The sequence below is a fragment of the Cygnus atratus genome, chromosome 3 (assembly GCF_013377495.2).
Source record: "Cygnus atratus isolate AKBS03 ecotype Queensland, Australia chromosome 3, CAtr_DNAZoo_HiC_assembly, whole genome shotgun sequence".
Classification (NCBI taxonomy): domain Eukaryota; kingdom Metazoa; phylum Chordata; class Aves; order Anseriformes; family Anatidae; genus Cygnus; species Cygnus atratus.
In genome coordinates, this window is record NC_066364.1 from 88,242,559 (window position 1) to 88,356,528 (window position 113,970).

General features: G+C 61.7%; 7 protein-coding genes across 17 annotated transcripts; 4 read left to right on the forward strand and 3 right to left on the reverse strand.

Moving 5' to 3' along the window:
* The first annotated feature begins 1,465 nt into the window (after nt 1-1,465).
* On the forward strand, nt 1,466-18,380 carry LOC118252734 (uncharacterized). The gene is made up of 31 exons (XM_035556325.2): nt 1,466-1,993; nt 4,302-4,409; nt 5,710-5,844; nt 6,326-6,457; nt 6,545-6,736; nt 6,820-6,903; nt 7,099-7,217; nt 7,318-7,432; nt 7,677-7,763; nt 7,982-8,097; nt 8,408-8,561; nt 8,788-8,879; nt 8,957-9,047; nt 9,341-9,469; nt 9,611-9,867; nt 9,984-10,107; nt 10,265-10,450; nt 10,577-10,732; nt 11,088-11,308; nt 11,714-11,891; nt 12,061-12,207; nt 12,380-12,730; nt 13,378-14,913; nt 15,256-15,336; nt 15,643-15,729; nt 15,837-15,928; nt 16,017-16,102; nt 16,632-16,698; nt 16,892-17,052; nt 17,359-17,511; nt 17,925-18,380. Exons 1-31 carry the CDS (start codon nt 1,577-1,579, stop codon nt 18,158-18,160), a joined length of 6,090 nt encoding a protein of 2,029 aa, XP_035412218.1. The 5' UTR covers nt 1,466-1,576; the 3' UTR covers nt 18,161-18,380.
* A 522-nt stretch (nt 18,381-18,902) lies between these two features.
* SLC29A1 (solute carrier family 29 member 1 (Augustine blood group)) lies at nt 18,903-45,971 on the forward strand. Of its 9 annotated transcripts, none has more exons than XM_050709481.1 (14): nt 18,903-18,951; nt 23,342-23,451; nt 39,337-39,419; nt 40,036-40,117; nt 40,320-40,492; nt 40,676-40,815; nt 41,019-41,153; nt 41,335-41,432; nt 41,799-41,889; nt 42,002-42,093; nt 42,228-42,336; nt 42,468-42,553; nt 44,625-44,824; nt 45,081-45,971. In XM_050709481.1, exons 3-14 carry the CDS (start codon nt 39,391-39,393, stop codon nt 45,190-45,192), a joined length of 1,347 nt encoding a protein of 448 aa, XP_050565438.1. In that variant the 5' UTR covers nt 18,903-18,951; nt 23,342-23,451; nt 39,337-39,390; the 3' UTR covers nt 45,193-45,971. The 9 variants fall into 9 exon arrangements, with proteins under 9 accessions (XP_050565438.1, XP_035412235.1, XP_050565439.1 ...); XM_035556342.1 differs by lacking the exon at nt 18,903-18,951 and adding an exon at nt 19,311-19,863; XM_035556380.2 differs by lacking the exon at nt 18,903-18,951 and adding an exon at nt 19,395-19,863 and having other exon boundaries at nt 23,357-23,451.
* Nucleotides 45,972-47,215: 1,244 nt separating this feature from the next.
* On the forward strand, nt 47,216-53,237 carry HSP90AB1 (heat shock protein 90 alpha family class B member 1). Of its 3 annotated transcripts, none has more exons than XM_035556334.2 (12): nt 47,216-47,363; nt 47,817-47,957; nt 48,100-48,306; nt 48,588-48,747; nt 48,952-49,085; nt 49,533-49,841; nt 50,291-50,456; nt 50,641-50,831; nt 51,109-51,256; nt 51,444-51,712; nt 52,151-52,484; nt 52,653-53,237. In XM_035556334.2, exons 2-12 carry the CDS (start codon nt 47,817-47,819, stop codon nt 52,760-52,762), a joined length of 2,169 nt encoding a protein of 722 aa, XP_035412227.1. In that variant the 5' UTR covers nt 47,216-47,363; the 3' UTR covers nt 52,763-53,237. The 3 variants fall into 3 exon arrangements, 2 of the variants coding, with proteins under 2 accessions (XP_035412227.1, XP_035412226.1); XR_007707952.1 differs by lacking the exon at nt 52,653-53,237 and adding an exon at nt 51,832-51,943 and having other exon boundaries at nt 47,242-47,363; nt 52,151-52,300; XM_035556333.2 differs by lacking the exon at nt 47,216-47,363 and adding an exon at nt 47,651-47,680.
* A 99-nt stretch (nt 53,238-53,336) lies between these two features.
* On the reverse strand, nt 53,337-60,816 carry SLC35B2 (solute carrier family 35 member B2). The gene is made up of 4 exons (XM_035556418.2): nt 60,715-60,816; nt 58,496-58,689; nt 57,930-58,090; nt 53,337-56,692 (listed from the first exon to the last, which is right to left on the reverse strand). The coding sequence occupies exons 2-4, from the start codon at nt 58,650-58,652 to the stop codon at nt 55,754-55,756; spliced, it is 1,257 nt and encodes a 418-aa protein (XP_035412311.1). The 5' UTR covers nt 58,653-58,689; nt 60,715-60,816; the 3' UTR covers nt 53,337-55,753.
* A 1,220-nt stretch (nt 60,817-62,036) lies between these two features.
* NFKBIE (NFKB inhibitor epsilon) lies at nt 62,037-72,041 on the reverse strand. Its single transcript, XM_035558730.2, has 6 exons — nt 71,585-72,041; nt 63,755-63,857; nt 63,278-63,509; nt 63,083-63,171; nt 62,684-62,932; nt 62,037-62,561 (listed from the first exon to the last, which is right to left on the reverse strand). The coding sequence occupies exons 1-6, from the start codon at nt 71,932-71,934 to the stop codon at nt 62,496-62,498; spliced, it is 1,089 nt and encodes a 362-aa protein (XP_035414623.1). The 5' UTR covers nt 71,935-72,041; the 3' UTR covers nt 62,037-62,495.
* An 8,873-nt stretch (nt 72,042-80,914) lies between these two features.
* Nucleotides 80,915-89,570, forward strand: TMEM151B (transmembrane protein 151B). Its single transcript, XM_035562763.1, has 2 exons — nt 80,915-81,007; nt 88,134-89,570. Exons 1-2 carry the CDS (start codon nt 80,915-80,917, stop codon nt 89,568-89,570), a joined length of 1,530 nt encoding a protein of 509 aa, XP_035418656.1.
* Nucleotides 89,571-98,395: 8,825 nt separating this feature from the next.
* TCTE1 (t-complex-associated-testis-expressed 1) lies at nt 98,396-104,512 on the reverse strand. Its single transcript, XM_035559012.1, has 4 exons — nt 104,332-104,512; nt 102,304-102,872; nt 100,819-101,268; nt 98,396-98,896 (listed from the first exon to the last, which is right to left on the reverse strand). The coding sequence occupies exons 1-4, from the start codon at nt 104,510-104,512 to the stop codon at nt 98,720-98,722; spliced, it is 1,377 nt and encodes a 458-aa protein (XP_035414905.1). The 3' UTR covers nt 98,396-98,719.
* Between the last annotated feature and the right edge of the window lie 9,458 nt (nt 104,513-113,970).

Here is a 113,970-nt window from a genome sequence, read left to right on the forward strand (position 1 = left end):
GCTGGGAAAGGTCACCCTGCCTGCGCCGCCCTGATGGGGCTCTCTGGGCACAGGCTGGGACATGGGGACAGCGGTAGCGTTCAGGCCCTCGCGTCTCCCCCTTCTCCTAAATTCTGCTTGACCGGGAGCCAAGAGCAGGGGCTTGCAGGCTGGGCTTTTGAAGGGAACAACAAGAGGAGGAAATGAAGCCAGACAGCCAGCAGGAACAAAACAAGGGTTAGACACAGGCGGGAAGCGGAAGGGCACGGACCTGCGGCATGGACCTTCCTGCCTGCGCCCTCATCCCACCGAGCGTGCCTCCCCCAGCCCGCTGGCCTGTCCGGCACCACCAGCAAGCCTCTCTTCCCCGGGGAGCGCCCCGTGTGCCCCAAACACCCGTCTGCTTGGTGCTCGGTGCCTCGTGGCATCCCCTGCCCGGGCGCTCCCGTCCCTTGGGCAGCGGGGCGGCAGCTGGCGGAGGATGACAGAGGCGTATTTTGGGGCCGGCTGCCAGCTCGGGTGTGAAACAGGACCCTGCCCCACAGCCCACGTTGCTGCGGTGGGCAGATGTTGTCCCTCCCTCCCCGCCACTGCCACCCCGACAGATGGGGTCAGGGCAGTATCGCTTACAGGGAGGAGGGGGCATTTAAATGGGCGGCCGGCTGCGGGGTTTTTTTTGGGTGTTTTTTTTTTTTTTTTTTTTTTTTTTTTTTTATATACCGTTGTCATCCCCCGCAGCGAAGGCATCCCTGCCATTCGGGCTGGCGGCGGGTCCGCGTGGGGGTAGCTGAGCGGGACGGGCTCCTCTTGGAAAAGAGGCAGAGCGGGGGCACGAGGGCGGAAAGCTCGCCAGGACGGCGAAGAGCATCGGGGAGCCGAGGTGACCCCGCTCCGAGCTGCCCCGGAGCGCAGCATCTCCCCGGGGCGGCGGCTCCCGGTGCCGGTGCCGGTGCCGGTGCCGGTGCCGGTGCCGAGGGCTCCCCGTGCCGCAGCCGGGGGGCAGCATGCCCGCCCCACCGCTCGCCGCCCCGCTGCTGCGCGCCCTGCTCGGCCGCCTGCTGCTGCTGGCCCGCAAGCGCCTCCTGCCGCCTCTCCGCCGCCTGGGCCGCCGGCTGCGCTCCGGGGAGAGCCGCCAGGCCCTGCTCACCTGCCTGCTCTGCATCCTCAACCTGCACAAGAAGGTGGACGGCTGAGCCGGCCCGGCGGAGGGGGGCCGGGCGCGGCGCCGCCTCCCCGCCTCCCCTGCGCTGCCCGCCGCCGGAGGAGGGACGGGCACCGGCACCGGGGAGGGGAGGGGAGGGGAGGGGAAGGGAAGGGACGCGCCCCGGCGGGGGCGGAGGGGCCGGCGAAGCCTCCCGAGCCCCGGGCCATGGGAGCCGGGTCCCCGGAGCCCCCCCCGGCCGCCGCGGGGCCGCCCCGCTGAGCGCCCCCCCGGCGAGGGGCGGCCCCGGCACCGCCGCGCCCGCTCCGGGGCGGGCTCCGGCAGCGGGGGAGCGGCGGCGCCGCTTCGCCCCGAGCAGCCCGAGCCGGATCCCCGGGGTCCCCCCGGCTCCCCCGGGCCTCCTCCCCGTCCCGGAGCCCCGGCCGGAGCGGGAGGATGTCGGGCAGCACGGCGAGGAAGGTGCAGCCCTTCACCATCAGCACCAAGCTGTCCCTGCCCAAGTGCGCCGCCGATTTCGCAGCCGACGCCTGCCCCGGCATCGCCCTCGCCTCGGCGCTGGACAACCACCGGGGCCTCCGGAGAGACCTCAACCAGCGCATCTCCCTCTACCTGGCCCAGGCCAGGGGGGGTCCCGCCGGGCCCCCCGGCCAGCCCCGCCGCGGGGAGGAAGGCGGCGAGGAGGAGAGGCTGAGCCGGGGCTCCCTGGCGCGCTCCATCAAGAAGATCACGCTCTCCAACTGGCACGGGGAGGCCGGCTCCGGGGACGCAGGGGGGTCCGGGGACCCCGGCCGGGCTGGCGGGGAGAGGAACCACAACAACAACAACAGCAGGACGGGGAAGGCTCAGTTCAAGGTAAGCGCTCCCCTGGCACCCTGCTCCCCGTCCCGCTTCGGGGCCGGCTCCTGGTTCAGCTCCTGCGGCGGGAGGGCTGCGGGGTGCTCGAGGGCGAGCTGGGGATGGGCTAGCCCAGGGCGAACGTGGGATGGGAAAGCTCGACCCCACAGCCCGAGCCCGGGGGGGCTCAGCCCTTCGGATGCTTGCGGTTTGCGCGGTTGCGTGCGGGGAGCTGGGAACTCGCCCCCCGCTCTTTTACCAGGGGGGAAACCGAGGCTGGGAGAAGGGAAGTGACTCACGAAGGGCCGCGCAGTGAGGCAGAGCCAGGACAAGGCTCCTGCCCGCCCGGCCCCCGCCACGGCCGGGAGCAGGACCCGGGAGCCCTGGCAGCCTGCCCTCCGCGTTTCGGCACCGGCGGACGCCCCGAGAGACCCCCTGTGCGGCACGGATGGGGAGCGGGGCGGCTCGGAGACCTTGCCAGGATCTCCTTGTGCTTTAACCCCGACCCGCAGCAGCTGGTTTCGCAGCGGGGTAGCGCCGGGGAGAGCCGTGCAGCCGGCTGCCAAAACCCTCTTCTTCATTGCCAATAAAGGCCAGGCGCAGCCTCGCAGGAGCTGCCGGGCCCTTCAGCACGCAGGCAGCTCCTCATAGCATGAGCCTGCGCAGCCCGAGGGGCATCAGCATGAGGGCTCCCCTCATTCGTACAAGGCAGGGCCCTGCGCTCACCCTGGAGGTGCTGTTCGGGGCGCAGGACGGTGCCAGGATCGGCCCTCGCTGCCTGCACGGTGTGGGGGGGTGGAGCTGGGAGGGAGGCTGCAAGATGGAGCTCGGGGAGGCAGGGCGAGAGCCAGGGCACCCGGCAAGCGGCGTGCGGTGCGGGGTGGCAGCCGGAGGAGGGCAGGGAGAGCTGTCCCTCGGGAGGCTGGAGGGCAGGCACAGCAGCTTGCTGGGGCTCTCCCAAGCCTGCCCCGCGGCCCCCACCAGCCCAGCCCCGGCCTCGGCTCTGCTGCGACCTCCCAGCCCTGCGGGAGGCCGGGACCTCCGACGGGACGAGCACAATGCAGCTGCAGCCTGGAAGGGTTCTGGCACCGCTCCTTTTGCTCGCGTGAAGTCATTGGCACCTACCCTTCTAAGGGACCGCGGCGAGCGTGTGTGCCGTGTTAGTTTTGCTTTTAGCGAGGGGCAGAAACCTCCTCAGAGGAGGCAGCTGAGGCTGCTGCGCTCTTTCCACGTGTGGCTGTGAAGGCTGTGTTCCTGCCGGCGGCCGTGACCTCGTGGGCACCGAGGAAGAAGTTTTTCCTCCGATCCCTAGCCACCAGCCAAGAAGACGTGTGTGTGTGTGTGTTCGCGTGCAGATGCACGTGTGTGTGAGGCCAGGAGTGTGAGCCTTTGCACCTCTGCTTCACGTGGGAGGCACCGCTCCCTCTCGGCAGCCTTCAGCCTCCAGGGCAGCGAGAGGAAGGGTTTGTTCCGCCCGAGCGAGGACCCAGCTCCGGCCAGAGGGACCGGCCCCAGTGCGGGAAGGATGAAGTCATCCCTGTGCCGCCAGCCCTGTTTTCCTGCCGCCGGCAGGGCGCGGGACGGGGCCCTAAATAAAGCTCCCCCGTCACCTGCGGGCACGGCTCCCACTGCTGGGTGCGGGGGGCTCGCGGGCTGCAGCCAGCCTGGGACACCGCTGCCTACCAGAGGGGCTTCATGGGGTCCTGAATGGCATCTGATGGGCATAGAGGGTCAGAGGGACTGCCCTTGAGCACGGTCCAAGCGATCCCACGCGCTTCTTGCCCTGGGCTTGGGCCGCGTGGAGGCTAAGGTAATGCAGAGTTCATCCCGGGCCTCCTCGCCGTGCCTGGCCTGCCTTCCTCCTGCCCCTCCTGCTCACACCCCGGCCCCTCCATCCCGCGGGAGCCCTTCCCTGTGAGTCAGCCACCCTCTTAACTCTTGCCTCCCGGCCCGGCCGGCTTCAGGTGCCGGCAGCCCACGGGGCTCACATTTTCCTCTGCCCTGTAGCAGCGGAGGAGGCTGGGGACGCCAAGCCTGCCCACCGTGAGAGCGGGCTTGGACTGCCAGCAGCCGGTGGATGGTTTTTTTGCTGGTTTTGGAGTCGAATCAAGAGGAAAAAAGAGAAAAAAAAATGCATGTGTGGGGAAGCTAAAATGAAGACAGCACCAAGCAAAGCAGCTTCGGAAGCTCTTGCCTGCAAGCAGGGGCTGTGGCTGCTGCAGGGGGGTGTGCAGGAGCACTGCCAGGCTCTCTGCCGCTGGCACCCACCTCCTGCGGCCGCTCAGCTGCTGCCAGGCTGACGGGGCTGCGCCTTCCCCGCCTCTAGGTCTATCTCAGGAAGGATGTGGACGTGGAGGACGACAAGCAGGAGGCTGGGAGCCCCCAGGCCGGCGGTTTCTGCTCCCCGGTGGACAGAGGTTCCCCCTTCGAGGCGGTATGTCCCGGTGCACACTGCTGGGAAGGGGTGTCCAAGGGGTTGGGGATGAGCAAATGGGGCTGGGGGGTTGCTGCCGAGGAGCACAGAGCCCAGAGGTGCGTGCGGGCATCTGCCAAAAATGGGGTGCATCTATCGCCAGGGGGCACAGGGGCTGGGGTTTAGGGCTTGCAGGGGGCTGGGTTACGGGCTCTTCCAGCACTGGCTGTGTCAAGAGGCTGAGGATGACGGAGTCGCAGGAGGGCCTGAGAATCTGTGTTGCTATTTAAAAAAGCAGGAAAAAAAAAAAAAGGAGAAAAAAAAAAAAGATTTCTCTAGTTCTTGTGGTTAGGCAGAGAGGCTTTGAAAAGCGACTCCCATGTCATCAGCGGGGCAGCACATGCCAGAGTGGTTAGAGAGCCTGAAGCTCGCCCGAATCCTGCAGCTCTGCACCCAGGAGGTAACACCCTGGCATGCATGGGTGCGCCGAGCCCCCCGCAGGACTGCTGCCCCATGCCAGGAGCCTGCCCGGAGGGGACTGGGGGCTGGGCTGGGCTCGGGGCTCGGCCCAGGGGAGGTTTCTCCAGCAGGGCTGAGCTGGTGCCCGGGGGCTGCTCCTGCCTCGAGCTGGGGCACAACGAGCTCAGCTCCGGCTTGGGGTGGCCCCAGCTTTGAAAGCAGCCCTGCGGTGCCCGGATTTGGGGCCAGGGGGAAGCTCGGTCCCTGGGGGCAGCAGGGCCCCGTGCTGGGAATGAGCGCCTGGGAGAGGCCGCGCTCCCCCCGGGCTCCGTGCAGCTGGGCCCAGGGCTGCGCTTGGAGGGGGGCCAGCTCCTTGTGCTGGCTGACCTTCGCCGTTGCCCCCGGCGGAGCTGGAGCCCTGACAGAGCATTTCGTCAGCGCCACCCGCCCGCGAGGCCGAGCCCCGGGGGCGATGCTGCGCTTCTCCCCCCGCTGCCACCACTCGCTTGGGCTGGGGGTCTCCCTGGGTCGCTCTGCGCCCTTCTGTCCCCCACGGGGTGACCCTAGGGTGACACTGAGCGAACACCGTGGGCATGTACACTCCTTGAAACCCCCAGATGGCACAGGGACAAGCTGGGGGGCTGGGAGCGACCCGGGGCTGAGGGGCAGCCTGTCCAGCCCCCTGCAGGCTGCGCCTGGGGATGGGGTGAGAGTGCTCCAAATATGTCAGCAAAGCAACAGGATGAGGGACGGGGCAGGCTGACGTAGTTTAGTTGGGCTTCCAAAACTCGCTCTCCCCTGGGGACAGCAGGGAGGGCTCCCCAGGGTGACGCGCTGACCCCCCTGCCTCTGCCCCCCCCAGCTGGCACCCCACAAAGAGAGCCCCAGGAGCAAGGAGCCGGCGGCCCCGAGAAGCGTTGGGCGAAGTGTCGCGGGAGCACCCACCCTCCTCGACCCGAGCCCCCTGCTCGCACAGTTCAACCGGGAGATGCTGCAGGTGAGCCCGCCCGGGGGGCACAGGGGGAATAGGGCCGGGTCCGGCCGCCTTCCGCGCGGGCTGCGGGTGGGGTGCGCCGCGGGGAGGGCTGCGCGGCCGGCCTCGAGCGGAGCCATTGTTGCGGCGTGAGATCATCTTTGGCCGCCTCCGCCTGGCTGTCAGCCCCGGGGAGAGGGGGTCAGCCCGCACCGGGGCCCCGCTTCCTCCCCACGTGCACGCTCGCCTCCCGCCCCCTGTCCTCCTCCTCCTCCTCTTCCTCCTCCTCCTGCTTTCCCTTGCCCGCAGCGTGGGAACAGGGCGGCGGAGAGGGGCTGGGGCAGGGAGGAGAGAAGGGAGATGCTGCTCGCCTTCCCGTCACCGCCGGCTCCTTCACCAGCCCCATTGTGCCCAGGGGGGTTTGGGCAGCCCCCCAGCCTCTCAGTGCCATGTCCTGGGGGGTCTGGCGGAGGCGTCCGTCCACACGGCTCTTCCCACACCGCAGGCGGAGGGCTGGGTGCGAGGCAAGCTGCGGGACCTGAAGGACGGCTGCGACCTGCAGGGCTGGGAGCAGGTTGCCCAGACCCTGCAGAGGGAGATGAAGGACTTCGAGAACACCCTGATCAAGCTCAGCCAGGTGAGGCCAGGCTGCGGCACTCACCCCGTGGAGTCCCCCGGGCTCTTTGTGAGCCCCCTGTGACCGATGGGGTCCCTCGCCCCGCAGATGGGCGAGCAGCTGACGTGCAGGCCGAGCCCCGGCGCCGAGGCGGTGCGGAGGCAGCTGCAGGCCCTGCGGGAGCAGTGGCAGCTCCTGAAGCAGACGGCCGCCAGCCAGAGCCGGGCCCTGGGCGGGCTGCGCAGCCTGCAGGACTTCAGCAGGAAGGCGGAGCGGCTCGAGGCCTGGATCCGCCACAAGGTGCGGGCAGCGGGCGGCAGGCAGCGTGCCCCGGGGGCGGGCTGCCACATCCCCCGCCTGCTCACAGCCTCCCCCTGTCCCAGGAGGAGAAGCCCTGCCTGGCGGCCCTCCTGCAGGAAAGCCCGGACAAGATCCAGCTCACCCGCCGCATCCTCGACTTGAAGCAGGTGGGGGGGAGCTCGGCCTCCATCTCCTCCCTCTTACGGCTTGGGATGTGGCAGGCTGGCCCTTGCCCACCCAAGCTGCTCTCCGAAACCCAGCCAGTGCCCCCAAAGCTGGGGCACGGCTCAGGTGCGAGGTCTCGGAGAGCGTGGCCGGGGGGATGGACGGTGGGTGCTGATTTCTGCCTCTGCTCGGCTCAGGAGGAGCAGCACTTCCAGAGCCTGCACGAGGAGCTCAACAGCCTGGCTCAGAAGCTGGAGAAACAAGGCAAAAGCGAGAGCAGGAGCATCTCTGCCCGGCGCAAGCACCTCAACAAAATGTGAGCGGAGGCAGCAGGACGTTGAAGCAGGGGCCTGCAGCTGGCACGGGCAGCGCTGCGACACGAGCCGCCCTTCACCTCTGCAATTCCCTCTATGCAGGTGGCTGCGGCTGCAGGGCACCCTGAAGGAGCATCACGAGGCTCTGCAGCTGGCCCTGGAGGTCGCTGCCTTCCTCCAGCAAGCGGATGCCCTGCTGGGTGCCATCCACGCCAAGGTACCAGCCTTGCACAGCCCTGTGCAGAGCATAATTGTGGGGGCAGCACCCCGCTCTCGTCCCCTGCGTGGAGGCTGCTGCGGATGGAGCGTCCTCAGGGTGTGAGAGCTGGGGGGCAGAGCCCAGCACGGGGTGGGGAGACACAGAGCGGCAAATGTAGCTTGGCTGGAGGGACATGCACACGCCAGAGCTGAGGGCAGGGTCTTGTCCTCCTCCCCGCACTGACTGCGGCTTCTTCTTACAGTGGAGGAGCGTCTGCGGTGTGGGGAAGCAAGGGGAGGCCGAGGCAAGCCGGGATCGGGATGTCAGGGACATAGCCAGCCAGGTGATGGTAAGTGTGGGTGTTGGCCTCGTCCTCTGAGCCCTGGGAGCATCCTGGGGGACAGGGGGCTTGCGTGCCTCGTGGGGTCAGCGCTGGCAGCAGTGGGGCTTGGGGCTCGGTGTGCACCCCACATCCACGTGGGGCAGCTGGGGCTGAGTGTGGGGGCAAGCAGCCACCGTGTGCGGCTCGTCCCCTGCCGGCCGTGCCACCACTCCCCTGTCCTGCAGATGCTGGACGTGACCGTGTCGCAGCTCCTCAGCCTGCAGCCCAGCCTGGCAGCCCGAGTCACCCCCAAGCACCGAGACGTGAAGGAGAGCTGGGCCCAGCTCCAGCAGGCGCTGAGGTAGGGCAGCCCCCAGCCCTGCTCCCCTGAGGCCTGGAGCAGCCGGGGGTGGCTGCATCTGGCTGTGGAAAGATGGGCTTGGGTTTGCAGCTTAGCCCCGGGGTCTGGGCTCCTTGGTCAGGTTCATGGTGCAGTGACCTTAGAGGGTTCCCTCCTTCTTCCATGCCTTGATCTCCTCTGGAAAACAGGGGGTGATCTGGACCACAAAAAGTGAGCTTTAGGGGCTCTCTCCACTTAGGGGCTCTCTTTTCTCCATCCTCTGCCCTCCCCCCCCCCCCCGCACCTCCCTTCACTCCCTGCCCCTTTCCAGGACCGAGAAGGCTCCAGCACTGGCTCTGGGAAGTGGTTTCCCAGGGGGAGAAGCTGTGGCTGCAAGCACTGAGCCCCACAGAGATGGTAGCAGCCGGGAGCCGGTGGGGAAGGACGCAGGAGACAAGCAGAAGAGAGATCCCGGCAGCAGCATGGTGAGCACGGCAGCTCAGCCCTGCCTCCCCCCGGCCTCTCCAGGGCCTCCGTGGTAGGAAGCCGGCCGAGCTTGTGGGAATTTGGTCATTGGCCAAAGCCCAAGCCCAGCGCTCTGCCGTGGCTCAGATACAGCCAGCCGCAGCAACGAGCCCCGTGACCGGCCCACGGCAAAGCAAAGCACGTTTGGGGCCGGGCGGAGGAGACATGGGAGCCTTGGTGCTGCAGGTGCAGAAGGACGTGTCGAGGAGGACGGCGGAGCACGTGCGCGGCGAGGAGAGCAGCCCCGGCTCTCCGGCAGCGGGAGGAGACAGCAGGAGGTACGGGCTCGCAGAGGTGGCTCTCGGGAGTGGGACGGAGTGGGGGTCCCCGTTGCTGACTGTCCCCCTCTCCACAGGAGGAGGAGGGGTCCTGGAGAGGTGGAGGCTGAGCGGGGCACGCGGCCCCCGGAGGCCCAGGTGCAGGATGTCTGCCAGGTGGCAAGCACGGTAACGTCTCCCCGAGAGCCCAGGCGTGTCCCCCTGCCCCTTCGCTCCCAGACCATCCGTAGTGGGGTCCCCCTTTCCCACTCCCCATTAATTGTGGGTGCACATGATCCCGTGCTCCTCAGCAGGCTGCATCCCCGCTCAAGGAGAGCGTGGCTCATGGCAGCCACCCAGCTCCCACGGGGGATGCAGAGAGCTGGGAAGGGCAGGCTCCAGCATGGCTGTGCCCCTGGTGAGCCCCCTCCAGCGTGGGGACACGGGGCAGGACCCATCCTGAGCGCTGTCCCTGCCTCCAGGAGGGGCAGGAGGCGGCGGGCGCGGGGAGCCCCCAGGTGGAGGCCATGCTGCGGGAGCTGGGCGAGCTGTGGGAGGACCTGCAGAGGAAGCACCAGGAGAATGGCGCCGTGCTGCGGGAAATCGATAAGGTGAGTGACCGGCATCACCCGCACGTTGCTCCAGCAGTGCCGTGGCCACCCGATGTCTGGCTACCAGCCTGGCTCCTGCAACCCTGGGTGGCTGGAAGCCAGGGCGACGGGGCCGGTCCCACCTCCCCGCTGTCCCCGCAGGCACTGAGGCTGGTGGGGGAGCTGGACCGTGCCGAGCGGTGGCTGCAAGCCGTGGCCGGGTCGCTCTCGGAGCCAGCCGCCATGAGGAGCCCCGCGGAGCTGCGCAGGGACCTGGAGGGGACGGGCCAGCTGGAGAGGCAGCTCCTGCTGTGCGGCATCAAGCTCCAGGCGCTGCGGGAGGAGGCGGCGGGCGAGACGCCCGCAGAGCACGAGGGAGCGAGGAAGATGCAGAGGAAGGTGGAGATGGTGGAGGAGAAGTGAGTAGCAGGGGAGGCTGCCTCCTCTCCAGTCCCTGGGTACATAGGGAGGAGGATGTTCCACCCAAGGAGGTGCAGGGGGCCCTGGTATCCATGACGGACGCCTGTCCCCGTAGGTTGGCACACGTGCAGGCAGCCCTGCGGCGCCGAGCCGCCGACCTGCGCGACTCCCTGGTGCTGTCCGAGTTCCTGCAGAACCTGCAAGAGGAGGAGGCGCGGAGCCGGCAGGGATCCGGGGAGGTGAGCAGCGGGGATGGGAGCCCTTTGGGATTGCCCAGCAGCTGGGGCCGGCCCAAGGGTTGGTCTGAGGCTTGCACGGGGGCTGCCCCTCTCCATCCTGGATGCCTTGGGGGTTGCTCCACATCTCTCTCACGCCCACTGTCTCTGTTGGCTTCAGCCAGGGAGCGGGCATTGTGGCTCGCAGGGGGCTTTTCCCCTGCTCTCGGCCCAGGCTGAGGACAGCAAGGAGGTGAGCAGCCCCTTGGGAGAGCTGCAGGAGGCCGTGGAGATGCTGAACGACGCGGTGAAGGAGCGGGAGCGAGTCATGGAGGTGGCGGCGGAGACGGAGAGCCTGGAGCGCCTGGTAGGGAACGGGGACGCGGGGCTTCAGGGACACAACCCGGGTGGCCCACACACAGCTGCACGTGCCACTTGGCTGGGAGGGGTCCCACCGCGGGGCTCATCTCTGCCCTCCCTCCCTCCCGCCCAGGTGGCAGAGGTGTCCCCGCGCCTGGAGGCCCTTCGGTGCAGCGCCGAGGCCCTGGCTCGCGACACCGCCCAAGCGGAGAGCGGCTTCACCACGGTGAAGAGCGAGAAGGACCTCCCGGGGCTGCAGGGCTTGCAGAGCCGGCAGCAGGAGATGGAGGTGAGCCCCGGGGAGCCCCGCGGCCGGCCGGGCACGTGGCGGGGAGGTGTCCGGGCAGGATGGGGCCATCCCGGGGAGGCGCTGGCCCCCGGGGGCCCAGGTGTCGTAAGCCTTGGCGTGCTGCGGCGTCTGGGCTGGAATTTTCCAGCCCGGGCCAGGGAAGGGGAGAAGAGCTTGCGTCAGCTCCCGTGTGCCAACGCCCGGCTGCCAGCACCTCGCTCATCTTTCCGCCGGCGGGGTGGTGACTCAGGCGGGCAGAGCGGGCGGGCGGGGAAACCGCACGGAGAAAACTCTGCCTCGCCATGTCACCCTCAGCATCCTGAGCCTTTTTTTTTTTTTCCCCTCTGGTCTTCAGCGTGCGGTATCGGAGACCCTGCAGGGGCAGCTGGAGGAGCTGGAGCGGGCAGCTGCCCGCTTGCAAGAGCTCTGCCCTGCTCGCCTGTGCCCCGTCAGCCGGGAGGTGCAGGACGCGCTGCGGGCGTGGGCAGGGCTGCGGGAGCTGCTGCGGCAGACCCGTGCCCACGTGCAGCAGGCCGGCCGGCTGCGGCACTTCTTCAGGGATTACTTGGCCATGATGTAAGTGGTGATGAGCCGGCGGGGTTGTCTCTGCGGCGGGGGAGCTGCTGGGAGCGTGGCGTTCCCGGAGCTGGGGATGCTCGCACGTTATGTGGGCAGTGCTGGAGCCGGGAGCATCTGGAGCCCGAAATGAGGGGCTGTGCCCGGTCTGCATGCACACAGCAGCCTGCTCAAGCCAGCCCCTGAGGGCTGCAAGGCCTTGCTTGAAGCCACCCCATCACCAAGCCATCCCAAAGATGGTGACAGCACGGGGACGGATGTCGGGGGGGACCTCAGGCCCTGCACAGCCGTCAGGGCCAAAGGGCATCGTGGCATCCCCGAGGAGCCACATCCCGTGGGAGGTGAGGGCAGGTTGGGAGTGGCTTCCCTGGGTTGTCCCTGAGCCCGTCCTTCGTGTGCCCTCAGCTCCTGGACGGAAGACACGCGGGCTCAGATCTTCTCCGAAAGCCCGAGCAGCCACGGCTTCCTGGAGACTCAGTGTGAGGAGCTGGAAAAGAAGATAGAGGGCAAGCTGAAGGAGTTTGAGGAGCTGGCGGCGGCGGGGCAGCAGCTGGTGTCGGAGGAGCACTACCTGAGCGCCACGGTAAGCGGCGGAGAGCCAGGACGGGGGAGCCACCCTCGGCATTCCACGGGAATCCTGCAGGGACAGTCCCTGGAGGATAGAGCGGGCGGTGGGCACGGAGCCTGGTGAGTGGTACGGGGCCCTGGAGCCCGGGGTCCCGGCAGGCCACCCAGCATCTCCGTCCCTCCAGATCCAGGAGCGCCTGGAGGAGCTGCAGAGCATGCTGGGCTGGGTGCTGGTGCGCTGGCGAGCGCAGAGGCACCAGCGGGACGCCGGGAGCAAGCAGGAGGAGAGGAGGGACCCCGAGAGCCCCTTGAGAGCATCCCCTGCCGCCCAGGTGAGTACCCAGCTGCGCTGAGAGCGCTGATGGAGCAGGCGGCACACAAGTAGATGGGGGACGAGCCACGCCTGTGTGGTGACACCCCTGGGACACTCAGGCAGGACAAAAGGAGGATTGTCCTGACAAAGTGCCGCCCATCCTTCACCTTCCCTCCTGTCTCATTCCCCAGGAGCAGCGTGCCCCGTGTGCTCAGGAGAGCATCCTCAGCCCAGCGAGGTCCACTCCCTGCTCCCTCGCCGTGCCCGCACAAGGACCAGAGCCGCGGGTGCCGGCAGGAGCGGCGGTCTCCCCTCCAGCATCACCTCTCTCAGACACCCCGTCGGGAGGGGAGCGGGGCTGGGGGGACCCCAGCATCTCAGGAACCCCCGAACAGGCTCTGGCCTGGGATCCCTCTGAGACCTCCATGCTGCTGCTGCCGCCACGGGGCCCCGGCGGGCTGGGGGGCACGGTCAACCTGATCCTGAGCATCGGCAAGAAGGGCGAGAAGAAGAAGGTGCAGATAGAGGAGGCACCGCGGACGGTATGTGGGGCTGGGCGGGGGGCTTGTAGGGCTCCTGGGTGTCCTCCGTGGTGGCACCCAGCCGGGCTGTCCCCAGGCGAGCTGCCTGGCCTGCATAAGTCTCTGCGGGATGTTGAGCGACTCCCGAGGGCTAAGGACCAGCTTGTGCCACCCCTTTCCTGCACTTCCCTGGCTGCAGCTCCTCACCCCCGCGCATCCAACACCCCTCTCTGTCTCTCTCTCCCCCTGCTCAGCTCCCTGCTACTAAACCCTCAGGCTGTAAAAACTTTTGGAAGCGTTGCCAGGGGCTTGTAGGAAACACTTGGGGTAGTTTAAAGCGAAAGAGAAAGCCGCCTCGCCAGCCGGCGGAAGAGGTAACAGCCCGGGGAGGCCGCATGCGGGGCGGAGTGGCTGCATGGTGTGAACCCGCCTGCTCCGGACCCGCGCTGCCGCAGCCACGCGCCCTGCCCACGGCACGCAGGGCGAAGGGAGGGTTGAGGAGGGGGGGCAGCCCCAAGGGACAGGAGGTGCTCTTCCAGCTCCTCCAGGCAGGGCCGCTTTCGAGGGCTGGGGATGGCGTCCGTGGGGAAGAGCACAGCCCTCGGGGTGCTGGGCAAAGTGTTTTCAGGAGCCGGGGGTCACCGCTCTCCGCCCCTCCGTGCCCGCAGGTGCTGCTGGAGGAGAGCTACGGGGAAAAGGCCAGGAAAAGCGCCGGCACGCCGCAGCCAGCAAAGCGGGCGCCTGCCGCGTCCTGCCGCCCTCCGGCACCCAGCTCCGGCACGCCGGCAGCCTCCCACACCCTGCCCAAGGCCGGCGCCGGCTCCCTCTTCAACAGCCTGCAGAGGAGGGAGCGGGCGAGGGCCGAGCAGGCGCGGCTGCTGACCCTGCAGGGGATCATGGGCGCCAGCTCCCTGCAGCCCCTGCCCGAGGAGCGGCACGGCCCCAGCAACACGTGGCCTCTCAAGTGCGGCTGGAGGAAGGCGGCGGGGACCCCCGGCCCCCCGCTCGGGGAGCTGCTGCTCTACGTGAAGAACCCCCTGGTGCGGGACATCGACGCCGAGTGCGGGGCGGCCCCCCGGCACCCCAAACCTCGCCACGATCCCCCTGGAGCCACGCTTCGCCAGGGGCTGAAGGCCGCGTGCCCCCACCTTTCCCTGGGGTCCGTGCTCAGCCTGGAGCTGCCCAAGGATGTGGCGGTGCTGGGGCGCCTCCGAGATGCGGCACCGCCGGAGGAGGAGGAGGAGGAAGAGAGGAAGGGCAGGGGGGTGAGGTGGTGGGAGCCCCCCAGAGAGGCCGGGCAGCAGGAGGACACGGGCGGGCACAGTCCCCGGCAGCCCGGCAATGACCTGGGGGTGTCCCCCAAAGCCGAGCGAGGAACGTGGTTTGAAGAGGTGAGCTTCAACCCCAGCTACGGCCGGCACAAGGCACGGGGCCCGGAGGCTGCCCGCAGCACCGGGGAGGAGCGCAGGAGCCCGCGGCACCCCGCCAGCACCAGCCGACGCCTCCCGGACTCGAGGCCGGGCCGGCTGCCCCACATCAGCGTGCTGCACGAGCAGCTCGGCCGCGAGCAGGACGTGCTGGCCGCCCGCCTGGGCCAGGACAGCAGCCCCGGTGCCGCCTGCAGGGCCAGGCACCGCGAAGCTGCTCGGCTGGAGATGGGGACGTCCCCCTCCGGCACCCCGGTCAGGGCAGGAGCCGTCCCCGGTGTTGTCCGTGCTCAGCACCCACCCAGCGGCGCCCAGCCCGGGGGGTCCCCGGCTTCCCCCGCTGCTCCCACCCAGCTCTCCGTCTTCGAGTGGGCGCTGGGGTCCCCGCAGCCCCCCAGCCCGGCGCCGGGTGCCGGGGAGGTTTGCCACCCTGCCCACGGGCAGTTCGAGGAGGAGGAGGAGGAGCTGCAGGCCATCTGGGACGGGGCGGGCGAGCGGCGAGCGCCCAGCCACCCGCCGGGGAGCCCCCCCAGTTCCGACACCGCCGGGGGGCCCCTCATCCTCTCGGCGGCCAACAACGTGCTGGTGGCCAAGTTCACCCTCCCCACCGCCGCCCGGATCCTGCACAGCCCGGCGGGAGGGAAGGGGCACGGAGGCAGCCCCCACGGGCACGGGGCAGCCCCCTGCGTGGAGGAGACGGTGTCCGCGGCCCCCTCGGACAGCCCCGGTGTGTGGGATCGGCGGAGGCATCGGGAAGAGGAGAGAGAGGGCAGCCAGGTCAGTGCTACGGCTGGGGGCTCTCCCTCGGGGTTGGCAGGGTAGCGGGGTGCCCTAGATGATTTTGGGGACCCTGAGGGGTGAGGTGATGCTCACGTGCTCCAGCTGGGGATGTGGGGGAAGAGCGAGGGGCTGAATTCGGGAGTGCCAGCTGCACGGTGCTCCCCTACCAGTGCTCAGCCTTAGCAAGGCAGCACTTGACCCTAAAAAAAAAAAGGGCGCCCTGATGTAACTCAGCCCCAGTTGTCCCATTTGATGTTGCCCACTGGTGGGGGTCAGACAAAGCCCACATGCCATGGGGCTGCTCTGGGGCTCCCTCCCTCACCTGCTGTCTGCTTGCAGGCTCCTGCTGGTAAAACGGAGTTTCAGATGATGGAGGGGACGCTGGAAAGGAAGCACGTGCTGCAGACGGGAGGGAGGAAGGTACGGTCAGTCGCCTTCGGGACCGGGGTGCTGGGCCATGAGGCCATGGGGGCTGCTGGAGTGTGGGGCAGTGAGCAGACTCCTCCGTGCACCCCAGCCTCCTGGCAGCTGCGGGGCACGGGGCCTGCGGGAAGGACCCCGATGGTCCTAATAGTGGCACCCCATAGCATCTCACGGATGCTGGCCCCACCGTGTGCACAGAGCCCCCCCAGGGCTGCAAGTGGCGGGGGGCACTGCGCCTCATCCAAACCCCTTCACCCACCATCCCCTGTGTCACCACTGCTGTCCCCTGCTCGTGTCCCGCAGGCGAGCTGCCGCGCCTGGGGCCTCTTCCACGCCGTGCTGATGAGGCAGACGCTGTGCTTCTACCAGGACCGGAGGGACAGCCTCAAGGTACGGTGCCTTGAGGGGGGGCTGTGTATGGGGGGGGTCCCTGTGGCCGGCTGGGGAAGGGGGAGCTGCAAACCCTGCCGTGGTTTTTGCTCTTCCCTGTGCTGCAGAGCTCCGTGGTGGCCCTTCCCCTCAACCTCGCCGGGGCCGTCTGCACCCCGGACACCGAGTACACCAAAAAGACCAACTGCTTCAGGCTGCAGTGAGTACCCCCGGCCCGGCCCCCGGGAGATGAGGGTTCACCTACAAGCCACGCTTTTCTTGCTGCTGACCTCTTCTTCCCCTGGCAGGCTGCGGGATGGCTCCGAGTACCTCCTGCGGGCCCCATCGCAGCCCCTGATGAACGAATGGGTCTCCAAGCTGCAGCAAAACTCAGGTGAGCAGCCCCTGGAGTGGGCAGGGAGGAGCAGGCACCTCTGTGTTGCAGCCCCTTTGGAGGTGGGTGTGGGATGGATGAGCCGAAGCACGGCCTCGCCTCTGATTTATGCAGGCTCCTGACCTGCCTCGGGAGCTGTGTGCTTCTCTGCCAGCAGGATTTGGAGGCTTTGTTTTCACACCGCGCGCACAGTTAGAAATCAGGAATAACAGGGCTGACGTCAGCCGAGGCTCAGCAGCAAAAAAGCCAGCCTCGGGAAGATTACAAATGGGCTCTGGTCTTCCCGTGCCCTTCATCTTCCATTCCCGTGGGGCCTGGGAGCCCCTTCCAGGCGAGGAGATCTGCCAGACCAGCATCTCCCCACTGCCACCGCCATTCCCTGGGGGCTCGGGCTGTGCATCCCGGGCTGCTTTGCAGGAGCCAGCGCAGCCCCTGCAGCCGGTGGCCACGGGTGGTCACCCCGCGGGCTCTCTGGGGTGTCCCGTGTGCCCCCCCGTGCTGCAGCGTGCCTCTCTGCCCCTGTGCCCAGGTTTCCCCGAAGTGGATTACTTCCAGGCGGCCGCGCAGTGCGTCGAGGGTGCCAGCGCTGCCGGGGGGTGAGTAGCCAGGGGGGGCTACCCTCTCACCGCCTCGGGTGGCCCACAGCAGGCAGTGGGGTGCCATGAGGCACTTTCCCACTCGGGGGGGGGGGGTACCAGCCGCTTCTTCCACTTGTCCCTTGCGCTGAGGCTCTGCCCAAGCTCCGTCAGCCCGCAGCAAGCCGAGCTGTACCTCTCTGCTACCTTCCAGCTTCGGCAAGGCGCCCGGCCCCGGCAGCTCCCACCTGCAGGGTCACCATCAGGCCGTGACCGCCAAGAGCCAGGAGATCGTGGTGCTACCCCGCTCAAACGCCCGGCTGCAGCTGCCCCTGGACGCGCAGGATGGCCCCGCCGATGGCACGTCGGCAGCAGGTGACTTCCTCGCCTCCACGCCTCCAGGCCCCGGGGGGGTCTCCCCTACTTGCTGCCCAAATGCAGCCCCAGCGGGTGCTCTCGGGGTTGCTCTGCTCCTGCCCGAGCTCCGTGGCAGAGCGCGAGGCTGGGCTGTCTGGGAGGATGCAGGGCTGTCCTGGGGTGGCCTTGCCTTGTGTCATAGTGCCGTGCTGGCGTCTGCAGGACATCCTGACTTGGGGTCAAGGCAATCCACTGGTGGAGAGCGTATCCACCTGGGCATGTGTCCCTGTAACACCTCCTTGACCTGTCTCTGTTCTGTTTCAGAGGATGTCCGTGGGGCTGTCAGCCACACAGCCGGGCCCAGGGAGCAGCAGTGGTCACCCAGGACGTCCCCTGGGCTGTGGGACAACGGCTGCCCCGGTGACGACGACTGCGGGCTGGTGGCCAACAAGCGGCGGTCCTACTCCTTCACCTCAGGTACGGTGGGGTCGGGGCACACGCGTATGGGGCAGCCTTGTCCAGCAGCCCCATCAGGGCAGGAGGTGCTTCACCCAACGGTGTTTGTCCCGTTGGAGTGGTGGTGGCCATGGGATGGGTCACCCATCCCACCAGGAGGCATCTCCCCCGCCTTGTGCCATCTCCGAGCACCCTACGGGGTGGCTGTGCTCAGCCCCACAGCTACCAGTGTGAGGACGATGGCTTCTCTGGGCAAGCTCCTGGTTTTGCTGTCACAGCCAGGAGGTGGCACCAGCGCCCCTGTCCCCAGAGCCACCCGTGCGGTGCTGGTGTCCCCATCCCTGCACCCCGGTCTGCAGCACCCCATGCCCTGCTCGGGGAGGGCTCGAGGGGGGGGGTGGGGGCTGGCAGCCTCTCACTGCTCCCTCCCGCAGCCACCTACCAGAAGATCACCCCCGTGGCCGTGCCCCAGGAGCCGCTGGAGGCCGGGAGCAGCTACTCGGTCACGCTGTACATCGGGGACCAAGCGGCGGCCGTGCCCAGGGCGCGCTGCCACTCCTTCGTGGCGCGGCCGGGGAGCCCGCGGGACGCGCTGGGGGAGAAGCCCCCCGGCCCCCCCCGCCCCAAGAACAAGTCCGTCTTCAAGAAGTTCTTCGGCAAGAAGGAGTGAGCCCCGGCCGAGGGGGAGGAAAGCCCCCGCCTGCCCGTGTTCCTCCTCTCGGGTGCCGTCCTCGCACCGTCTCCGCTCCCAGCACCAGCTCACCGCTCGCCGCCTGCCCGGGGGGGCTGCACCGCACCCCCGCCTCCCCCTTCCCGCCCCCGGGCCTCCCCCCACACGCAGCACAGGCAGGGCCGGGGGTGTTTTTATTAAAAAACAGATAGACACGCGGGCTGGGAGCTTCTTCATCCAGCCCGCAGAGGGGCTCCGGAAGGTGGGTGGTGGTCGTGTCAGAGGAGGGGGCTCCCGTGGCCGGGCTCGGTGCTGCTCGAGGGGAAGCCTGAGCCACCCGGCATCTCCCGAGGAGCTTGGTCCTGTGGTTTTCCGTGTTGTCCCCGGCCCAGCTCGTCCCTCACGGCACCTGGACCCCGTTTCCCTCACTTGCTCAGCCTCGAGCCTTGTGCTCGGCGCAGGATGGCCGCAGGCAGGCGCGTGCTGCGTGCTATGGTGACGGTCAGGGAGCGTGGCCAGACCCCGGGGGCTTCCCTGTCCCAAAATTTTGCAATAGCTTCGCCAGGCCATGCTGGTTTCAGCCACTCTGGTTCCTGTCTGTGCCGGGAAGGGGAGGGAGCCCAAACCCCCATCCGGGTGTGCACCAGCCCTTGGGCAAAAAGGGCAGGTCTGTGAGGACGCTCCCGGCAGGCTCCAAGGCTCAGCCTCTCCTCCGCAGGCGCAGGATGGGGCTTAAAATAGCCGGGCTGGCCGCCGCCCAGATCCGCAGCGAGGGCTGCGAGCGCAGAAACGTGAGCAGCGGGCACGGGGCTGCTCCCACCCCCCTGCGTCCCACTGCAACCCCCAGCTGGGGACGGGGGCAGCGGTGTCACCCAGCGAGGGGCTTCGTGCTCCCGGAGGGGGGGAGTCGGGGGGATTTGGGGCAGCAGATTTCTCTTGGCTCGGTCTCTTGGCTCGGTCACCTGTTTTCCTCCAGCACCGCCGCTCGGCCCGTGCACGCTGCCTTAATGGGAAGAGAGGAGCGGGGCGGCTCGCTCGGGGCTGGGGGGGATGCCCTGGGACGGGGCCAGCCCTGGCCGTGCCGCGAGGAGGCACTTGCAGCCCCGGCCGTGCGCAGCAGCCGCTCGGTCAGGAGCCGCCAGCTCATTCCTGAGCTGCTGAGGGGCCCGGCGGAGGGGCAGCGGGGCTGGGGCTGCACGGAGGGCTCGTCCCCCCTCACTGCTTGGGGTGCGTGACACCCAGAGCCACCGACTTGCCCAAAGCGTCCCACGCTGGCCCAAGTCCGGCACGGCGGCGTGAGATGAGACGTGTAAAACGGAGAGGGGACGGGGGCACCTTGTGACCCCAGGCAGAGCCCACGGCACGCTCCCCGTGCAGCGGGGCGTCGCAGGAGGGCACCGTCCCCTGCACCCACGCTGCAGGAGGGCGCCTTCCCCTCACCCTCTCCCCTTCCTCGCCCTGGCGCCGGGCCCCGCTGACGAATCCCGCTGGCGGTCTCGATGGCAGGCGCCGCTTCCCCCCGCTAATCCCCGCGTGCACGCAGCCTCCACTTGCTGAGCCAGCGGGAGCCCTGCGGAGCCGCTCGCAGCCAGCGCCCGGCTGAGGAGCTCGTGGCACGGTGAGGGCGCCGCAGCCCCCGTCCTCCCTCCACCGGAGGATCCCCGGCGCCGGGCAAGGCGGCAGCGGGGAGCTGAGCCCTGGAGGTAACGGGCAGGGTGGCGAGAGGGAAAGGCGCTGGCTTGGGGGCTGGGGAGGGGACGTGGCTCTGAGAAGCCGCCACAAGGACCCACGTGCAAGGTCACCCCGCAGCCGGGGGCCTGTGCCGAGCTCTGTCACCCACCGCCCCGTCCCTCTGCCCCGGGGCTGAACGGGGATCTGGGGATCTGGTGACAAGGACGATCCGGCTCCCGGCCATGCTGCGGCTGGAAGGGAAAGGGCTGGGGGGAGCAGGGTCTGCAAGGCGATGCCTATAGGGCAGGGCCCCCCGCTTCACAAGGACTTTGTCCCCAGGAGGGCACGGGGCATCCCCGCGCGGGGGCCGAGGGCTGTCCTGCAGTCGGGTGTCCTTGGTGCAGCGGGCAGAGCGCTAGGACCTGGGGAGAGGCAGGCAGGCAGCGCTGGCAGCTCTCCCCCTGAGCAGTGCGGGATCCGGGCTTGTCAGCCGGCAGCACCACGGGCACGCAGCCTGCCAGCGGCCCTGCGGACACCGGGGGAAAAAAAAAAAAGAAGAAAGAAAAATCACAGCAACATGTAAGCGTGCGTGGCCGTGCCCCGGGCTGGCACCGTGTGCCACGGACAGCCGCCGCGGAGCTGCGGGGGCTGTAACTAGGGCACGGGGCTGAGCGGCGGTGCCGCGGGACACAGCAGGGCAGAGCTGGGGCCCGGGGACACCGGCAGCGGTGGCTTTGCTCCGTGCGCTGTCCCACAGCGGGGCAGGGGTTGGGGTGCCGTGGGGGTGGCAGGTGGTCCGGTGGGTTTTTTTGGCCCCAGTGTGCTCGCCCCCACGCTCCCGGCCATACTGGGGCGGTGCCTTGTGTTTCTGTAAGGTCCTTGGGGCGCCTGCAGCGCGGGGGACACCACCGGGGAGCCCTCGCTCTGTGCCCCTCCGTCGGGATTTCGTCCCCAGCGCTGCCCAAACCTCGCAAGCCCTTTGTCCCCGGAGCCAGGCTCTCTCCCGTGACCCTTCCAAGCTGCAGGCTGACCGCTGGGAGCCCGCCCTCGGCCCTCGCTCGGCTCCCTCCCCAGCTCCTTCCTCCCCAGGCGCCGTCCCCGTGCTGCCCTCGGCGTGATTCGGCGGGGACGCGGTGGCCCCGGCTGCCCCTCGGCTTGTTTGCAGGATCCTGACCCCGCGCGCGGGGCGCAGAGGCCGGGGCAGGGTCCGCAGCCTGGCCCTTGCCCCCCCGCTGCCTCTCGGCGTGGCGGCACCGTGCCGCTGTCCCGGCCACGACCCCACACGGGGGACGCGGGTCGGGGTGGGCAGCCCCGGCTTCGGCCCACCGAGCTGCTCCGGGGGGGCTCGTCGGCTTCTCGGGGAGCTCTGCCCGGTTTTTTGGGGGGGGCTCCCATCACCTCCATAACCACATCTGTAATGCACCCATCCCAGCTGAGAGTAGCACCCCAAAATCTTGAGGGGGGGCCCCAGCTTTGGGTTCTCGCCAAGCCCCCGAAAGGCTGCTCCAACCCCCCCCCCCCCCAAAAACACACAGCCCCCCCCCCCCAGCAGCCCCGAGGCGCCGGGGACGGGCGCGCCGCCGGCTGCGGCCAGCAGAGGGGAGCACCGCGCCGCGCTCCCCCTGCGATGAGTTTGTCGGTGCTCTGGCACGGCTCCGGGGCCCTTCCCGGCGCAGCGGGCTCGGCACCGCTCGCCCCAGCCCACCCGAAACCCGGGGAGAAGCAGGTGGCGCCCCTGAGGAAGCCCCCTCTCCACGTCCGCACCCCAAAGCCCGGTGGCACCCCCGAGGATTTCCTTTGCCCTGGTTTTTTTTTCGGTTTTTTTTTTTTGCACATCCCCTGCCCCCGGGCGTAGCCAGGCGGGCGGGTACTCACTTGGGGTGCACCCGATGTGGGGGGGGCTCAGGCTTTTTTCCTCCTCTCCTGGGCTGTCAGCGTGCTCAGCGGCCAGCCTCGGGTTCGGCCTGCCCTTCTGGTGATGTCTCATCATCGCGCCCCGTTGGTTGGCCGTGGGGCCACGTTGCGGCTCGGGAACGCAAGCAAACACGGCTGGCAGGGAGGGGAAATAATGAGCGGCTTGTGGTGCTGGGAGCCGTGCGAAAGGTCCCTCCTGGGTGCCTCCCCGGGAGATGTTTGGGAGCGTCCAGCCACAGCTCCGCTGCTGAATTGCCCGAAGGGGAAAGCATGACAGGACAGGCTCCGCTCTCCAAACAGGATCTAGCCAGCCGTGCCAGGCGTTTACACAGAGCCGAGTTCCTCCACGCCAGGCAGCGGCTGGCGGGCTGGGCGCGGATTTGGGCAGGCGCAGATTTGGGCAGGCACCGCCGTGAAAGCTCCTGGGGCTGCGTGCGGAGCCCTCTTCTGCCCGTGGCCGCGTGCCGCGGTCCCCGTGGTGCCATCCCCACGGTCCCCATGGTGGGCGGCAGCTTCTGGCCGTGCTGGCGCTCCCCAGGAGCCATGCAGGGCTCTGCCCGCTGCTGTCAGGACGCCTTGGGAAGGCTGATGGGGAGGTATGGCTTCGGGACGTCCCTCCTGTCGGGGCTTTGGGCAGGGAGGGGACGACACGGCAGCAGCCCTCCCTTCTCCCTGGCACGTTACCCCTTTCCCAGCTCCCCTGGCGCATTTTATGAGCGCGGCCGGGCGCCAGCTGGCTCCGTGGCGGGACGCTGGCGCTGCCGGCCGAGGGCCTGGATGCCCCCCGCACACCGCCTCAAAGAGCCGGGTGCCCTTGTGGATTTGTGTGGCTCCCTCGGCCCACGCTGCCACCAGAGCCAGCTCCCTCCTCCGCCAAGGACCCCTGGGGCGAGAAGCGTGGTCCCTCGGACAAGGGACCGGGCACTCTGCTGGCCCATGCCCTGGGGCTGCGATTTCTTGGCGCAGCCAGGGGAGGCCCCCCAGCCCACCCTGGTGCCTCCTGCAGGACTGGGAGCCCACACCACGTGTCGTGAGTTCCCCCAGGTCTCAGCCTGGCCCCTTGCGGGCAGAAGCAGCCCGTGGTGGGGAGGGGACAGCACCGCACCGGCAGTCCGGTGGCTGCTGCTGTCACTCAGTAACCAGCTGCCCTGCAGCTCCGCGCCAGTAGCTGTCATTAGGCAGTAAATGCTTGTCAGAGGAGCAAAGGGGCAGCTGGAGCTGAGCAGGGGGAGCAGGGGTAGGGAAAGGGAGGCAGAGGAATGGGGACAGAGGAACTGCTGCAGAAAGGACCGTGTCCAGGAGGCAGCAGGGGTGGGAGACCCTCAGCAGTGGCTTTGGCAGAAGGGTTTGTGCCCTCCCCCCAGCCCGCACCCAAGGGCTGCCAAGGGGAGCACCAGCGCCAGGTCCCAAAGATGCTGCTGTCCCCACGAGCACCCGGCCCTGCTTCCCCTTGGGATGATGGAGGGAACGGGAGGCCTGAGAGCACCTGGGCCCCTTGCTGAGCTGGTGGACAATGGGTTTTGTTCCTGCCTGCTGAGCTGGAAAGGCACCCACGGCCCCATTTCCACCGCGAGCAGCCTGGCTTTATCTCGGCAGGTCTGGCCGCGGGAGGACGCAGAGGGACAGCGGCGTGCCGGCGGTGTGTGCGGCCCCCTGCGAGCGGTGACAGGCACGGTCGGAGCTCCGGGGAGCATCACAGCACACAGGTGAGCATCACCTCCTGCCCCAAATCACAGAGCAGGCATCCCTGGGGTCACCGCTGGGAGCCCTGTGAGCGATGGTGGCAGAGCCCTGTCCCCAAATGGGGCTGGCAGCAGCTCCCGGGGACTTCAGCAAGAGGCTGAGGACCTCTGTTGACCATCAAATCATCCGGGACTGCTGCAGCCTCATTACAGCTGGGTTTCCAGGAGCCTGTAGGGTTTTTTCCCCCTGCCATTGACCAAGAGGTCCAGCATCGTCCGTGTTTCCCTCCACGTGACTGATGAAAACGCTCCTTCTCCCGCCTTGCCCGGCGCGGCTCCGCTCCCCTGGCCTGTCCCCTGGCCGTAACCCCCCGGGTGTGCCAGCAGGATGAGAGTCGGTGTCCCCCAGCCCTGCCGGGGGGTGAGCAGAGCAAACCAGCTCTGCACGTGCCCGGGGAGAGCGAGACCTCCGCGCGGCAACACGCATGCCTGTGTTTTATAGCCCTGCCTTTCCGCACACAGGCGCTGCAGGTGGCCGGGGCTGCCCTCGCTTCTGCAAAACGCCCTCGGCAGGAGGGGTGCCCCAGCAGCACCGCGCCCGCAGGCCTCGCACCAGGCATCATCTGGGCACCCTACGGGCACAGCGCCCCGCATGCCAGCCCCCTGCTATCCCGCAGGCCTGAAGCGCGGCCCCGTTTTGGGCACAGAGGCTGATGCTCGGCTCGGATTTGGGATGGCAAGCGTGGATTTGGAACGGGTTGGTGCGCAGGCCCGTGTCCTCACGGTGCCTCGGTTCCCTCCGTCTGCAGCACAGGCAAATGAGGGGAAAAGGAAAATCTCGTTCCGGAGGAGGAAGGCTTGTGGGTTAATTAACATATGGTTGCAAAGTGCTTGCAAATCTCCGAGGGCAGCGTTTGCCGTGGGTGCCAAGTGTAAAGGATTCTTGAAACGCCGAGCGCATACAAATATTAACTAGCTCCTCAGGCTCCAAAACTCAAACATTGCCCAAGAGGTACAGAAAATATTTCTTCAGATTATACCCGCTGCCTGGAATAAATCTCACGTTTTGCTCTTGCTTTCAAAATCAGCCGCTTGTTTGCCTTCCCCTTTTGGATTTAGTCGCTTTAGTGGATGCGGGGAATTGCTACAAGGAAAAAAAAAAAAAAAAAAAAAGCAGCTTTTGTGAAATGTTTGGCAGTGAGCGTATCTGAAAGGGGAGCACTTCTGCTTGTTCTGCCTGTTAAAAACTGGTTAACTAGGTTGGAGTACAGCCTACAAACTGGGCTCCAGGTGATGGCTTTGGCTTGCCTGTGGCACACACTGGAGGTTTCGGAAGGAAAAACTCAACCAGCCTCTCCGGCAGGCCCCGTTGACGGGTCTCCCAGCATTATATAAGGGAGAGACTTTGCTGGCTGCCTTCCTCCGGGAAAGTACAAGCCTGCCTTCTCCCTTTGCTCCGGGGAGCGAAGCAAGCTGCCAGCAGCAGCGGCGTACTTTGGCAGCACGCTGCTGCTTCCCGACGAGGAGGGTGGGAGAGCAGCAAGCCCCCGGGCTCGCTCCGGGCTGGCTTTTCCCCGTGCGCGGGGGAGAAACCCCTCTCCGCGTGTCGTGACGGCGTGGGGCGGTGGCGGTCCTGGTGCCAGCCGTTTCCAGTTCGGGGCAGAAGCGTTTTCCGGAGCTGTTTGCTTCTTCTGGGAGGACTCGTTGTTGTGCTCGCAGGAACCAGCTTGATAACACGCGAGCCACTGGGGAGCAGAGGGCTCGGCAAAGGCCGTGCGCCTGGCCCGGATTAAGCAAGGCAGCTCGGCCCTCCAGCTGGGGCGCGTATTTGTTTGCGGGGGGATGCGCGAGCTGTGAGCAGCTGAAGTGTTGGCTTAGTGCTCGCCTCCACCACCTGCCCGGCTCTGCCCAGAGGCCACGTGCCGGTATCGGCACCGCTGCTGCAGGCGGGGGCTGAAGCACCCCTCCTGAGATGGGAAATGGGGTGCAACCCCAAAGCTGGCTTGTAAGGGGTGATGTTTCACAGCCCTGAGCCGCTCTCACGTCCAAGCACCGTGCCTTGCTCGCCCCAGGCCACCTGCTTGCCCACGGGAGGACACCTCTAGACCTGGTCCTGCAAATCAGTGCTGGCTGGGTGAGGATCTGTGTGCCGAGAAGCAGCCAGGCTGGGGCTGCCTTCCTCCCCGTGCCCCCCCGGGCACCCTGTCTGCCTCCCGTCTGCCTGCGGTCACCGATGGCTGCGCTCGGTGCTAATGGGTTTTAAAGCCCACATCTCCACCGAGAGAGACGGCTCTATGCAGCCGTGCCAACTCCAGTCCTTGGGAGTGTCGTTAGGAGCAGAGCTGTGAATTAGGCAACGTTTAATCCGGTGTGTTGGCGATGGTAAGTGCTGTGTACCCTGCTGCTGAAAGCCCGGGGTGAGGCGGCAGCTACGCCCACCTGCTCCTCCAGTGGAGGCTTACTGGAAAATCGAGTAGGAAGGAGATGTTGTGGTGGTTTTCCTCCCAACGGGGTCCGGGTCTCTTAATGGTGCTGAGAACTTGCTGCCGGCTCCTGGAAGCCCAGAGGTGGCTCGAGCGGGTGCCGGCGCTCCGCACCACGCGCCAACGAGTCCCCGGGGGATTGGTTCCCGTAGCATTTAGCTAAAATTGGAGCTTATACATAACAGTAACATCTTAACGATGCTCGAATGTTAGCTTGTGCTGCTGAGCTGCGAGTGTGACCTCTCGAGGGGAAACGCAGGGCCCGAGCCAACGCGGCACCAAGGTCCCCACGTCTCCCACAGGAGCTCGTAAGGCTCCGTAGGCGGCAGCGTGGCCGATCTCACAGCTAGAGGGGTGATTTTAGACATCCCAAAGCAGGCGATGCTGCAGCCTTCCACCTGGTTTTCTATTTTTCCCTTCCCTGTGTATTTTGAGGTGATCTTGGTTGGTGTTTTTCCCTTAGTGGGGGAAGGAAGGGAAGGGAGAGGAGGACTTTGCCTGCGTTGCAGCTCACCCGGAGCAAGACCTTCCAGATCGGAGATGTTTAGGGAAAATAGGCTGGGGAAAGGCAGGCCCCTGGGCTTGGATCCGTCACTGCCTGCGAGACACAGCAGGAGCTTAATTGGAGACGGGAGCTTTTAAATTTAATTTGACCTGATACGAATCTTACACTTGGTGCGACAGCCTCCTGCCTTGTTATCCAACAACGCTTTCTGCTGCTCGCTCCGTGTTCTCAGGGCTGCCCGCGGGCAGAGCCCAGCAGCACAGGATTGCGATAAATGGGTTCCGCCGGCACCAGCAGGGCTCCTGCAGCGCTGGTGCCGCCGAGCAAGGCGGCGGAGAGGCCCCTTCACCAGGGTGACACGCTGCTGTGCTTCAGAAAGCGCCGGTGGCTGTCTCTCCTGTGTCACCGCTGCCTTTTTTTCCGGCTGTGTGGACTTTTTGCTTACACGTAGAAGTTTGCAGTTCGGACGTGAAATAAAAGCTTGGCCTTCGGACGTGTTTCTGCAGGAGAGGCATGTCGTAGAGCATCTTGCGAGAGTCAGTGAGGATGGGGGGATCTGCATGAGCACCTGGGGTCGTTTAGCTTCCAATTTTCATTTCTAGCCCAACTGTCTGCAGTTTCCCGAGGAGGTTTATCGGTGCAGAAAACACTTGAGCAGTCAAATAAGGGGTAAGTTTACAAGCTGCGGTCACCTCCCGGGGCTGCGGCGTACAGGTGAAGAGAGCCAGCGAGGAGGGCAGCGTGTTTGAACCAATGGCCAAACAAAAAAAGATCCCTACAGCCGCCCAGCCGCCCAGCTAGGAGCCCGGGTTAGCGTGCACACCCCTTCGCCGTGGGACAAAGTACCCTCAGCGCTGGCGTACCTTGGCACTTAAGCAGAACAACAAGTAGGCTTTGAATGCCAGCTATCTATACCGATCGATTAACGTGAGCTGTGTAAAAAAAAAAAACCACCTCCTGGAGCCGGCGCAAGCGGGGAAAGGGCCCGGAGCCCGCCGCTGCTCGCCCTTTGGCCACCGGGCGCCCCGCGCACGGGCGCGCCCCGCATCCCGGGGAGCCGGGGGGGGGGCCTCCGCATCCCTGCGCCCCCCCGGGGCTGCGGGACACGGCTCCCCCCCCCATCCCCGTGTCCCCCCCTTCGCCGTGGGGCGGAGCGGGAGGCGGGCCCGGGGCCGTGCGGAGCGGCTCGGCGGGGAGCGGGGCGGCGTGGGGCTGAGGAGCGGCGGCGGAGCCCGGCCCGGAGCGGGGGGGAGCCGCAGGTGGGTGCGGCGGGGGGGGGGGGGGGGGGGCTCGGGGATCCCCGCGGCCGTGGGAAGGAGGGGACCCCCCCCCCCCCCGCGGGGCGTGGGGACCGCGTGGCGCCCGGTGGCAGCGCCCAGCCCGGCCCTCGCGGGGCTGGAGGCGGCAAAAGGAAGAGGCGGCAAAAACGACTCGGGGGGAGGGAGAAAAAAATGGGGGGAGGCGGCTTGCGAGCGGCTGGGGGGGCCGGGGAGCGCGGGGGGGCGGCGGCAGAGGGCTCCCTGTCGGGGGGGTGCGTCCCTGCGGGCCCCCCAGCGCCGCCGGGGCCACGCGTGGGGCGCGGAGCTGCCCCCCGTGGGGATGGTGCGCCCCCCCCCCCCCCCCCCCCCCCCCGCGGGTGCTGCTTTGCTCTCGGTGCTTTCCGCCCCCCCTAACTTATTTTAGGAGCGCGAGCCGGCGCATGGTTTTGGGGCCACGACGCCGGTTCCCGGCCACGGGTGGGTGGGATGCGGGGTTTCCCCGGGGGCGATGCGTGGGCCCCCCAGCGCTGCGACCACCCGCACATCACGCGCGGAGGTGCAGGAAGGCGTGCGGGCTGAGCCCCACGTGCCACCCGGCCCCACGTGCCACCGGGTCCCCTCGGCTGGTGGCCCTCCGCCAGGAGCCCCCCCGCCGTGGTGGTGGCGGGTCCCGCACGGGGAAACGCTCCCGGCTGGCCGTGGGAAGCGGCGGCAGGTTTCAACAAGTGTTTTTCTGTTCCTGAGCACATCGGCCGCGTTAGCAGAGTCTGGCGCAGGCAGAAGCACGGGGAGCTCGGCGTGGAGCCCTGCCGTGCCGTCCTCCCCAGCCCTGTAGCTAAGCCCGAGCCTCTCGCCCCTGCTACGCGCTGAGGCTGGCCAGGCTGACGCTGCATCTGCCTCGGAGACAGGCTGTCGGCTCGTGGGAAGGCGGCGGTGGCCAAGCCCTGGGGCTGTGGGATCTCGGACAAGCGAGCCTGTATCCTTCAGCCCAGCAGATTCCCCAGGGCTGTGGGCAGCAGGAGGAATTCGTGCAGCTGTCGGCCACAGCTGGATGCGCTTCCTCGCTGCTCCAGAGCAGGAAGCAGCTCGGCTGCCCCACGGTTGCCTGTTGCGAGCCGACACAATTGAGGAGACTTCTGTGGATGCCGACATGGGAAATCCCACTCTCCTCTTGCACCCCGTCCCGGCTTGGCGGCATCATTTCCGCTCCCCAGTCCCTGCGAGCTGCTCCCTCGGGCCTGCCCTCGCTACAGAGCTCGCTCGGGGCACGGCTGCGCAGGGATGTTTTTCTCTTGGGTTGGTCTCAGGTCTGAGGGGTGGCTGGTGCCGAGTCAGTGCGGTGTGGACACCACGCTCGCGCCCTGCTGAGCTCTCCTGCCCCCACCGTTGCCTTTTGCTCCCAGGAAGGACAGGTAGGTTTGTTCTCGGCTCCCTGAGACTGAGTCTGTGGAGCAGAGGAGCTTTCGTGTGGCTCCAAGGGCTGTGGCACAGGCCCCAGAAGGTGATTTGCAGAGTGGCTGCCCCCCGGGCCAGTGCAGATGAGAGGCGGGGGCTGTGCCAGGTACCTGGAGTGAGGAGGAGGAGAGCAGAGGATGAAGATGTCCACCTCAGCCTGGCCCAGCAATCGTGGCCCCGGCACACAGGGCAGTAGGGCACCTCCGTGCTGCACTTATCCCTCCTGAAGGTGCATAGTCCCTTTCACCATCACGGCATCCCTGCGCTCATTATCATGGGGTGAGATGTCCTTAATGAGTCCCGTCCTCTTTGAAGTTGAGCCATGGGCTTTGTCCTTGCCCCGTGATGACCGGTCTCCTTCCTTGTTGTGGCCAGGGAGGAAGCCGGGGTGCGGAGGACGAGGCACCCGTTGGCCTGGCATGGCACCCTCCTCGCTTTGCCCTGCTCCTCTCAGCTCCCTGGGCAGAGGCAGAGCTGGGTCCAGCCTGCAGCCGTCTGGGGAGGTGCCGAGCCTGGAAGGCAGCGAGCACCTCCTCTGCTTTCGCCAGGAGTCCTTGGGAGTTGTTAAGGAAACTGCGAAACTCTTATCAGCCAGCAGAGCACTGTTTGCTTGCCTTTGTTACCAGCTCAGTACTGAGCCCGAAGTGCAAACTCCATGCATCTTCCCCCCAGCACCGAGCTCTTCCCCTGTCAACATAGCACCGGTGCGTGCAGGGCAGCGAGGAACCGCAAGCTCTCATGGTCATGCCCATGCTAATCAGTGTCCCCATGCCTTTTACTCACCTGCCGGCGAGCTCAGGCACAAAGCTCCCCGAGGAGCGCGCTGCAGGCTTTTGCAGTTGGGCAGGAGCCAGGGTTTTAATGGGCAAGCAGCTCTTGGGGTTTGGTTAAGCAGTGTGAAGGCAAAAAGTAAGAGGGTCCCTGCTCCCGTGGGAGGAGTGTAGCTGCTGTGTGAGGGTAGTGCTGGCCTTGCCCAGCTTCATTTGGGATGCGGATGGTGTGCAGGACGTCACTCTTGGTGACATTTCGGTCCTGCTCTGGCTTGGAGCAGGCTTTTCCCTGGTTTCGCCACTCCCTGAGGAAGCAGAGGCTCAAAGCACTGGGTCCTGCGGCCAGCAGTGGCACAAATCGGTGAGCCTGGTGCTCGAGGCTGTTTGTCAGCCTTTTAGCTAAGCTGTGGGTGCACACAGCCGGGCTTTGCCTCCAGGAGAGCTGCTTTCTTTGAGGCAGATGGGGAGCAGAGACTTCGTGTCTGCCTGCTGGGTGACGGAGAGGCAGCCAGCAGGAAATCAGGCTGATTGCCGCAGCCTTGCCTTCTTCCCAGCAGTGCCAGGGGGGATTTATTTTAGTTCATTTTCTTTAGGACTTGTCAGATGGGAAAGCACCTCGCTGTGAAATTTCCAGCGCCTCCGTCGACAGCTGGCAATTTGCTGAGCGAGCAGCCCCAGGAGCTGCAGAGGGAGGCACGTGGGGGACACGGCTGGGTCAGAGCAGCAGGAGCAGTGGGGCGTGCAGGGCTCTGGGGCATGCAGCCCACCTTAAAGTTTGCTTGTGGGATACCCCGGGAGCTCGGGGCCGAAGGGGCAGCCGGCATGGCGTGGCTGTGCCCTTCCAAGCCGTCGGGATCCGCAGGTGTTGCGTTGCGGTTGAGGATGTTGCGTTGGCTCGATCCTTGCACCATCCTGTGACAACAGCGGCATTCTCCATTAACCATGGGCGGCAGGCCGTGCCAGCAGCGCTCAAATTGCAATGCAGCCGAGCGATTAAGAAGCAATCCGCCCTCCCCTGCAGCTTCTCCTTCCCGTCTTCACACCTGCTCCTTGTGGCGACGCGAGGCCGGGGCGACCACGTGCCGAGCCACATCAGGAGCTGATCTGCCGGCACGCTGCCAGACAGGGCTGCTACCTGGGGCAGCAGGAACGGGGTGCCTGGGCGATGTGGGGCAGGAAGACACAGATCTTATCGCAAAACCCCAAAATAGATAGGGCTGTGCCTCGCACAGCAGCTCTTACCATTACCCTCCGTCATCCACAGTGGATAAGAGCTTTCCAGGAGAAACAAACCCCAGCACCACAAAGTGCCTGGCTACTTATAAACAAGGACAAGTCATCTACCACCTGCTGTCCCTCTCGTCCTTTGGGATGTTGTGAAGCCATCGCTTCAGCAGGGTTCGGCCAGTGGGCTGCCTGTCCCGCAGCCGGGCTGTTTGCCGTGCGTCAGCACAGGCCAGTGTGAGGGTGGAAGGTTTATCCTCTGACTTATTCCCTCCAAAGGATGCGTCTTGAGCCAGCGACGCTCACTCTGGCTGCACATGCACCCTTGTTTTTGTGGGGACGGCTGTGGCAGAAATGCCCCGTCTCCTGTGGCAGAGCTGCCATGTCCCTGTCCATCACAAAATGGCCGCAGCCAGCGGCTGAGGCGGGTTCAGGATGTGTGAGGCACTGTTGCCATCCTTGGCAGGCCCGGCAGCTGGCAGCAGCACCTTGTGGGATGTGGCAGCTGCCAAAAGCCGCTTTCCTGCCTGGCATCCCATTTCCCAGCAGGGCCGTGCATGTTTCGTGTCGAAAGCAGTGGTCAGCCAGCGCCTGTGTTCCCGAGCCGGCCTGTGGGCACCCAAAATAGCCCGTGTATTTCTGCCCCGTGGTGAGGGAGGAAGCTGCTCTGTCCCAGTGCCCTGGGGCCACCCATGGGCGGGTGGCCTCCTGTAGTCCTGCTCATGTCCCCCTTGCTGTCCCCTGAGCCCTGTCCCTCTGAGGTGCCCTGCGGCTGCCCGGGGTGCAGCTGAGTGATGCCGTATGCACGGACAGGGGTTCCTCAGGCCCGAGCGTGAGCCACGGGGAAGCTGCCGGAGCGGAAGAGACGTGCCCAGCCCTGCCCCTGGGCTCTCACCAGGGTTCTGCCCCCCAGGTGGCCCCATGGCCGTGTGGGAGCCAGAGGTGGCCCTGCCTGCCACGGGGGTGCGGGACAGCCTGGGCCTTGTGGGGTGGCACGGCTGGGCTTGCTCTGCCCTCCCCGCATGGTCGTCCTGGTATGCGGTGGCCTGGGCTCCCAGCTGATTTTTGCATTAATGGTGTCCTGCCCCTTCTCCCCGTAGGGTTTTCTTGACTCAGGAGCGGAAACCTGGCTTCCTCCCATTGTGCCTCTTCCTGCTGTGGCCCCCGGGACGACCCCTTTCCCCCAGCATCTCCACGTGGCCCCTGGGACCTGCATGAGGGTGGACCTGGAGATGGTTTCCTTTAGGTTATGCTCTTTTTTTTGGAGGTTTCCGCAGATGCGTTTGAGTAGAGCCCTGCACAAATTTTTCGTTCTGCCCTTGGGAGAAAGGGGCTTTATTTTTCTAATTTTCCAACCCAGTTCTGGAAAACTGTGCCCTCTTCCCAAGCGAGGTCAGGGCGGTGATGTGACGTGGGTGGCCTTGTCTGAAGGTCATCGCTGCCACCTCATGTCTTGCAGGACAGGCCGGTGTGCCCCAGGAAGAGCAAAGTGAGGACGTGTCGGGGAACCAAGCATATCGGCCAGCTCTTGGCTTGTTGTCTCTTCCTTCTCCCCGTGTCCCCACTTCTGGGGTGACACCCTTCGCCCCATCGTGGTGTGTCGGGGTGGAGGGGAGGCCTGTGCCCGAGGTGGTGGCACCTGAGCAGCCAGCTCGCTGCAGGAGCCCCTACCAATCCCTGTGTCCGCAGGCAGGCTCCCGAGGGCAGCTTATCTCTGTCCCTCCGATGTTGGCTCTATCTGGGGAGCTCCTTCTCCCTGCTCAGCAGTGACGGCCCCCCCTAACTGCTGCCCTCTCCGGGCACCGTATCTCCTCTCCCACCCCCAAACCGCTGGCCTTGGAGCCAACGACGGCTCAGATACTTGCGGGGCTTTACCGCCAAGGCGGTGCTGTCCCCAAAGCCCCGGCTGCCCTGCGTGGCCCGAAGTGACCAGGACCCGGGGCTGGGACCACCCTGCCCTTCTGGTAAGCTTCTTGCCATGACTTTAAAACACCTGCCCTGGTCAATGAGGGGAATGGCCACTGGCTTTGGGGTGCAGCGTTTGCTGGGGTGCTGAGCAGCAGCACCCGTCTCTGCTGCATGGGGCTGTGTGGGTGCCTGGAGGGGTTTTTCTGGCTGGGGACCCGACACTGGGGCACTCACTGCATCTGTGGGGCTTCCCTCCTGCTGCTTGGCTTTTCTTGCTCTCTGTATTTTGCCAGCTCTAATGGAGGTCTAGAAACCCGCTCAGCATCCAAGGTGTGGACCCATGGCCTTGGGGTGGGGGAGCTCAGCGGTGGGGAAGAGTTCCAGCAGGGGCAGTTTTAGGGCTGGCTGTGCCCCATCACTGCCACTCTCCATCACGGGAAGCCCTTCAGGGGCAGCCCATGCCCTGCGTGTTGGGGAGCTGTGGCCAGGGGGAGGAATTTGTGGGCAGCAATGACCACGCTTGGTGTCAGCGCGGTGCAGCCAGGAGCTGCTGCTTAAGGCACAGTGAGCGACCTGACGCCGGGCACGTAAAAGGGGCATAATTGCCAGGTGCAGGACAGCGCGTGGCTTGCTTGTCAAATTAAGAACATAAATGGAGGGCGTGAGAAGAGCCTTTCCGGATTAATTTACACACCCGGGTGGCTCGACCTGCCGGGGGCCCCCGGGGAGCCTCTCGGGACTCCTTGAACCCTCCAGATAAGGGACTTTGCAGCTGGCTGGTGTGCGCGGTTCAAAACACGCCGCAGGGCTGGACGCTCCCCCTTTGCCTCCCCGCGCCACCCGGCAGCCAAGATAAGAGCCAGGGCGGCTACCGGCAGCGGGGACATCCCCAGTGTCTCCTGCTCGGCGCAGAGCCTGTGGGGCAGCTGTGGGAATCCCGTGTAAGTGCTGCAAGCCAAAGGAGTGGGGCTCAGTGTCTACCTTTCCTTTCCTCAGTGAATGGGTAGCAAGGTGAGGCAGGATGCAGGCCAGAAATGGTGCTCCGGGAGGTGTCAAGGAGGTGTAATCGCTACACACTGTGCAGAAACCCGTGTGGGGTGAGGGTGCTTGAACGGGGTGTCTTTCAGGAGTATTTTCTGCCCGCCAGCGCCTCGCGATGCGAAGGGCAGCAAGGCGATGGGGAGGCCGAAATGCTTCGCCGAGCTCCTTCCTCCAGGGGCAAGGGCAGAGCAGCGATGGGGGAGCGGAGGCTGCAGTGAGCTGGTTTGCATATAGAGGCAGGGCTCAGAAGGGAGAACAACAAGTACAATAGGAAGTGTTACCAGCTCGCTGGTGGAAACGGCTCGTAAAGCACACCGGGAGTAGAAAGCCAGCCACGGGCTGTTGGGGAGGATCAGAGGAGAGGCCGCAGAAGAAAAGGCAAACAAAGCATTTGCCTCTGCTCTCCAGGAGAGCCTGAGCAGTTGCTTCCACGCTGCGTCCTCCTGTCAGGGGGCTCAGCATCTGAGGAGCCCGGAGGAAGGCTCATAAAACAGACAAAGCAAACGTTGGTGACGTTCACCGACAGGAAAGGGAGGATGAAACAGCCAACCCTTGTGTGCGACGTGCGCTCCCTCATTCACTACTGCTCCGGACCTCAGAGACCGGGAAGGGGGAAGATGTGACGCTGATTTCTAAGAAGGGCTGGGGGGAACTTCGGGGAAGAGCTGGCTGGTAAAGCTGCTGTGCGTACCGCCCGCCTGCACCGGGACCGTAGAGGCCAGCCGAGCCTGTGGGCACGTGGTGGGGAGCTGCCAGGTGCCGAGGTTCCTGCGCGGGCACCCCAGGCCCCCAAGCTGGGCGAGTGCTTCGGAGGGAGCCTGGGCTCGTGGTGGCCGCATGGCTTTCCAAAACGCATTCAACGAGGTCTTTTAGCCCGGTTTTTAAGGAAGCTGGCTGGGCAAGAGGGAAGGTCCTTGCACGGCTGGGTAATTGGTTCAAAAACAGGAAGCAGGGCGTAGGAGTAAGTGGTCATTTTCTGCAGTGGAAGGAGATCGCTGCATTGAGCTCCATGCTTTTTCAACACTGTCATGAGTGACCTGGAAAAGGGAATGAGCAACGAGCTGACAGAGTTCGCCTGATGCTATCGAATTACTCAGGTTCATGAGGACGAATGCCAGCTACAAAGAGCACAGAAGAGCGTTGCAACACCAGGCAGCAGGCAGATGAAATTCAGTTTAGATAAATATCAAGTGATACCAAAGGGAAATAATAGTTCCAAATCTGCAAAGGAGATTACACACTGAGCTGGCCACTCACAGCAAGACCTGGGGCTATTTCAGATAGCTCAGTGTGCAGCCAGAGTCATTGAGTGCATCAAATCATTAAGAAAGAGCCTTTGTCACTCTTTGCAAGCGACAGAGGAGCACCAAAGCAGGAAAGCCTCGTGCCATTGTTCAGATCCATGGCTCATCCACTTGTAATGTGGCCCCCTCATCTCAGAAAGGGTTTGGGAGAACGGGGAAGGATCTGGAGAAAAGCGAAGAGGAGGATCAAAGGCGCAGAGCTGTTTCTGTATGACTAAGTGAGCTAGAATTTTTCTGTTTGGAAAACATGATCTAGGGTGGCTAGGATCCACGCCTGGAAAGTCATGGCTGGCACGAGAAGGGGTCTAAAGTGTGTCCAGGCCTTGAATCCGAGGGCGAGGGAGCCTTGGCGGAGCCGCCTTGGAGGTGCCGCGCGGCGGAGGAGTTCCTTGCTGCGGGACACTGCCCTCACTCAAAGGGCTTTTGAGGGGAAGTGGAAAATTTCACAAAGCGAAACCCGCTGTGGGTTACAAAACACATAACAAGGCTATCTGACTGAGGGGCAGCATTGCTTGGAGGCTGAGAGAGCAGTGACGGAGCTGCTATCCCTGCTTGTGCCGTTCTCGTGCGTTCCTGGCGTTGACTTTTGCCCTCTTAGAGACCACATCCCAAGCTGGCCGGGCTCCGTGTTGACCCGGGGCACCTGCCCTGCTTTTGCGAGGGCTCGCGTTCGTCCCGGCGCCGCAGCGAGGTGCGCAGCCACGCACACTCACGCCTCTTGCAAAACGCACCAGGTGTGCTCGTGGCTGAAGGCGGAGGCGCGTGGGGCATAAATGACTGCAAACGGAGGGACCGGCCTCGCAGCCTGCTTCCCGGCACCGCGGCACGGCCGGAGCAAGGTAGGGGCACCCCGTGCGTGCGGGTGGCCTGGCCGGAGATGAGATGTCGAAGCGTCTCCCGTCCTCCAGCCGAGCCACCGGGGTTTCATGTGACTTGGTTTCATGGGACCTCCGTGCCCGCAGGTAAACCCCGGCGGCCCCAGGTCAGCCTTCCTGCTGGCGCAGGGGGGAGAGGACGGAAGCGGGGAACGGGGCGATGCCTGGAGAGGCAGCTGGCCCTGCCCCGTCTTGGCTGCGCTGGCAGGAAGTGCTGACCTTATCCCTGCAAAGCGATCCGGCGCGGCGGGCGGCAGGAGGATGCCAAGGTGCTCGCCGGAGTGCCCGCCAGCAGCCCCTTGGCTAGGGACAGCAAGGGTGGCATGAAGGGCTTTTCTTTAAAGGGCTGGTGTTTCGGGGCGAGGCTCAGAGCATCCCCATCCATCACCCTGAGATTGCTCCGTGGAGTCGGACGCGCTCTTTGCTCGCTGTTGGCGAAGGTGGCAGGAGCTGAAGGAAAGGCGGCGTGTGGGAAGGGAGGGGTGAGGAAGCCTCCAAAGCGGGTGACAAACTGCCGCCTGCAGGCGTGGCGGTCCTGCAGTGCCAGTTTTTCTGCAGAGCTTGGGCGTTTAAGTCACATCCCTGCCCTGGGCTGCCAGGCTTGGCCCAACACAATAGGTGTCGCCTAGCGTGTGCCTAAGCCTTTGTGCCGAGCAAATGGGCAATTAAAATTGTGCTCTCTCTCGTTTGCATGTGGTCAAAGGGGATAACTTCCTGCTTGCTAAGCCCATCCTACTCCTCATCCTGCTCCTTCCGCACTTCAGAGGAGATGGGATGGCCAGGAACAAGATGGATGTCCTTACTCCGAGGCCCCGCATCACCCGCCTTGTCCTGTGCCCTCCGTCACACTGGTGGCCGCGCTGAGGTCCTCAGGAGGCGGCAGAGGTCGGAGGTGCACTGGGCTCCATCCCTGGTCTGTTATTGTCGGGTTGCTCTCAATCTGTTGTAGGATTGCTCTTGCTGGGTCGGAGCATGGTTGCCACCTGTTGCTTGCGTTGGTTTGACCTCCTCTGTTTGCCGTAGGGTTGTTTGTAAGAGTTGGCAGCTGGATGCGTTTCCTGCCGTAATGAGCACTGACCCGTGCGCCCCTTGGCAGCGACCGGCTCTTTGTGGAAAAAATTAGAAGGCACTTAGCAAAGTGAGACAGAAAACAAACAGAGCAGGCAGGAGGCTGCGGCCGGGCATCACCCGCTGAGGTCAGGCTCCTGACGCAGGGATGCTGGCGCTCCGCGGACGGAAGCAGAAGGTGTCGGGGAAGGCAGCGTCACAGAAGCGCCCCCAAAACCCCGCTCCCGTCCCCCCTGCATCCTCCCTGCCGCTGGCAGCCCCGCGCCGCCTCGTGCACGATGCCCTTTGCCTGCTGCCTTCTCCTGGGCAGCGGGACCCGGGCCGCCTGCCAGCCCTGGTACCCGACACCTCCTCTGCGGGTGCCACCGGAGCCACATGGCCCCGTCCCCGTGACCTGAGCCGGGGCTGACGCTCACCCCCAGCAGCAGGGGGGGGCACGTGCCGCCTTCAAATACGCTGGACCCCGGGGGTAGGATCAGCATCTGGGGTCTGCCCTGGCTCTGTCCTCCCCAGGTATGCGTGTGCCGTCGGTCCCTTCCCCGGCTTCTCGGGACACCGGTGTGACCCGAGGGAAGCTGGTGGGGGGCGGTCTGGGAGCAGAGCCGGGGGTTTGGCTGGGTAAGGGGTGGCTCGTGAGGGCTTGCTGGGGACCTGCAGGGTGAGCTGGGGCTCTCCTGCCTGTTTTTTGGGGACGACCAGCGGCCTCGGCGGTGTTTCTGCATGTGGGGGGTAGCAGTCACGCTTGCAGGCACCCCCCCCGCTAATCCAGTGCCAGGGCTCGGGGTGTCTCCTGCCTGCAGGGACGCTGGCGGGCTGCCACAGGGGGATTTTCGGGAGGGGATTTTCCCGTGCTTCCTCTGGAAGCCCTGGGACAGCTCACAGGGGCAAGGAGGGAGCAGTCATATCCTGAGTGGGAAGGCAGGGGAGCCTGCAGGCGGCTGGTGGGGCTCCAGGTCCCTTGTGGCACGGAGGTACCGCACTTCTCCCTCGCCACCTTCCTCTCCCAAGGCGAAGGGCGCGGGCCGTGCCCAGAGGCGCCCTGTTGCCTTTAAGGCAGGCCGACCTCGCGCGGACTACAGCTCCCGGCATGCTGCTTCCCGCCAGCCCCCTCGGCCGCCCTACCTGGCAGGCGCGCAGGGTGCTGCAGGCAGGCAGGGAGGGATGCTGCAGCCCGCGGCCGCGCAGGAGAGGAGGGAGGCGAGGCGGGCGGCTGGCGGGGGGCACGGCCGGGGGGCCGCGGCGGGCTGAGCTCCGGCAGGCCCGCTGCGGATGAAGCGCCCTGGGAGAAGCGGCCGAGTCCCCCATGCACCGCCCCGCCTGGAAAAGGACAAGGCAGGCCTGCGGGTGATCCCCCTCTGCCCGAGGGAGAGGGAAGGGGGACAGGGGGCAGGGGATGGGGTCCGGTTTCCCCCTGCGGGGGAAGCGATGCAGGGTGGCGGCAGGGGCGCAGGGGAGGGGAGGGCAGATGCCCTTGGCTTGCCCAGGAAAGGGCTGCGAGAGCCCTGGGGAAGAGGCAATCGGAAAAGGAAGGTTTGCGTGGCTCTGACCCCAGAGGCCACCGGACGAAACGTGGACGTGTCCTTTGTCCCTCCCGGACCCCGAGCACTGGAAGGATGTGGGGAGGGCGGGGGAGCGGCCGCAGCCCACTGCGCATACGCTTCGCTCGCAGCCTGGGGATTGGGGGCAGAGCTGCAGGCTCACAAATCCCTTAAGAGCCCGCAGTGGAGTGGCAGGCAGCTGGGGTGGAGCAGCGTGGGCATCTCCGGAGGGCAGGTTTCCCCGTGGGAGGACAGGCTGTGTCCCCCGAGCAGCAGCACACAGCCCGGTGTCACAGCGCCTCGGCGACGGGCTCTGAGCCGCAGCTCTCCCACGCTGCTGAGCTGCGCTCCTGCCGTTTGCCGGCTCCGGGCAGTCCTGCGGAGCGCTCGCCCAGCGGCACAGCCCCGGGGTTAAAACCAGCGCTCTGAGGCCCCTGCCTGGCCTCACGGCCCCATAAAATCCTCCGTTTGCTTCCCAGACGGAGAGCCGCCACGAGACCTGCCGGGACCCGTGCTGACCCTCGCTGCGTAAGATGACAGCAAGAGACGGGCCACAGGATAGGTAACGCCGTGCCGCCGTGTGGGCGCGGGGGCACGCGCAGGATACCAGGAGATCGGGGGGGGGCCAGGGGGGCCAGCATGCAGGGGGAACCCCTGGTCCTGCTGTTTAGTGGGCTACAGAGCTGTAGGGCCCGTATAGGCTGAGCCCCTCGGGAATACTGCGTCGCTGACAGCCAGCAGCGGTTGTGGGAGAGGCTGGGAGCAGCAGGATCCGTCCCTGCCCGTGGAGTCCACTCCCCGAGAGGCTCCATCAGTTTTTCCACAGAAAATGGGCTGTAAACAGTCCCCGGTGCTGGGACGCGGCCACGCTCTTCCCGCCTAGCGTGCCTCGCTCCCCGCTCTGGCAAGGGTCACCGCGCGCCCTCTGCCTGGAAGCCCTCCCGCGGCCACGGCCACTCAGGGGAGCCCAGGCCAGAGACAGGGAAGTAAACGCCTCGTGCTCTCCTTCGCCACGAATCTCCTCTGCTTATTCAGAGCACTGGTCCCACAGACGACACCGGGTTGTGAATTTCATCCTCCTCCTCCTGGTGCTTCCCACAGCGGGTTCGGGGACAGCCAGAAGGGACGCCTGTCCCCTGCCCTGCGTCCTGCTCCACACCTCTCCGTCCCCTTTGCAGGTACAAGGCTGTCTGGCTGATCTTCTTCATCCTTGGCCTGGGAACGCTGCTGCCATGGAATTTCTTCATGACCGCCAGGGAGGTGAGGGCTTGCCGTGGCGCTGATCGTCCCGTGCCACCTCTGGGGACCAGGCGGGAGGCAGAAGCGTGGGTGACCTGGGTGGGATGCGTGGCGCTGAGGCAACAGCAGGAGCCCTGGGCTGGGTGTGGGGCTGGAGGGGGGTCAAAGCTGGCCTGGGGAGGCCTCGCAGCACCTCATCTCCTCCCGGCTCCTTCCCCCGCAGTATTTCATCAGCCGCCTGGCGGACACCGAGAACATGAGCCACCTCGGGAACCAGACCGGTGGGGCTGCCTTGTCCCACTCCTACCTGCAGTCCATGTTTGACAACTTCATGACTCTCTGCGCCATGGTGCCCCTCCTCGTCTTCACCTGCCTCAACTCCTTCATCCACCAGCGGTGAGCCCGGCCCCATCCCTGCCCCTGCCAGCCCCCTCAAGGCTTGGCTCAACGCCGAGCCAAACTGCTCGGCCCAAAGGCGAAACACCGGCCTCCCGTGCTGTGCTTTGGCTGGGACTCCCGCGGGAGAGCTTCCCAGGCCTCCAGGGGCTGGGCTTTCCTCACCGAGACCCTCTCTCGCAGGATTCCCCAGCAGATCCGCATCTTGGGCAGCCTGGTGGCCATCGGGCTGGTGTTCTTAATCACCGCAATCATGGTGAAGGTCGCCATGGAGCCTCTTCCCTTCTTCGTCTTCACCATGATCAGCATCGTCTTCATCAACTGTGAGCGAGGCACCGGGGGGGAACGAAGGGGGCGCGGCCCCAGGGCCGGGACTGCCCTCTGTGGGAGGAGACCATGAACCTCCAGGGAAGGGGAAGGATGGGGACCCTCCCTGGCCCCGTGGGGCCGGGGCACTGGCTCCCCACAGAGGCGCGGTGTGTCCTTGCCTTTGGTTTCTCATTTCTGCTCGTCTTTCCCCTCGCAGCCTTTGGCGCCATCCTCCAGAGCAGCCTCTTTGGCCTGGCGGGGCTCCTGCCTGCCAACTACACAGCTCCCATCATGAGCGGGCAGGGCCTGGCAGGCATCTTCGCTGCTTTGGCGATGATCTTCAGTATCGCCAGTGAGTAATCCCTACCCTGCGGGTCACGGGGCCTTCCCGGGGCCCTGCTGTCAGCAGGGGATGGTGGGGTCACACCAGACCCTGTTGGGGTGGGAGGTGGTAGCACGGTCTCACTCCTCCCGCCCCTCTTCATCCTCTTCCTTTTCTCCCTGTCCCTCCACTTCCCTTCCCGCGCTGCCAGTTGGCGCTCAGCAGCCAGAGAGCTTCATTGGTTACTTCACCACGGCATGCGCGGCGATCGTGCTGGCAGTCTTCTCCTACATCCTTCTGCCTCGCACGGTAAGACTTTGTCTTCTTGGTGGGGAAGAGCCTGGGGACACGGGAGCCTTGCGCATCGCAGCGCAAGGACCTTGGCCTGATAGCGCCCCAGCCTTGGCTCCTGCCAGCCTCCACCTCCTGGGTCAGGGCAGGATCTCCGGCGTCCCGAGGGAGCTCCCTGTGGTACTTCCCACCTCAGATACCCATGGTATCCCTGGGGCTGTGTGGAAATGAGCCCCTGGGTGAGCGGGAAAGTATCAGGTACAAGAGGAAGAAAAACTTCGCCTATCTTGCATGATCCGCTGTTATCGCACGGCCCCAGGGGCCAGTTCCCTGGCAGCCTTCTTTCTTTGCAAACAAGCGAGCTCTCTGGCTGCGTCTCTACAGGATTTCTTCCGGTACTACTCCATGAAGGACAAGACAGAGTACCACGTGTACAACGCAGAGCTGGAGACCAAGAGAGACCTGATTAAGAAAGGTGAGGGGCTAAGAAGAGGGAGAAGAAGAGCTGAGAGGAAAGATGAGACAGGACTAAATTAGATCTGTGCTTTGGGGGGTCTGCTACGCCCTGTGTTTGTCTCTCCCTGCAGATGAGCTCAATGGGATGGAGCAGAATAGCTCAAAGATCATCCCTGTCCACAGCCCTGACGAGAAGTCCTCGGTCATCTCCATTTTTAAGAAGGTCTGTGAGTTGCCAGCAGCCCCTGCCCTGCCCGTTTTGTCAGGAGGTGGACGCAGGGCATGGGAGAAGAGACCAGCCCTGCACTGCTCTCTTGGCCTATGTTTGGTAGCAGCCTCTTTCTTTCATCTCCGCAGCTCTGGCTCATGGCTGTGTCTGTCTGCTTAGTCTTCACCGTCACCATCGGGGTCTTTCCTTCCGTCACAGCGAAGGTGCACACTAGCCTCGGAGAGGGAAACGAATGGGGTAAGTGTGGCCAGGCGTGGGGCGGGCTAGGAGGAAACTGGCAACAAGCTAAATGGGAGGAAGGAAAGTGGGGCTCGTGAAGGAGGGCCCAGGGCACCCTGGGCGCCGCTGACCTGCTCCTCCTCCTGCAGGTCTCTACTTCATCCCTGTCTCCTGCTTCCTGATGTTTAACCTCTTTGACTGGGCAGGACGGAGCCTCACTGCCCTCTTCACATGGGTAAGCAAACGCCCGGGCGCTCTCCATCACCCCGTGGCCACGGCTCTCGCAGGGGTTGCTGTCCATGGCCTGGAGGAGGAAGGAGGCGCAGAGCTGCCTCCTGCCCTGGCTTTAAGCCCTAAGCAGAGATTTATGGGTTAGAACCAAAAGCCACAGCGTTGTCCTGTCCTCCTCCCACCCCCTCTTTCAGTGTGGCTTGGATGAAGCTGTCTCCTCCGTTCCAGCCTCTTTGTAAACAACCCTTCACTCCAGCTATGCAAACAGCCAGGCAGGATGGCGGCAGTGGAAGAGGGTGAAAGGCAGGGCAGCCCAAAATAAAACCTCTGGCCCCTGCGCAGTACGCAGCACGCAGCTGCTTTAAAGAGCCCGGTCCTGGGAGCAGAGCGGAGCCGTGCAGGTCCCCCCCAAGCCCCGAGCCCCCTTGCTCTCATCTCCTCGTGCCTGGCTCGGAGCCGCCGGGGTTGGGCGGTGGGCGAGGAGGGGGGGGCTGTCCTGTCTGCGTCTCTTCCTGCCCCTTCACCCACCCCCCAAGCGCCGTTTCCCCTGCGTTGTTCAGGCTGTTTGTTTGGAGAAGCTCCTCACAGCGGCACGCAACGCGGGGTCTGTCCGGCCCCGGCTGCGCTGGGCTTCCCTGCGGCCCGGAGCCACTTCTCCCCGGCCGCCGCTGCTGGCTGCCTTGGCCACGAGCTGCCCTGTCTGTGGCGGTGGGACGACCCAGCAGGAGACGTTTCCAAAACAGCGCCGTGTGGAAAGTCTGACTGCGTGTGGTTTTGGGCCTCGCTTCCCTGGTTGGGGCCCTCCTCTCTGCTCTGCAAACAAAACAGGCAGCTGCTCTTGCTGGTTTGCCCGCAGGCACAACGGTTGGCATAGCCTCCGCCACGTGCTCAGGAAGCCGAGCACCCTCGGCTACCTCCAGGGCAGACAGGGGTCTCCTCCGACCCCAGACCATGAAGTCCTGTCCAGCTTTGCTCCTCCAGGACCGCTCTTAGGATCCGAGACTGTAACTCGGTCCGTGCCTTTCCCAGCACTGTCCGAAATGGTCCCAGTGTAATCCCTTTCCCATGTTGCTCGATCTCACCCCGCTTGGCTGGGGGACGGCGTAGGAGGCTGGAGAGCTGGTTAAAGCCCAGTTTGCAGGCTCTGGGTTGCCAGAGGGGATTTACCTCAGCCGGCCTTGTCCTGTGCAGCGGTTTGCAGCAGGAGGAGGTTGCGTGTGCGTGCACGAGGCTCTCCTCGCCGCCCCTGTTTCCAAAAAGGGCTTAGCAGTTGCTCACAAGCCCAGCTCAGTGTTTCGGCTCTCGTGCTGCCGGTCTCCAAGTCAGCTGGGACGGGACTTTCCAGGCAGTAGCCAGACCCAGTAGGGCTGGTGGCCTGTCCGTCTCTCCTCTGCACACTGACCTCCTCACCCTGTCACGGCAGAGCAGCAGCTCGCCAGGCTGACACAGCACGTCCCACCGAGGTGAACTCCGTCTCTGGGGGGGAAGTAGCGTTCCCCAGTCACAGCCCTGCTGATGAATCCGCAGCGGTCACTGCTGCTTTGGCCTCTTCCTTCTTTCGGGGACCAGAACGCGCCATCTGCAGTCACTCTCTCCCCTCAAGCTACATTCCCGGAGCTGGAGGTCCCCAGAGCCTCTGGTGCTGCTGTGGGTCTGTGGCACTTGTCTGCTCCTTATCCTCTCTGCTCCCTGCTGCAGCTGATGCCCGTGGCAGCGAGAGGCTTCTTGTGAGCGACACGCTACCAAATACCACCAGGGCTGGGGACAAAGAGGGAGAAAAGCACCGCCAGCTTGAAATCGCAGTCGCTGCTGCAGGGGCAGCCCTGAGAGCTGGGTGGTGCGTGCTAAGGACCACAGGCAGGAGCTGCGGGTCTGGGAGCCTTGTGCAGAGGGGCTCAAGAGATGCCGTGCTCCATCCCTTACACCAGCTGGTGATGCTGGGCTTTGTTGCAGCAGGCTTTGCCCTCTGTGTGGTGGCTCTTCTGCAGCCGCAGCGCAGCAGGGACAGCCTCTGTAGCCCTTGCTGCTGCGCCAGCCACCTCAGAGCTGCTCAGCGCCCTGTGTTTCTCCCCCAGCCCGGGAAGGACAGCTACCTCCTGCCAGCGATGGTGATCCTCCGCGTCATCTTTATCCCCCTTTTCATGCTGTGCAACGTGCAGCCCCGGGACTACCTGCCTGTCGTTTTCTCTCATGACGCCTGGTACATCATCTTCATGATCTTCTTCTCCATCTCCAACGGCTACCTGGCCAGCCTCTGCATGTGCTTCGGGCCCAAGTGAGTACAGGCTGGGGACGAGGGAAGAGCTGGTTACAGCTGCGGGTGCCCAATGCACTCTGCCTCTCTCTCCTGCGAGCCCGGGGTTTGGAGGCAGGTGCTTGGAGCGAGGTGGGATTTGTTCTTGGTGGCCTCCTGCCATGGAGGAACACAGCCTCTGCCTCCTCGGTGGCCTCCTCTTGCCTCTCAGCAGAGCTGATGCCAGGGCACGGGGCATGTGTCGTGGGAAGGGGGCCGACACCTGTTTCTCCCCCAGGAAAGTGCTCGCCCACGAAGCGGAGACAGCCGGAGCAGTCATGGCGTTCTTCCTGGCACTGGGCTTGGCCCTAGGAGCCGCCATCTCCTTCCTGTTCCAAATTCTCGTCTAGCAGAGGCACCCAGAGGGTGCAGGGACACCGAGATGGCTCCGCATCCTCCTCCGAGGCCCTGGACACCTCAGCGCTGTGGGGAGATAACACCTCACGCCTGCCCCTGCCAACTCACACTGCCATGGCAGATGTTACACCCAGGGACGGTTCCACTCCTCCAGGGTTGGCCTGGCTCCTGCCACGCTTGGCCGTGTGATGCCTTCAGGCCTATGTGCCTTTGCCTTCCCCATGCTGTGTGTAAGACTCCTGGGACCTCGCTGAGGTCCAGCCGCCTCCCGTGCTGCGTAACTCCCCCAGCTCAAGCCCAAAAGCCATGCTAAACCTCCTCATCTCTGACAGGCGGAGTCGAAGGCTAGCATCCAGTGTTGTTTCCCCTCTTGCCCCCATCCCTGAGGCCCCTAGCGGCTTGCTCCCCTCTCCTTCCAGCGTGCCTGGAAGCATCCCATGCCACGCATCATCTCCTACCAGGGAGAACTGGGGCGACAAGAGCGCCAGCCACCCCCAGTAGCCCAAGGGACACCCCTGTGGTGTGACTGAGGGCCAACACCACGACTCAGTCTCCACGCTTCGCTTTCTGCCTCTCTCCTTGCCTTCGTTCCCTCCCCAGAGATCCTGCCATTATTTCCTTTCCGCCTCCCACCCGTGTACCAAACAGGAGGTCCCACCTGCAAACAGGAGAGGGGGCAGCTCCCCCCCAGCTCCCTGCCTGCCTCTGCCCTCCCATGTCTCTCTCAATGTACCCGTACGTTGCCCCTTTTCTATAAAAAGACTAAAACCTGTGTCCGTCTCCATCACTGCAGGGGCTTCCTTGTAGCATTCTCCTCAAGAAACTGGCTGCTCGTGGCTTGGACTGGCGTACGCTTCGTTGGGTTAGAAACTGGCTGGATAGCCGGGCCCAAAGAGTTGTGGTGAATGGAGTCAAATCCAGTCGGAGGCCGGTCACTAGTGGAGTCCCCCAGGGCTCAGTACTGGGGCCGGTCCTCTTTAATATCTTTATCGATGACCTGGACGAGGGGATCGAGTGCACCCTCAGTAAGTTTGCAGACGACACCAAGCTAAGTGCGTGTGTCGATCTGCTCGAGGGCAGGAAGGCTCTGCAGGAGGATCTGGATAGGCTGGAGCGATGGGCTGAGGTCAACTGTATGAAGTTCAACAAGGCCAAGTGCCGGGTCCTGCACCTGGGGCACAACAACCCCAAGCAGAGCTACAGGCTGGGAGATGAGTGGCTGGAAAGCTGCCTGGCCGAGAAGGACCTGGGAGTATTGGTTGATAGTCGGCTGAATATGAGCCAGCAGTGTGCTCAGGTGGCCAAGAAGGCCAACAGCATCCTGGCTTGTATAAGAAGCAGTGTGGCCAGCAGGACTAGGGAAGTGATTGTGCCCCTGTACTCGGCTCTGGTGAGGCCGCACCTTGAGTACTGTGTTCAGTTTTGGGCCCCTCGCTACAGGAAGGACATGGACGTGCTTGAGCGAGTCCAGAGAAGGGCGACCAAGCTGGTGAGGGGTCTGGAGAACAAGTCTTACGAGGAGCGGCTGAGGGAGCTGGGCTTGTTCAGCCTGGAGAAGAGGAGGCTCAGGGGCGACCTTATCGCTCTCTACAGGTACCTTAAAGGAGGCTGTAGTGAGGTGGGGGTTGGTCTGTTCTCCCACGTGCCTGGTGGCAGGACGAGGGGGAATGGGCGAAAGTTGCGACAGGGGAGGTTTAGGTTGGATATTAGGAAGAACTTCTTTACCGAAAGGGTTGTTAGGCATTAGAATAGATTGCCCAGGGACCTGGTTGAGTCGCCATCCCTGGAGGTCTTTAAGAGACGTTTAGATGTAGCCCTCAGCGATATGGTTTAGTGGAGGACTGGTTAGCGTTAGGGCAGAGGTCGGACTGGGTGATCTCGGAGGTCTCCTCCAACCCAGGTGATTCCGTGACGCCGTGAAGGAAGCACCCGAGCCCTGGGGGCGGTGAGGCGCTGCCAACAGCCGGAGCGCCCCCTGGCGATGCGGTTCTCCCCCTGACAGGGCCGGCTCTGCCCCGGCCCCTCACAGCCCCCACAGGCGGCCGAGCCCCCTCAGCAGCGCGGGACCCAACCGCCCCAACGGCCGCCCCCCGCCGCTCTGGAAGCCTCTGGAGGAGCCGCAGCACCCCTCTCCCGCCGCCGTGCTCCTCCGCCGCCTCCCGCGGTAAGTAGTCCCTCGCCCCCTCCCGGCCCGCCGCCGTTAAACGAGCACCGGGGGGAGGGCCCACCGCCGGGACTGCCGCGTCGAGCCGGGTGAGAGCGGGGAGAGGAGGGCGCCGCAGCAGCTGATGAGCCGTGAGGAGAGAAGAAGGGTCGGGAGGCCGTGGCAAGGCTCCGCTGAGCGGCGGCGGGAAGCAGCGCCGTCCGTGGCCGTTTTAAGGCGGAGGGAGCCGCCGGCTGGGGCGGGGCGGTACCGAGCCTATAAAAGGGCGGCGGGGGGGCGTGGGCGGTTCTTTGCGGCGGACGGCCGCGGCCGGCACGGTGGGGAGTGGGGCTGGGCCTTCCCTTCCCTTCCCTTGCCTTCCCTTCCCTTTTCCCTTCCCTTTTCCCTTCCCTTTTCCCTTCCCTTTTCCCTTCCCTTCCCTTCCCCCCCTAGCGCCCTGTGCTCCCCCCGCAGATGCCCGAGCTGCGCGGCGAGGAGGAGGCGGAGACGTTCGCCTTCCAGGCGGAGATCGCCCAGCTCATGTCGCTCATCATCAACACGTTCTACTCCAACAAGGAGATCTTCCTGCGGGAGCTCATCTCCAACGCCTCCGACGTGAGCAGCCCCCTGTCTGCTGGGGGTGGGGGGGAGGCTGGCGGCCCTCTGGGGAGAGCTGGGTGGCTTGTGAGGCTTGTGGCGGTGAGGGGAGGTGGGTGTTGCGCAGGGAGGCAGCAGGAAGCATCGCCTTCTCCCTTAGGCACTGGACAAGATCCGCTACGAGAGCCTGACTGACCCCTCAAAGCTCGACGGCGGTAAGGACCTCAAGATCGACATAGTCCCCAGCCCCCGGGACCGCACGCTCACCCTGGTGGACACGGGCATCGGGATGACGAAAGCTGATCTCATCAACAACCTGGGCACCATTGCCAAATCCGGTACCAAGGCCTTCATGGAAGCCCTGCAGGTGGGTTATTTAGGGGTGTCCGGGATCCCAAGGGCCTGGGCGCAGTCTGGCCTTGTTGTATAACCCCAGCCCTGCTGCCTTTCTGGCTGTGGGAGCTGCTGGCCTCCTGGAATGTGCTTTCCCATCTCTACAGTAGCAGGGAGGTGCTGAGGGTAGGGCTGGCTGCCTGCTGGCACTTGCTCCTTAATGCGTGCGTACCGATGCAGTTCTTTGTTGGTTGAATCAGTTGCACACCTTTTCTGTGTCCTCTTTATTCCATTAGTGTTTCTCCACCTCTACAGGCTGGTGCAGACATCTCCATGATTGGGCAGTTTGGTGTGGGTTTCTACTCTGCGTACCTGGTGGCTGAGAAGGTTGTTGTCATTACCAAGCACAATGATGATGAGCAGTACGCCTGGGAGTCATCAGCTGGGGGCTCCTTCACTGTCCGGACTGACCATGGTACGTGTCGGAAAAGACCAAGTGCATCTTGCTGCTAGACACACTCCTTTCCCTGGTTTTCCATAGAGCTGGGCTGTCCTGTTAAGCACTCTTGTTAATTTTGAGACATCAAGCAGTGATTAGGCTCAAGGAGTAAGTCCCTGTTGTACTCTGCCCTTTAAAACAGTGCTCTGAGGCAAAAATCTTTGTCCTCTAACGCTACAGGTGAGCCCATCGGACGAGGCACCAAAGTGATCTTATATCTGAAGGAGGACCAGACAGAGTACTTGGAGGAGAAGCGTGTCAAAGAGGTGGTGAAGAAGCACTCCCAGTTCATCGGCTACCCCATCACGCTTTATGTATGTAAGAGAAGAACTGGGGGGACCCCTGGAAAGCTGGAGGGAGGAGTGGGGGGGGGGTTGAGAGGAGGAAGCAGCCAGAAAAGAGCAGCTTCCAGCTCCTATGGCTAGAGGTAGTATGAGGCTGGGGGCTTATTTTATTGGAGGTGAAATATTCAGCCATGCTGTTGGACTTTTATTGGTGCAGCTGGAGGTCATCCAGACCAGCCACAGAGGGAGGAGAGTTTCTTGCCTGCTATTATCGTGACCAGTTCTTGGTTACATAGATACTGGAAGCTGAGTGCTGCTTTAGTGATAAGCTTTATTTCCAGGTGTTGCATAGGTTGGACCTTGTGTTACACCCAGGAGAATACCTATTTGTCTCATATGGAGCGGGATTCCTAATAATGTGTGCTTGGTGCTAGACCTGGGCTCGTGGTCCTGATTTTCTTGTCCCTTCCTCCACAGCTGGAGAAGGAGCGTGAGAAAGAGATCAGTGATGACGAGGCGGAGGAAGAAAAAGGTGAGAAGGAAGAAGAGGAGTCCAAGGATGAGGAGAAACCCAAAATTGAGGATGTGGGCTCTGATGAGGAGGAGGAGGGAGACAAAGGCAGGAAGAAAAAGACCAAGAAAATTAAGGAGAAATACATTGACCAGGAGGAGCTGAACAAGACCAAGCCTATTTGGACCCGCAACCCTGACGACATCACCCAGGAGGAGTATGGCGAGTTCTACAAAAGCCTCACCAATGACTGGGAGGACCACCTGGCTGTCAAGGTGGGTCCTGGGCCACGCGAGCTTCTTGGCAGAGACGGGGGGGGGGGGGCCCCTTTCCGGTGTGTACGAAAAGCCATCGCTTGTGTTGTGCTTCGGTGCAGAGCTGAGGGCTCCTGGGCCTCTTAGTGGTGCCCCAGCTTGCCCTGAGTCCTGCGGAGGCAGAGGGGTGGGCAGCGCCCCCCTAGAAGCAGGACAGGGGAGTGGTGGGCCTTGGGGAAGTACGGCTTCTCTCTCCAGGCCTGCTAGATGGCAGAGAGCCCCGGCATGCTGAGGGCAGCAGTGGGGCTGAAGAGGGAAACGCCAGCTGTTTGCGCGCTGCAGTCCCTGCTGTGCCCCTCTGCTGTTCCCAGTGCTGAGGAGCGGCAGTTCAGCCTGCCCTGTGCGGGTCCCGGGGGAAGGTGTTGAAGGGGGAGCGCTGAGGCAGCTGTTTTTTGTTCCTGGCCCCGCAGCACTTCTCCGTGGAAGGGCAGCTGGAGTTCCGGGCCCTGCTCTTCATCCCGCGCCGTGCCCCTTTTGACCTCTTTGAGAACAAGAAGAAGAAGAACAACATTAAGCTGTACGTGAGGCGTGTCTTCATCATGGACAGCTGCGACGAGCTCATCCCCGAGTACCTGAGTAAGAGCCCCCTTGCCTCAGCCTCCCGGTCTGAGCTGGGCCCCCCGCACGCTGTGGCACTGCTCCCAGCACAGAGCAGCTGGCTGAGGCGCCAGCTGGTGTGGGGGCGCAGCAGCCAGTGTCTCAGCACTTCTGGGGTGAAGCTGAGAGATCTTAACCTGACTTTTTTGCCTCCTTTACTCAGACTTCGTCCGGGGTGTTGTGGACTCGGAGGACCTACCTCTGAACATCTCCCGCGAGATGCTCCAGCAGAGCAAGATCCTCAAGGTGATACGCAAAAACATCGTGAAGAAATGCTTGGAGCTCTTCTCGGAGCTGGCAGAGGACAAAGAGAACTACAAGAAATTTTACGAGGCCTTTTCCAAGAATCTGAAGGTGAGAGCTAGGCAGCCTGCCCCTGAAGGAGGGAGGGCCCTGTGACCTGTCTGCCGTAGGAAGAAGGCTGTTCCAGTAGCGTGTCTTCTCTGTGTGGGGTGTTGGGGTAGAGGGGGGCGTCTCTAAAGTGCCCCGGAGAGCCTCTTTGTGTACCTGGTCCCTTTAGCTGCCCTCAGCCTAGGACTGATAGGGTTAGGAGATGGTTGTGTCTTGGGGGCGGCCCCGGTGTGTGCAAGTGCCATCCTGGAGACCACGTGGATCTTTTCTCTGCCCCCAGCTGGGCATCCACGAGGACTCGACCAACCGAAAGCGCCTTTCGGAGCTGCTGCGCTACCACACGTCCCAGTCAGGCGACGAGGTGACTTCCCTTTCGGAATACGTGTCCCGCATGAAGGAGACCCAGAAGAGCATCTACTACATCACAGGTGAGCCAGGTCTCTGTACAGCGGTGCGGCAGGTCACCTGCCTGCTGGCCCAAACTGGAACCAAATCCTTCCGGGCAAGTCCTGCTGCCAGTTTTTATGGTGGGGGTTGTGAGAGCGGTGCTGTTTATCACGCTGTTGCCAGCTCCTACATCTCGGTGACACCTCACTTCTAAACCCACAACCGCAGGGGAGAGCAAGGAGCAGGTTGCCAACTCGGCCTTTGTGGAGCGCGTGCGGAAGCGCGGCTTTGAGGTGGTGTACATGACGGAGCCCATCGACGAGTACTGCGTGCAGCAGCTCAAGGAGTTCGACGGGAGGACGCTCGTATCGGTCACCAAGGAGGGGCTGGAGCTGCCTGAGGATGAGGAGGAGAAAAAGAAGATGGAGGAGAGCAAGGCCAAGTTTGAGAGCCTCTGCAAACTCATGAAGGAGATCCTGGACAAGAAGGTGGAGAAGGTGAGAGGGGCGAGGAGCGAGGAGCTCAGCCCAGGGCTGTGTTGTGTCCTGGGCCGCTCCGCGCTGCAGACGGGGGGCCCAGCTCAATGCCTGCCTCTCATCTCCCTCATCTCCTGCAGAGGAGCCGCTAGAGGAGACTGGAGGTCCCAGCATGCACTGCACCGTCTTGCTCTAAGCAGCCAGGCTGCAGGCGAGGGGCACTGACCCAAATACGTGCATTGATGGGAGAGGGTAAGTGTGGGAAACGCCTAGTGGGTGCTGAAGGTGCTGGCTGAGCCGTCCAGACCGTTGCGTGCAGCGATCCCGGCGCTGCCCTGGAGGATCCCTGCTTGCTCTGGGCTGTCCCCAGGTGAACGTGGGGCAGCGATGTGGGTTATTGTTTGTTGTGGCTGGGGCGCGTGGGGACCTTGCTCTGCTAACCTTTGGCCGCCTTGTCAGGTAACCGTCTCCAACCGGTTGGTCTCCTCGCCCTGCTGCATCGTCACCAGCACCTACGGCTGGACAGCCAACATGGAGCGCATCATGAAGGCTCAGGCGCTGCGGGACAACTCTACCGTGGGCTACATGATGGCCAAGAAGCACCTGGAGGTCAACCCCGACCACCCGATCGTGGAAACCCTCCGTCAGAAGGCTGACGCTGACAGGAACGACAAAGCTGTCAGAGACCTGGTGGTGCTGCTCTTTGAGACCGCTCTGCTGTCCTCTGGCTTCTCCTTGGAAGATCCTCAGACCCACTCCAACCGCATCTACAGGATGATCAAACTGGGGCTGGGTAGGTGACCTTGCAGCTCCTCGGGCCTGGAGAAGGCCTTGGACCAGGCCAGCCGGTCAGGCATGAGCTTACTGCGGGTCTCCTCGTAACGGGGTTTTCTTTACCTGCTGCGAAACTGCCTGCCCCCGTCACCGTGATCCACCTCTCCCTTCCCTCTCCTCTCCTCAGGTATTGATGAAGACGAGGTGACCGCAGAGGAGCCCAGCGCAGCTCCCCCCGATGAAATCCCCGCTCTGGAGGGAGATGAAGACACATCCCGCATGGAGGAGGTGGACTAAAGTAGGGGGAAACCTCTCCTGTCTCCTGCCGGGCCTCCGCCCCACCTCACCTCTGTTGAGAAGGGGGGCTGGTCCCGCCAGCTGCTGCTGACTCCTTGCTGGTGTCTTTGGATTCGCGTTTATTCGGTGGGGGGGAAGGGAGAGACGGTTCCCTGCTTGTCGGTAGTGAGTGATTCAGGCAGCTCTAGGCGTGCCTGTTCCGGTGTCTTTCTGCTTGTGTAGGAGCCACTGACGGGGAATGGAGCTGTGGGTGGGGTCAGGCTTCTTCCCCCACCCCGTGGGACCCCATGGCACCAGTGGGCATCGAACACTCCCCTTGCCCAGTCGGGTGGGGAGAGCCCTTCTTCTGAGCTGCTGCCTGCCCAGACTTCCCGGAGTAGGATGTCTTTTGGTTGGCTTGGTTATTTTTCATGTATTTTTTTTTTCTGATGTTTTGTCCTCCTGGAATTAAAGTACCCAATGGACTTGGTTTACACGGAGGGGTCCCTTGTGTTTGGTGTCGGTGGCCGAGCCCTGCGGGGCATGTCGTGCAGGTAGGTGACACGGGGCCCTGCTGCACAGGGGTCATCCCCAGCTGGGCAGCGGCTCAGCCCAGGAACAAACGTTTTCAAGCTGTGCCTGTCAGCTGGGCACGCTGCCGTGGGCTGGTCTAATCCGAGCAGCCCTGTGGGCTGCGCAGTGGCAGGAGCCATCCGCATGTTCCCTGCGGCGCGGGGCTGGGGCGGGAGTGACTGCTCACGACTACTTGGCTGCCTGCGCGCAGCTCTGGTGTCAAATGGCTTTTGCTCTGGGCTCGGCTCCACCTTTCCTCTCACCTCTGTCCTGCTGCTTCTGGGCTTGGCATCCTGCTGCTCACTTTCCAGTTTCCCGGATGACCAAGAGGCCCGGGGCAGCACCTCCGGTTCATCTGCCCTTTGCACTATAGTCGTGCCCCAGGTGTGGGACTGTCGCCCTCTGCCACGCCGGCTTCTGGGTTTGGCAGGGGAAAGGGACACCGAGTCACGCTGGCTGCTTCCCAGCAGCCGCAGGCACGAGATGGAGTGGGTTCTAGCCGGCCTCCGTCCTGAACAGTTCCTCCAATCTGTTTTAAACGAGAAAAGGGTCCCGTTCCCAGCGTGGCACAGAGAAACTGCTGTTTAAAACCAAAATGTCTGCTCTATTTTAGGCTGGCAGCACACTGGGAGGGTGACAAACATTTGGGGGGAATTTGTAGCAAATAAGTGGAGGCAAAGGGAAGGGTGACAGAAGGGAGCTTAGGTAAAACTGGAGAGCCAAGTGCTAGGAAGCCTGGGCTGTGCTTAGCACCAGGTCTGTTACCCTTACAGGCCGCTCCCGTGCCTCATCTCCTCTGTCTCCTGCCTCTCCCATTTTTCCGGGTGTTAGGCCAAGGTCCTGTTGCTCACCAGGACCAGACAGCATCAGCTTGGAGCCAAGGCTTTTCACAAGGCGTGCACTGGGCGGGTGGATGGGATGCGGGGAGCTGGCATGGGTACAAGTGTACCCCGTAAAGCCTGTTCCCTATGACGCCCGTAAGCAGAGACGATGCTCCCTGGCAGTGCTGCCCAGCTGTGTGTGCAGGGATCTTGCCCTGAGGCGCCTTGTCGCTGCGGGTCCAGCTCTGGCTGACCTCTGTTTGGAAAGGAAACCCAGAAAGCTTTGTCTCAGAGAGACTAGGGAAGGGGTTGGGGAGGCTTGTTCCCCTCCTTCCAGGTGCAGAGAAAAGAAAAAAATACGGAACGCTTACCCCCGGGGTACTATATGCAGCATATCTTTAATTTAATAAAATAGAGAAAAAAGTTGCCTTTCAAAAGTACCAAAACCTGCTGGCTTGTCAGTCAGGTCGCGTGGGGAGGAACAGGGTCAGCCAGTAAAAGCCGGGCTCCTGGGGAAGAGCGGTGGGAGCGGCCCCCCCCTGCCCCTTCCCCTGCTGCTGGTGCCCGCGTGCTCCACCCCCTGCGGAGCGGGGACAAGGCACCGCAGCGGGCTCTGCCTGCCCCGTCCCGCAGCCCTCCAGGCACTGGGGGGGGCTCTGGCAAGACCCCAAGAAAGCTGGGGTCAATGCCTCCAGCTGGCAGGGGGAAAAAAGAAAAAAATGAAGAGGGTGGTGGTTGTGCTTCTCTGAACGGCAACTACACAGCCCAGAAACCACTGCACTGAGCCAGCCTGGAGGTGACGCTGGGGTTCTGGGCGCTGCGGCCTTTGGCCTGTAACAGCAGCGGCTGTAACCGAAAAGTAACAGACAGCAACTCGGCGAGCCTCGGGAGCTGCGCCGGCCAGCCTCCGTCTGCAGAAACGTCAGCCCGGACTGGGAGGCGTGAAGAAAAGTGACGTGGAGCTGGGGCGAGGGACTGACGAACCCAAACGGAGGCCCTGGCTTCGACTCCAGCTCTCCCAGAGCAGATCCCAGGCCTGGGGTAGGACAGGCTGCCTCACAGCCGTGCCTGTCCCACCTGGAGCACCTCCTGGGAAGAGGGGGCTGGAGGGGCTGGGAGCTTCCGTCCTACTGCTCCCAGCCCTGGCACAGGCTCAGCTCGGCGCTTCCCTCGTTGCAGAGGTGTTTCAAAGACAGAGCTAGTGTTTTTCTTCCTCCTGCTGAGCTCCGTAGTAGTGACGGAAACGGAGATGTGTCAGCCGCAGGCAAGACAGGGCCGGGAAAAGAGCTCCCTTGTTCAATCAGTGACCTTGGAGGGAAGCCACGAGGCGCAAGCGGGGCAGGCGCACCAGCAGTTCCACGCTGGTTTTCCCCCGGGGCTGAGCCTGTGCCTCGGCTGGAAGCCTCTGACCCGTTAAGGCAAAGAGAAAGGTTTGGAGCTGTGGCAGCCTGGGCTCGCTGCAGCCCCTTCCCCAGGAAAAGCAGTTGGAAAAGCGAGTCACTGGTCCAGCCTACCCGTACCCCACCCTGCTCCTCGGCGGGGTCCGAGAAATCAAGCGAGTGCCCCCCCAGCAGAGGCAGGACAGCAGGCGCAGCTCGGAGGCCGCGGCCCCAGCTCCCTAGACCTTCTGCGCGGGGGTCTCGCCGGGCGGCAGCTTCTTGCTGCGCTTCTTCATGCGGCTGCGGGCGTAGACGCGGAGGAAGAGCGCCACGAAGACGACGGCTACGCCCAGCCCGCCCACGACGGTGACGGTGTGCCCGTAGATGAGGCAGGAGAGGAGGATGGCGAAGGCCTGGCGGAGCGTCATGATGATGGTGAAGACGGCCGCGCCGAACTGGTTGATGGTGTAGAAGATGAAGAGCTGGCCGCAGGCGGAGCACACCGACAGCAGCACGGCGTGGGCCGTGAACTCCGAGTGGCGAGCCATGAAGCGCAGCGACTCCAGCAGGGCGCCCTGCTCCAGCAGCGAGCCCACCGTGAAGAGGCAGGAGAAGACGTTGACGCCGAACATCATCTGCACGGGGGACATCTTGTAGGTGAAGAGGGCGTCCTGCCAGTTGGAGGTGAAGCTGTCGAAGATGATGTAGCCGGCCAGGAGCACTACGCCCGAGAAAGTGGTGACGGTGGAGGCGTGCCGGTTGGGAGCGCTGGAGAGCAGGAACATGCTGACCCCCACGGAGATGAGGGCAGCCGTCAGGTACTCCCAGTACTCGTAACTCTTGCGGGACACCAGTTTACCCATCATCATCACTGGGATCACCTTGGAGGCCTTGGCCAGCACTTGGGTGGGGAAGCTGATGTATTTGAGCGCCTCGTACTGGCACCAGCTGCTGAGGATGTTGGAGAGGGAGGCGAAGGAGTACTTGTACATGGGGGCCCCGTGGCGCGGCTGCTTGGTCAGGGCGCAGTACAGCCCGGCCACCGTGAAGGCCAGGATGCGGTTCATGAACACGAGGAACTGGGAGTCCTTGAACTTCTCACCGGGGTCCGTTTCGGTGGCACCGTACGTCCTCGTCATCACGCGCTCCTGGAGGACGCCCCACGTGAGGTAGGAGGCCTGCAAAGCGGGAGGAGCACAGGGAGTCAGGGCCCTGCTGGCAGCTGCGAGCAGGCACGGGAAGGAAGGACAGAGCCCAGGAGATCCTCGCCTGCCCCTTCCTTGCCTCAGCCTCCGCGTGGCAGCGCTTCCCCGCGATGCTGGAGATGGGGCCACCCCGCCTCACCCACCTGTGGGAGCCCGCTGTTCCTTGTGGTTACAGCTGGGAACAGCCGGTCCCGAACTAAACCAGCCCTGCTCCGTTTTCGGCCTCTTCAAGGGAAGAGAAGCCTGCAAAGCAACACCCCAGCGCGCAACGAACGGTTGTTTTGAGCTGCCTGCTGAACCAGACGGGCAGGATCAGGGACCGTTACCGATGCATAGCCGTGGGTTCGGTGCCAGCTCCCTGCAGTAGGGCCTGGCAGTTCTCCCAGTGGCCTCTGCATCGGTTTTCACTTCCAACTCCCCAGGCCCATCCAAATCAAACCTAGTTTCAAACCCAGCAGATGAGATTTTTTCCTCCGGGGATGATCGCTGTGCTGGCTGCCACCTCCGCTATTTATGCAGCCCTGGTGCCACAGTACCAAGCCCCTCACAAAAGGAGCACAGACATCCCTCATCACCCAGCCCCTCCTGAGAAACCGAGGTACAGAGACGTGAAATAACTTGTGGGTGTCCTCGCAGCAAGGCTGCGTGGGCTGGGATAGTAGGCCAGGATGTGGGTGTCTTCTGCTGGCTGCGGGTTTTATATCACAGAAATTATTTTTAGTCCTCACAGACCCAAAAAGCTGCCCTTCCTAATGATGCTTAGGCTGGAGATGAGACCTGAGGAAACTAAAATTAAAAATTCCTCTTTTTCTGTAGCTGAAGGGCAGCAGTATGCAGCAGCCCCAGAAGGTGACCCAGAGGAGAGCCTGGGTATTAAGCGGGCTCAAACTACCTGCTGCTCTGATGAGGGCCAGAACAAAAGCAGCCCTAATAATCCTGCTGACACTCGGAGTTTTCCCTATTCACGGCGGCAGAGCGCTGCGATCAGACAGATGAGCTGTCCCAACTCAGATATCTGACGCCAGCTGAACAGACGTCCACAGCTCAGAGGTGACACAGCAGCCCTGGAGGAGAGGCTGTCCCCCAGCCTCCGGCCCTGCTATCAAGGACAGCACTGCATCCTTGGCCTTCAAGGGGCTGGTGGCACAAACCCGGTGTCCAGCTCCCCCTCCCGGAGCAGGATGGCCATACAAACGTGCAGGGCCCCTACCTGCAGACCAGCAGCACAGAAGAGCAGCTTCAGGACCTGTCGGGCTGTAGAGGACTCCATGGGCTCTGCTCGGGGCGGCAGGGAGCCATCGTCCGGGTGTACAGACTTCACCTCGGAGCCGAACACGCATGACTTGATGACAGGGAAGCAAATGCCTCGGCCTGGAGGGGATGAGAAGAGAATTAACCACAACAGCTGGAGAGGCGTAGCCTCCCTCCTTGCTAACCTCCGCCACTACTAGCCAGGTCGTTGGGATACGTGCACTGCTGGATGGAGACTGGGGCCTTTAGCAGGCTGGGAGCCAGCTCCCGCCCTGCACAAAGTCGTGCCTAGCCTAGCAGAGCGAGGAGGTGGAGACCAGTTCTTGTACTATTGATGCAGCCCTGGAAGAAATTTGTTTTGGGGTAGCTCCTAGACTTCTCTCGGACACAAGTCTGTGCCCGGCCCAGGCCTGCTCCGACAAAGCAGGTGAGGGACCCACCTGCCAGCCCTGACTGGGGGGTGGCAGAGTAGGTGTGGAGAGCTCCCGGGGAGGCAGGATGTGGAAGGGAAGCTGCTGCCCTTACCTGTCTCCAGGTAGTTCCTTCTCTTGAAGTACTGGATGAGGAGGAATCCTGGCACCACAATACTCGCGTAGCCAGCAGCATTAACGAAGAAACGGAAGAGCCAGAAGTCCCCCCACGCGTCCTGCAGGGCAGGGGGGAACTCTTCACCAGCAGCCATGGTGGGGAGAGCAGCCAGCACGAGGGGAACACAAAATCTGTGGGGATGAAGAGGCAGACGGTGGGCTACCAGCATGCAGCCTGCACCCAGATCCCACCCCAGAGATGACAGCAAAGATGACAGCGTGTTGAGCAGGAAAGGCCCTTTGGAGGTTGTTAGCAGCTGTTAACTGTGTTTGCTCTGGCTCGGGAACACTCAGACTGCGAAGCCTGGGCTTCCAGGATCGGAGAGGATGTTTGAACACTGCTGTAAAGGGCTGGTTTTGACAACGCCCTTGTTCCAAACGCAAGGAGCACCTCGCACTTCACCTTTGCAGGTTAAACTTTAGTGCAGCTAAATGCAGTTTGTTTTCCTGGGCGGAAAAAAGAAAAGGTCATTGAATGGAAAGAGCAACTCCTACCTGGCAGCTCACGTTTCAAGCCTGTGGCCACAGCAGCCTTCCTTTCAGAAAGAAAACGGTTCAGAGCTTCCCCTCGGGCTGCACCAGGTGAGCTGGGAAGGCACGTGGCTGCCAGGCTCCCCCACCTCCCCGCAGGGGCAGCAGGCAGCCCTGGGGCTGAGCGTGCCAAGGCACTCCCTGCACCTCAGAGGAAATTACCAGGGCTTACCCGCTTGGCAAGGCGCAGCCAGGGAGCGAGGCTGGGAAGGAACCTCCCTATCAGCTGGCTGCTTGGGATTTTACCAGTACTATCCGAGAAGGCACCTGATATTCTGCAGCTTTAGTCCTCTGTGGTCAGCCAGGCAGCTTTAAAACAGCTGTAGGGCTCCCCAGAGGAGCTCGTCCCTCCGCTGTCCCCTCCATCGCACAGCCAAACCGGGGCTACTCAGGGGCCACCCAAACGCGATCTCTGGTAGCCCCACCATGAATCTCAGAGACTTGGACTTACAAAGTTAGGGTTGGAAAGGCAAGAAAGTCCCCTGCCGCCTCATGAACAACAAGCCCTCCCTCCCCGCTGCCCTCCAGTCCCTTTGGGAAAGGCCTCGGGGGCTTTTCTTATCCTCAGTTGCTGTGGCCAGGGCTCCGGAGTCAAACAACCTGACCTAAGCCGAGGCTGTGCTTCACCCTGAAATCTCCCTTCTCTGACTTACAGGACCCAGAAATTCCCAACCTGGGGAGAAGTGCAAGCAGCTGGGGGTGGCTTTCCCTGCCTGCTTCCTATTCCTCCCCTCTCCTCCTGTTAGAAAGGGCAGTTGGACACCTCTGCCCGTCCTCTCCTCCCTCAGACCTGTGCGGCAGGGGCACCGCAGGCTGTCGGGGAGCACTCGGTGCGCCCGGGGCCGGAGCTGCCCGCGTGCTGCCAGGTTTCCCTGCGTGAAGTGAAGCAATCCTGGTGGCTCGCAGCAGCTCTCTCGCCGAGGAGCGCGGGTGGGGAGGGCGTTTGCTGTTGCAGAAGCCAGCTGTTGTAGACGTGGGGTCGGTTGCTACACTCGCAGGCCACGTCTCCCTTCCACTTGACGGGGACGGAAAGCCAGCTGGCCCCGTTCGGCGTGGCCGTGCTGCCGCCACCCCTCCGTCCCCCCCGAGCGCCGCCGCGGGAGGAGAACCAGCGCCGCTCTCCCAGCAGCAGCAGCGGAGGGGAGGACGGAGGGACAATGGCTCTCTGTGCCTGCGCCCACCTCCCAGGCCCCGGGAGCTGGTTCAGGGCCGAGGGAACAGGGCCGCCAGTGTTACAGGTGGAAGGGGGGGGGGGGGGGGGGGCAGCTGAAAGGCGCCTCAGTGCGGGGCATGCGGGCAGCCACGGCGGCAGGCTGGCTCCAGCTCCTGCGAGCAGCCGGGGAGCCGCGACGACGGGCTGGGCTCCTGCTCCTCGCTGCAGCCCCCAGAGCCAGGCAGGGCCCCGCGCTCCCGACCCGGCCGCTCCGCGACGCTCCGCTCGCCCGCCGGCCGGAGGGCTGCCGAACCCAGCGGCGGCACCGCGAAGCGCTGCGGGCGCACGAGAGGCACAGGCGTCCCCGCGCCGGCACCTCGGTGCTGCCCCCGGCCCCCGGCGCCTCTCGCCCAGCCCCGACCCCCGGCAGCCGCCGGCCCCCCGCGGCCCCCCGGCCCGGCCCCGCTGCCCACCTGCGGCCCGCTCCGGCCCGGCCCCGCTCCCGGCCGGCTCCCCTCGGCCCGCTCCCGGAGGAGGTGGCGGCGGCGGCGGCGATCCCCCTGCCGGCCGCCCCACAGTGCCCCCTGCCGCCGCGGAGGGGCCGGGCACCGCTGGGGGAAGGGACGCGGAGGCCCCGGGCTGGCAGCAGCCAGGCCCCGCCGCCTCAGCCTGGGTTGGCCCCACAGCCCCGGCACCACAGCCCCACGCCCCACACCACACAGCCCCCCCCCCCCCCCCCAGCAAGCACGGAGGTAGGGCTGGCCGTAGCCCCCAAGAGGCCGCCCAGAAATATTTTGTGACACTCATTTAAAAAAAAACAACGCTTTTATTAAAAAAAAAAAAGTGCAGATGGCTTGATTCTGCCTTTTTCCTACTTCCCCCCCCCCCCCCCAAAGCTGGTGTCCCCTGGGGCACCTGGTGCTGGCCGAAGCCGTTGGCACAACACTGCTTATGTTTGGCAAGGCTGAGGCCCTGCTGGAAGGCGGAGATTTAAAACAAAACAAAAGCAAACCCAAGCAATGTACCCCAGGGCTGCTGAAGAGCCCTGGGAAGCTTCAGGGAGGGCTGGGGGGAGCAGGCGCTGCTTTTCCTGGCAGCGTTCGTTCCCTCACGCCTGTCCTTCCAAGAAGGGATGAGGAAGGTGAGCGGCTCTGGGGCATCTCGGCCCCGGGATTGCGCCACGCAGGACTTGCCCCAGACAATGGGAGCTGCTCCCAGGCTGCGAGCGGGGGATTTCCCCGGCCGAGGTGGGGTCAGGCACGCTCGTGCCTCTGTTCCCACAGCACCTTTGGTGCTGCTTCCCTAGGGCGTCGCACGTTCCTCGCATTGGAGAGGGGGCAGGGAAGGGAGGTGAGCAACAGGAGGGATGTGGAAATAACCCTGCCATCTCCTCGGCCGGGGAGAATGCAAAACCCGGGGAAGACCTATGCCCTGTGGCTTTTAAACAACCTCCTGTGCCAGGAGATGGGTCGGGATCTTTCATACTCGTTGCAGAAGAGGAACCGTGGTGCGGTAAGGCAGCGGGATGTCAGGCGTGGTAGCAGAAGCAAGGATCCGTCACCCACTCTTCTGGCACCTCCCGTGCTCTGCGTCTTCAGCCCCGCTGCCAAGTGCTTGGTGGGACAGTGGGGGAACAGAGCACTGGGCTGGGACCCCCAGGCTCAGCCTTGAACCCGAGACAGGCTCTGCAAGCGGGGATCCCCCCTCCTCCCTGCTCCCCTCTGCTCCCCGGCTCCCCCTCACCTTGGAGCCAGGCGGGGAGCGGGGTGGGTTGGATCACACGAGACCTCGAGCGCCCGCAGTCAGAACAAACGTTTATTAGAGCGAGTGGTAACTGCTCACCCCGCACTTGTTCTGCTGGTGTTTGGGGGTGCCAGAGGATGCTCCGTCCCCTGTGCAGTGTGATAAAGGAGTCCTCTCCTGCTCCGTCCCGGGGCAAGCTGGAGCCCGCAGACCCCTGCAATTCAGACCCGTGGCAGGGAGGGGAAATTCAGTCCTGCTGGGCTGCAGCACAGACCCTGCTGGGCACGAAGCCTAGAAAAAAAAAGCCTTCCCTGTGTGTAGTGCTCATGGTGTCACCTCCCGCCGTCCAGGAAGGCAGCCTGAGGCCAACAAAACTTCTCTCCTGGGAGGGTAAAACGTCTCCCAGCATGGCTCTGCACCCACTGCACTGCGGGCAGGCGAGGTCCCGGCGGGCATCAGGGCAACAGCGCGGGGCGAGGAGGCTGCCCGCCGGGCCAAGGAGTCCAGCCGCTCATTCAGAGCACACGACGGGCTTCCCCGAGATCTTCAGGTCGTCGAAGGGCAGCAAGGCGAGGAGCTACAGAGACCAGAAGTATGAGGTGTAAGCATCCAGGCCGTGCCTCCGTCGGTCCCCCCGGCCTCCCGCCTCCCAAGGGAAGTGCCACCCCACTACAGGCTCACAGCACTCCCCGCACTCACGTCGTCGTTGCCATCAGCCAGGTCCTGGGCCGTCTCGTTCTCCATGTTCCTCAGCAGGGTGTCAGCCCCGGAGTGCGAGAGGATGGCGGCGATGGCGGCGTCCTTGCGGCCCACGGCCAGGTGGAGCGGGGTGCAGCCGTTGTACATCTGGGCGTCCACGTAGGCCCCGTTGTGCAGCAGGAACTGGACGGCTCTGCGGTTGCGGCACTCCACCGCCAGGTGCAGCGGGGTCTTCCCGCTCGTGCCCTCCTGCAGACAACAAGGACGTGGGTGTGGGGTCCCTGTGGCACCCATGGGCCACGGTCCTTCCTCTCCGCCCCATCCAAGCAGAGCGCTTCCCAGCCCCGCAGCACCCCTGCCCCAAAGCCGGGGGACGTCCACGCGGCGGCCCATCCTCACCTGAACGTCGATGTTGGCACCGCTCTGCAGCAGCAGGGACATCATCTGGATGTTCCCCTTCAAGGTGCTGATGTGCAGACAGGCCAAGCCTGGGGCGGGGAGACAGGAGAGAGCCACCCTCAGCACCCCGCGCTGCCGGATTCGCGCGTACGCAGCAGAGCCTCCGAAGCAGACCCACCGTCCACTAGGTCTCACCTTGCCAGTTCTGGAGCTGCAGGTCCTGGTGGTGCTCGGGGGGCTCGGCCGTGCCTTGGGGCAGGGCCGTGCCCTGCAGCAGCTTCTGGGCGCAGTAGAGGCGCTGCTGCTCGCAGGCCAGGTGCAGCGGGGTGTTGCCGTTGCGGTCCTGCAGCCCCGGGTTGACTCCCTTGTGCATCAGCGCCTCGACCACGCTGGGCTGCTCCAGGTACACGGCCAGGTGCAGCGGGGTCTAGCGAGGAGGGGGGACAAGAATTAGGAGGCTGGGTGGGCATCCCTTCACCCTCGGTGCTGGGAGCTGCCAATCCTCCCCCCCCATGGGTTGCCTTCCTCCTCCCCAAAAAGGGACTGCTCACACGGGACCTTCACTGTGCTCTGCAGCGTGTGGGTGAGCAACCCCCCGGGAAAGGGCAGGTGGATTGGGTGCCTACACGTGGTGGCACCTGCCCTCCTCTTCTGCCCATCACACCCACATACCTGGAAAAGGTCATTCTGGATCTCCAGCACCTCTCTGGGCAGCTGAGCAATGCAGCAGAGAGCCACGTCGGGGACGCAGTGGATAATGGCCAGGTGAACCAACCTGCAGAGGGGACAGAGGTGGAAAAAAAAAGAAAAATCAGTCCCAAGTGACATGCTCAGCAGAACAGATCCCCCAGTGCTACAAAGCGAACTGGGCTCCCCACCTTCCCCAGCCACCTGCCCTTCCCACCAGCTCACAGCTCCTCCATCCTGCCCTCTCCCCAGGGAAGCTCAGCCACAGAAGACAGGAACAGAAGACAGAAACGCAGCCTTATGCTCCCCGGGGTGGACCTTTGGGCTGACTCCCAGTGGATGTGACCCATCTGTCCCCTCTGAGCACCGGCGGGTCCCCTCTCTGGCCTCACCACAAACACAGGCCTCCAGCCCTGGGAGGATGGAAGAGCCTGGGAGGCGTATCGGAGAACCTGAGGGCTGGCTTTGGCCACTGGGCGGGAGGTTTGGACCCGGGTGGCTGCCAGGGGAATTCCAGTTCCCCGCTGCTGGCTACGCAGGACGACACTTCTGCTTTCCCCTGCACCAAGGCGGTCGGCAAAAGCCGGGCAGGAGCCCGGCAGCGATCCAAGTCCACCTGTGCGGCACGGTCCCCGTGCCAGCCTCTCCGCCAGCCCACGCCGATTTCCTCTTCTCTCTTCCACATCCTTCCCCTTCGGCAACGCCGCGGCAGGGCTGGCGCCGAGCAGAGGGACACCAGAGCTCCCTGCAGAGCTTGGTGGCCAGCAGAGAGCCCCAGTCCCCGGCACCCACGGCTGTTCGACGCCCTGGCAGCCTGGGCTGCCCCAACCCGAGGGCAGATTTCATTCCCATCCCACTCGTCCCTTCCCCTTCCTGCCGTGATGCTCGTGCGGGTTTCGCGACGGTCCTCGCTGTCCACACGCAGTCAGAACAGAAGTGAGAGCAGCAGCAGCGAGCCCGGAGGGAGTTTCCAGCCCGGCAGCGCTAACCTGCTGTGCCCCAGCGCCTCCTGCACAGGGGTCTGGGCCCCTGGAGGGTGTGGGGTAAAGGTACAGGACAGCTCTTGAAGGCTGGAGGGAGGTGGAAGGGCGCAGAGCCCGAGCAGCCCAGCAAAACCACCTCCTCCACGGGCCAAGCCGGCGCCTGACACCCCGGGCACCCTCAGGCGAGCCCCATTTTTGGTGGCGAAACAAGCAAGTTCCTCTTCGCCCCGCCAGGCTGCGCCCGAAGGGCCGCGTCCCCGGGGAAGCCCCGGGTCGCGACACAGCAGGGAATTCCCCGTGGGAAGCAGAGGACACCCACGTTTTGCCTCCACGAGGCCGCCGGGTGCACCCCCCCCCCTCCCCCCCCCCCCCAATGCTCAGGGGCAGGGCAGGGGGCTGGTGGGATCCATGCCAGGACCAGCTGCAGGTGCTCCCCCTGCCCTCGGTGGGCTCCCACGGCTCCGAGCCCTGGCAATCAGGGCAGGGAGATGCCCCGATGGGTTTGCACCTGCACCGAAGTGGCCTTTGCCCGCTGCCGGGGACAGCCCCTGCCTCTCCAAGCCCACTCCCGGGCGCCACGTGCGAGGGGACGGCAGGATGTGCCGCTCTCAGGTACGGAGCGCTCAGCCCGGGGACTTTCCGAAGCAATTCAGGTTGAACTTTAAACCTCTGCTGCTTTCACTTTCCAGAGCCAAACTTGGCTCCCGGGGGAGAGAGCTGTCCCCAGAGGCGGCGTGCCGGGGGGGGCACCCGCCGCCCACCCAGGAATCCCCCGCGCCCCACGCCACCGCGTCCCCACGTGGGGACAGGTGGGGCCGCCGCACGGGGGAGGTGGAAACCCCAGCCCTGCACCAGCGGCATCTCCCTCGCCCTGGGACGGGTGGCTTTGCAGCTCCACGTGAGCCCAGCGTGGAAGCTGACGCCCGGCGAGTTGGGACATCTTTGCTGCAGGGGGGTTGGAGGCTGCACCACCAGCGACCCTTCCCGCAGCTCAGGCTTTCACCTCGACGCTAGGACGTGCCCGCTTCAAAGGACTGCCATTTATTTTATTTTTTTTCCACCCCGCCTTCCTTCTCCACCCAGGCACAGCCTCCTCCCGTGCTTTCATTTCTGCATTCGTTCCCCTCTTTCCTCATTGCCAGGCCTCAACTTCCCGAAATGGCTGCAGGGGCAGCGAGCTGCTGGGGGGAATCGCGCGGCGGCCACCAGGGCGGGATGAGCCCTCCAGGAGCACGTGTGCAAGCACCCTTGGCCACGGAGAGCCGTGCGAACCAGGATTCGGGATCGTCTCCTGCTAACCCAGGAAACCTACGACGCCCATGACAAGTGCCCACGTGCCGCCAGGCACCCTCCTCGTCCAACCTCAGCCCCTGCCCTGGCCAGAAGCTGCCCTCCACCCCACCGTGCTCCGCACTTGGACCACCGCACGCCTCTCCTCTGCCTCCCACTGCTTCCCTCGCCATGCTCCTGGCTGCAGCCACGCGGGTGGGTGGCCAGCGGGGGCTTTTGGAGAGGCCAACGGGGAGTTTTGGAAAGGGCAGCGAGCAAATAGAGGAGCTGTGGGCAGGGGGAAGGTTGCCAGCCTACGCACACGGGCTGCTGGGCTCCTTCTCAGCTTCTCCACGTGCTGCGCAGCTCCGTCCTGGCACGAGGGGACTCTGAATCGCAGAGATCCCATGGGTACAGGGCATCAGCACGAGGCGACCTACCCATCGTCAGACAGGGAATGATCCTGGAGCAGGGGGTCAGGGATGTCCCCGGGTCGAGCACCCAGCACCACCACGTCCCTGGAGGTCCCCACTTAGGTGCACCCATTTCCACCGTGCTGTCCACCTCCCAGGCTTCTGAGCCCAGGCAGCTGGTAGGGAAGGTGTCCGTGGCACCCTGGGGACACCTGCACGTGGAGGCGAGGGGAACAGGGTAACGGTGACACCCAGCTCTGACACAAGCAGACGTAACCAAGTCCCATCAGTTCTCTGGATAACCTTTTCCATCCCCTCAGAAAAGGGGCAGACCGTGCAGATCCCCCCCATCCATGGGGCAAAACCACTCGACCTCAGAGAGCCTCTCCCTTCACCATCTCACCCTGAAGGTATCTAGAACAGGGGACAAAGCATTCAGCGGAAGAATTTGCTGTAACGGACCTTTCTCCCTCCCTCTCCAGACAAGCTCCTTGTCCCCAACGGGACCAGTTTGCTCCCAGCTCCTCCCGTTGCCTGAGCAGAGGAGTAGGAAGCCATGCGGGCGGTTTGCACAAGAGGAGCTCGTTACCAGGAGGAAATGGCATCAGCAGCAACACAGAGGAGCGCGAGCGGGGAGGAAAACAGCGGGGGAATTCCACGCTTGCCCCGCTCCCCTGCTCCAGCCCTTTAACCTGCGCTGCTAACCGCTTCCTCAGACATCAGCAGGAACCTCTGCCAGAAGGCGCAGCGAAGGCAGCCCAGCTCCCTGCCTGCAGAGGCAGCGCTGCCCCGCTCCGCTGCACCTGAGCCCCAGAGGGGCTGCTGGCAGCTGGGGGCTCTGGCGGCTCACCTGGTTTTTGCAGCGAGTAGCTGGGGACGAGGAGGAGGAGGAGGAGGAGGAAGGGGGGGGATGAGACGAAGGCGCCTCTGCTCACAGACGCGCACCCTCTGGGTTCTGCACTCACTAGCGACCATTCACGGCCCTGCTCACGCATCCTCGCTGCCGCCGGATTTTCTCGAGATGAGGCACCAGCCTCGGGTCTCGGATCAACCAGGGCCCCCCTCGGCCCTGCACCTGCCCCCACGGCGGGACTTCCCGGCCCCGGGGCGCGGGGACCATCCCACACAGCTCGCCGACAGCCACACGGCGACTGCCTCGCAGCTCAGACCCCACAGCCTCCGTCCTGCACGGCCACGTCCGACCTCTCTCTTACGCACCGAACACAAAAGAAACAAAACACACCAAACCTACAAAACCCAAGGCTTTCCTCGTTGATTCAGCTGAGCTCAAGCTTTTCCCAGCGGTGGCCGAGCGAGGGCTCAGAGCCCTCCCCAGCCCAGCTGGTCTGTTACAGCCAGGCTTCTGCATCCCGGCACATGGAAATTTCCAGCCTTTGTCCTGAAGTTCCCTGCGCCTCTCCCCAGCTCCGAGGTGAGCCTGTGCAGGCGGAAAGTCTGAGGAGGCACCCTCGAGGTCAGACTGAAGTCATCAGAACAGGGAAAAACCTCCCGCCAGCACTGTCTCAAGAGGACTTCGCTGCGTTAAGTCAAGTTTGCAAGTGTGTGACCCCTGCAGATGCCAGGAACTTCGGGGGCCGGGGGAAAACTGGTTAAAAGTGGCAAGAGGAGGCCTCGCGCTCGATGGCTGCCCCAGCAGGCGAGGGCTCAGCAGGGAAGACCCCCCCCCCCCCCAACCACAGTCACGGGGAGCCCAGAACATCACCACTTGCGGGGACCCAAATTTACTCAAGCAGCAGTCCCCCAGCCCTCGCTAACGCATCTCAGCCCACGAGTCACTGGCACGTGATTTCTTATCAGCAGACGGGGCAGCACTTGTCGCTGGTGGAAGGAGGAAGTCGGGCTTCCTCTGCTCCCCCCTTCCCCGAGATGCTGCTACCCACCGCGCACACGCCTGACCAAAAGGGCTCTGTCCCCTTTTCCAGTAGATGCATGCTGAGATCTGCCTGCCGGGAGCGAGCCGGGGACCCCCGAGCATCGGCCCCGCCGGCTGGCTCACCACGAGACCACCACCGCCCGGGGAACATCACCGTGGCATCGGGTACCCGTGGCAGAAGCCCTAAGAAAGCGAAACGCTTCAGGCAGAACGTGTAAGTCCTGGAGAGAGGAAGCGCTGCCTGATTTCCTGCACCGACACATCAATTCTGCCTCTCCCGAGCTCGCAGGGGCTGCCACGGACCCAAGCAAATGGGGAGGTCTTCCCAAGCGCCGGAACGCTACGGACCATCCCTTTACATCCCATCCCACCCCAAAGGAGCCGTCCCACACCCACCCCTTTCCCAGGACGCCGGGCTCATGCGTCTGCCCGGCGAGGCCAGGAAGGAGGGGTTTTCCTCGGTGACTCCTAACAAAGGTTGAGCTTGTTTGGAGGCCAGGGCACGACAACAACGCTGCCTGCTCGGAGCTCGCCATCCCTGCGGCTGGAAAGCCCCTCTCTTCGCTTCCATGCGGAGCAATCCCAGCGGGATTCAGTGCAGCAGAAAAGGAGCCAGATGCTCGGAGGAGAACGCCTGAGAGCACGGGAGCAGCCCTGGCTGGGCTCGCTCTCTGCCCTGCCACGGAATAAGGATGTACATCGATGCCCTAAGCACACCCCATCCGTCACCCCTACCCCTGCCTGCCACTGCAGCCCCACCGGCCTCTCTCTAGGAGCACTGTGCACTTGCCCGATTACTACAGCCCCGACTTCCCCACGGCAGAGGGCCGCCGGCTGCACGGGGGAGGCGGGGAGAGGGCTTTTGAGGCTTCTGCAAAGGCTTCTTGGAAGGCGGCTGCTGGCGTAGGGGCGCCCACGCGTTTCGCTGGCCATCACCCCCACGTCTCCCACGTTAGCCAACTTCCTTCCCACGCAAGCAGGCCCCCTGCTAATTTTGAGTGAGAAACCCTTGGTTTTAGCCCCGTGCCTTCGCCCTGCCTCCATTGGCGCTCTCCTCCTGCGGGAAGCCATCCCGGGAAGATCCTGCTGACTCTAGCTGGTCTAGCGCGCTCCTCGCCTCTGCCACCCCCTCGTGTGCTTCTGCCACAAGTGCCAGGCTGAAAAACACAGCCCCTGGCACGCACGCCTCGCTGCCCACGACATCCCTGCCGTGCAGGTGGGAGGGCAGTGCCGTGGGCAGCCGATACTTTTGGCAGATCCTGCTGGGCAAACACGGTGCCCTCCTGGGTACTGCTGGGTACCAAGCCGGGGCAGCTGGGGAAACAGGAACTGCTCAGCCCAAACCCTGAACTTTTTGTGTTTTCAGAATAACAGCATTACAGAGAAGCGTTATTGCCCAAGTCTTCTGAAGTGCAATGGTGGTACGAGTCTCACTCTCAGCCTGGGTCTGCTTTGGGGCAGACGTTGAAGCACGGCGTGCGAGGAAACGTGCAGCTGACTGAGATGAAAAGAAGTCGCCAGGTTTGTCTGGCTGGATGGAAGGGATGCAGCCCGTGGCCATCTGATCCCTTTCCTCTGGGGATCTTCTGCCACTCTGATGAGCCACCGTTCCCTAGACTTTTACAGCATTTTGCTCTCAGCCCCGGTTTGGTTTTGCATACAAAACTGACGGTAGCTCAAGGCGGTGCTGGAGCGGTGGATGCTCAGCAGTGCTAAATATAAACGCCGCCTACCTCTCCCACAGGGTCAGGAGGAGAGCCAGGAATAGAAGAGGCAGAAGTCCACAGCCTGGCCGCTCCGACCACAAGAATACAGTTTCTTTCCAGCACTGGGAGCAGGCTCCCTGCGCTGACCTCTCCAGCCCCGAGCTGTGCGAGCTGCACCAGCAGGCTTTTTGCTCCCTCCCTTGCCCTTTACAGATTTCCTGTTCTAAGCTGCATCGTCGTAAAGAGAGAAAACAGAAGAACAACTGCAGCCATTCGGAGAGCTCTTGGAGAGCCTCTCCTGCCTAGAGCAACGAAGGCGCCACCAATTCGTGTTTCCCCAGTTAATGACATGCTTGCGTTAGGTTAGGCTCTGGCCAAGCAAGTCTGACAAGCAGCGGGCTCAGCCCCCTTACAGACCCAAACGGTGTCTCCAAACAGCCGCATCCACTGACGAATGCCGCCGACGGGTGAGCCCTGGGTGCACCACAACACCGCGGGCTGCTTTTCTGCCGCGTTATTTCCGCAGCCCTGCCTAAAATACCCGTGGCTCTCCCTGCGGGCACGCTGGCCGTGGAGTTATGGCCGGGAAAGAGGGTGAAGCACTGCGCAGGGGAGCTCCAGGCTGGCCTGCAGCTGGGGCAGCAGCAGCCAGCACCGTCCCTGCGCCCGCCGGGAAGCGTAGGCTGCCGCGCGCAGGCTAACCTTGCTCGCTGCCAGGCTTCCAGCCAATCCTCGGAGCAGATCCCACAAGGAGCCTTAATGAACTAATTAGCAGCCGTGCAGGCTCCCTCCTAACCAGGAAGTAAACACCCGGGCTCGCTCCCGTCTCGCCTTCAGCCTCGGAGGCAGCTGGCCCTGCTGGGCGAGGCCAGTCTCCCTGCAGCTCCAGCATCAGCCCGCTGCACCGACACGACTCAAGACGTTTGCTTCCTCGCTTGTACCAGTGCCTCTGAGTTTCTCTTCCTCCTGCACCATTACTCAGTATTAAATGCCAGCCTGGGCTCGGGGCAAGGCTCCTGAGCTGCGAGCACACTGCGTGCGCTTGCGATGAAAACCTTCCATCGAGGGGCACGTAGGACAGGAGAGAGACATGACTAGCTGAATGCAGTTACCAGAAGCCAAAGCGAGTAACCCCGGTGCGATGCCTCTGCCCTTGAGGAGGGCACTGCAGCCGCGGGAAGCCCCCTGCCCTGAAAGGAGCCAGTCCCCTCCGTCACGGCGTGGCGTGCGTCACGGCGCTGCCGCTCCGCGGGCCACCTCCACCGGAGAACAGCCAGCTCTCGGGGTGCTGGGCTCAGCACCACATCCATCCATGGGCCTCGGGGTGTTGCGCACAGCCCAGCTGGTTCTGGGTCTCGCCCACCCACCGCGTTGGACGGCCGAGCTCTCCCCACGGCTTGGGGAGCTTCGCGCCCCTGGCGAAGCAGCGCGGCGGGGCTGATGCGCTCCCACCCCAGCTCCCCGGTGCAGCCCCATCGCCAGCAGCGGCTGGCACCCCGCGTTGGGCCGTGCCGGGCCGGGCCGTGCCGGGCCGCCCTGGGCTCACTCACGTGTCGCCATCCTCCGAGACGAAGGTGAGCGCCTCCAGCTGCCTCCGGCTCAGCCCCTCGGCTGGCGGCGGCGGCTCCTCGGCCCTGCAGGCTGCCGGCAGCCGGGGCAGCGCCTCGGGGAGGGCTCCGGAGCCGTAGCTGGAGTCCAGGCGCTCCTCGACGGGGGGCTCCTCGGCGGGGCGCTCCTCCGCGGGGGGCTCCTCGGCGGGCACCGGGGGCTCGACGCCAGCCGGGGCGTCCCGGCCGCCGGGCAGCGAGCGCAGGGACTCGATGCCGGAGTCGCACTGCCCCTCGTCGCCCTCCCAGCCCGCAGCCTCCTTGCGGCACCCGCCGCCCGCCGCCCTCGCCATGGCGCCGCGCTCAGCGCCCACCGCCCGCCCGCCCCGGGCCCCCCGGCACCGGGGGGCTCATGGCCGGAAAGCCAGCGAGCGGCGGCCGGCGCACAGGCAAAACGCCGCGGCTCCTCCTCCTCCTCTTCCTCCTCCTCCTCCTCCTCCTCCCCTGCCCGCACTGACTCAGCCGCGCCCGGCCCCGCCTGCCCGGGATTCCCCCAGCGCCGGGGGTGCCCACGCGGGTGGCTCCTGGGTCCTGAGCCCCGGGGTGCTGAGCCCCGGCACCCTCCGCACCGTGGGCTGCGAGGGGGGCTGCTGCGGCCCCCCCGGCTGATGGGAGCCCTGGGGGAAACGGGTGCGGGGTGTCGCTTGCTGGCAGGGCCCTAGGAGGGTTTTGGTCGCCCCTCTGTGCATGGTTCAGCTCGTTTCAGCCGCTTCGCACTAGCCAGGTGGCGAAGGTGGCCGCCGTGCGCTGTGTTTCTGAGCTGGGGTGGCTGCAGGGGCGCTCGCAAGAGCAGGCAGTACGCGAAGACCGAGCTGAAACAGCAGCTGGAACGAGGGCCCGGGGCTGTGCCCGTCAGCTGCTAACCAGGCTGCATCTCCCCGCTCTCCTCCCGAGAGCAAAACTGTCCGTGTTCCTCGTGGATCTGCTTTATCCAGTTCCTTTCCACTGCCCCAGGCAACGGGCTTTCCTCAGAAGGCTATCTAGATAGCTCCGCGTGCCGGTGACACTTTGCAATCGGTGTCACTTGGTTCCTCTCCCCCTCTGCAAGGTGCACGCCTCCCCAGCTGGACCCAGCAGCAGGGGACGGAGCTGCTCGTGCCCCACACCTGCACGGGAGCTCACCTGGGAAGAGCTCGGCGGTGGCTACGGGGCAGAGTTGGCACCAGCCACATGCAAAGTGCCAAGGACTTCCCCTCCTGTGCTGCAGCTGCCACTTCGGCTCTGCGTCACTGGCCGGCCAGCCCTCCAACCGCAGGCTCGCTGCCAGCAAGCTGCCCATGAAAAGTGCCTCCGAGCAGGCAGGAAGAGAGGGTTGGGGGCATGAGGACAGGGGCAGCGCAGCAGGAGGCGGGCAGAGGAAGCCTCCGTCGGCATCAATAACCTCCTGTCACAAGTTTTCCTCCCACGCTCAGGTTCTCTTTCAGTTTCGCCAGTCGTGCGTCGCGCTGCCTGGATGCGAGATGACAAGTGCCAAGGGAAAGGAGCTCCTGCACCTCACCAGCTCTGCCCAGCGCAGGGCATGGATCTGGGTCATGCCTTCACGCCACCCCCTCCTGCGCCCTGACGGCGGCTGCATCTCCGTGCCTGCAGCTGTCACTCCTCGTCCCCCTGCTTGCAGCTGATAACCCTCACCCGGGGCAGAATCGGGCTGGGTCTGTCTGGGGCCTGGGACGTGGATTGGGCCATCGCAGCCAACCCAAATGGCAGCACAGAAGTCGTGGAGGTAGACGATCACCCCGGTGTCTGTAAGCCATGTGCCACTAAGGCCTTAAACATGTCCTGTGAGCTCCAGGGTGAAGCCAAAAGGTGCTCCCTTTCTTCCCACGCACCCAGAGTTTCAGCTCTTTCAGCTTTTTGTACCCAGCTGCTATCCCAAATGCCTTTCCTGTTTTTGTTTTGTTTTGTTTTGTTTTCCTAGTACCATACTACAGCTCCATCGCAAAGTTATTTCTTATAGGCATTTGCATGGATGAAATCAGTTATTTGGAGAAATCCACGTCAGTCAAAGCGGCCCAAACCTGTATGGTGGTGCACAAAGAATTTGCTTTTCTGTGAGCAATTTGCTGCTTGGCTTTGCAGCAAGTGTCAGTCTACCACCCAGGCATCCGGGTCTCTCCTGTGCTCACTAAAACGTATCTCAGCCACCACGTTACTGCCATCTCGCTTTTTGGTTGGGCGTGCTTCTACTATCCCTTGTTTTTGGGGATTTGAATGGTAGGTATGAAATATGAACCTCGTTGGCCAGTCTGCCTTTTAGTTTGCTGTCTGACACTCATTCAGCAAGGCTTGCGTTCATTGCATGCTGTCCTACCAGGGAGTTGCCTGGCCGTGGTGGGTTTGGACGGAATATACATTACACATACAGGTAGCGGTGGAGGGACTATGGACATTTAAATATACGGAGAAGCCAAATCTGAGCATGATTTGCTTTTGAGGATTTAAAAAGTGAAGCTCTAATTCTGGGCTCTCTCCAGCCCCCTTGAAGCAGTCACTTGGGTGCTCAAAATCGCAGGGAGAAACACAGAGGAAAGAATCCATTCCCACTAGAGGTCAGTGTCAGCACATGGCGCTCCGAGCTGCTCCAGGTGACCTCTCCGGCAAGAAACAGCCCAGAAAGGCTGGCCCAGAGGCTGGCCCCTGAGCAGCCCGGGGCATGGGGGCACAGCCCTCCGATTTCCAAGTGAAGCACATGTCTCTGCACCTGCCTTCTGGAACCCAAGCTCTGCACACAGCAGTCGCAGCCTGGGCCTGGCACCGTCTCCTTGTCTTCTCCACCTCTCTGCGAGCTGTGTGCTGGGTGAGATAAGTGCAAGGAGCCTGAAAGAGATGGAGAGAGATGAAGCCTGTGTCTGGTCTGAGGGCGGAAGGTCAGAAAGGTGCCAGACCCCAAAGCTCCTACCACATTTCCAACACCAGACCTCTGCCTGGGGCTCCAGCTCGGGAAGCTCAGCTCTGAGACCACACATGCTGGGCTCCTAACGTGGAGCAGAGGCCCCAGGAGAGCCAGGAAAGCTGCAGGAGAAGTGACAGGGGTTCTCCTTGGGCTGCTGCTCCATATATCTCGCTGCAAACCAGTCTATGGTGCACCAAACAGGGTCACTTGGCTTTGTGGCCCAACAGGGTAAAGCAGGAACGTGCCTTTCAGAGGAATCAATGCCCCAAGGCAAGGCCATATTCTATCTGACCAGGGTAGACGGGGTGCTACTCAGGCACCCATTTTTTGGAAACGGGCCTAGCAAACGCTGGCTGCCCTCTTGTGGTAGCTCGGACTGAAATCACAGTGTCACTGCGTGTCCCCAAGGACGCCTCTCTGGGCTCCTGCTCCAGTTCTGCACCAGTTCTGCAGGGTTTTTCCCACCCGGAGTTTTCCTCCTTGCAGTCCATGGTGGTTGCCTGTCTTTGTCTTGGTCTACACTCCTGTAATGTCACGAGAACCATGGCTCCAATAAGTGACACAGAGGTTATACTTAGGTGTCCTTGCCTGGTAGGAGGTCAGCAGGGCCCCAGCCCATGCTCTCCCCGACAGGGAAGCACAATTCCTGCTGCCGCACCGAGTACCGCAGTGCAGAGGGCAGCTTCCAGCTCCTCTTGTCCTTCGTGTCGCGCGTAATTGGGTGTGTGATGGGCAGAAAGTTGGACAAGGCAGATCAGTTCATTCCTCGAGTGGGGCTCGCACCTAGCTCACCCTGCTCCTGGCCACTGCCTTCGCTTCCGAAAGCATAATGATGGGTATAAAGGTGCACGATGGATATAAAAGTGCAGGAAAATCCTTGAGCTCGCGAAGTGAATGAACAAAAACCTCAGGCATTTTAACAAAATTTCATTCTTAAACTTGCCTCTCCAGCAGCAGTGCTCTCTGTTCACCTCTGTGCGAACACACGGATGGCAGTGCCTTGGTGTGTACTCGTTTGTGCGCTGCTGTGCGCTCTGCAGCTCTCCCAAAGGAGATGGCAGATGCGGTTAGGAACGGGGAGGGGATGGCAGATGGCCTCGGAGCACAGATAATCAAAACCATGCATAACTAGCTGGTGAAACTCTGCCCGAGGTGAGAGATCTTGTCACCTGGGGCTCCCTTTGTAGCTAGTGGGAAGCAGACTGCCTTCCAGAGGGCGGTTCTGGTCACCGGCGCCTGGCCGCCCCGCCGAGAGGAGACATCTCCTCCCTCCCCGGGGATGGTTATGGGGCAGGGGCTCCCCCAGCCACCCCTCTGCTCACCTTGCCAGGGCGTGCAGGGCGACACAAGGCTTCAGCCGAGGTGTCTGCCTCATTTTCCCTGGCAAGGTTCAGGCTTCGCCGCCAGCGCTGCGTCCTCCCAAAGCAGGATTGGTGGGCGTTTATTTCCTAACTGCTTTGGGCTATTCTGCCTTTTCCCCTTCACCCCCTCCGTACTATCTCAGCCCCCTCTCCCAGCAGTGCTCCAGGTGGCTGCTCTGGTCCCCAGCAGGCCGCGCGGCGCTGCCAGAGGCATTACTCATGCACGCTCAGCTCCGCTCTCCGAAACCTCTGAGCTGCCAGGCCGAATTAGGGCTTGTGTCTCTCCACACTTGCAGCAGGGTGATTTGGGAACAGGCTTGGGCGAGGCACACCGCTGTAAGCAGGCGAGGAAGCCAGGAAGGGGTTAGGAGAGGTGGGTGAGCAGGGAGGGCTGGCTCTGGGGGGGCGGGGGGGGGAACGCAAGCTGTTTGCCTGCTGAGATATTCAGGTCGCACCGCTGCCACTCTCAGGACACCTGGGGAGGTCACCGCTGCTCCAGAGTTTTGTCAGACCTGATGGATGTCCTGAGGGCTGTCAGGCAGCATGCGGGTAGCTGTGAACCCCCTTTCCATTGCTGGGGGGGGGGCGTGAGGGAGGCACCAGGTAGCCTGCCGGGCAGCTGTAGGGCGGAAAGCCATTTAACCTGAGCCTGAAAGCCCTGTGGAGCCTCACGGGTAATTGCGGTGATGGAGAAATAGCCTCTCATGGGGCTGGGTGGAAAATAAACAAACTGCACACAGGCAGTTCATTGGAAAGGGAAGGAGGAGAGCACGAATCTGAGAGTTTCCAGGGACAGCAATCCCCATGTGTGAAATGTACCGCCGAGCACGAGCAGCAAAACTCACCCTCCCAAAATTGGCACATCTGTGGACCGCCAGCATCCTGATGGTGGAGATGTGGGGCCTGTCTGCTGATGCTGAACGGGACGGCTTCTCTCATCTGCACCTCACTTCTGCTCATCAGAAACTCCCTTTTCATCAGAAACTGGTTTCCCTCTCACAAATTTGTGATTTGGCTAGCTGCAAAGACCCCTGTGGGTCTCAGCAAGTTTCCCTCACACAGAAAAAAATCAGCAGAGAAAGATGAAAAAAAAGGGGGAAAATAAAATACACGCCCTTGGATCTCCTGCCAGCAGACATGCAGTCTGAGTGTAGTCGAGAAAAATGTGACTAATGGCACAGATTTCCTGTGAGGACAGTGATCACGGAGGTAAATGGCACCAGAGCAGTCAATACGGCCAAGCAGCAGCAGCTAAGGGATATTGTTTAACTGGAGCGAGGAGCGCATCCCATCACCCACACTCCCCGTGTTGCGTTATTAAGGAGTAATTTAATTGGAGCGACACATTCGGGAAGGCTCACGCAGTCTGCACAAAATATCTTTGAAATTTCTAAATATAATAGGCTGCAGTTTCCAAGCTCAGAAAATCCTGTGTCCAACACAAGGGGATTCTCTCTTACACATCTTCTTAAGACAGGAAAAGAAGCTCACCACTAGCTATTGTTGATTGCTTAGGAACAAGAGGTTAAGGCTTGATCGTGCTTGACCTTTTGGACATAATAAAGCTAGAACCAGTATTATTTATATATATATCTGATGCTACAGAAGTTTGTAGCAAATACAGCTTTACAAGTGTGAGACCTTTTCTGGCTTGGCATATTATGCAAAATGAAGGGAGAACACTGCCAGTATGACCCAGAGTTTTGACCTATCTGCTTGGAACAGATACGAATGTCTTTCAGGGTGGCAGATACAGGGTACCTGCAGAATACCCCTGTTGGTATCCCAGCAAGGACGCCAGCTCTACTTCAGTTGCCATGTCTTCTTAAAAGCTTCACGACTTCTTCCAACCATTTTGTCACATCAGAAATGCCGTGCTCTCCAACATCATCTTCTCGCAGAGCATCCCTAGACCCGCAGGGATAACCGTGGAGGATTCCCACACATTGGAGCAAAGATGGTTCTGCCTTTTGTCCTCGAGAGAAAGCGGGGTCGAGTGCCTGGGCAGTGTGCTAGAATTAGGACTCCTGGGTTCTCTCTCTGGTGGTGACACAGAACACAGCCTCGGTCGTTGCCCCTCTTCCTTCAGTTTTCTCTGGAAAAGCTAATTCCCAGGAATTAAGTTATGTAAGCTTTGGGGAGAGAGAGGGTATCTGAAAGAGCTGCGGTGCAGGGATGTCGCAGCAAGTTGTGGTGTGGGGTTCTGAACACCGAGGGCAACGTTTTAGAGCACTGTGTTTTCATTTCAAAGAGAAAGAGTGTAGGGAAGGAATAATGCCTGGAAGTCATGTAACACCTCTCCTGCCGTCCCTTTTCAACCAGAGGGACGTTCTCCTTTGTACGCAGCTGGCTGCCAGTCTGCAGAAAGGTGAACTGGGCAGAAGAGATCCACGCATCCTATAGCCTTATTTCTCCCATTCTCTGTGGGGGGGCTGTGCTCTTTTCAGCACGTTGCCAGCTGTGCCCTTGGATTCATTTCTGAGGATATAAACCTGCCACATGCCTCGTTCGTGCAGAAGATGACTGAGAACTTGTATAATTTCATTTCAGATAGAGCAGGGCACAGAACTTCCTTGTGACACCTCAACTCAGAAATAGCACAGCTGACGATGTGCTTGGCACTGTCGTCTCCAAGGCACAGAAAACGATCTGCCAGGGCCAGAATCCAAGAAGCTCGATGCAAAGAAGCCTCCTTCTGGCTCACCGGTAGCTGCGGAAGGAATCCACCGGTAGGAGATCCATGGCGTGGATGGCTCCAAAGGGTTGGTAGCAGCGTGCATCCCAAGGCTTAGCCCGAGCAGGTAACGAGCCCAGATAACGAGAAATGGGCAAAGCGTAGCGAGATGCTCCTTGCAGTTTGCGGTGGTGCTGGGCATCCCGCTGCAGCAGGGTGCACACAGGATGTCAAAGTCAAAGGTTACCATGAATTCAAAAGCGAAGGGACAAATTCACTGTCAAATACAAAGACTCGTGTCACCTTTTTTTCCTTCCCATCCTTGGGAGAACAACAGCGCTGTTCCTCCAGGATGATCACCCCACACATGCCCTGTGGTCCAGCTGAGGTCACTTCCCGCAGGAGCCCCTGCTGCCACAAAAAGCAGAAATGCATACATGTATGCAAATTATTTGCAAATGTCTGCTGGTGTGCATGTGATAGCAGACAGTGCTGCTATGGAAATCCTGGTAGGTGAGGGCTTGTGCCCCTTCGCCTCGCTCTGCCACAGTGCACACACCAGTGAGCACTCCGTGGAGGCATGGGATCCATCACTTGAGGATGGGTCCGAAACCCCTGAGAGCCAAAGTCAGCCTACAGGGTCAGGAAGGGGGTGCCTGAGCAGCAGGCAGTGAAATTCAGAGCAGGCTGTTCCTGCTTGCTGCTGTTCCCATGGAAACAGGGGAAAGGAGAGAGGAAATCCATCCCCAGCCTCTTTGGAAGAGGAGCTCCTCCAACAGCACCCCGCCTGCCACACCTCTTTCCATAGGAGGCAGCGGCTGCATCATTTCCCCCTAGGCGTGTGTCTCCTTGGGCCTGCTTCCCTTCCCTTCCCTTCCCTTCCCTTCCCTTCCCTTCCCTTCCCTTCCCTTCCCTTCCCTTCCCTTCCCTTCCCTTCCCTTCCCTTCCCTTCCCTTCCCTTCCCTTCCCTTCCCTTCCCTTCCCTTCCCTTCCCTTCCCAGGAGACACAGCAGGCAGGAGCGAAGCACTCATCCCAACCCAAGGCTCAGAGCTCAGAAGTGAAACAATTTCCAGCAGATCCTGCAGCTTAATCCTCTCCCCCAGTTTGGATTGGGGCAGTGGAGGACGCCCACTTTCCCAAGACTGTCAGGGAGGCTGGGCTCTCCCTGCAGTATCTAGAGCTAGGTGAGTCCGCACCCTTCCTGAGCCACGTGCATCCCCCGAGGATGCTGCCGTGGGGTTAGCATCACAGCTGACCCCCAGCAGCGCAAGGCAGCGGGTGTGGCCCACGGGTGCACCGCACCGCACTCAGCTCCGCGATGTCTAGCTGGGCACCCCAGGCCTGCTGGAGACCCCGAACAGCAGTGAAGACGGTGCCCATTGCCCATGCTGAGGCCTTCCTCAGGCTCCCCCAATATGGGGCCGGCAGAGAAGCCCCCGAAGATGTGCCGGGCCCTGCTGGAGCTGCTGCTGCCCGTGGGAAAATCCCGCAGCCCCCTCCCCAGCCGGCAGGGCCGAGCTTTTGCAGCCCCCCGGAGGGTCCCCACTGCTGTCTCTGGTGGGGATGAGCTGGGGAGAGGTGCAGCGGTGTGTCCATCCTGGGCTGTTGTGTTCCAGGGCAGTGTGTCCATCCTGGGCAGTGTGTCCCGTGGTGGTGCGTCCATCCTGGGGTGGTGTGTCCATCCCAGAGCGGTCTGTCCGTCCTGGGGCAGTGTGTCCCAGGGCAGTGTGTCCGTCCCAGAGCGGTCTGTCCGTCCTGGGGCAGTGTGTCCCAGGGCAGTGTGTCCATCCTGGGGCGGTGTGTCCATCCTGGCACAGTGTGTCCCAGGGCAGTGCGTCCATCCTGGGGCAGCGTGCCCATCCTGCAGTGGTGTGTCCATCCCGGGGCGGTGCGTCCATCCCACAGCAACGCGTCCGCCCCACGGCAGTGTGTCCGTCCCGCGGCCGCGTGTCCCAGGGCGGTGCGTCCCCCCCGGGGCGCCGTGCCCCGCACCGGGCGCCCTCCCGCGCCCTCCCCTCCCTCCTCAAGGTGACCCTCCGGCCCCCCGCCCCCTCCCGCGCCCCCCTCCCCGCCGTCCCTCCTCCCCCCGCGGCTCCGCCCGCCGCCCTCCGCCGCACCGGGCGCGGGTGCGGGCGCGGGCGCGGGTGCGGGCGCTGCGCTGCGGCGGGGCCGGGGGCCGCGGGGGGGGCCCGGTGGGCGGCCGGTGCCATGCCGCCCCGCCGCCCCGCCGCCTCCCGGGGGGGCAGCGCCCGGCGGCGGCCGGGATAATGCGGCTGCGGGGCCGCGCCGCCCAGCCCGGAGGCATCGCCAGCGGGGCGCCCCCGCCGCCTCCACCGCCACCACCATGTCCCCCCCGGCCTCGGCGGCCGCGGCCGGCGAGGGAGGAGGCAGCAGCGCGTCGGTGCCGCCGGAGGAGGCGGAGGGGGGCCGAGAGGAGGTGAGGTGCCCCCACAACCGCCAACCCTAGCCGGCTGCACGGGGCCGGCTGTGCGCGGCGCGCCCGGCGGCCGCTAGCCGCGCCGCGCCGCGCCCGCACAGGTACGGACCCCCCAGGCCGGGAGCCCCCCTCCCCTGACGGCCCGGAGACGGGTGGGTGCCTCGGGGACCCCCCCCCCCCCGCAGGACGCGCCGCCGGGCTCCGAGGGGAAGCGGAGCCCGCTGCGGGGCGGTGCGGGGCGGTGCGGGTCTCGCTTCCCCGCCGGAGCCCGCAGGTGGGGAGAGCCGGGTGGGCTGCGGGGGTCGGCGGGCAGGGGTCTGCTCGCCCCCGTCCCCGCCCGCGCCCCCCTTCTCCGTCGCTCGGATTGCGCTCGGGGGTCGTGCGGTGCGAGGAGCGCGGTCGGGGGTCATGGGGGGGCGGGAGATGTGGATGGGGGCCGGGGTAGCGAGCGGCTGGGGATGGGGAAGGAAGAGGGGAGATCCCAAAGGGAAAGCGAGGAGGAGGTCGCTGTGCCTGGGAAGGATGGGTTGAGACCCCGCTTTCACCCCTTGGGTGCGGGGGGGTGCCGGGGGGTGGCACAAATGTGGGACCACTGTGAGGGAAGCCCTGCGGAGGGACTTGGGGACTGCTCCCAGCGGAGGAGCCAGGCCCACGATGGCACAGGGCAGCCCCCGGGCACGCTGCAGTCCCCCCAGCTGGTGGCTTTCTGGAGCCCAGGCTGCAGATGCCAAGGGGTAGGGATTGGGGTGCTTTGGGCACGGGGAGCAGCGCAGGGCAGGCAGGGCTGCGAGCCCCTATGTGTCCCCCAGATCGTGTGTCCCAAGGGGAGAAGCAGCAACCATGCTGAGAGGAGCCGCCGTGTGCTGTGGGGCCGCTGGTCCTGGAGGGCAGGTAGGCAGTGTAGGGAGGATGGTGTTGTCCTTGTCCCCCAAGTTGTCCCGGCTTGGTGGGGTGCTCAGGAGCCGGCACATCGCTCGTCCTCTGCTGCTGCTGGGGAGCTGCCGCTAGCAAGTGCTGCATAACCCCGGTGTTCTCTGCCTCCTCGGCTCCGGGAGAACATACATGCAGACGCGTAGTTGTTCTATATATACAGACTTATATTTAGATGGAAATAATTGTGGGAGAGGAAAACTGGAGTGCAAGGACTGGGAAGCTGTACAAATGCTGTATGCTCCGCTCTGCGGCTCTGCCTCAGCTCCCGTCTCCTGCTGCCGCTCAGCCACCCCTGAGCCCAGGGCTCCAAACAGACCCCGTGAGATGCTTTTTTAGCACAGGGACATGCTTGTGCCACGCTGGGACGTGGTCCCTTGCCTCCTGTGTCCCGGCTGTTTGTGTGAATCAGCGCTGTGCCCAAGAGTGTACTGGCTTATGAGAGGTGCCAGCGCAGAGCCGGTTTGGATGAAACAAGAGTAGCAGGGGCAGTGCCCGGGTGAGTGTCCCTCGCCTGGGGTGTCCCCTGCCTCGCAGGGGTTACGAGAAGATTGTCTGGGCTTTGATTGCTCTGCGGTAGCTGCCAGCCGGGGTGTCAGTATAATCGTACCCCCTGGGAGCAGGCAGAAGGGCTGGAGTCCATGACCCGCACGGTTTAGGCTAAGGGCATGCTTCCCTCAGCCAGCAGCTATCACAGACTGTCATGAAGCAGCCTGTGGAGGAGAGGGAAGCGGCATCTTCTCCTTACAGAGATGTCTGCGGACTGGAAAACGGGAAATGAGACCGGTCCTTATTGAAGGTGCCTCAACTCGACATGTCACAGGTCACCATACCTAGGAGCCCTGTAAGGCTTCAGGTGCTGCTCAGCCTGTCCCGGCAAGGCAAATGACAAACCAGAGCAGGCTGTAGACGAGCTGCTTTGCTGTCTGAGCTCCTGCTTCCTTTTGGCATCACATGCATACACCTACACTTAGCAGCGTTGAGCTGAATCTCACTCAGCAACTCATTTCCACTTTGGAGGGGATGAAATGCCAAGGGACTAGCCCTTCAGCCTGGGAACAAGCTAAAAAATCCCCTTGTCCTGCAGCTCAAGTGGGATGCGGTGGAGGGAACCAGTCCTCTTCCAAGCTGCTGTGTAAAATGGAGACCTTGGTACCGCCGCAGGCGCGGAGTGCTGGCAGGGTTCCCTGGCTCCTAGATGCTCTGCCTTCCCCTTTTCTCTGCAGTTGGCAGTGCTGCCAGGCTGGGGCCGAGCCAGCTGCTGCTTCTAGGCAGGTAGTTCCCGAACCTGGGCTGTGGGCACGTGGGGGTGAGCGGGGCGATAGCTGGGACCCTCCTTACCACGAGTGGCCCGCGCCTGTCCAGGGCCTTGGGAGATGGTGGTGGTTCCTCGGGATGACTGGATCCTCTCCACCGGCCTTCTTCTGGGGATCTGAGGTCAAAGGGGACAAGGCTTATTAATCTGTTGCATGATATAAACCAACCTGCAGGGCCCAGCCGTGGACACCAAGGCTCTGGAGTCACACCAGAGTCTCCTGCAAGCTGCTGCGACAGCTGCCTGGGCCTTCAAGCTGCTGCTCCGGGCCTTTGGATTCTGTTTGTTTTGGTTTGGTTTGGTTTGGTTTGGTTTGGTTTGTTTTTCTCGGCCCTGTAGAGGGGTGTCTCCAGGACACCCAACCCCGTGAACCCTGGGCCACCTTGTAAAGTCAGTAGGGTTCTGGGTGTGAATCGGAGATTTCAGGCTGTTTCAGAGAGGAGCTTTGTGGAGCTTGAAGGACTTCTGGAGTTGTTCAGTGCTTAGAGACACAGGATCAAAGAGGTAGGGGCAACAAAGGGATTTTTGCCCATGTGCTTGGCCGCCGCGGTTCTGGGCAGGTTTGTCCCCTTGAGGGACGATTGAGAGGTGGATTCCCCAGCTCTTCATATCAGGAGGTCAAAGGTTCTTGGCTCTAACAGTGATGGGGGCCTGCTCTTCTGCTGCCTCTGCCCTGTGTGTTGCGGACATTTCTACTTACTTCACGGCTGCTCACAAGTCATCACCTCCATCCTTTCCTGTCCACCCCAGAGCAGCAGCTGCAGGTGTGGGACTCCATCTCCTTTCACCTCAGGGGCAATTTCAGAAACAAATGCCACGTGAGGCCCAAGAGGGCCTTTTCCAGACGTGCCTTCCACACACGCTCAGAGAACGTCAGCTCCTGGTGGGGCTGTCCAACATGTGCTATGTGACGGGAGAAGACGAGCGGGGCAAGCCTTGTGCCTTGTTCCGTCAGACTGCAGCAGGCAGGCGATGGTGGCATTTATGTCACAGCCTGCGCTCCTCCGACTGACACCGTTCTGGGACAGAAAGGATTTCCCTGTCCCCAGCTTTCTCATCTGCATATTCACTTGTGTGCTGTTGTGGGCTTCTCCAAGGCTGGGGAAGAGCTCGAGGAGGTGACCTTATTCAGCTGTTTCTGCGGGGGAAGCCTTGGTGCTGCTTGTTTGCTCCCGAGAGCCCTGTGCAGCCCGGGAGAGGAGCAGGGATGCTGCATTTCCTACTGGGATTAGCCTCTGCAGCTGGCTCCTCCTCCGTCTCTGCTGTGGTTGTGTCCCCTGTTATTGGCACTTGAACGGCGTTCAGAAACCCCACCGGCGCAGCCGATGTCTACGTGTTTTACCTCAAAAGCCTAGAACAAAACTGGATTGTAAACAGTTTACGGCAGGGGTTAGCGTGGCCCTGTAAAAGCGCTGCAGTGTCTAAATGCTGCGTAGTCTTAGGAGGAGACTACAGCGTGGACTAGAGCCCTGCTAACACAGTTCCTGGAAGCGAGCCGCGGCTGCATCATCCTCCCTGCTGCCGTGCCCCGGGTACGTACCTGCAGCGGGCTCTGCCTGGATCCCTGCAGGGCTACAGCCAGCATATCCCTCCTCCTGGATCCCTGCAGGGCTACGGCCAGCATCGCCCTCCTCCTGGGCAGGACCAGGCAGCCGGTGCAGGATGCCAGGGCTCAGGGAGCAACCAGGAGGTGCAATTTGCTTTTCCAAGACCAAACTGTCTCCCGTCTGGCCTGGCGCCCCTTCCCCAGTTTGCCAAATGAGGAAGCTGTATGCTTTGCTTTGTTTCTTACGCTCTGTTTGCAGACCCCCCTGAGCAAGGCACTGTCTCCATACAGGCCCTGACACCCCACATATACCCCAGGGCTAGCATATGGCTTGCATCTCCCTGAGGCCGCTGCTCAGACCCCACACATTCGTCCCCCTTTGGCTGAGCAGTGCCCTTATTTCCACACAGCTGGGACCACTGCTGCTGCTGGGGAAGATGTGCAACGCTGAAGGCAGCTGGATAGAGAGGAAACCTTCACCTGCCTGGGTGCTGGCACAGTGCAGGAGAGCCGTGCTGCGTTGGGGCTGGGCAGCCTGGCCAACCCAAAGGGGTCCGTGCAGACCCTCATAACTGCAGCAGGGACCTGAGCAGGGAGGGCAGAGCACAGGCAGCTCCTCCTGCTAGGTGTCCTCCTTTCCTCTCCCTGCTCCCTTTTCTCTTCCTGTGGTTCCTATCATTCCCCGTCACCTGCAGGTGTGGGTTGCACTGGGAAGGCGGTGGGGTGCCTGTGCTGCAGCTCCTGGGCAGAGCCACCCCACAGAGCCCCTGTGTCTTCCCCAGCTCTGCCTCTGCCACCAGCTCCTGCCCTCAGCTGGTTGCCAAAGAGCAGGGTCTCAGTGCCACTGATGCCTGGGACCCCCAGAGGGCCGTGCCGTCGTTCCCCTTCTGGTGTCACCATCCCTTTTGACATGCTGCCTGCTCCGCTCATCGAAGGCGGGCTGCTGGGGGCAGCAGGGAAGGGAAGCGTGCTGCCTCCAAGAGAAAAACCTCTGATGGAGACTTGGGCTGGGTCCAGCCCTGCTCATCACCATGGCAGAAGTCCTGCTGGCATGGGGTGAGCCAGGCTTTGGCACGGAGCAGGGAGGAAAGATTGCATGTGGGACTCTATGGGACCAAGCCAAGGGGTGAGGGGCTCTTTAAGGAGAGTGAGGGGAACTTTTTTGAGGGAAGAAGAGTCCCAGATCACTTCCTAGGCTTGCCAATGCTTTGTGATCTCTGGTTGCTGCTACAATTTTCTTTTTCATGCCCAAAGTGAAAGTGACCTCTTCCTGTTTGGCAGCGTAAATCCATTAAGCCCTTTGGGATCCTTGGATGAAAGGCTCCAAACATCTAGTGGGCTGGGAAGCTGTGGGACAGTGTCTGGGCCGTGAAGCTCATAGTCTGCAGGGGTTCTGCATCTCCTCAGCCCTGGCACCCCAACCTGTGCGTTTCTTGCTCTCCTCAGGCTTTGTGGATGTGCCTCTTGTTGCTTTGCCTTCCGTTTGCACGGCATCTCACACATCGGGGATGCTGATCCCTGCCCAGGGCTCCAAGGTGCTATAAAGAGACTGATGGCAACAAGGCAGCAGGCTGATGGAGAAGCAGCTTGGTACAGGGAAGCATTGCTGCTACATCTGGAAGGCAGCCACCTCTGGGGATTTCCTGGTTTTCCTTTAATTGTGCTGGGCTGACAGGGCACCCCAGCCCATCATCCATGCCTCAACAGAGAAGAGAGGGCTGGAGACCCACAGAGAGCCTGCCCTGGTGCTGCGGTGAGCCAGCTGGCTCTCCAGCTGAGCACAGCCGGGAACAGAGAAGGGATGAGGCCAGGCTTGAACATCATTGCCACCAGTGATGGCATTACAGCTGGCTTTACCCCTGCAAGGGCAGAGGTAAGCTCAGGCCAAGGCAGCACGGCCTCTGATGCCTTCAGGCATTGACTTGCAGAGGATACCTGGGCTCAAGCATAATTCAGACACTCAGGAGAGAAGGGTGCCTGAAGCCATGCTGCATGCAGATGGAGATGGGACGCAAAGCTGAAACCCTCTTAGGGACCTTTGTGGCATCTGCCCAAGGCTGGATTTCCCACCTCCTCTCTCAGGACGTACCTTTGGAGATTGCTGTGTTGGATGGTGTTTGTGCTGGAGGAAGTCTCGTGTATAAGAAAACGAATAACCTCTTTGCATGTCCTCCCTTGGGGTTTGGTAATTGACCATTGACCAAACAAGTACCTGCTGGATCAATACATTAGACTTCAGGGTGTTGCAGAGTGTGACAAAGGTTTCCTTAAGTGGAGGGTTTCCCATTTTTTTATGAAACCCTGCATAGTTTCTGTGGCGAACGCACCGGTGCAGTCTCTTTAAGAAGTCCTGTTGCTGAAGTCCTGCCCCTTGATCATCATCCTAGCCCTGAGAGCAGTTCTTCCAGAAAGAGGCACGGGCTTTCACATCTGAATCCCAGTGCAAGCAATTATATTTGCTGCCAGCCCTGCCTTGCCCCTCTCCCCTCCCTGCTGTTGCAGATTAGGGGGGTGTTCTTCGCTTCCAGCCCGAACACCTTTTAGGATGCTGTTCAGTATTTGCCTTCTCTCCGCCCAGGGGTGGCTGCCTTTCTGTTGTGGGGGAGTGCTTTCCTGTTTGTGTGGTTTATAAAGCACTTCAGAAGCACTTTGGAGCCCTTTGGGCTGCTGAATGGTGTTGTTAGAATCGCCATTACCAAAGTCCTTTCCTGCTGCAGGAGGTCTCTGTGTTAAAGGCACCCTAGGCCTCCTATGCCGCCCTGGTAGGAGAAACCTGGACTTGAACTATGAGCGGTGGTTGGGACAGGGGGGAGACTTGTGAGCAGGGGGGTCACAGGGGGAGTGAGCTGAGGCTCAGTTTGGTGTCTGGACGACATGACCCTTCGTTAGGGCTGGCTGTGCTGGTGGGACCAGTGCAGGAAGCGGAGGCATGCGGGGGAGGTCCACAAGCCTCCATCTTGTCGTGCCTGCCTGCCCGCCCGGGCTGAGCCTGCCGGCCCTCCGTGAGGTAGCGATGGCAGGAGTTGCTCCCTGCTGATGAAGGGGGACATTTTATGGGATCCACCACTAACGCAGAGCTTGATAGCGGGGCTGGCATGCCCCAGGCCGCCCCGCAGAGCTGGGGCAGCAGGACATGGGACATGCCCACCACCAGGGCTGCGGAGGAGGGGGGTCTCACCCAGGGTGGCAGCGGCCTGCACTGTGCCACCCGCACCTCTGCCCGCTCCGTTCCCCGTCCAGGGCATCCCGCTGCCTGCTCGCCTTCCTCCCGCCGCTTCATCCCACTGACCTCTCCTCTTGTTTTCTCTCCCCCTCTCCCCGGCCCCCTGGAGCAGCAGCGGCCGGTGAAGCAGTCTCTCAGCAAGTCGCTGTGCCGGGAGTCCCACTGGAAATGCCTGCTGCTGTCGCTGCTGATGTACGGCTGCATGGGAGCCATGACGTGGTGCCACGTCACCAAGGTGACCCGGCTGACCTTCGACAGCGCCTACAAGGGCAAGTCCATGATGTACCACGACAGCCCCTGCTCCAACGGCTACGTCTACATCCCGCTGGCCTTCCTGGTGATGCTCTACGTGGTGTACCTGGTGGAGTGCTGGCACTGCTACACCCGCAACGAGCTGCAGTACAAAGTGGACGTGGAAAGCGTGCATGAGCGAGTGCAGCGGATGCAGCAGGCCACCCCGTGCATCTGGTGGAAGGCCATCAGCTACCACTATGTCCGGAGGACCCGGCAGGTGACCCGCTATCGCAACGGGGATGCCTACACCACCACCCAAGTGTATCACGAGCGGGTCAACACCCATGTGGCAGAGGCCGAGTTTGACTATTCCAACTGCGGAGTTAAGGATATCTCCAAGGACCTCATTGACCTGGAGAGCTACCCGGCCACGCGGCTCCGCTTCACCAAGTGTTTCAGCTTTGCCAACGTGGAGTCGGAGAACTCCTACCTGACCCAGCGGGCCCGCTTCTTCACGGAGAACGAGGGCCTGGATGACTACATGGAGGCCAGGGAGGGCATGCACCTCAAAAACGTGGACTTCAAGGAATACATGGTGGCCTTTTCCGACCCAGACAACCTGCCTTGGTACGTATCCCACTATGTCTTCTGGGTGGCTGCTCTGCTGACCCTATCCTGGCCCCTGCGGGTGCTAAACGAGTACCGCACCTCCTATGTCCATTACCACGTGGAGAAACTCTTTGGGTTTGACTATGTGGCGGTGACGCCGGCCGACGAGCGCTCCTTCTGCCGGAGGATGCCCCGCGTCAACACGGTGGACAGCACCGAGCTGGAGTGGCACATCCGATCCAACCAGCAGCTGGTGCCCAGCTACTCGGAAGCGGTCCTGATGGACTTGGTGGGGCTGTCTGGCTGCACCAGCTACTCGGCGTGCCGCTACGGGGGCTACCGGCAGAACTGCGAGCGGTGCCACAGGACTATAAGCAGCTCTTCCATCTTCTCCCGCAGTGCCCTGAGCATCTGCAACGGCAGCCCCCGCATCCCCTTCAGCAGCAGCCGCTTCTCGCTGGGCCGCCTCTACGGCTCACGGCGCAGCTGCCTGTGGCAGAGCCGGAGCGGGAGCCTGAATGAGCAGAGCTGCCCCACGGAGCAGACCCGCCTCTCCAGCCAGGTCACGGTGGAGGAGGAAGACCCCCCTCCTTACCAGGACGCCCTCTACTTCCCCATCCTCATCGTGCACCGCAACGAAGGCTGCCTGAACCACGACCACCGTCACCTCCACCGCAACGGGTCCTGCGTGGAGACCTCACTGTGAAGGCGGGGGGCAGTGGGATCTTGTTGCCAATGGCCTGGCCCGAGCCAGCGCAGGATCTGGGGAGAAGAGCGCCGGGGAGGGAGACGGCCCGGGAGGACGAGGTGGGACGGAGCAGTGGCTCTGACCTCCTGGGGAGGTGAGTGATGGTGCTCTCCCTGACATGGCACAGAATTCTAGACTGACCACCACATGCAAAAAAGAAACCCCAAAACCATAATTCAGCAGCGTCGAGATCCAAAGGGGGGAATGAAAAGACAGGCCTGTTGCAGGGAGGGGGGTGCTTCAGCTCCCAGCTCCGTCTCCAGGCTGGCTTATGCTCCGAGGAAGCAGCGACCACCAGGCAGCACCCTGCCGCACTTCTCGCCAGCCCTGCTCCCAATTGCGCCAGAGCCAGAGCCCTCGCAGGGTGGAGGGAGCGACGTTACCTGCCCGTGCCTGAAGGCCTAGGGTGCCCGGGCACGTGGAGCTGACGGGCAGGTTAGAGAGAAGGCTGAGCACCATGAATCCAGCTTCCCCCTGCCCCAACCGTTTCCCACCCTCCCCGTTTGTTTTTTAGACCATGCTCCGACTGTTACGTGCTCTTGGGGCCGGGAACGGCATCGTCTCCAGAGGACCCCAGGCACGGCTCCCGAGGAAGCTTCGGGATGCCAGCTCTGAGGGTCAGCATCCCGGGGGCGAAGGACTGTGTGCTCGGGATGAGCGCGGGCAGGGATGGAGGTGCAGACCCAGGTGGAGCGGAGAGCGACGGCAACAGACCTGCCGGCTGGAGGAGGGCTCAGCTGGAGGGAGAGCGGGAGGCCCCTGGTGAGCTGGGGAAGGGGCTGGGGCTGGGACAGCATCGTGCTAATAGCTGGTGTGTCTGTTGGCAGAGGTCCCCAGCCTTGAAGCGGGTCCTGATTGCTTCAGGCAGGCATCAAGGAAGGCTCTGGTAGGTTCAGCTGCAGCTTACCCATTGGTAGTAGGCCAGCAGGGTGGTGCATGTCTGCAAGAGGGTGTTGTGCACTAAATCAGGCTGGTTTCTGGCTGCAGGCTGAGCCGCGGACTTCTGGCAGCCTGGTTTTGGCAGAGAGCTCTGAGGGGCATTGAGGGAGAAATGTAAAAACACGCTGGAGAGCTGGGAACCCCAGGCTGGGGACGTGGGGAGCACAGCAGGGAGGCGTCCGCCACCAGAACAGAGCCTGGGGAGGTGTTAGAGGGGAGCCTGCTTAAAACTGGGCAGCTTTCACTACAGGGGTATTTCCAGAGAGGTGTCAGGCTGCGAGGAGCAAGGCGAGGTCTGTGTAGCTCCCTCTCTTATCTGCCTTGCTCTGGTCAGGGCACGCTGGCCTGCACGGAGCTCTGTGCTGTCCCCTGCTAGGAAGGAGCTCGGTGGCGCTGGGCGAGGAGCCTTCATGTCACCAAGTCTACATCAGCGCCTGCAGCACAAGGGTGTCCAGCTTTTCTTCTCCATCAGCACGTCCCCAGGTCTCTCGTGTCACTGTTCTCAGAAAAGCTGTCTCCTTTTCCATCAGCTGTTTTGGGAGGTGGATGCCAAGGCAGCCAGTGACTTCTCCTGACAGCACTTCTCAGCCTCACCACGCTTCCCTCATCTGCTGGGGCAGAAGACGTCCGAGAGCAAGGTGTCGTGGGTCACAGGAACAAGTCCATTAGCACCTGGTCACTCGAGCTTGGTGTCTGCCTCCACATCCGTATCGGAAGGGCAAGACATAACAGCAAGCAGCGAGGCACTGTGTTTAATCCAGCCACTCTTCCTCCTCCCAACTTATTAACAAAGGATCTGTTTCTGTAGTCACGCCACTGCATTGCTGCACCGACCAGGTCTTGGGGACCACGTCATCTGACTTTTGAAAATCATCTCTAGTGGATTAAGTTTAGAATTGCAGGATCCTTCTCTAACGATCGCTGCATCTCTGCAGGATACACAGACAAGCGAGGCTGGGCTTGGCTTTGCCCCCAGGGTTGTTCCTTCTTCTGCTCTGTGCCTGCATGCCCTGGACAGCATCTCTTGCCCTCCCGGATTGATTTGTCCTCCTGGGTCTCAAGGGCTAGACTCCAAACAATGGTGATTTGAACGCGAAGTCCCTTAAAATCTCACTCTGTTATGCTTCTGTCTTGTAATCTACCCTTCCTCTCGCTGCCAGATCTAGATGTTGGCTTAAATAAGAGGGCCTCTGTGGAAACAGGGAAGCACAAGGTCTCCGGTGTGGGTACATCCTCCTCTGCTTTTTGTTCTCGTTCTCATTGGCACAAATTCAGGCCGGGTAGAAGTGCCCTGTTGGCTGTCCTGGAATTTCCTTGCTCAGTGATTACATTTGGCTTGCTGGGTGCTTGTGCTTCTCTCTCCGAGGGCCCGATGTAAGCTCAGGCCAATGCTGAGGATCCTGGTGAGTCTCAGGAGGTAGTGATGTGGGCTTGTATGTCCTGGTGAATCAGGAGACGTTCAGCCAGTGGAGCTACTGTGGGTCACTAGTGAGGCATGTGTGTCCTTTCCAACGTATTCTCTTTGAAATCTCCTCCACATTGCTTACATTCAGCTGCAGTGGCTCATCTTTTTATCCCTAGCCTCCAAGGTGCGTTGGACAGATGGATTTATCACAGGTTTGGCAGGCCTTCTAGCTCCCTAGGGCACAGAAAGTCCTCCAAATAGGGACAGGTTACTGGGGTGTCTGTGCCCCATCCCTTAGCTGCACCGCTCTGCTGGCAGATGCCTCATCCCTTGGCCCTTTTTGGGCTTCCTCATGAGGTTTCTTCAGGAGCACACAGGCCCAGGCTCCGGAAGGCTCTACTTTTCTCCACGTGCCCTTCATCCCTTGCAGCTTTCCATGGCCGCGGAGTCAGACTCGGCACGGCGCTTGCCAGCGGGTTTTCCTCTCACGCCAGGGCAGGGGAAGTGGGAGCACGGCCAGATCCTTGTCCCGGCGCATCATGTCGCTGACACAGCCCCCGAAGAGCGCTGCTGCACCCTGTCATACGGCCGGGCAACGCGTCGGGGCTGCTTGGTGTTTCCTCTTGCTGCCAGTGCACTTGTCAAGTACTTAAAAGCTCTCCAGCTTCCTTGAACTAGAGAGAACTGATGTGTGAGGGGCTCTGGATTAGGCGATCCTCAAGGGGCATCTCCACCCATTTATCCATCTTTCAGCACACACTGGACGCTTCCCAGATGGTGCCCAGTACTTTGCTGATGCAGAGCCAGGCAGTGAAACCGACCAGCCTGGGGGTCCTTCTTGAGCCCCCCCTGAATGTCACGCAGGCTGCACCAAAAAGGGAGGTTTCGGGGAGGGCTTTTGGGCTGAACGACTGTGGGGCCATTCATTAGGACAGGGGGAAGCAGTCTCAGACTGTGGCCTACCCCAAGCCTTCCAGAATCACACTCCAGGCAAATACTCAGGGTTAGTGCTGGGGAAGCTGCTGTTTGACTTCAAACAAGCACAAACCCCTCCTTCATCTTCCCCAGAAATGCACATTGGAGACCCACCCCACGCCTGCCCTCTTTGTTGCCTTTCTCCATTCGTGCTCAAGAGGCTGCAGAGCTGTTTAATAACTCTGGTGGATGCCTGTGGGGAGGGAAGGCAGGAGGAGGTTTAAGTGGAAGCCAAAGAAGGTTAGGTAGCATCTGATGGCAGTACAACATGCCTGATGATTAGCCCTTGTGCAGAATAATACCTTTTAAGCTCTCCTCCCAGCCTTTCCAATCATGGCTTCGGTTCTGTCTGATATCACCAGGATGCTGCCTTACCTCTAGCAGGGCAGAGCAGTGTGCTCCTACTCTGCTGCAGCAGCTGCAGGGTACGTGTCTGAGATACTGCAGTAGCACCAAGGAGCTGTGTCACCAAAGAGCTACAACTCACAATGTGTGGTGTGGGCTTTGAATCATGTTCCATTTACCTTCAGTGGTTTGAATAAGGTCTGTGTGAATATGCAGGTGGGTCTGATCGGGATGCGTGTGATCACAGAAACGTGGCATGGTTTAAGCGTAGGTATTAATGGGCTGTGGTCGTTCCTAGTGTAACGTTACTGAAGCCAGCGGTACTGTACCAACGCGAGCATGGCTTAGCAACTCCCCAGAGTGATCTGTCCTTGAATGCAAACTGATCTGCCGCAGTGGTGCTTTGATGCATAGAGTTCATGTTGGGACTTGGCCAACGTGAATGAATGTTGAATATCTGCTGTCTCTTCAAGCCATGGGTTGAATTGTTCTGCTCTGCTGCCTCCACCACAGCTGCTCCGCGAAGGGAAATGTTATGCCCATGGATGTGATCTCGTCAGCTCCCTCAAAAGCAAGCTAAAACGAGCGAATTGACCTCTACCGCACTGGGAGAGTAGGCTTCTTCCACAGCACTGCAGCTACACACAAGGGAAAAGAGGTCCCAAGGTCAGAACTGAACCTGCAAGGCCCATGGCCTCAAGGACTGCCCTTCTTCCTTCCCTCCTCACCTCCTCTGTCTTACCTGGGGGAGGGACAGCTTCCTCGTGGAGGTGAGCCAGCTCCTCGTCCTGCAGCCCCAAGGCAGGCCCTACTAACAGGTACATCATCCACCTATGCAACACTCCCAGGAACTGCCAAGTTTTCAGGAGCCCATGACAACGTGCAGCATGTCCATCCAGCACTGAGAACAAGCACAGCTGCTGCTAAATGGGTTTTATTCCTCCCCTCCTAATGAAGACTGTTTTTGTTGGGGCCTTTTGTTCTTTCGTCTGGTTTTTGTAAACTCCAGACTCCTAGGGAAACGAAGCTTGCGAGAAATCGGTGCCCATCCTGAACCATCCCCAGTCCTTTGAACTTTGGGAATGGGTGGATCACCTACTGTGACTGTAATTTAGTGGACTTTGTAGAGCAAAGTAACTTCATGCACAGACACACAAGGTTCTTTCACTCTCCATCAGTGCAAGCTGCTTCTGCAACCTTAGCTACTCGCATTAGTGAAAGAAAAAAGCCTCGCTAGAATGTGTTGGGATGACTTAGTATTTTGCATCAGTCCCACGGTCCCAATGGCCATTAGCAGCGCTGTCAGCTGACATGCCATGAATTCAGGCTTTGGATGGCAGCCCACGAAGCGGTCAGGGTGAAAAGGTTTGGAAGACCCAAGGCTGAGTCTGTACGCATCTCCAGAGCACACGCAGAGAGCAGCAGCTGAAAGCAGCCATCCCTCTGGCTCAGCACAGGGAGAAGTGGTCGGGTTTTGTTTGGGCTGCACCTGCCTTCCCAGGGAAAGCCTGCCCCCGGGGGCTGACGGGAGGGGAAAAGAAAATCTTGGGGCATCCGATGAAGCAACGTGCACGGCACTGCCGAGCCAGCTGGGGAAAAAGCGGTGACGACTAAAACCCAAACGACCAGGATTTCACTTTGAAAATGAGAACTGCTTTTTCAAACTGAAATGAGACTGAGAGGCCTTGAGAGCGTTTCAGGTTGCTGCTCCTTGCTTTAGAAATGTAATCTCTGAGGATGGTGTGGGTTTAAGCACCCTGCTCCAGCCAGCTCAGCTGGAATTGTGCAGTGCAGGTGGAAAAGGGATGCCACAGGAAGGTTTGGATAGTGCAACAGGGGCTTTGCCGTGAGGTACGGTGATCAGGAACGGAGGCTGGAGCTTAAAATCCTCCTCTGCACCTAGGTAGAGGTCTGGGCTTGACATCCAAATGTGTATTGATGTGGGGCAGGGCATGCTGCTGGGTGCCCATGTGCACTGCTGGGGGCTGCTGCCCTGCAGAGGAGCTTGTGTTGGTGGCTTTGGTCTGGTACGGCCCCTCCGTTCCCCTAGGGAATGGTTTGTGGGGTGGCGGGGCACTGCTCGTGTCTCGTGGGAGGAAAATCCTGACCTGTTTTTTGTAGGAGGATGGTGCGAAGTGTCACATTTGCTGCAGTGACTGGCAGGGAGCCGGGATAAGAGCATGGAGCAAGCTGTGTTTGAGATGAAGCTGATGCCCTGCCGGCTGCCTGAAGTGCGAGAGCTGTTGGATCTGCTCCCTGGCCAGCGCGCTGCGGATCTGCTCACCCTCCCCAAACCTGGTGTGAAAATTGTCTCTTGTGGCTGTGCGGGACCAGGGGGCCTGCAGAGAGGGTGTACGGGGTCAGCCCTCAGAGGCTTTGCAGGTGGGGTGGTTTCAGTGGGAGACGCGAGGCCAGGCAGGGCAGGACACTGCTGTGCTGGAGCAGCGGTGTTTGGAGGCAAGGAGAGGGAGCGGGGCATCGGGTGGAGAAGGCCTGGGACAAAGCAAGCTTTTGGGGCAGGCTGCGCGTGCCCAAGGGGACGTGCAGGAGGCATTTCCCAGCTGAGGTGCCCAGGCCAAGCCTCGCTGCATCGTCAGAGCAGCGATGCTGCCTCCGAGCCCCGCGCTGACAGCTGGAGCACGTGTCACCGAGCCGCAACGGATGATGCAGCCACAAGGTGTAAATGTCACTAATGAACAAATTGCCTCGTGCCTGGGAGAGGCTAATCCATCACGGCTGGGGACAGGGATCTGACAGGGCCGGCTATTTCGGGTGCAGCCTGTGGGGAGGAACCGCTTCACGTCTCAGCTGTCCCCTCTGCCCAGGGAGGCCGATGCAGGGCTTGGCTCCGCGCTGCTCCCCGCCTCCCCTCCACACCAGCTCGGGGCTCAGCCCTCTCCGTGCCACCAAAGGAGGAACCAGGGGGGCGTTTGGGCTGGCAGGAGGAGCAGACAGACCCTGGGTGGTGTGCCCAGGACAGGGCGAGTTTGGCAGGAGGGTGCTGCACACAGCATGCCAGCACCGGGGGGCTTTGTCAGTGCTCCGGGGTGCAGGGCTGTGGCCAGTAGTGCTTGCTGCGGTGTTGTACAGAATGCCGCTTGCTCCCCAGTTCAATCTCATAGTTTGCCCCTATATGAGGTGCCCTCAAGGCGATGCTACAAGCCAAGCCCCCACCCTGTCAGGGGACACAGCCGGCTGGACTGTGCTGTCTTGGGGCCGTGCACAGCCCCGGGACTGAGTTCGGTGTGAACAGACCCAGCCCTGTCGAAGCAGAGGGATGCCGAGCACAGCAGCTCTCCCCCATGCATCCTCCCGCTCCTCCACCCCCAGCTGGTGCCCGAAATCAGCCCGCCGTCCTGGTGACGACATATGCCAGCGTGACACCTCGCAAATCGCTGCCTCTGCGGCTGCGAGCAGAAGCCGAGAGGCTCGGGGAGCTCCTGCCCCCCCTGCACGAAGCACGGCTCGCCATCTGCCGCAGCCAGCAGCCAGCCCGCGGCACCCGCCGCTGCGTGCGCGCGGTGGAAGCCCCCGTGTCGCTCCCCCCCCCTTTTCTCCCCATCCTCCCCCCGTCAGTCTGGCACAGACCCACGCACACCCCACGGGCGACCCGCCGGAGAAGCTGCTGGTGGGTGCTGTCAGCTGTCGGGCTTTAATTTTAGCGGTGTTTGGAATGGTTTGAAGCCTTGCAGGGTGGTGGTGATGGATGGCCGGGCGGTGTGCGGTGGCCAAGGGGCTCACGGGAGGGAAGACAGGGGGTCTCCAGGCCCCAGGAGGGCCTGCACGGTGCCCCAGGAATGTGCTTGGATGGTGGTTGGAAGGTGTTAGCAAATCTTGGCTGTGCACATCAAGAGGAGCTGGGAGTATCCTGGAAAGCAATTCGGCATTTTTTCCGGTGATAAATTTTCCATGAGCCCTTTCCTTTCCACCGTGCTCCTCGCTGGCTGTGCTGGCTGCTTACTCCTCGGCGTGCTGGAGGGATCCCACCGCTGCCCTCCCAGCACCAGCTCTCATCGCCCAGCCCTGTGCCTGGAGCTACGTGCAGGCTTTCCCCGGACCAGGACACCCCCATTAAGCACCCCCATTACTGCTGAAGCCGCTCCTTCTTCAGCCTGAACCTGACCTGGGTCTTTTCTGCTGTTTCTGAACACGAGTTCTCATCTCATTCAGGTGTGTCATTCAGTGGAAATATTTTGTAAATGCAAACAAAAAGAAACAAATCTTTTCAATACCTCGGTCTCGAGGGTGGGAAACAAGGCGTTGGAGATGCCCGGGTGGGAAGGACTGGCAGTGGCTGCCACTGGCTATATTTTCTTGCAGACGTAGCCCCTGGAAGCATCTGTGAGTGGTTTGGAAGGGGGCTACCCTGATCTGCAAGGGCTTTGGGGTGACCCACACGGGCATCCCTCATGTGGCTGCTGCTGCCAGTGACAGCCTCGTGCTCGACCCTTTCTGATCCATCAAGCGGGTGGCTGTGGGTGGCAGAGCCACCGGTGTCCGTGTCCGTCAGGCAGAGCAAGGCACAAGCGGGTAGGTGGCGAACAAATTCTTTTGTGAGCACTGGGAACAGTTTTTACTTTTCAGCTATGTCAATATGATCTAGCTCTCTCCGTCTCTCTCTATATGTACAAACAGTATATCACAATGTTGCCTTTTTTGTTGGAAATATCAAAGTACAAAGATTGTAAACCAAATCGGTGTAATAAAAGTTTCAGATGATTCACGGAGGCGGCTGTCAGCGGTGGGTCTGTGGGCACGGGTCGTGGTCAGAGCTGGGAGAGAGCCGGAGCCCCCGCGCTGCTCCAAGGGCAGGGGCTGACAGGGGGGAAAGGCAGCCATAAGGGGAGTGTTTTACTCAAAAATGCAAATAAAACCAAGCCTCTGAAGGACAGGCTGACTTCCCAAGGAGCGCTAAAGCACTGCTGATCCTAGCACTAAAGCGCTGCGAGTGGATGCCATTCTGCAGCAAATTAAGGATGACAAACGGCATCCTAGGACGAGGCTTTGGACAAAGCAAGATATTTAGAACCACAGGAGGCTGAGCAGGTGAGTGTCTTTGGTACTGTCAGAGGCTGCCCCCCTTTCCTGTCACAGCAGAAGACCCTGCAGCCAGCTAAAGGCAGCCCCGGGCAGCGGCTGTACCGTGGTGTCCACCATGCGACCTTTTCTCTCAGCTCCAGGCAATGCTGCCTGTTCGGGGGGAGCAGAACGCCTCTGCACGGAGACACACTGGTGCTTTGATCCCTGGGGGGCAGCAGGGATGTGTGGGCAGCTGGGGAAGCAGCCCCAGAGCCATCCCCTGGGGGTGCAGGGGCTGCATTGCCGACCCCAGGTGCTCTGCTGGAAGCCCTCCTGCCCCCACTTGTGCAAGGGGAGGTTTGTCGGCCCAGATCCCACGCGGGGAGCAAAACTGGTACCTGGGGAGCTTTCTGCAGCTTCCTGGTCAGAGGGGCCCGGCTGGCGGCTGCGGCTGAGGTCCCAGCCGGGCGGCGTGCCGGTTGGCCCACAGCATCTGCCCGATGAGGAACTCGCTCTCCTGGCCCACCTCTGCCAGGCGGAGGTCGAACTCGGTCAGCGTCTTGTTGCCCGCCAGCCCTTCCAGCAGCTGCTTGCCACCGTCCTGCAGCGGGTTGAAGAAAGGAGCCCAAGAGTGAGTGAGGCTTCACCCAAGCCTGAAACGTTGCTCCCAAGAGAAGGACAGGGAAGGAGCGTAACCTTATGCAGCGCTCAGCGATACGACACATGCTAATGACTCCCTCTGGGTATCGTGTCAGGAGTCCTCAAGCTCAGGCTGGTTAATGGCACGGACGGAGAGGATAACCTGCGAGGAGTCTCTGCTCTACCCTGTCCCCCCGTCCCCAGCTCCCTGCTGGGTGGGGACACGTGGCAGTGCGACTAGGTGCACTGTTCCTCATCCTGCTCGGTGCCATTTCCATGGCACGGATGGATTTTGTGGGGAGAACATCTCATGCAGCTCAAGTCCAGCCTGTATGGGGTCAGACAATGCAATGTAGAGAACTTTAGGGAGGCAGCTTGCCTTGGTACATTTCCTGCCCTTGCCTGAAATATGGTCTTTAGGGATACAACAATTTGGCATTTTTTCCCACAGCTCTTCTCTTTCATGTACCCAACGCACGTCCCGACCCCATCGCCTCCATCCAGGCAGCCCCCTCTCCCCAGCACCCTGCCTGTTAGACCTCTTGCTAAAAAGGACAAAATGTGAGAAAGGAGAGGAACCTATTTTTAAAGGGGTACAGAGGATTTGATGCATCCCTAGCAAACACCTCCATTTTCCCATATGCAAAACAAAGACGAAAACAGCAGCCCACTTCCTGGGGTGCTACAGAGCTTCACAAACGGGTACCAGGAGAGCTCATCAGATGGAAAATGCTAAGCACAAAGGTTATTATTTACTAAGCAAAAATCCTGCTATCCTTTCCAACACTTGTCCCCTTGTATCGTTACACTCAGATGGTTATCCATGTCCAGAACCATAAAAATGAGGACTCACAAAAGGCTTTCTGCCATCAAATCCTTTTAAAACCGTTGTCAAACATATTGATGCCAATATTCCTGCCAGCAGGGACAGCTGGTCTTGCTGTCTCTTTATTGTGACAGTGAGAAAAATTGAGGCAGCACAGAAAGTTTAAAAGCCAGCATGATTGCATTTAGCTGTCTAGTTTCAGATTTCTAAAGCTCTTTTTTAATCAGCAGAAGAGAAGTGGTCTGCTTTGTGGGCATGTTGCACACTGCAGCTCTTAGGGATGCACTAAGATTTGTGGATGCTTCTCTGCCTAGAAAATGTGAGCCTGTGGCTCAGGAGCCACAAAGAAGCATCCAGACGTGACACTTTTGACCTACCACACCACACCAGAGCTGCGGGGTGAATTAAAGGAGCTCAACAACAGAGCCAATTTTCTAACAATCTCCTCATGACGGACAGGAGAGATTCTGGGGAGGGCAAAAACTGCCTGTGTGCCGCTGTATGACAGATGGCACAGCAGATCCGAAGTACAGAGGATATGAATAAGGCCCTCGTCTTATGCTACCTATCATTTTTATCTACTCCCACGTGGGTAAAGTGGCTGTGATTTCCCCAGGCATACTCCCTGGATTTCAGTCTCCTGTGGGGAAAATCCCTCTCTGCCCAGAAGCCTGGAAGCCAGCATCTGCCTGAGAGCCCCGTGAGAAGAGCTAGACATGAGTGAGATAAAAGTGTGTGTGTCCCCACAGAAGAAGATGTTCTCCTTTTTGCTGTCTGCTGTAGTCTCTTCACTCTTGCAGCTGATTGTTATCCCAGCAAGGTTGAAATGTGGGGGATGCCTCTGCCCTGTGGCTTTGAGGCGGACCAGGCTCAGCGTCTCCTTTACAACTGAACCACACGATCACAGGATGCCTGAGGTGGGAAGGGACCTCCGGAGGTCACCTGCTCCAACCCCCTGCTCAAGCAGAGACACCAAGGGCAGGTTGGGACCGTGTCCCAGCATCAAACCTCACAACCATGCAGGCTGTCCAGCTGCAGGGAGCGGGGGTTTCTCTTACCGGCCCTATGTGGTTGCACGACAAGTTGATGCACGTCAGGGTGGCATTCTGAGCAAGGACCTGGGAGAACAGCACAGCGCTTGGCTCCGACAGCATGTTACTGCCCAGGTGGATGGACTTCAGGGTGGTGTTGGCCAGCAGGGCACGGCCCATCGCCTCCCCGCCCTCGTCCTCCAGGTAGTTGAGGCGCAGATTCAGGGAGGTCAGGGTGCAGTTCTGAGCCAGGGCCTGGGCGAGGGCCTGAGCCCCCGCGTGATGGATCTTGTTGTTACACAGATCCAGGGTTTCTAATTTGCTGCGGTTGATCAGCTTGCCGACAGCTTGTGTCCCCGTGTCCCCAATGAGGTTGTGGGACAAGTTCAGCTCCACCAAGGAGGGGTGATCCAGCAAGCTGCGGACCAGCAGCCTGGTCTTGTCGTCATCCACGTTGCTGCGTGTCAGCTTGAAAACCTGTGGGGTAAAGGACAGGGACACTGAAACTGGTGCTTTGGACAGAGCTTTGCACAAGGTCTCTAGCCTGTGGCTCACCAGAGATGAGATTCATCTCCCTTTGCTTTAGACGCCTTTAGCCAGTGGGCTAAAGTAGGTGTTTGTATTGTGGAGAGGGCAGGACACGACACTGAGGTCCCCTGCCTGTCCCAGGGTTCATCTCTTGGAAACTCCCATTCCTCTCGTCTGACTCTGTGGGATCTCTAACACATAGGGCAAAATTAAATGAAAGAAAGCTGTCCAAATTTCTGCAGGGACTAATAGCTAAATTCACCCCCAATCACAATCGGATTGTCCAGACAAGCACATGCACTGGTGGTAACCCACAGTGCTCTTCCTTAAGTGCAAGGCTCTGTGTGGCCAGGGCACCTCAATAGCCATGTGAGAGGTGATTTCCCTTCTGGAAGCCACGCAGAAAAAGATTTCCTAAAGCATGTCAATTTGGAGAGAGTGTTCGGCCAGGTCGCTCTGGTGAGTGATGCCTGTTGGCGTTTGGGAGAGGCTAAATATCTGCACTGCAATTGTCAAAGAACTAAGGGTTTTGTTAGCACCCAGAAAGAAAAAGCCCCCTCACTCTATGTGAATATTTCCCCATGCTCTTCCTGGAGGTCTCTAGGGTATGTCAAGATTTATTTACTGAGCCAAAACCTGTCCCTGTGAAAAACCCTCTGGCTTTCTCCTCTCTTCTCTCCCAGAACCACATACAGAATTAAAGCAGGAGTGTTGCTTTCTCTTGGGCTACAGGGAACAAGTTTTGAGGGAGCAAATATGGTTTTCACCCTCTGGCAATGTCTTCTACCAAGAGCATAAACAGAAAGAGATGCTCAGCAGTAGGCCAGTGAGTTAACCTCTCTTCACTTGGCCAGACAGGAACTTGCAAAGGGAAGGATGCTGCCAGCAAGGAAAACTGAGCCTAGGGTTTCTCCCCCTCCTCCCCCTCCAAAGGGAATCTGAAGATCGAGCTGAGGAAGAAAGATTTATTTTGGGATACATTACCTTCAATTTGTGACACTTCTTCACGGCACCAGCCAGGTTGCAGCAGTCCTGGTAGGTGAACTTAAAGAGGTTCCACTCGAAGTTCATGCCGCAGTCCTTCACACCATAAGTAAGATGAAGCTCTTCAAGGTAAGGGAGCGCAGTAACGAGGGCTCCCAGGTCGTAGTGATGCATGTGGACCTCGCCAAGCCCCAGATCACTCCCTGAATCAGAGATGTCATCTGCCTCCTCCTTTGGATCCACCTTCAGCGGCGGCAGGAACTGGTCAACCTCCAGTTTCCGCACATAGTCTTTGCAGAGCGGGATGAGCTCCAGAACCTGGTTGGGGTCCGTGGTGTTGGGGACAAAACTTTTCAGGATGTTCTCCAGGTGACGTTCAAAGAACATCCGTTTCCAGCTGCCCCCATAGCTGGAGATGTCACACACTTGCCAGCGCTCAGTGCAGTACCGCTTCCAGTAGTCCTCATCACTTACTAGGTTGGCAGTGACCGCGAGCGGAAGGCCAGTGGGGAGCCTGTCCAGCACCTTCCTTTGGTGCTCAGGCAGGAGACGGTCTAAAATAGGGTTCTCTGGAGGGAAAGGAGAGGAGGAGAGGTTGGTCTGGGTTGTAGGAAGTCGGGCTGGCCCTGTGGTTCTGCCCAGACCCCCAGCTGCTGATACTGGCTCCCCTCTCCCTTGCTATCAGCTGGTGCAGGGAGCTAAGCAAGCAGAAAATGACTCATTTTTGTGTAGGATTTCTAACTTTTATAACAAAGCATCAGCGTAATTGGGTTTACCCTCATAATATTTGGGAACTGCACCAGAAACTTGGCTCCTGGTTTAAATTTGGTTTTAATGCGGTTGATATTCAGAGCAGGACTTCTGCTGCCAACAGAGCTGCGCCAGGCTTACAGTGACGGAAGAACTTGGCTTGCCAGTTGCTGAATTTTCTCCCTTTGGTTCCTAAACATATTAAAGGATATTTGAGAACTGAGTTACCTGCATGCTTTTCATGCAAGTCCTCATGCCTTTTTATTTGAAGCCAGGTGTCTGTCTTACCCATGTGCCTATCTGCACATAGGGAATCAGATTTTGAGGCACGAAATGGGGTTAGTCTTATATTTTCTCTCTCTCTGTGGCATTCCCTCCCTAAGGACACCCAGAGTCCTACCACAGGCTCCTCCTAGAGTCTCTTCTCCATGTCCCACAGCTGGCACTGCAGGACTTTCTCTGCAAAGTCCCACAGCACAACCAGCTGTGGGACAGGTACCGGCAGAAGCAGGATAGCTTCTCTCTGGATCGCATTTGGCATTGGACTGACTGATCAGGCTGGTAGGACCATGAGGTCTCTGAGCTCGGCCCCCCCAGGCACCACACTGTTTTACAGCCCCCGTGTGGACACATCCTTGGGCCTACCTTTGGGCTTTGCTGCTGCTCCGCTGAGTGACGGCTAGGCCCTTTCTCTCCCCCTCCCAGCCCGTTCCCAGATGAGATGTACTTTTTCTATTTTACTATGCTTCACCCGTCCACCTGCTTCAAAAGCACATTCCCTGCCTGAGGGTGTAGCCTGTCACATTGCCACCAAAAGCTGTGGAGGAAGCCTGAAGCCGTGAGCACCACGTGTGTTCGGAGGCTCCTGGGAGCAGGGCCCGTTTCTGCATCCCTTGCAGAGCACTCGGCATGACAGGGACTCCATCCCTGTGCTGGGAAACAGGCCCGTGTGTGACCCACAAGAAGGGACCAGAGACCTCGTAGCCCTGCTCGCAGCTGAGGGGAGCGAGGCCAGCAGAGCATGGAAGGAAGAAGAAAATATGGGACATGGATAGGACAGCCGTGTCCTGGGTGGCAGCCTGGAGGGCGAAAGCCATCCCAGGAGCAGGCAAGTACATACTTAGCAACTAAACATTTTGTCTAACTAGCTGCCTGGGGAGATATTTCCCCCACTGCTCCTTTGGGCTGGGTACCACACTGCGCCTTTCGGCTGCCTCTGTGCCTTGCTGGCCCTCTGCTCCCACACACCCTGGGTGAGAAGCTCTCCCTTCCGCTTACGGGTGAAATTGTGGATGATGTGCTGGAGGCAGAGCTCGGTGAGCCGGGGGACGGCGGCGAGGTACCACTCGGGGTCCTCGATGATGCGGTGTACGCAGAAGGAGTCGGCGGTGAGCCTGCACTGGGAGCGCCGCAGCGAGGGAACGGGCCTGCTCCTGCCAGCAGCCACCGCCCGCTGCATCCCGCTCACCAGCCACGTCTCCTTCACGGGAAGCACGAGGGAAATTGCTCGAGGTCAGGAGAAGGCCACCACGTTTTCCACCTGGGCTGCCTGAAAGAGAAAAAGGCAACCTTGGAAAGAGACCGGCTGTAAGGGTGCCCCGCTCACACAGCTCTTCTGTCATGCAGTTTTCCCCTGCCCTTCTTCCGCTTCCTCTGCTGGCACTGGAGGCACTGCAGCAAAGCAACTCTTATTTACCCTTATCTTCATACACTGCCTTGCACAAAGAGGTCTCTAAACACTACATGTAATAAACAGATAATAGGGTGGTGTTAATTCAGTGTGCTGTTGAAGAGGATGGACAGGAATTGATAGCTCACTGTCTTTTCCAATAAAATAAATAGACGAAGCTGGCAGGAGCTGGATTTAAAACAAAGGAAAAAGGTGGTTCTTCACGCCGCCTACGGTTAAGCTGGGGAATTCCTTGCTGCAGGATGCTGCGGATGCTAACAGCCTGTGGAGGCTCCAGGACAAGTTCAGGGAAGAAAAACCCTTTGGAAATGATTCAATGCCCAGAAACAACGCCTGTCAGAGTCTGAAAATGGTTGGAGGTGGGAAAGTGCAGGTGGAAACAAACACATGTACTTGCATCTGTTTTCCACTCCTCTGGGGGAACCTGCTGCTGTCAGAGAGGGACACTGGGCCAGATCACCCCCCGGTTTGATCCAGTGTGCCTGCCCTCATGGCTCTTCACAGGCAGATGCTTACTATAAGTGCATTCATTTTCTTCTGCTTTGCTCAATTATTCTCCAGCTGAACTCCTTCCAAACATCCATTAACTGACGAGATGGGTCAGACCTGTCCAGACCCACACTAAGCAGATATGAGCTAAGAGAACCAGCCTGGACCAGAAGGCAGGATGCCCATCCCTATTAGCTCTGCAGAGCTTTCCCAGACCAAGTTTTCCCATTTGCTGCTTCCCACCCCAACCTCAGGAGCAGTGCCACAGTTAGCATGAGTCCCTCTTTCTCCGAAAGCTCTGTAAGGCTTTGTGAGCTTGCCTGCCTCTGCTCCTTCTCCTTCCAAAAGAGACGTGAGGAAGGGCCTGCAAAGGAACCTGCAAAAGGGGAAGAGAGATCTGCAAAATGCTGAGAGCTAGAGATCAGAAACAAAATGATCCACATTGTACTGCAGCAAATGTGTCAGCAAAGGCTTCTTCAAATACACTTGTAGCAGGTCCAGGAAGAGAGGAACCATTTCGGGACGAGAGTCAGGAGACGGGGTGAGGGAGAGAGCAGCAGCAGGGCATCCTCTGATGCAAAGCAGGAGGACACAGGTGCCAAGGGGAGCTGAATTTCCTGGCAGGCACTGCTACAAAGATGGCAAAAGCAAAAGCTGTAGAAAAAGGGAGCCTGGTCTGAAGAAGGGTGGGTGTGGGAGGAGAAGGAATGGACCACGTGCAAATGAGAGAGCTGGGAGTCCTTCCTCTGACCTCCTCAACCCAGCTGAAAACCCAGCTCATGGTGCTTGGCGGGCTTCAGCAGAAAGGCACAGCACAGCCAACACTGGCAGAGGAGAGGTGACTGGGAGAAATGCTTTCTCCTTGCTCAGCCCTTCATCCCATTCAAAAAGCATCTGTGTCACTCGTTCCCCCAGGCCACTCACAGCTAACTGGGGCTTCTGATGGCTTTTCTGACCATGGCTGCGTCCCCTCGCCTGGGCTGCAGGAGGCTCATCAAGCCCATCCTCATAGCTGGGATGCTGAGCATGTATTTAAACGGCAAACCAACATTTCACTTACACCTCCTCTGATGTGGAGATGGGACATCTGCTCAAACCTAAATTTCTCTGCTCTTTAGATTCACCCCAAAGCCTAGAGAGCCTGATCAGGAGTCGTGTGGGAAGCAGTGACCTCTGGCTGGTGCCTCCTACCGGCAGTGTGGCGGTCGATGATGTGTGGTGACAGTACAGACCGTGTTTACTGGAGAGTTTGTGGATGTGGGGGAAATTCATCCTGAGTACGGCTATGCCTGCAGCTGCAGTGGCATTCACCCCGAAGCTCAGGCCACACAAAAAGTGAGGAAGCTCTCACATCATTGCTGCAGCACTCTGAAAATGCTGGCTGTCCTGCAGGCGTCCCTGCCTCTGTGCTGTGGGCAGAGGGAGGAGATGTTGGCCAGGGGTCCTAGTGCTGGTGAAGGCTGCTGATGCCACCAGCACTGCTCCCTGGCATTAGGCTGATGCTAAAGATCCATTAGGGCAGCGTATCGCACACTGCCTCTCTGCAGTGGGCCTTAAGTAAAGAAAAAAAGAAAAAAAAAAAAAAAGGGATGCCAGACGAGGAATCTATTTAGCTTCAAGCACAATGAAATTTGTCTGTAAATGGATATCAGGCAGAATTAGGCCAGCCAGCCACTTGAGAAAATGGCTCATGTCGCCACCGCCCTCCAGCTGGTGCTGAGAGCCAACACCGCGGTCCTGGATGACCGTCAGCACGCCAGACCCCTGCCCCCTGAGGGGCTTCAGCGGCAGGAAAAGCCCTTTAGGGACCGAGCATCACCCCCGCACCCCCTGCGGCTGTCTCGCTCGCCTCACCCTGGGGACCCGGGAAGGCGTCTGCACTCCGGGAGGCACGGCACGCAGCCGGCTGCCTCCCAGCCCCCGGCCCCCTCCAGCCACATCGCCCAGCTCACACTGGTGGGGTCTCCGGGCATCACGGCCCCCCGAGCCCCTCACCTGCCACCCGCTGCCAGGGACACGGCCACTGTTGCCTGGTCACGGATGTGGATCCGGGGCAGCAGCGGCCACGGCTCCGGGGCGGGACTCTGGCACCCGGGTAACCCAAACACATCACCCCCAGCCCATCCGGCACCTCCGGGCGTCACCCGTGGGGATCCCACGCCGCGGTCACGCGTGGCGACCCCCGGGGAGGCCCCTGCAGCAACGGGGGGCACACGGTGCTGCTGGGACGGTCAGGTACCATAGCCACACGCGGGTGTTTTGCTGTTGCCCATTTGCATTCTACATCTCACCAGTAACAACTTGCCGAGGGTGTGCAGTCAGCTCCCGAAGCTGGTTTGCTTCCAGGCCCTAATTTTGGGGCAGTCACCTGCAGGCAGGTCACAGGGGGAGGAGGAGAGCAAATCCGGGAACTCCCCTGAGGGCAAGCAGACCTTGGTCCCTCTGCTTCACGCCCATCTCTCTCTTTTTTTTCCGCTCTTTTTCTCTCCTGCTAACAAGCCTCCTCTTGCAGAGTACGGCAAGGACCTGATCCCGAGCAAAACAGTGGCTGCACACATCGTACAAAGGGATGTAAACATGCCTCTCACTTTCCCCCTTCCTCAGACCCAAGCGTTTTGGTATTCGCCAGTAGCTTTCCAGGCTGAAATGCGACTTTTGCTCTTTCAAAATGCTGATGTGCTCGGCAGCGGGTACATCACAAGCCCAGCCAGCGCGTGCCCTGTGGGAGCACGCATAATGCTGTCGCCAGCTCTCGTGATATTCCTGCGAGTCCCCAGATAGCTGGCATTTTTGGGGAGCTGCACCGCCTCTCGGTTAAAATATATCTCCTGGTTGTGAAGAAGAGGTTACAAATGTGATCTGAGATTACCCCAAAGGCTTCACTACAAGACAGCAAATGGGAAGGCATTTGGATTAAAAAAAGAATCAAGATTTTGAGGCCTACTTCGTGACTTTCAGTGATGTGCAGCTAGACTTCAGCAGCAATGTAGGAGTGGCCTGATGCTGTCTCTCCAGCTCCAGAGAAGAGCGTGAGGCAGCCTGGGATTCTAGCTGGTGTTTAATCAAGGGGGGATGCCAGAGCCCTGGCAAAGCCCTTCCCAAAAGCTGGCCCCACACTAACCATTTTATTTCTGGGAGCACATCTTCAGGGCCTCTAAGATCTTGCTTTTGAAAAAAAAAAAATATCGCGGAGACGACATGGCCCAAGTATTGCAGTCAGTTGTGGAGCTGGATGCAAGCAGGTGTTGAATCATTTGCTGAAAACAAGCAGTGGTACCTTCAAAATGGCCGGGTTAACGTCTCCACATTTATTTCCAAGCACATAGACATTAGCATGCGCTTCCAGCAGGGTTTGCAGTGGTAGGCACTTCAGATGCCAGCTCAAATGCAGTTGGCTAAGTGTGGAGGGTAAAACACCCATCCCATTCCCATTCCCATTCCCATTCCCATTCCCCTCTTCGCATCTGGGATCACTGCCATTCCCGAGTGGCTACTACTCGGCAAGATGAGGACCCCGAGGAGCGGGGAGAAGCTCCAAAGCCCCTTCTCCAGGCCCCCCTCCTGTTGCCTTCTGCTAGAGAGCACTGCTAAAAAGCGGTCAGCACCTCCTGCAGCCCTGGGGGAAGCAGCAAAAGGATCAGGAGGAGGAAATAGCCCCTGCAAAGCCAGCGCTGAAGGGACGGGGAGCACGGCGTGCCCGCGTGCTGCCTCTCCTCCCAAAGCCTTCCGCTCTCCCCAGGTCCCAGCAGGAGCCGTGCAGCTGCTGACAGCTATTAATAGAGGTGTTGATCGTGGGTTCTGTCTCCTACCGCTCCCTGGGATGAGCACTAATTACCCTTCATTAGCCTGGATTTGGCTCCAGCTCCCACCTTCCAGCCCCCTGCCCGGTGCTCGCAGGGAGAGGCGGCAGCGCAGGAGCCAGCACGATGGGGAGCGGTGCCCAGCTCTCAGGGCATCCCGCAGCCTCGTCCCTGGGTGCTGAGGGCAGCGAGGAGTTTATCTCAGCCTGGCCTTTCAAATGTGCCCCAGGAGCCAAGCAGGCGGTGAGGTGAACGTCCCCACCAAAGCCTGAGGATGCTGGCGGGTGGGATGCTCTCTCTTTAAAATTAATGAAAGAAAGAAGGTGGGGAATAAATTATAAACAGCAGATCTGGTCTGCCCTTGTAGCTGGCGTCCCTACAACCACCCATCACACCCACGTCTGTGAGAAGGGGCATCCTTCCTCTGTGGCTGGTTTAAGGCCACCCCAGCGTGCACCTTGACTTGTCCCCCATCCCTGATGGGGCACAGCCCAGCTGCCGTGGGGATGGTGTCGGAGGGGTTAGTTGGGACACGACCTGCCCAACGGGGGGGCCTTTCATCCAGGTTACTTTAGCTCTGGTGCAGAGACAGTGCTGAAGGTTTTCCTTATCCACTGAGGCTGTGCCTCCCAGGAATCGCGTCTCAGGACAGTGGAGGCAAAGATGGATGGATGGCTGTTAAATATTTAAGGTGCATCCCAGACTCAGGCTCTGGGGCGGGACATCCTCAGCCCTGGTGCCTCTCTGGGATGCTTGGCCAGACTGCACTTTGCCAACCCCACCTCTGTGCCATGCTGCCCATCTGACCAGCTGTCTCGATAGCCAGCCAGATCCTCGCTTCTCCCCACAAAACTTGATGCATCCCTGCCTGGTCCAGCCAGCAGCTGGCAACTCACCGCTGTGGGGACCCCTTTCCTTCAGCAACCCTGATCCTGCCCCACTGGAACTCCCCAGGCTACACAGTTTAATCGGCTCTTCTTACATTTCAAGTACACTTTTCAGTTCAGATGCTTTCTTGCCTGAATCAGTAAAGCCTTCAGATGGGCAGGATCCGTGCCCAGGGCCCCAGCAGCTCCTGCTTGCAGCCCCCCCTCCTTCCCTCTCACCGAGATCTCTCCAGCGTCAGGCCAGAAGATTCAGGCCCCTCTGCCGACTCCCACTCAGCCCCTGGCATCGCATCCCAGTGCCAGATGGCAAACTAGCTCTGGCAGGAGCTGTGCCGGGCTCCCCTCCCTCCCTCGCCACCCTTCGAGCCACAGAAAAAGGCTGAGGGACCAGCACAGCTCTTCCAGTGGGCGCAGACTTCAGGCTGCCCTGCTTTCGCCGGCCTCCAGCCCCGCCGTGGTGGGCATCCCCATGGCTTCCGTGCCTCTGCATTAGCGCTGCCTGAGCTCCGGGGTCTCCGCTGTCACTCCTGGGTCACCGAACTTCCATGCGGAGGAGGGACAGGATCTGGTTAGCGAGCTCTATTCCTGGCTGTGTTTCTTGCAGCCTTTGGGGGATTCAGAGCAGGTGTGAAGCTCTTCCCTTCCCTGGCTGGGGATGCGAGTCAGTGGGAGGCTGTTTTCCAGCACCTCCTGGAGAGACTCCCTTCGTTCTGCACGTCCCCTCGTGTCCCCGGGGAGGTCCACGCTCTGCAATTTGCCTTGTGTGATCCGCGGCTGCAGCTGGGGAGGCGGACAGGGAGGGGACCCCATGCACCCCACCGCACCGAGGACAATGTCAGCGCGGTCGCTGCGCCGGGACGAGGACGCCGATGGGGTAGGACAGCCCGGGAGCCGACACGCCGAGGGCTGCTGAGCTGATGCTGTCCTTCGGTGCCCTCTTCCTCCACTGCACCTCGTCCCTGCTGGGGCAGTGCTGGCGGGCCGGGAGCTGCCAGCTGCCATCACCCCCCCTCCGGTGATGGGTGCCAGAGCCCCAGCCCCTCGCCACCTCCTTTTGTCCACCTCTGCCCACCTGACACCGCAGGGAAAGCCACCGGGCTTCCCTCCGCATCCGGGGGCCGCTCATCCCAACGGGGCCAGCTTGGGCTGGCTGCGGGTGGGCGACCTGGGTGCTTCGACCAAGGCAGGGGGAGGAAATTAAAAGCCCAAAAGAGCAACGCAGCTGGGCTGAGCCAGGAAACGTCAGCGGTGCCTCTGTCAACACTGCAGCCGAGGCAGGCAGGCAGGCAGGCGGCTCCTTAATTATTGATAGTGCTTATAAATAAATGCTGGGACAGGGAAGGGAAGGTTATGGCAGAGAGCCGCTCCCAGATGGGGGAGGGAACCCGAGAGCTCGGTTGTTTTAAAGGTCAGGCCGTTTTGCATCTCCTTCCCCCTTTCTGTGCAACACTCAGTGATATTCGAGTCAATGGGTCATCTTCCTTGGGCGTCTTCCCCGTGCACCTGCCGAAATCGGCCGGCTGGGAGGAGCGGGGAGGGAGGAGGCAGGCGGGCAGCGAGGGAAGGGAGCGGGGAGGGAACGCTGCCTGCAACGTGGGACGAACGAGGAGACAACAAAATTAGTAGAGCAGCAAATCCCAACCCGAGTGTAAATAATTCACCACGTGAAAAGAAGGTCTACGTAGCCTCTGATTTATCTTCCTCTTCCTGGAGCTCCAACACATACAACCTCTGATGTGAAGGAACAGGGGAGAGCACGAAATGAGGCTGGGCGAGGAGTAGGGGATGCCGGGACCTCGGTCGGGGACTAGGGCAGTGACCCCATGCCCAGGAGGTCGGGCTGCAGCCCACTCTCTCCTTGCTGCTCCCAGCGAGCAGCACAGAAATACCAGCTGCAACTCAAGTGTTAGAGCTGGCTGCAGAGCGTGGCCGCCCTCACCCAGCCAGCTCCACATCTGCTTGCCCCACGATCTCTCCCTGCAGGTCACCACTCAGATGCTCCTGAGCGGTGGCCAGAGCCAGGAGAAGGCTCTTGGTGGCACCCACGCTCTGCTTGCGCATGTCCCCTAAGCGCCAGCCTCTCTCTGCAGCCCAGGCTACCCCGAGCAAAGCTCCTGCAGCAAAGCAGGCCAGGAGAGACGAGCAAGGGCTTCCAGTTCCCCTGCTGCCAACACCAGGTAGCTGCCTGGGACTGGGGCTGACAAGCCCTTGCACTGCATGTGCCCTTAAGGGGGACCTTGGGCGTCCATCTGGACTTCGAGTGCTGTTGCCAACTCGATAGCACCTGCTCACGGCAAAAAACCACCTTGCTTCTTAATTAGTTTCCCGCTTCCCACTGTCCTGTGTGTGCATGCAGCCTTTGCTGTTTGGAGCTGCAACGTGTGCCCAAGGACCTGCCTGCACCTTAGATCCCTCGTGAACAAATGCAGGCTGCTATCTGGCTGGAGAACTCTATTTAAAACTCATGTTACGTGCCCTCGAGCCCTCTCAGCTGAGCATCGCTCTAAATTGCTTTTTGGTAGGATGAAATCCTTTTCCTCCTTGAATTACAGAGCAGGTTTAGTGCTAGAGTTATGAGATGCAGTAAGATCATGACTTGGGTGTGCTGTGATCTCATCGATGACCACTTAAATCTTGCAGGCTCAGAAAGAAGAAAGGAAGCACTGACTTTCACGCCCAGGAAGGCTGAGAGCAGCAGAGGAGAAAGAAAACAGGCTCTGAGCTGGAAGGTCCCCCCAGTGAGGCTGCAGGCTGGCCAGCCCTCGGCTCCTGGTAGAGCTGGGGAAGATGCTGGAGGCAGAGGTGGCCCAGGGAGGGGAGAGCAACGCAAGCCTGGAAGAAGCCCAAGCTGCCCTGTTTTCACACGTTGCCGCAGCCTTTGAGCAGTTCTGGGCTGAGGTGAGCCGGGAGCTGAGCAGGCACAGAGTGCAGCCCTCCTGCATCTGGGGCTGGTCCAGTCTCGGGCCCCTTCTGCACGCAGTGGCTGCCAAAGGGACCCTGGGACAGCTCGCCATGGAGCTGCCCTCCCTGCTGGATAGGACAACTGGAAGAACTGGGTAAGCACACTCCTTGGCTTATTTTGTCTGCAGCAGTGTCCTGAGTTGTTGCAGCCTTGCTCCTGAGAAATCCAAGCAGCAGCTGATACAGCAGTGGATACCAAGCTGGCAGGGAGACAAACTGGCCTGATCCCACATGGCATTTGGCTGCTGCAAAGGATCCACTGTAAGGGGCTAGGCAAGAGTTTACAAGGGGTCAGCAGCTATTAAGCGAAAAAACAGGCCAAAGGGAGTTAATTTTGTAAGGCTGCTGCTGGCAAGCTCAGGCTCTGCTTTTGGAGCATGATGCAGGAGCAGCTCAGGCTCTTCTCTCCTCCTCTTCACACCTACTCTCCACTACCGACAGCAGACATCATCTCCAGCAGCAGCTATTAATACAGCAACACGAAAGCACTCAGAAGCACCTGGGAAAAGCATTTTCCCAGTCAGACAGAGCATCCCTTCCCCTCCCCACAGCCGGTACTGCTGTGGCTGGAGCAAAACACAGCAGCTGCTCAGCACCAGGCACTAACAGTGCTTTTAACCGATGGCATGAACTGTCCCCGTCGTCCCTGCCTCGTGCACCCTCTCCAGCACCCCTCTGGCCATGTCACAAGCTCCTGAAGCACCAGGCCAGCTGTTCCAGCTCTCCCTATCATGCTCAGGTTTCCTGCAGAGATGCTACATGTGCCAGCAGCACCTCTGCCTCCAGGGATGGAAAGAGGTCAATGACACCACAGATCCCACCTCTTCCCACCATGCTGGTGCTCTTCTGAAGAGGACAGCATATGCTCTGCCTTCCAGCACCGGAGGCTACTAATGGTAGCAAGGGGAGAGCCAGCGAGAAGGTGGCTGAAGGAAGGCAAAAGGTTTGAGACAGCTCTGAGCTGCAACACAGCATAAAGTACGGGGCAGGGTGATGTAAAGTCACTGCGCACTCTGCTGACAGCTGAATTCTCTTGGCAGCAAGGGCAGATGCCTAAGGACCTTGGCTTGCAACCCCTTTGCAACAAGCT

Bases quoted from the DNA above. Each gene is read 5' to 3' on its own strand.
- SLC29A1 (XM_050709481.1), top strand. From the start codon at position 39,391: ATGACAGCAAGAGACGGGCCACAGGATAG. The intron at 42,337-42,467 runs GTAAGTGTGGCC...CTCCTCCTGCAG, and splicing joins CGGAGAGGGAAACGAATGGG to GTCTCTACTTCATCCCTGTC. The intron at 42,554-44,624 runs GTAAGCAAACGC...TTTCTCCCCCAG, and splicing joins TCACTGCCCTCTTCACATGG to CCCGGGAAGGACAGCTACCT.
- SLC35B2 (XM_035556418.2), bottom strand. From the start codon at position 58,652: ATGGCTGCTGGTGAAGAGTTCCCCCCTGCCCTGCAGGACGCGTGGGGG. The intron at 58,091-58,495 runs GTAAGGGCAGCA...CATCCCCTCCAG, and splicing joins AAGGAACTACCTGGAGACAG to GCCGAGGCATTTGCTTCCCT. The intron at 56,693-57,929 runs GTAGGGGCCCTG...CCCGCTTTGCAG, and splicing joins TCTGTGCTGCTGGTCTGCAG to GCCTCCTACCTCACGTGGGG.
- NFKBIE (XM_035558730.2), bottom strand. From the start codon at position 71,934: ATGGCGAGGGCGGCGGGCGGCGGGTGCCGCAAGGAGGCTGCGGGCTGG. The intron at 63,172-63,277 runs GTGAGACCTAGT...TCCCCGCCCCAG, and splicing joins GCAGCTCCAGAACTGGCAAG to GCTTGGCCTGTCTGCACATC. The intron at 62,562-62,683 runs GTGAGTGCGGGG...TGGTCTCTGTAG, and splicing joins TGGCTGATGGCAACGACGAC to CTCCTCGCCTTGCTGCCCTT.
- HSP90AB1 (XM_035556334.2), top strand. From the start codon at position 47,817: ATGCCCGAGCTGCGCGGCGAGGAGGAGGCGGAGACGTTCGCCTTCCAG. The intron at 47,958-48,099 runs GTGAGCAGCCCC...CTTCTCCCTTAG, and splicing joins TCATCTCCAACGCCTCCGAC to GCACTGGACAAGATCCGCTA. The intron at 52,485-52,652 runs GTAGGTGACCTT...TCCTCTCCTCAG, and splicing joins GATGATCAAACTGGGGCTGG to GTATTGATGAAGACGAGGTG.
- LOC118252734 (XM_035556325.2), top strand. From the start codon at position 1,577: ATGTCGGGCAGCACGGCGAGGAAGGTGCAGCCCTTCACCATCAGCACC. The intron at 7,433-7,676 runs GTACCAGCCTTG...TTCTTCTTACAG, and splicing joins TGGGTGCCATCCACGCCAAG to TGGAGGAGCGTCTGCGGTGT. The intron at 8,562-8,787 runs GTGAGCACGGCA...TTGGTGCTGCAG, and splicing joins GAGATCCCGGCAGCAGCATG to GTGCAGAAGGACGTGTCGAG.
- TMEM151B (XM_035562763.1), top strand. From the start codon at position 80,915: ATGTCCCCCCCGGCCTCGGCGGCCGCGGCCGGCGAGGGAGGAGGCAGC. The intron at 81,008-88,133 runs GTGAGGTGCCCC...CCCCTGGAGCAG, and splicing joins CGGAGGGGGGCCGAGAGGAG to CAGCGGCCGGTGAAGCAGTC.
- TCTE1 (XM_035559012.1), bottom strand. From the start codon at position 104,512: ATGCAGCGGGCGGTGGCTGCTGGCAGGAGCAGGCCCGTTCCCTCGCTG. The intron at 102,873-104,331 runs GTAAGCGGAAGG...CTTTCCCTCCAG, and splicing joins CATCATCCACAATTTCACCC to AGAACCCTATTTTAGACCGT. The intron at 101,269-102,303 runs GTAATGTATCCC...TTTACCCCACAG, and splicing joins AGAAGTGTCACAAATTGAAG to GTTTTCAAGCTGACACGCAG.